Source organism: Sardina pilchardus, chromosome 15 (assembly GCF_963854185.1).
Source record: "Sardina pilchardus chromosome 15, fSarPil1.1, whole genome shotgun sequence".
NCBI lineage: Eukaryota > Metazoa > Chordata > Actinopteri > Clupeiformes > Clupeidae > Sardina > Sardina pilchardus.
In genome coordinates this window covers 15,040,285-15,165,152 of record NC_085008.1, presented here as the reverse complement: position 1 = coordinate 15,165,152, position 124,868 = coordinate 15,040,285, and the positions used below count along the sequence as shown (strand labels likewise).

Below are 124,868 nucleotides of genomic sequence, written 5' to 3'. Positions count from 1 at the left end.
ATATGAAAAATGCATGAACAACATACAGTACAGCTACTGTATGTGCAGCGTAGTAGGAGTAACATTATAAAAGTGGTAAAAAATAATGTAGATGTATGCCGTGTATTAATAGTATTATACTATACGAAAATGGTTGATATTCAGTATGAAGCATATAGACAGATATGTACAGTGTGTACAGTTTTGTGCAGAGTAGCAACAGTAACATTATAGGAGTAGCAAATAATGAGTGTATGTGGAGGATACAGGAAGCAAGAACAGTAGATTTATGGCTATGTGTAATTATAGTGTACATTTATAAATATAAATGGGTGGGATGGGGTAGTGCAATTGTCAGGGGGGAGGGGGCTGTTGAGGAGGGTTCAGTAGGGTGACAGCCGCAGGCAAGGAGCTTCCTTTGAAGAGACCTGATGCCTCCCGGAGGGGAGTGAGGTGAACAGTCTGTGGTTGGGGTGATAACAGTCTTTGAAGAGGCTGCACACCTCACACAAGTATTGCTTGCTCTGAATGGCCTCTATGGAGGGGAGTGAGGAAGTGATGTACTGGGTAGTTTTCACCACCCTCTGAAGTGCTTTACGGTCGGAGGCCGAGCAGTTGCCATACCATACTGTAACACAGTTGGTGAGGATGCTCGCAATAGTGCAATGGTAGAAGTTCACCAGGATCTGAGGATACGGATGGACCTTCTTTAGACCACGATTTTAGATGCTGGGCTTTAGGCTGTCTTGTCTATTTTGCTGATGAGACCAATCACCCTGTTATAACATATCTGCAAACTTGACAATGATATTACAGTCATGTACAGGTATGCAGTCGTAGGTGAAGAGGGAGTAAAGGAGAGGGCTCAGCACACATCTCTGTGTTAATGCCGGTGTTCAGAGCTTGTTGAGGAGATGTGATTATTGCATCTAACTTACCAGACTGAAGTCCAGAATCCAGTTACAGAGGGAAGTATTGATGCAGAGTTCACTGAGTTGGGGGATCAGTTTGGAGCGGGCAATGATGTGGAATGTTGAACTGAAGTCAATGAACTGCACGCACGTACTATAGGTGTTACCATTGTCAAGGTGGGACAGGGTGGAGAAAAGTGCCGGAGATGCTGTCCTCCTTGCTCCTGTTCTGGCATTATACAGTAGGTGAATTGGAAGTCCAGGGAGGGTGATCAGCAGGTCTTGAGGTGGGCCAGGACCAGCCTCTTGAAGCACGGACGGAAGTCATTAAGGCTCGTTGCAGTGGAGTGTTTTGGTACCGGCACGATGGAGGTGGTTTTAAAGCACGCGAGGACAGCTACCATAGGCTAGTGACAGGTTAAATACGTCAGTCCAAACCTTAGTCTGCACAGCTGCACAGCACAGGCCCTGAGTATGCGTACGGCCCGGGGATGCCATCAGGACCAGCAGCCTCATGTGCATTAGTCCTTATGTGCATTAGTGAATGTACCCTATGCTCCCTCAACCTGAACTTTTAAAACACTGATCAAAGCATCATAATAAATTCACGTTCAGTGAGATCACAAGTGAAAGTGTCAGGTGGGTGACGTTAAATGCCATGGCATTCCCAGCTGCGTCCCATTCCTTTCAGACATGGTTGCCCTCTGGAAGACAGGTGGCTTCATTTCTGGAGAAGGAGGAGATCGGCAGGGGGATTTTTTTTCTCTGTCTTTCCACTGGAACACCCTTTAGTCAGGAACATGGGAGTTCTTGAGGCTGTAGTGAAATGACATGTTGGGCGTTTCTTGGTCCATGCTTGATGCCTTGTTTTTTTCTTCTTCTTCTTTTAAAAAAAAGGATTTGTCAAAAAGTGTTTTTGCCGGCTTTCGTTTTTCCAAAATGATATTGGAGGCAGTGTATAAATTGTGGTGGTTCAGAAAGCACTGTGGAAGCTGCCAGTCACAGATTAGGGAGAGGGGGAGTGCAATGCACATGCAGCCCGGACACATTAATGCTGTAGAGGGCTAATGGGGTCACTGGCTGTTATTTGTAAAATTTGCTTACAACTCATCTGGTGTTGTGCTTGTCATCAATTTGCCGTTCAACCCAAAAAGTACCAAAATCCTGTGCTCTCTTCTTGTAGCATACAAGTGGATTTAGATAGGGGTAGGCTTAGGGTGTTGCAGTTGATGACTCTTGCAGAAAACGAGAATCCCTCTAAGTACAGGTTGGCAGAGAGATGTGCTCAAGGAGAGGTCACCCTTTTTTTGGGAGTGAAAACTTTATTGGTCGGAAAAAACATGTTTGCTCACAACTTGGCTGTATATTAGACGTATGCTCGAGCGGAGTAATGTCATTCCCATTTCTCGTGTTCGGTCTGTTTTTAATTCATCACCCCTGTTGTCACTGAAGTCGTCGTCATTGTCGTCATCATCATCATCGTCATCATCATCTGTGATCATAGCTGCACAGTGAGGCAATTAGAAAGCCTTCCATCTTGTGGCCCACTTGAACATGTCAGAGGAAAATGGCCTTCGACATAAAAAGTAAGCTTTTCCAGACGTGGGTAAGGTAAGATCAGAATTCCCCTGGTCGGATGCCAGCGAGGTTCTTGGATAACTCTGCTCTGTCCCGGCCCAAGCTTACTGGCTATGAGACACTTGTGAGTTATGTGCTCTTAATGTAATGTGTTCACTCCCCTTCTCAGGCTCACTGTCATATTCCCATATGGTCCTTATAAAAAACCCTCCATATTAATGTGATCCTGGTCGGGCTGCAGCGCTGGAAAACAAATGGGACTGTGTCAGATGTCACTGCCTGTAATTCTCAAACAGTTATTGCTTTCATTTTATCTGTAAGATTTAGGAAGCACTTTGCCTTTCATTTGATAAAGCCATGCATCAAGTGAAATTAAAGTCATGATCATTCAAAGCTCACTGGGAAGAAATATGTGTTTATCTAGAACTTAGATCTACACAATGAGAATGAGTGCATAGGTAGTGCATTGTGAATAGCAACATTTGTACTGGGAATCTGACCTTTCAAGCATGTTTTTGATAAATAACATGTTACTGACTTCGATTCGGAGTACTTTTTTGGCCTTTTAAAGCACTAGATACTTATACAAGTCTAGTGTATGAAAGAAAGTGTTGTAAAATGTGAGTGTTAGTATAAGAATCCATTTGAATACAATAAGGATTCTAATGAAAATGCATGGAACATTGGCTAGCAATTGATCTTTGACCTCCAGAACACCACATATGTTTTGTTAATTACTTTTATACAATAGTTAGCCTGGATGTTCTGTGTTTAAATTACAAGTATTGAAAAATGCCTTTAAGCAACTGATCTACTCATGTCATACTGTCATACAAAAAAATCCATTTGTTTCCTCACTTATTTCGAAACTAAGCAATATATTGTATTCTATTTTTCCGAGGAACTGTGATTAGCATGATTTAAAACAGTGACTACAGTGATTGATTAAATGATTGCAGAGCTTATGCATCCCGGTACAGGGCAAAGCAATGTTTGGCCTGAGCATGATCCAGCATTGGCAAAATACCAGCTTATCATCCTATCCGCATGTGTCTGGAACGCATCCATGGTTTAATGAATTGGGATCTGAGCCATAGAAATGTTCATATAAAAAGATTTCATAGAAAGAAATGTTGAACAATTCAGCACTATAAATTCCACATTGAGCCAAGTCCTATCTATCAAATATGGCTGTCAGGAATACAGTGGAATCCAAAAAGCAGCAGTGAAACGTTTTTCAAAGTGACACATTTATATGTAGGTATCCGAGTCTTGACGGACACGGAACACTTAACAAGAAATGCAAGGCCATGGGACGTTGGATGTACTTCACAGAAAAAGTTGCATGAGTTTAGCATCACATGATATCTGTATCTTCACAGCTATGTCTGGTAGGCAATATAGACCTTAGATGACAAGACCACACTGCAGTTGATGCAAAACAAGCTCTGGCTCCATGAAACCACAGACATGATTGGAAATTCATGCTTGGATGATGTGGAATACTGTAACACTATACAAACAACATAGCTGACTGAGCTGAGATGGTCTGTATTACAGAAACTGATTTTAATATCTACCCTGGTGGTCAAGGATCATTGCTTTTTTCACAACCTTTAGACAATTGTGTGTTGGTGGATGGGAGAACAACCTCCAGCTGATTGAAAGGAAGGAAGCAGGCAAGCTATACCATTGTTTTTGGCAGCCACTCACAGTTGCACACCCAGACAAAAGTCTGCTAACTCATGTGTTTGATTAATAAAAGGTAAGCCCTTGCTGGCGGAACAAAAACATCAATTAATTCAGAACAAAGGAGAACCATTTATCTTCATGAACAGCTCTCAGAGAAGGGTTGAATTATTTTCTTGTGTTTTGCACACCCTCAGATAGGTTACAGTATTTTATCTTTCTCTCTAGGCAGGCACAAGGGAATGCAGTGTTTCATTAGAGCTAACACAGAGTATGAAAACTGCCAAAGGTCCCTGAGCCTTGCGATGATCTCTAAGCATTAAGAAATGAGGTTGGCGTTAATATTCAGACCACAAACTACACCTGTGAGAACTCTTTAACAGCAATTGTTCAGAGCATGACAGTGGAAGATAAGATTTTTAGGGATGGGCCTTGTTCCATTTCAAACACATTAGCACAGATAGAAACAAAATAAAACAATGGGGGAGAAAAAGCGAGAGGGAGGGACAGGAGTCAGACCTCCCTTTTTCTCTTTTTTTCCCTCCAAAAGAGTGGGGACTGACTTGGGGTGCCTGCCAGGGATTCTGAACTATACAGCCGGGGGTTAGCCGATGACGAATGCACACTTCCCAGAGGGACACTAAATGTACGCCCTCACTCAAAAATGTTTGCTTTAACCCGCGTCTCTGGACGGTCATTACCAGAGCACGAAATAACAGATTTAAGGCTGCAATTTTTACAGAGCGTAACTATGTGCATTGCATGTTTTTTTGTGTTCTTGATAGCTAGCTCTATTTTGTTTATCGAGAAGGTATTAATCGTTGGCCTTCAAAACTGTTATATCATGTCAAAATAATTCCATCACAGAGGACTGGACTGCTGTTGCACAGGAAATTGAAACCTCTTTCACACTTGACATATACTTGAATAGAGAGGGTGATAAAATGATGTTGAAGCTACATAAACTTTTTGTAAAAATGTCTCTGACATTTGACAGTGATGTGGACATGCATACTGTACCAAAAGTCTGCAGCAAAGAGAAGCTCTTTGTAGAAGTACTGTAGTGGATGTGACTCTAGTGTGCGAGTTTGAAACCAGTAAACAGGTGACTGACACGTGATTGCAAAGCACTGCAAGGATAAGGATTTCACTGGTGGAGTGATTGGCAAGTCTTGGATATCGCAGCTCAGACTGCTGCACTTGGTTCTGAACCGAATCTTGTTGAGCACGGAGTGATTGCATCACCCCGACTGTTTACATTCCCATTTGATCATGCAGCAGATGCCTGTATCCAAAGGGACTTGCACTCAAGGTCACAGTCAACGATACCACAGAGCACCTGCAGAAATCTAATATGATGTCTTAATAAAAAAAAAAGACGGAAAAGGTCACTGAGGGTTGAGTGTGTTTTTTAATGAAGTGAGTTCATCCAGAGAGGTTTTCTTCACTGTTATGTCAAACCGAAATGCAGTTTCAGAGAAAAACAATTGAGCATAGACCTGATAAGGTCAGAAAGCACAACCACTCTTCTATCTAGTATCCTGTTCGTTAAAGAGAAATTGTCAGATAGAAGTTGTGAAGTGGCACTGAAAAGTCACGCCAAGGCTGGAAGAAGACGAATGGTGTGGAGCTACAGCACTTCAGTAGATTGAAAAATGGCCCTCTCAATGATGTGCTGATGCTCAGTCTAAATTGTGCTGAATATCGAAAGGCTCAAACTTCAACTTCCAATAATCCGAAACCTTTAAGATACATGGATCATCTTACAATCTGGTCCACGTCTTCTAAAATAAGAAAGCTGCACATCTCAATTTACGACTAAAAATAACTGCAGCCTTCTGGATTTGGCAGTGCGGTCGTCCATTTATGTTGATTGGGAAGCCTCGGCGGATTGACTGAGTGGCTGGGATGTCTTGATGTGGCCTTTGATCTTGATTGTGGAGCTGGTGGTGGGAGCCGTGCTGTGGTCACCAGGGGCAGTGGGTGCACAGAGGCTGGGGTGAGGGGAGCCATGTGGCAGGGTGACGCCGACGGAGGGGACCTGTGGCTTTCCTCATGGCCTGAATCAGCTTTGTTGTGGACAGTGGTGCACGGTTGCATGTCATGTGTGTGTGTGTGTGTGTGTGTGTGTGTGTGTGTGTGTGTGTGTGTGTGTGTGTGGTGTGTGTGTGTGTGTGTGTGTGTGTGTGTGTGTGTGTGTGTGTGTGTGTGTGTGTGTGTGTGTGTGTGTGTGTGTGCGTGTGTGTGTGCGCGCATGTATATATGATTCAAAGCAGTATGGTATGTGTATTTAATTGTGTGCTGTGCTGCATCGTGTGTGTGTGTGTGTGTGTGTGTGTGTGTGTGTGTGTGTGAGCGCGTGCGAGCATGTGCATACGCGTGTGCATGTGAGTGTGGTTTAAAAATGTGGGGGGTAGGGGGTGCGCAGTTAAATTAGAAACCACCCATGAGCTCTCCCCATCAATTACTGCAAGTTGAAGTCCTGAAAAGTTAAGCTGTCTTATGCCCCCTTTAATGATCACGTCTCTCTGGGCTCATAGGAAACCAACAAGTGTTTGATGGTTTGAAGGACAGTCATTTTAAAGTCGTTTTTAGACTTAGGAGACATCAATTTAAGCCCATTGTCTAGACTTAGAGGATCTACTTGCTTCTGGTAAAAAAAAAGTCCCGTCATGATGTTGCATCATCCATATTCTCCACTTCATCTGAAAGCGAATCCAAGGAGAGACTACTAATCTCATTGCTAATCTCACTCTCTCAAACTCTTAGACAAAGCCACTGCAATTGGGAAAATATCAAATTAGACTACAAGAACCAGCCAGGCATAGTCTGAGCATGCATATTATCCCTTTAACACGCAACGTGCTATAAATGTTCAAATATTTTCTTCACCATTACATTTAATACCCTCCTTTTAGCTGTAGCAACAGCATAAACATTGTTTCCCTATGGGCCATGCACTAAATTGCCTCTTTGAATAAATATGTTTTAAAGGTAAATCAATTCCAGATATGTGTAGCCTATTGGGGCGATTGCTTCATCAGTCAAAGTCTAATGTTCCACAGCACACTGTTTCCATAACAAACATTTTTTCCGATGCTGTACTTCTTTTAATGTTATCGCTCGACGCCGTAGACGGCACTCCCTAGCCTAGAAGATAGAGGTTGGAGGGGTTCCTCCAAACAGCTGAAACTGATCCCTGCCCTTTTCGCTTTGACAAATTCAACAACAAACAACCGAGCGCACGTCCTATTGTTTTAACAGAGTGCGGATGTCAGGCTCACCTCCACTCTGACCGCGCAGATCGCTGTGCAGATAGCAGTAATGACCCGGCCTGCGCCAAGGGCCCAAACCTAACACAGCTGTGCTCTTCATCAAGGCCCCCCTCGCACATCCACAAAGGCCCGGGCCATTGCTGGACTCATCCCCACGCCTCATGATTTGCTAGTTTACATGAACTGATTGTGGCTCTCCGATAGAACGAACATTACCCTTGTTGACCATGGATCATAAATAAGGGTTTCGCTCAAGTGGCCGATTCAAGTATCTGCAGATGAGTAAAGCGGATGAGCGTGGACGCTCTCTGCTGTGATTTGTCACTTGAGGCAGTGCTCAGGGTCATCAGACCTTTGGAGACCTAGCGAATGGCTCCATTTGAAAATGTCCTGAGCTATAAATCAGTTTCAGATGATTGTTATTGTTGATTTGCTTGCTTCACATTAGAGGATTTTGACAAACATGTGTTTATAATCTGGAGCCCATAAGCCTGCCATAAATACACAGATGATTTCTGTGATATATTTCATATGGGGAGAGACATGTTTCTAAATGTTAGGACAAACTTAAGAACACACATCACTTACAATTAGGTAACCTACTTCTGGAGGTCTGCAATGAAAAGCCAAATCTATGCTGCAATGACAGAATTCATCTGGGTCCAGTTCCGTTTTCTTGATGGTTTGACCATTGATTTGGTTGGTAATTGGATTTCAGTCTTGAATTACTAATACTGGACTTGATTTCGGGGGGTTTTCCACAGTCTCTGCAGAGGTTTTAGATGAATATTCTTTTGGATGTACTTACAACAAATGGCTATATAGTCAAGTTCAATTTACTTCACTTAGGCCTACAGTATATGTTCTGACAAAAACATCACTGTCTGCACACGTTCTTATCATTTTGTCAATTGTCATCAGCGATAGTGAGACGATAAAGCTCAATGTACATTATATCTAAAACAACCCACAGCAGACCAGCAGCAGAGCAGGTTCCCCTAATTATTAAAAGAACTGTTGTAGTCTGAGGTGACTGCCCTCCATTTTAACACAGAACTCTTTCTTGGACTGGAAAAGACCATAGCATCTCTATGCCACAGTGGCTGGCATGGTGCCTGAGACATCTCTTCAGGCCATATATTATGTAAAAATAGACTAATGACAGAGCCTGTAATCAGGAAGTGCTGACCATGCCATCCCAGTGTGAGGGCATGAATGGGGGGAAAATGACCACAGAGCGGCTTCCCCACTGCAACCTGGTCTGTCTGCCCTTGAGGGGCTATTTTAGGGCCGGGGAGAGTTTTGAATGCCACATTTCTCGGCCTGGACTGGTGAACTCACCTCCTGTCCCTGGAATGCAACATTCTGGAACTGAAGCCTGGAATACTGTGCAGGAAGTCATTCGACAGGGAAAAAACAGGCCCCAAGTTGATAGCCTTTTCAACAGCAGATGGAATAGCCAAGTGTTGCTTAGAAACTTAAACTCACTATAACAAATGAGATGTTGGGGGTTTATTCTGTAATATACCCGTTGGGATTTTGAATAGTAGGCTATTATGAAAACAGTCTTAGAGGGGCCTCAGTAATGATTGTAAATGCAGTGTATGCAATACCAACCAACACATTGCTCATCACCTGGCAACAATATTTATTGTCATAGCTGAAAAATTCTCCAAGTCTTGCAAAAGGGGGGGAGAGGGTACATCTGGTTGACATTAAAGGGTATGTCATGTTCTTATTACTGCTCACCCAAGCCAAAGTTGGACTGAATAGTCTGAGCAAATGCAATTTACCTGGATATATTTGCTTCAAAATGCATTCTCAAACCTTTTCTTATTGTATCTTAGTCAATCAGATGTTGATGTAATGTCCAGCAGGGCACAATAAGAAGACACGAGAACAAACACTGATGACTCGATTGTTGTTCACCTTTGTGCCAAATATTTGTCTGCCAAACACTACTTCTGTTTGAGAAGAGCTCTGTCTCTCGGCCATCTAACTCTGCCATTGTGTTTGGGAGTGTTATCTAATCTCCGTTGCACCTCAGTATGTGCGGTGCCCCCGGTATGTGTGATTAGACGTGTCGCGAGTTCAGTGATATCCCCTGCTCAGGTGAAGCAGGGTGAAAGGAATTTTGATGAATGGCAAAGATTTCTCATTCAGGAAATAGACTGCGCATCCAGATTGTCAGATAAGACCAATAATAGATTGCATTTGTCTGCCGTGATGGAGGACTCCAGATAAAGGGCTAAGAATACCTCATACACCGTTTGACACAGTGCAAACATGAATTTAACGACGAACGGAGAGCTATTAAGGCGTAATTATGACGTCATATATATCCGGTTCCTCCTTGGCCTGGCTTAAGGGGCCTCTGTTTTACCTCTGTTGCAGCTTCAGAATGATGCTTAATGATTTTTTTACTTGCTATAAATCAGAAGGGTTAAAAATATATAGGCTAGATATTATGCAACATCTCAGAGAGTCTGTTCATTCACAGTTACTGTGATGTATTTCTTCTACAGGAGTAGAAGGACTATATAAATGGTTGGGATAGACGTTTGTTGTAGTTCCTTGATGTTGTAGTATTTTAGATACTACAGTAAAAGCTTTACTTGTTACTGTGTTCTAACTTTACCAAGTGTTTTTCTTACCAATGAAGTCATGAAATGGAATTTTGTTGTCAAAGCATAAAAAGCAACAAAGAATGTATATCGATATTGTCCTTCATCCAGGTCAATTAACCTCGAAAAAATGATTTCCAAGCAATACGCCAAAATAGAGAACAAAACCAATAACAATCCGCACTGTGTGTTTGCATTGGACTATAATCACAACCATACTTTAACATTTGAATCTGCATTAACAAGTAAACATGTTTCTGGTTTCCTTGGTTACAATCCTGGCCTTGGCTCAGGGCCTGAATCTGTGGGTGGCTTGACCTGAAACAAGCTACAGTTTCTTCAGTCTTCTTGTAAAATGTGGGGCGTTAGCTATTAATGTTTTACCCTTTGTTATGGTTCTGTTGATATTTAAGGTAATCTTGTGCAACAGTCTGAGTTGATATCTGTACCCCCAATCTTTGAATGTATGCCAAGCCAGTTCAGCATGCAGCTGACTAAAGTTAACCAACACAGACATCACCATTTGATCTAACAGTGTGTCAAAGTGTGAAGGATCAGTAGAGCTACCGCACAATTGATGAGAGGGCTTCCTTGTTTGAAAAGTTGGCGTAATGTTTCCCTACTCTTATCTTGAGAGTGAGGCTTGCACGCAATTCCTGATATTTGGACTATTAAAGGCTCACTCTGTTGCCTTGAGCATAATTGGATTTGATAACACAGGTGTTAGTAACTGGGTCAGCACATGCACCTACAGTATATTCTTATATAACTCCTCCTTGAGCTATAATGTGCACATGTATCTACAGGAAATGGCACACGGTATTCCTCACCACCTGGGGCCAAAGGGATCACGGTGAGTTGCCAGAAAGAGCACTGTTAAATCTTTCACTTGAGAAATACTGTGCATTGATAACCTCAATGAATGTATATGCCAAAATCAGACTTCATGGCATTTAAACAATTTGATGAATTACGACTAAATCCTTAACAGCATCTATTAACTATAGCCACCATTTCTAGGTGAGCATAATGTTTTTCAAAGATCAAAATAAATGGGAAAAAGTGAAATTCTGGTAGTTCAATATGGTTTTCCACAGATTTTCCAAAGCAACACAAGCAAGATGACCTTGTCCATCTGAGAGTGTTATTAGACAGGTCATCACTACAGGTTCTCACTAAGAGATATTCAGTTCCTGTTGGATTACAAGTGGATTATAAAATCAGTCTGGTATTAACCTGAGGGGGTGGTGGGGTGGGGTGGACTGGGCATCTAGTCGTCTGGGGCCACAAGCCATTTCCACTGTAGTACATCTGAGGCATCATAGAGGGCGCTGACAGACAACTTCAACTTAATCTTATTCTGCTTCGTGTTGTGCAATATTTGGACGTTTTACAGCTGCTTGAGGATCGACAAAAACATGATGCCCATGTATTTTCACACATATATGCAACAGTTCTTATGAAAGAAACAAGTTGTAGGCTATGAGTTGCTTTTGATGTTAAATGCTATCCTTGACAACAAAATTGGGCTGTAAAGCTATTCTGTATTTATGTTATCACAAAGTGTTCATGCCTTTACTTTAGCCACAATAGTTCACCAGGTTTCATAATAGCTCTTAATTTATTTACTTTGCCCCGACAAAAGCTCCTGAAAAGCTATGACAAATCATTCTCTCCCTAGATTGTCATGGAAATTCATCACTTAAATCAATCAGCACCATACAAACAGGCCTTTAAACCCTCGAGACAGTTCCCTATTCTGCTGAGGAAAAAATGACATGCAATTACTTCAGGAAATGCAGTGACATTAGCAAAGAACGTGTGGTGTGCGTCAAGTGTTTGCAGAGCTAATATCCAGTTGAATTCTGATGCCACTCAAGCAGGACTGGAGATGTGCTGACATGCGAGCTCACGGAGGGGGGAAGACTAACGGATCGGCTCATTCAGCAGTATGCAGGAGGCCTCCCTCTCTGGTGTGTGTGTGTGTGTGTGTGTGTGTGTGTGTGTGTGTGTGTGTGTGTGTGTGTGTGTGTGTGCGCGCGCATGTGTGTGTGTGTGACTGCATGGAAAATTACCCCTGAGAGACAGAGCAAATGACAGCAGAATGTTTTTCACACAGTCACACACCTGTAAGGTAACTCGCAGAGTTGTCAGAAAGACCTGTGGTGTTAGTGCTACGCCATAGACAGATAACTCACATACTTCACTTAGAGCCAGACTGACTGACACAAACAATGAAAGCAGACATATCATGACTGAAACAAAGAGTTATTTCAATTTACAGCACATATCTTTTCTCTGTATTTGGCTCTTTGCAACATGGATGACAGTGTAATTGTTTGCAATAACTGACAACAGTCATACAATTTGGCAGACTTCACCTCAGTGTCTTTGATGTGGTGCAATTACAGTAGGAATGAGTAACGGGTATCATATTGCCAGGGACTTAAGCCTCTCTCAGACACTGCCTACACACAGGTACGCTGCACGGAAACCCCTGTCTATTTGTTTCGGTCTGGCAAGCCGTTGCCGAGCAACAGCCATTCTCACTGAGGGGAACCCTTGCGTGAGTGCACCTGGTTTGTGACATCAGCAGCAAGTCGTTCCGTCACAGAGGTACTGCATTCTGTCAGGGAAATACGTGTGGCCGCCACACCGGGCTTTGATAACCTGGGAATCACAGTCAGCTCTGCCATCCCTACACACAACTGTATGTTGTGACACAAAACAATTGGGAGTGACAGTGGCTGGTGTGACCAGGTCTATTCATGTGCAACATTCTAGTATAAGACACGTATATATTTAGACTGAACAATGTGCTGGCTATCTAATGTATGAGGAGATTACATATCTTGTCTTTGAGATAACACAACAAAGCACAATAAAGTCGTCAGACAAACAAAGACAAAACAGAACTGAGTATAGCAACAGAATTAAAAGAAAAAACCAACGCATCAATGCACTGTCAGGCTGTGCTTAGAAACGGATTTCCGGATTTCCCAAGTTTGGCCTAGAGCTCCTTTGGCATGCCAGTGATGTCTGTACATGTTCGGAGTGTTTTCTGCTGCGGTTTCACTATTATGGAAAATGCGATGCTCAAATAAGGTGTCTCGCAGAGACTAGCTGAGTTGTCATCATAGAGCAGGCAAGCTGTGTTGGACTGACTGATCTCTCAGGTTTTATGCTTAACTTCCCTGAAGCCCAAGTATGTCCTCACGGAAGTAAAAAGCATCGCAAGTTAATATTTATTCATAACAGCATTAACTGAACGTACTTAGAAGGATACTGTACATTGGGATCCCTTTTTGTTCCCTGTTTGGCAGCACAATATGAGATGGTATATGTCACTTTCTTCCCAAATGATACATGTCTTGAAGAACCCAAAGTGATATTTTAGCATGTGGCAACACAAGGATACAAAAAAGAAACTAAACGAAATCTCCCATGAACCACTTTTTTGTGAATTACTGATCATGTAAAAGCCCACTGTGGCTTCAAGATTGCAAACATCCGTGCTTGAGAGCGGTTCACAACGGCCACCCCTCCAAATAAGCAGGTCTATTTCTGTATGGCTTCGGCAAATTCAGTACATGTGTTTGGGATCAGTGTCAGGGATAGAATTAGGCAAATTTGGTTCATTCAGCTCTTTGTCTTACTCCAAACATCCGAGTGTCTTGGAAAACTTGTGCTCACCGGCTATTTGTCTGAACATGGGACCCTTTTTACCGCGGGATCTAAATTCAATTCTGCAATCAGCAGTCTCTGTCATAGCCATGACATTTGTTTCTCACTCCAATTCCAGGCCCTTCACACCAGTCACACACACACACACACACACACACACACACACACACACACACACACACACACACACACACACACACACACACACACACACACACACACCTGTGGCTAACTTTCCCTCCGCACTCTTCCCGTGCCGAGGTGCTCAGGACACAGCTGTGTGTCCAGCCACAGTGGCTCTCCTGTCCCTATCTACTCTCTAAATGAAAGCCCCCCCCCCCCCCCCCACACCTCCCCCTGTGGTTGTAGGAAAAGCTCTGTGGTGACATGTGCTCTCTCCTGCTTTCCCTCTGTCTCTCTGTCTCTCTCTCTCTCTCTCCTCCCCCATAATTTGGTCCCTTCTCCACCGGGACCACTCGCCATAACAGCCACTAGTGGTGCAGCGCCAGAGCTGCTTTAAAAGGCGAGTAAAAATAAACCCCCGGGAACACATGTGCTTCTCATTTGACTCCAGGGGAAAATAGAATGGGGGCACTCATTGTGACCTATTTACTTTGAGTTGTTATGATTAGGCACAAAGCAGCATGCAATTTACAGATTATTTCCTTCAAATAAGAGGGTGTGCATAGGAGATGAAGGCTAATAAGCATAGAAGTGAAAGGGGGAAAGTGTTTTTTGGGGGGAAAAAATAGACTCCTCAAACCACATGATGATATCTAGGAATAGCCCACAATAGATGTTGCCCATCAGTCGTCCCAGGGAGACATCCAGATGTCCTCAGACATGGACATCTAAGAGGGTGTGAGGCTTGCTCATTGCAGCATATTTGAAAATCCACTGAGTTTAAGGTGTTACGGCAAATATGTTAAACCAAAACAACCACAGACAAACCAAACACAACAGCATCTTCAAAACACTCTCTGAATAGAAGTTTCATAAGTTTCAGTGTCGTTCAGACGAGAACATTAGTAGGCCTACAGCGGAAATGAGGGACGCTGTCTTCAGATTATAGATTATGATGATATCTGTGGCTTTACAGTATGAGATAAGTAAAAGAGAAAACAGACAATGACAGAATCATGAATGTTGATGATCGGGAATGATGTTTTAAGGGGGAGGGTGCTCATAGAGATAGGCTAGCCTACTCATGGGCCTAACATGTTCAGATGCTAAAGTGAGTATTGTATTCAAAGTGGAATATGACGTGCACTTTGAAATGTTAAGAGTAGGCCTACTGAATATTTAGTGCAAAATGTCTCTAGAAACTTTACAAGACATAGTGAAACTGGAAAATTGCACAAGCATTTCCTCTTTTTTGTGCCCTGCCATTGGTCTGTCTAATTTTTAAATGGAGAATTAACGCAAGTTCTTCTATGAAAGCTGCTAGGCCTACTCACTCAATTATTCATACTCGAACATATTTCACAATCTGCCATAACCAATCGCTATCGTTTGGTCGTAAACGTAAATTGTGCTCAAACTAGCGCACAAACCTCAATGTCATCGTTTTCAGCTACTCCCTCTGTTCGCTGATTGGACCTGCACATTTTGGCTGGAGAAAACCCTTGGAAGTGAGGGACGCTGTCTTCAGATTATAGATTATGATGATATCTGTGGCTTTACAGTATGAGATAAATGGTAAAAGACAAAACAAACAATGAAAGAATCATGAATGTTGATGATCGGGAATGAGGTTTTAAGGGGGATTATGCTCATAGAGATACTTGTGGGCCTACACTCGTGGGCCTACACTACACTACACTACACTACACACACACACACACACACACACACACACGCACACATGTACACACACACACACACACACACACACACACACACACACACACACACACACACACACACACACACACACACACACACACACACACACACACAGATCAGCCAAGCACTCTGTTGCCCGGGAAACGACAGAACCACAATGACACACTGTATCTCGTGGGGAATGCTTGTGGAAAGACCTCACATTACAGCAAATCATACCGTAGGCCTTCCGTCACCTTAACGCTCCCGCTGAACTTTCAAGATAAGGTCAGGGAGTTAACAAGCCTCTGCCTGACCAGGCCACACTCAGTCGCTGTGGCTGCGAAGACTCTGAGAGGCTTCAGCTTTAGTCACACAGCGTGTGGAGAGGGGCTCATCAGAAGCTCCGGGGGAGAGACGCTCACACACTCAGTGTGAGCGAAAGCGCAGCTGCCAGTGACTCAGCCCCAGCCAATTCCCCAGAGAAACGAGTGTCAGTATAACACAATGGCACAGGGTGTGAATAATACTTAAGCAGAAATGTGACAAAAAGTTATTCTAGTGTACTGCACTCTCCCCCACTTTTGTTTTCAGTTTCAGAATCAGCGTCACTCATTCAAGCTCAGAGCTCAAGTTGAGAGGAAAGAAATGGTATTTAAATCAACATTCACAGACTTGATCATGACTATTCAGAAGAGCATACTAAGGAGAACATGTCACAACAAAGTAGAGATATCCTTTCCTAATCCCGTGTCTTTGCTGAAGCACACAACAAAACATCCCTTTTATTCTCTAGCCAAAGTGACCAACCAGGCAGATGACAGAAAATCAAACAAATGGTTAAAAGAGCACACACATTATGAACATGCTTAGGAACAGATCTATCACTGTAGGCAGCCTTATCTGATGCTGGAGTCAGAACTGCTGAGCATATTGACACAGCGGTGTTAATCATGACAAGTGACTCATTCCTTAAATACGAGCAATTACAGTAAGTGCTAAATCAATAGTGTGAGGAGTCAAAGGATAAGCAGGGCTGCCTCTCAAAAGACAGCCACAAGAATGTACACAAGATGTATGGATTTGTCCATTTTTCCATTTGTCTTTTACATCCTATGTATACAGTACACAAGTTAGCAGTCTGGATGTTTCTGTCTTTAAAAAGAACTGGAGGACCAACTTACGGCAACAACTGCTAGCGAGTTTGCTAACAAATGTAAACTGCTTTTTGCTGAACATTTATTTTTTGCTTCTTGCTGAAAAAGCTGTCCATACATCTTTTTACCAGCTCTATGACTCAGCAGGCAGTGGGTCCAGTAAATGTCTCAATTTCTACTTAATTTCTCCTTACTTACACCATCTCAGTAAATGTTAAGATGAAGTGATGTGTAGATACAAAACCATACCTTAAACATGGTCATAAACTGATAAACTGACGCTAAATAAACGTTACGATAACTGGTTAACATGAATAAATTACAAAATGCTCTCTAGGTATATGACTTGGAGCCGGTAAAAAAACAAAAATAGTTACGCTGAGCAACTTTTTCCATGCATCTTTCAAGGCCATGCAATTTTTTTTATTTATTGAGTACACATAGTTCCCCCCATTTAACACAAAGCCACTCGATGCACTACATGACATGACATAACATAACAAGGCAGAGGAGGAATGTGAGATGGCACAGGCCTTGGCAGAGGCCGCATGCCCACTGGCACACCGTGTACCGCTGAGGTATGAGTGTTCAGGTTTCGTGCCGCGTGAGCAGCCACGGGTTCAAGACCGGTGAGACAGCTGCTTTGACAAGCCGACAAGCCGCTCTCACCTGGAGAGGCATCTGTCAGCGCCAACATCAATATGTCAAAACACAGAACCGGCCACAGTGGGAGCATATGATTGCATTCTATCCCAAAGCTGTTTTGAGCTGGTCATTTCAGAGCAAGAGACAAAGGAGAATAGGGGGACATACAGATTAAAAAATATGCATAGATACTATCTGTCGCATAGGGACATTAAATCCTTAAATAGTAACCCACATCAAAAAAAGTGTGTTGTTAGTTTTTAATCTTTCAACTTTAATAGCGCAAAAATGTTAATTTACCTTTAGAATAGAAAGACCCTAGTTGTGTGATATGCAGAACTCATTTTCAGAAACTGTGCTCAACAGAGCAATTTTTAGCTAGTCATACCAGGCAATTGGGCAAAACAGACAAGCATATCAAGGCACAATGTGAGGTGAATATAAATCCAATTTGTGGGTTTTCAAAGCCACTGAGGTCACCAAGATTGACATCTCAGCAGAATAGGAGAAAAGGTTAAAATGAGGTGACCACGCTCAGTATTTTGGTCTGAGTGCATGGTTGCCATGGTAAGGAACAGCACTTTAAAACAGCCATTCTATTTATTCTGTTTCACAAGCGGCTAGGTCTCCCAGTTTATGGATACAGGCATGTGTGACACGGGCTTGTGTGCGCCATACAGTGGGAATACCGCTCAGACAATAGCGAGAGTGAGTGAGTGGAAAATGACTAATGGCCATGAAACAGGTTTAACCTCTGCCATAGCCCAGGAGCATGCAAAACATTAGCGTGAGAATTAGCATTACTCTCAGAGAGAGAGAGAGAGAGAGAGAGAGAGAAAGAGAGAGCGAGAGAGAGAGAAATCCCTAAGCTGCTGTCAGGCTCATGTTGGATGACATTAACAGGTGAATCCATACTTTTTGAGGATGAAGAAAAATTAACGGCATACCTTCGAGCAAGGATTAACTTCTACTACACACATACACAAAGACACACACGCACGCACACCCATACACACACACACACACACACACACACACCCTGCAGTACAACAAACTATTAAATACGCATACTTTGTTCCTTTGAATCATGCACACTCACAGAGAGAGAAAGAGAAATAGAGAGAGAAAGATAGTAAATATAGTAAAATACTATAGTGAATCCAAACATGCTTCTTTCTTTTCTCTCTCTCTCTCTCTCATACACACACACACACACACACACCTGTGTGTGTAAAGGGGAGGTCAAGCTGTTGTGGATGCGTGCAAGACTGCCTTTCTCCTGGGTGCTTTCCTTACTGGTAATCCCCCTCCTGTCCTACTGCATGTGTCCCCCCATTCTTCTGATGATGCCCAGGTGGGAGAATGGCACCCCATGGAGAGCACTACAATGGATGTGGTGTGTGACAGATGTCATCGGATCTGCTGAATGATTCTCACAGCTCTGTCTGTGTGTGTGTGAGAGAGAGAGAGAGAGAGAGAGAGAGAGAGAGAGAGAGACAGAGAGACAGAGAGACAGCGAGAACATGTGCGGCTGACTATAAATTTACCCTGGAAAATTTGCAAACAGCAAAGTGGATTTGTACCATGGCCCTGACAGACCACCCGTGCCCTGGGTCAGATCAACAAATGTGTGTATTAATGACTCCGGTGTTAATGGGATGGGGGGGGGGGGGGGCATAGTAAGTTGAGGAGTGAGTGAGAGAGAGAGAGAGAGAGAGAGAGAGAGAGAGAGAGAGAGAGAGGGAGACATTCAGCACTCAGCCACCCAACCTCACAGCGACTCACCAGATGCAGTCCTTCAGCTCGCCAAACCAGAGTCACTTTAATGTCAGCCTTTGTGGTCAGGATGTTTTGCTTGCACAGCCTTTGCTAAACGTTCCTCTGTAAAACAGGCCAAGAAAACGCAGTGAAATATATAAATGCCTGCATGAAGTTGCCTTCTCAACGCAAGAGGTTTACATTATTATCTGCGCGTCGCCCCAGCGTTTTTACCGGTCGAGAAAAAAAAACATCCCATACAATAAAATGTGCAGCTGTGTACGTAAAGTGGTCCTGTGCGTGGTCTCGTCTCCGAGTTTGTTCTCTTGTTAGATTTACTTAGCGAGAGTTGTTTAGACAATTGGCCACAGTTTCAATTCTAAATGGAGAGAGGTTTGCATGGGCCACTGCCCTTAGCCAGGGATTCCTCCATCATTGTGGAATATTGTGGACAGAAACGGAGCGCTGCGTGTAATTGATTGGAAAAATCTGAAATTTATTTCAAGGTTGCCACACATGAATGAGCCTATTGAACTCAGGAAATCGCATGGAGAAGTTGAGAGGGGTATACGGGCAGTTACTGTACCCAAGCAGGAAACTTCACATAAATGAATAAGCCCCTGTGATTGCTTTATGTCCCATCTCTGTGTGATTCAAGCTAACTGATCCCCAGATTCATGACTCCAACAATAAACTGCTGGAACACCAATAAAGCCGTATTCCCAGAGACTTCAAATGAAAGATGACAAGGCCCCCCACTTTTTGTGTTGCATGAGAACACACGCTGATATTTGAACAGGGCTCTTATGAATAATCAGACGGCTAAAACATGTCTGCCACGTTAATCATTGATCTAAAACCTGATGTGAAGCAGTGACTGTAGTCTAGTTACCACATGGGCAGCAGACCGAGGCCAGACATGGAGGCCCTTGTATCAGTATACCTGCTTCCTCTCTCTCTGACGCTAGGGGCTCTTGCAGACTTGTGATCAGCATGTACATGCAAATTAAGACTTGTACATCACGTCTTGTACATGTTGTCCTTGTTCTGAGAGGCACCTCATAGATTTGTCAAATTACTATAATTATCCCTATTATTGTTATTATTAGAGGTAGTAGTATTATGAAAAACCTGTTCTCTATTTGCATTTCAAACTTGTTCTTCTTTGCATCCAGTGCCAGCGCCAGTCATGTTGTGGGGCAACCAGACTCATAAAACTCAACAAATCACCAAAGCAAATTCCTGTGTACTAAATCTGGCACGGACACAACTCAGGCCAAATGCACAGAGATTTGAAAAGCCATGGCTTTGTCTGTGCTGACAGACGGTGACTCACTTGGCTACTTTTGCGGATGGCTGTTGGCACTATCGGCCTGAGACATCACTGATGAAATCTGTCTGTTTTCGCCCGACTTGTCCTCTCACGTGCCCCATGCATGTTTTCCTACAAGTATCTGTGTGTGGAAACACTCCGCACAGCAGCCAGTTTGGCATTGTTCACCTCGGCCCAAACCTGACAGGGGATTTGGAGGAGTGCTTTGGTAGACATGAAAGATGTGTGCTTAATGCCTCTGGGGGCTTGCTACCCCTTTGCTCAGACACAAGGTGCTTTTGGTCTAATTATGCTATTACCCAGACTTCATAGCTTGAAAGCCCCAGTTGGCCTGCTGAAGCAGTGGGAGGTTAACCACATGTCTCACAAACACTGAATGCCTTCAGTTACGGAGTCAGCTGGGCACCACTCAGATCCATACGTGCATCACAGGGTGGGCATTTTTCAGTGGGTCAAGTATGAAAAAGAGTAGCATCTCGGTAGGAAAAATCTGTTTGTTTTTTTTTTGTGTTCATGCCACCAGGATCTCTATGATGGTGAGTTTTTTTGCCCAGTTTGATGTACATATGGTTTCTTTGTCCAGGGCCCAGTACGATAACAGACCCTGGTGAGAGGCATTCCACAGATGTTTGATTTGACTTCAAATAGTCGTCATCTTCAAACGGCACCTCGGCGCAGGGCACTGTGCATAAGCTCCGCCGAGATGGCCCCTCTGAGCAGCTCAGTTTCCACAAACTCAGAGGCCCCACATCACCTGTAAAAAGTCCTGGGAAACTCAACTCCTACTCCCCGCTCTGCCATTTCAGCACGAGAAAAAATAATATTATTCCTCCGATATGTGTGAATATGCCCATTACGACTCTATTCAACATGGTAGTTGAACACTGTATTTGGTTTCCACAGAGAGAGAGAGAGAGAGAGAGAGAGAGAGACAGAGAGAGAGGGAGAGAGGGGAGAGGGAGAGGGAGAGGAGGAGGAGAGAGTGGAATATGTTGGATCCCTTCCCGGAGAACAGGAAATATTCACAACCTCAGTAGATTCAACAGAGAAACCAATCGGTTGTAAAGAACTCACAGGACCGGTGGAGGATATGCAGACATTCCTACAGCTTATTCTCACGAGAAAAAGACGGTTCTCTTTTGTTGTCTTGGTAGTGCCACGCCAGAGCTCCATGGCACTGGGCCCAGTGAGGGCTGTCCGGGACCGTCACTTGTGTTCTTTGACAGGCATATTTGTCATACCTTGCTGTTGTCACCACTGCGTCTTTGTGTTGTCACTACTACGTTGTGTTTTTTCACCTCTCAAAATACCACCTCTCAATCACTCAACCTCAGCGACATTCACAATAAACACACCGAAGCACTCAGGATCATGTGGGAAACAAAAGCTGGTGTTCACGTAAAAGCTGAGAGAACCGTAGGTGTGAAATAACAACCTCATTGCTGCAAGGTTTATAAGTTATGAAACGCTGCTAACCATCCAGCTTTGGCAGTCATAAAGTGCAATCAACTGTGGAAATGCCAAATATATTAGGCGTCTTGCCGTGCCAAGAATGTCGGCTGAGAAATTACTTCACATTGAATCCCGTCAAAACCTAACCAACACAACACCACCAAACAAGTGATTCAAAACATTTTAAGACTCAGCCGTACAAGCTGATGTTGTTATGCTCAGGCTGGACGGTCTCTGGATTACTTAACGTAATTGAGCAGGAACAGGTGGCGGAGGAGACGAGACGCGGGGGCCATGCCACGCAGTGGCAGTGACTGAGCCATGGGAATTGCTGCAAACCATGGGAGCAGACAGGGGATCAGGTTGGACGCACCGTCTAGACAGATGTACCTGCATTCTTCTACCGAGTGCTCATACCGTGCAGCTTAAGGACACCTCTTGTGCAAGACACGTGGGCCCATAGGAGAGCCGTAGCGTGATGAAGCACACAGGCCCTCTCTCTGTCCTCATACTGTTTGGGCTGCATGAGGCATAACAAGCCGTCCACTGACGAGGATGGGGGGGGGGGGGGTGCGGTGGAGGGGAGGGTGTCTTCTTTTATTTATTCAATGCCACACCTCCCTCTCCTCCATCTGAACTCTTTCCCTCCCCAAACACACAAAGGCCTCACATTACACACGCAGGCGAGCCCCCCAATCGTGTAATTATACAATCTCGCAAGAAACATGTCATTTCAGGTTGGTAACTAACTATTGAAGTGCTGACCGACTGCAATTTTCCAAAGTCTCATATACACTCTTTGCTGTTGCTGTCATTTTAACTTTGGGGAGCTCAGCTGAAATAAAAAAGACTACAGCAAATCATGTTGCTCAAAGGAAGTATAAAAACGCGGGCATATCTTGTTACCCTCTCCCTTGGTTCTCTCGTGACTAGAATAGCGTGTCCTGGCTGAAAGAAAAATGAAATAAATCAAAGAGTTACCGTTAATGCACTTATACATATAGAATGAACTGGCTTCAAGACTTAATCTATTCAAAGAAATTAAAAAATTGAATGATAGCAACCACCACTAACTTAAGTATTTAAACAATTGCATCTTAAAATAATTATTAAATCTTGATCATCAGAGATATCCAGGGAATATTAACAGACAATGTCATCCCAGCTTTGATGTTAATGAAATGAATCAGACTAATTCTTTAATTCACTCTTATTTCATTATTTTGAAAAGATGCCTCGAAGAAACAAATGTCCCCTCAGAGCAATAACAGGGTCAGTTATTAAAAATGGCTGTGATGGCTAGACTCTGACTAATAGGCCAACTTATTAAGCATGGATAGCTAGACTATGAGTACGACTTTAACCTTAGGCTGAAGGTTGTACTTCACATGCACACAACATGACCAAGGGCCATGTGAAATTTCATTTGAATTGCAAATGACACAAAGAAATAAATAACTCAGGGACTCCTTTTGCCCTCTCTTTTACCTGACAGGCTTTTCTCCCGGCTTAGAAGGTCAGGGCATTAAGCTAAACAAGCAGAACAGGGCCGAAGAATGAAGCCCATTATGCTAGCTTCATTATGCAGCTATTGTCATGCAGGCAACAAATGAGCGGGGCTTTGATTTGGCCTGATAAACATGCCTGCGCAGACAAAGCCTGTGTTTGTTTACCCCCAAACAAACACCTGAGACAGGTTCACACCAGGGGTCCCCCCAGACGCCACACAACGGCCCTGGCGCTCTGTCTGCCTGTCAGACTCAGAATGGAGATCGAGGGCCAACAAATGCACCTGAATGCCGCTCCAAAGGCCCCAGAGGACCCCCTGCTGCAGGCCGGATAATAAAGCCAGAACGGAGGGAATGTATTGTGTGAGGGAACGAGAGGGAGGGAAAGCATGAGAGAAAAGAGAGAGAGAGAGAGAGAAAAAGGAGTGTGTGTGTGTGTGTGTGTGTGTGTGTGTGTGTGTGTGCGCTCATGTGTTTGTGTGTGTGTGTGTGTGTGTGTGTGTGTGTGCTCGTGTTAGTGTGTGTGTTTGTGTGTGTGTGTGTGCGCACACTCGTGTGTGTCTGTGTGTGTGTGTGTGTGTGTGTGTGTGTTTGTCTGTCTTGTCTCTTTTTCCAGGTGAGTTGTGGGAGAAGAGGAGGATGTCTTCCAGGCTGCCACTGCTGGGAGTACAGTCATTGGTTTGTAATGGCACTGAGGCACCCCACTGGGATCTTAACAATGTCACTTAGCCAGCCAGCCTCCTGTGGGAAAATGAATTGCACACTCAAATCTCTGGACGTCTACAATCCAGAACACTATGCTGTGTAAAATGTTTACGACTTTAATACTTATCCCAGTATCTAGCAAACTGCAGTTTCATATACAATTATATTAACAGTGTAGCTCCTCTGCAGAAATAGACTCAATTAAATATGGGCAACATAAGAAATATTACATTCTGATATTTTAAGTCATTTGAAATAGCCATAACGAAATAACAGCATTTTACAACAAAAGAGACTGCCTTACCTATTAGATTCCCTCAATAAATTAGTTGATTTCACAACTGCTAATGGAGATCCATTATTACACTTTTCTTCAATGCAGCCATACCGAATTCACCTTAACTGTTTCTCACATGCCGTCAGTGCAAACAAAGCAGTGTGTTTATACAGCAGCCGGCTATCCCCGCTGTGAGCCCAATCAAAAGACACCCCGGCCGACTTCAAAGCCTCACCGGAGAACACACACTCCGTGCAGCAACAAAGCACAGGCAATTACACTGGTCTGATCTGAGAGGAAAAACATGGCTGTCATCGTCGTCAATGTCCCTCCCCAGGCTCGGCTATGCGTTAATGATGTGCCACTGTGTGCTGTGACATGATCATAAATCAAATGATCATTCATCACTTTCTCTCTACTGTCATGTCAGCCTTTCAAGAGCAGGTAAACTGAATACTACACTGACACTCATATTTTCAGTTTTCTTTTTTTCCCCTGTGATACCGATCCTCAATTGCTCCATGCTTATGACTATGGAACTGCTTTAAAGTAATGGGGAGAATGGTTAAAGGGCTTTAGTTGTTTTCCCTCTTTTTCTGAAGATGTGCTGACAGACTAGACATTTGCTGGCTGTCTGAGCCTCAGCGACTGGCCAATCATTGGAATTGAAAAATGCAAAACCATGCCTTGAAGAACTATAACTTGAACAGACTTGCTGACAGTCGTGCAAAAGACCAGTTGTGCAGAAGGTGTAAGCTGGCAATGTTCTGGGCACTGGCTGGACTTAATTATTCTTAAACACCGGGTCTATGCATAATCCAGCTTCAAGCAGGGAAATATGGGGCAACGTTTGCAAAGAGAACAACGAGGAGATGGATTCTTGGGCCACGTTTGAATAAAAACACAGATGTGGTGAATTTCTCTCAGATTCAAGGAAACAAAGAGAGTCAGAAAGAAAACAGAGTGAGCATGAAAGTGAAAATACATACAGTCACATGCACGCACTCCGCCACGCACACACACACACACACACACACAAAGGCACACACACAAAAACATACACACACACATTCTCATACAAACTTGGCACACCTCTCATGTAGTCAGAGAGAAAGAGGAGAAGTGTGTGCGTGTGTGGGGGGGGGGAGGAGGGTTGTGTTTTGTGTGAGTGTATGTCTGTGTGAGTGTGAGAGTGTGTCTGTGTGTGTGTGTTTGGCAAGCGGGTGCAGAATCATAACAGGTTCTTAACAAGGCGAGCTGGAGAGGCGTGCCCAGGGCCAAGGCACGCAGCACAGCACAGCACAGCACAGCACAGTATAGCGCTGCCGAGCTCAGCTGGGAAATACGCCGCCGCTGATGCCGCCACTGCCGCCACTGGAGGAGCGCGCTGATCAGGCCCAGGCGCTCGGGCCCACTCCTCGCTCCGGCTCGTCTCGCTCTTGGCACGGGTGGCGTCTGGGGCGAGTGGCGCCACTACCCATAAAGCCACAGAACGCATCCTTTGTATCCGCGCCAGGCTCTAATGACCTTTAAACGCGAGCAACAGTGGGAGCCACACCTTTATCAGTTTTTATTTTCACTTCTCCACACAAACAGACACACACACACACACACGTACACGTGCGCACACACAGACACACACACACACACACACACACACACACGTGCACACAAGTGTACACACACACCTACACATGCGAATGAAGTTTAAATGAACAATTAACCTGTGACTGTTCCTAATCCGTCAAACCTTTGATCATATGTGTAAACTGAAAACAAAATGCAAATGGATTCAAACTGGAAGGTGCTTTTTTTTCTCTCAGTGAGATGAGATGGAAACCCTCCTTCTTTTCACCGAGGCTGACTAAAGGCCACTGAATCAGGTCGATTCTTTCCCCTCACACCACTGCAGGGGTTAAATAGAACGCTTGTGCTCTCTCCGTCTCTCAGCTCTCTCCCACAGGAACCTACCTTTGGGGCGTCCATGACCAGATTGATGTGGAATATAGATTCATTGCAAACACCCTGTCAACAGCCCTAATACTATCACCTTCTCATGTGACTGTGGTCAGGCTGATTCCACATAATATACTTTCCAGACTTTACATATGTCAGTTGAGGTTCACCTCAGTTTGGCTGGGCATACATTTACACCGTCGTACATCTCCAAACCAATCCATTTCTGCATCAGGGAGCACCTCGTATCGAAGTTGTGATAAGAAAGATTAAATGGCACATAGATCACACTAAATGCGATCTGACCACACAACATGGAAGGATTGCAGAAATATTTACACAGAGGAATCCAGACCTCCACCCTTTCTTAAAAACATATATACTTTTTAAATGAACGAGACCTTTTTTTGTTTAAGGATATTGTTTGAGGACAAAACACAACAGGGTGTTCTTGGTAGGGCCACTGTCCTCATCACTGTTGATTGCCTCTACCGCATGATCAGCACAAAAATAGCTCTGTTCATCCTCCAGGTGCTTATTTGCCTCTTAAGCTTGTAATTGCCTGATAGTTGGTTGCAGCTCATTTAGCAAAGCGCGGAGCAAAGCAAAAACTGCCAGCCCGTCATTTGCCAGCGGGGATTAACAAGAAATGAAACGATTACATCACATTATTCACACAGCTAACACACAGGTCTAACAAGAAAAACGTTGGGAAAAGTGATGAGAAAATGATTTCTAATGTCTCACTCAAATGCGTAAGATCATAATATAAGTCCTCTCCCTTAAACACTGGAGAGGCTTTGCTATTGGTCAAACAGATTGAAACCAGTGTGAGTCGTAAAGACTCCATAGCCCTCAGCAGACCTATGGCGGTGCGGTGAAATTGAGCCTCCCTCTGTTTTCTATTAATCTCTCATCTCACCCATGGAATCTATTAGGGCCAGAAATAATAGTTGGCCTGGGCGTGCAACATCTGCTGTAATTGTTTATAAAAAAATATGCCCATAACCTTCTGGTGCTCTCTGGGGAGCCATCCACAGGAACAATACATTCCTGAAAAATAAAAACGTGATTCCTTAAACAGAGCTGACTGTTGTGTCCCTGTAGGAATGCCGGAGGAGATGCATCAATGCACAAGCCAAATGGAGTTGATCACTTTAATTTAAAGTGAAGCGATGTACTCCAAGCAAATCTGGCTATTCACTGAGCCTGCATGCAAATACTGACTGTCAGATGACAGCCTCCGAGCCAGAGCGTGTTTTTCATAAAGTGTTTGCCAGTTTGTACATTTCATTCAGTTATGACTTATGCTGGAAACAAGACATGCTCAAGTCATGGAACCACTGATGAGATAATCAGAACCATTTATGTAGCGCTGAGTACAGTGTTGAAGGAAATGGAAATGTTTTCACATGTACAGAAACACACACACGCAGTCACACATAACAGATATTCGTGTACACACACACGCACACACATACACACACACACGGACACACGCACACATCCATACACACACACACACACACACACAGTCACACATTACAGATGTTCGTGCACGCACACACACACACACACACACACACACACACACACACACATACACACACACACACACATACACACACACACACACACACACACACACGCATACACACACACACACACACACATGCATACACACACACACACACACTCCATCAGACTGATCTGCGCAAAGCAGGCGAGCCTCCTTTCATTAGTGCAGAGGAAGAGAGGTAATTACCCCGTCGGGGTGCCGCGCTCTCCGTCAACAACAGGGCGAGCGCGCTGCACTGCGCTGCGCTGCGCGGCGAGGCACGGCGAGGCACGGCGAGGCACGGCGAGTCCAGCCACGCTGCCCTGCCAATGTGATCAAGATGCCCAGGGCCCCGCGCCAGAGCCCCGCCACACATGGAATTTATTAGGGCTCGTTTTTTTTCACTGCTCTCGGGGAACCCCACTGGCCTGGATCAATGTCACGCTTTTCAGCTGCTTGGAGGGAGGGGGGATCCTCACAGACTCTACCCCCCCCCCCCCCCCCCCCCAACTCCATACACACACCTCTACCCCCTAACCCCCCCCCCCCCCTCCGTGACCCCCTCGGGTAATATCCCAGAGTGTGGTCACTGTCAAGAGCCGTCAGCAAGGCCCTGTCTGGGCCGGCCACAGGGCCTCTGGTGTGTGTTCCCTTGCACTGCGTCACCCCCGCGTGCCTATCCGTGCGGCTCAGCCCGTCGGTTCCCACCGTCAAGACGTCAGAGCGAACGCCGAGCAGACGAGGCCTTGGATGCCTCCGCCGCCGCCGCTACGGCCGTGCACACACACACACACACACACACACACACTCACGCGGCACAAGTACGCAGCGCCGTGCCGTCGGTGACGTCCGCAGCACTTGGACTCTCCTCTCCACTCCATTTCGTTCGGTTTGTTCGACTGCTCATTTACTGTGGCTTGGACGGACCGAGCGCTCGCATACCACAATTATTGCAGCATAACAAGAGCTAAATGAATTTACAGTCTACCCCTTTGTGGAGTCGCCAGTTTAATACCGAGTGTTGGAAAATACCCTGTCTTGCTGGAAACACTTTTGGACACGCCTGAACTCTCCTGGGAGATTTAGCCAGAGAGGGCGCCCCTGTTGTTGAGAGAAATGAACTGTGTATCAAATATCATTCCTCTGTTTGGGACCAGCTCTCCTTGGCAACTAAGAAACATGCCAGTTTTTTTCTCTCTCTCTCTCTTGGTCTCTCCTCAAACTAAGTTGTTCAAGATAGTCCATAAATGAAGGAGGGAAATATAGGCTATACGTTTCCTGATGATAATTAATAGCTGGTTATTTTCAAGACCACGTGCTCGCCTGTGCGCAGCTCATGTGGATTTGATTGTAGGCTCATTTAGGCCCTCGGAAAAGAATCAGGGTGATTTAACAGCTCTGGCTTTTAAGAAAGCAAAATCCCCTCAGCGCTGTGCCATGCGATGAGCTATCATCAGTGACGTGACGTCAGCCGCAGTGAAATGTTCTCGGGTTTTTTGGCATTCGCAGGGTCTGGGGCTGCGTCACGCAGCTCACTCCTTCGAAATCACGCCTGTTCAAGTCCAACCATCAGTCACTGACCAACGTGTCTGCGCCGCTTTTCGGAGCCCTACTCTGGCTCCCGGGCGAATCTCACATCTCCTCTAAACGGCATCCCAGCCCTTATTACTGCTCGTGTGTTGACAAGTTTAGCTTTCATCTGTTCCGTTGTTGGTGTTGAGGTGTGAGGTGTAAGGAGAGGCACAGGGCAGTTAAGCTGCCTTCATACTGTAGAAAAGACAGACATACTGAATGAAAACAGGGTACTGAAATTTAAGCTTGTTTGGTGAGGTATTTGTTGGATCCAAATGTGGACTCTGCAAAAACACCACATCTTTTGTTCTTGAGTCTGTCACTGTCTTCGACTGCTCCAAGAATATTGCATGATTGGTTGCATCACGGTAGAGCGGTCAGCCCAATTCAACTTTCTTTTTTCAACTCTCTGTTTGTGTTGAAGACTCAGAGTGGAATCGCTCTGGTTGTGATTACACAGACACTTCGATATAAAGCGCCGTTCTCTCTGACTGGTGAACTCAGTCACCCCAATCATGCCTCATGATCATAAGACTACAGTAATAGGTGGTAGCTAGCTAGTTCCCTGAATCATCAAGTACCACCCCAAGAAATTCACACAAATGAGTAACACATGTCATAACAACATCAGAGAAATACGGCTACTATTTCAAAAGTTTACATCGATTGACAAAATCTTAGAGGAACCTTTTACTTTGTAGCATGATTAAATGCAATTAACTGAAATGAGATACAATTCTCAATTTGTTGGCTTAGCTGTTTGTTTGCATCTTGTCACTTTCACTTACCCAGGGTACGCATACAACTGGTGTCAGATATACGTTCATTAGTAGTGCTGGTGATCCTCAAATCCTCTCATCAAACACCACACTGCTGCCTTTAATGGACATCACATGTGGAGGAAGAAAAATTAAGTTACAGATTCACCTCAAAACAACTTGTAAGGCTGGTAAGGAAGTTCACATTTTATGTAGGTCTGCTAAAAACAATCTCTCTTTCTCTCCTCTCTCTCGCACGCACGCACACACACACACACACACACACACACACACAGACACACACACAGACGCACACACGCAAACACACTCCCACAATACCATATGAAAACAATGGCTTGCATGCCATTTTCACATTGTTTCTTGACTGATATTGTTGCTGTCATTTTGTTTGAGAAGTCAGCTATATGCGTTGCCTTAGCTTATGACACATGAATGTCCAGCACACTGAGCCTGTGGGAGCCAACCGTGAAATATCTGACTCCTCAGGTCATTTCTAAAAATCGACCATCATCCATTCCTCTTCAAAGTAACCGCTATTGTCAGTGCAGCTGGACAGACAGAGAGAGAGAGAGAGAGAGAGAGAGAGAGCGCTGCTTCTGCTGAACACCTGTCTCTCACCGTTTCCTCTGAGCTCACGCTCTTGTGCGCCGGTCCAAAATGGATACAAAGGAATGCATAGTCCTTTCCTGGTTTGAATGGTACAGGCAAGCTGACACAGCAGCCCCAAGGGAGAGCACTGTATGTGCAATCAAGGCGATGCAGACGGATGTTGTCCCTGCAGAGGAGCTCTACAGGCAGAGTGATTAAGCTCCACATTCCTCGGAATGATTTGTCAAAAAAAAAAAAAAAAAAGAGGCAACAAACAGATCTGAGCGGGTATTTGATATGGTTGTGTTTTACTACATTGGGGCTTTAGGAGAGAAAGTCTCAACCGCTGGCGTTTTTGTGCACACACTTTGTGCTGCCGACAATAGCTTTCAGAGTCATATTCGGCTACTTTGCCTAATAAAAGAAGGCCTCTGCGGTTTTCAGACCTTTTTTTGTGAACCACGACTCCAGTCTGTCTGAAAGCTTTTCTGAAGAAAAAAGCTCTTAGTGGCCCCAATCTCACAGCATTACAGTGAGGCAATTTGTATCTGTGACTCTGATAGGGGGATTCTTAGCTCTGTGGAGATGTTATCAGACCCTGCAAAAGAAGAGGGCCGTGGAGGCGGGGGGCTGGGGGCTGCTGATGGGGTAGTATTTACCAACTGTTGCTGCTGGCTAATTAAAGAGGCCATCCGACCAGGCTGACTCCTGGTCACTAATCACAAATCCAGCCTGTCACTCTTTGAAGTGCTCTCGGTGGTCAAGAGATTCCGAGGCCCATTTCCTTACTTTGATGACAGGGCCCTTAGTTTGTTGGCAGGGCAAAAATAAACATCGGAAACCCAGCGCATGACGCCAAGCGGTGGTTCCTTGGGATTTAGAAAAATGCTTAGTGTCCAGTTTTATGTGGGTTTAGAATCAGACTTGGCTAATACTGAGGTTTTGACTACTCCGTGCCCCCACAGTATGTGTATGTGTTGCAGAATCCATGTCAACAGGTGACTCACTAGACCACCGTTTTCCGGAAGAAAATCGGTGTCAGCTGTTCGAGGTGACCAAATCTGGGATGGCGAAATCCTGTGAAATTTTTTGCAACTGTGGAATTTGGAGTGAAGGAATAGACGTGCGCTTGACTGGGGCTTGCTCATTTTCTTGTGGGCGAGGGCAGGCATTCCTCGGACGGAGACGTGCTGGCCGGCCTCTGGTTGGTCCGGCCCGGCGGGCCATGTGGTGTGACGGGCCTCGCGCGGGTGTCTGCGGCCGTGCCTGCCTGCCTCCCCTCCGCCCTCGTCCATCGCGCTCGTCCTGCGTGCGGTTGAGCTTGGACTGCAGCGCTGCCATCTGAACCTCCAAACCAAATATTTTGCCTCCGCAGGTTTCCAGCGGGAGCCTGTGGGAAAGAGACTGAACTCAAAGCACCAGAAATGCACTGTCTGCTCTCTGCTCTCCCGCCCGTTTATTGTCTTAACCTGAGCTTCTCAACAATACCTTCCCGCTCTCTCTCTCTCTCTCTCTCTCTCTCTCTTCTCTCTCTCTCTCCCTCTCTCACTGCTCTCCTTCACTGCTGCATTAGCATTCACATCTTGTCTGCTCATCGCAGTGCGACAGAGCCAGAATCAACAGAACTGAAACTGAGGAGGAGGGCTTTTTTTTTTTTTTTTTCTCCCCACCCCTAATCCCCATCAGCAGAAACGTGTGTGAGTGCAGGTGGGCGTCCAGAGACCTACTAACTAATAGCAATCACATGACCTTGCCTGTGCGCTAGTGGCACACTCACCCAGTCTGCTTCGCCAGGCAGAGCATTTGACCTCCAAACGACCACAGAGGACATCTCTGACGACAGTAACTGTGCATCTCAGAGTGAAGGATGAAAGTACACTTCATAATGGAGTTTGCTACTAAAGCCAAATTAGTTAAAAGCCTTTGTGTCTAGTTACTCTGCAATCTAATATGGCCATTTTAAGGAATATTAAGGAACATTAAGGAGCATTTTGATTTGAATATCTCAGATTAAAATCGGTAACTGAGAGACTCTTTCTTTAACTTAATTAGGTCCTGTACAATAAGAGGGTGTAAAACATATTGAGTGCAGGCCATTTTTCAACATTTACTTATCATGTTCATCTCAATTCTCTGGATGTGAAGTTCATCAGCATTGAAAAGTCATCAGAGTTCACGCAGCATGACTCACAAACAGCAGCGGTTTGTATACGTACTTCAAAGCAAGTTCACACTGGAATATACCAGTTCCTTACACATGATTGAGGTGTCATGTAAGAGACTAATTAACATAATTACATCAGTTCATCACATCACATGTTGATACCTCTCTCTCTCTCACCCTCTCTGTATCCCTCATTCTGTCTATCTCTGGCTGCCAGAGGTCTACACAAATGCTCATTCCAGAGAGTACAAAGCCATTAAAACACAAAAGCCTCGCGACAAGACATCCCCTCACCTTCTCTCTCTCTCTCTCTCTCTCTCTCTCTCTCTCGCTCTCTCTCTGCCTGGGATTCACCGGTTTGCCCCCAAGTCATTTCCCAAGTAGGATTTCAGTGCTGATGAGTGACATGATAGTGGCCCATGTCCTCATTCTTACCCTAATTTTACTCTCTCTGGACCCATTCGCATGCCAGGCTGACGGCTCATCCAACTCCAACCACAGAATTTCCCCCGGGACAATTTACTGTACAGCGGTAGGTTATTAAGCAGATTTCTTTCGACAGCTAAACGGTCTTCCAAACGCGATGCTAGACCATACATGCCCATCAGTTTCTTTTTTCATAAAGAGCTCTTGCATAAGATATACCTTCCTGGCTTGTGTAGGGTTAAATGCACCTTTTCTAGACTGAGGCCCATCATGTAAAGAAAACAAAACTGGAAATAGAAATAGAAACATGGGTTTATGCCTTCATTTTGTAACATGTAGTCAGCCCGTGTGAAATGTGGCTATATTTCAGCACAGCTTTGGCAGTACTGGTGGAAATGTCTGCTGCTGTCATCTTGGGATACGTTTTCTTGTGTCCCCATTCCCATGTAATACAAGTTTCTCAATAAATTACCTTCATTCACCTGCATTCATTATTATCCTGAACAACTCCTTTTTTTGTATTCATGCAGTTCAAGTACTTTAGCTCTTTTGGTGTTAGGTATACCATCAGATGAATAGATTATACAATCTGCACAGTATCTGTCTTTTCAGCGTAGAGCTCCTCAGTTTCGCTCTCGCTCTGAAGGAAATATCAAGTCTCTTCAGATTCATTTGATGAATGACAATAATGGACAACATTCCTCAGCAATGCTGAGATTCTGCTATGTAATGTTGAAAGCAAAACTCCTATATGACAAATACCAGAACTAAAACACATGAAAAGTGTAAGTCAGATTCTTTCACTAGAGCAAAATGATGTGTACCTGCAAATGCTGCCTGCTGTCAAAGAGACAATTCCAGATACTGTATCTCACTCACTGAAACTGTTCAAAATAGCTCTCTGCCTTCTGAGAAAAGAAATCCTTCCAACAGAAGTTTTTCTATTGTATTGCTTTGTGATCTTTGTGTTCAGTGAAGATTGATGCATCTCCAAAGCCAATTACAATTTTAAGCGATCAAAAGTAATTCCATAGCCATTCTCCCCAGACTGTTATGTAATGGTTGCTCTGCTCTACAGCATTTTCCCCATTCTCTTTGGCCAGTATGCATAACCTTAGATCATGTGTTGCAAAGTAGGTGGTCTGTGGCTTTCAGCATGATGTCTGATGTCAAATAATGTACTGTATGTTCAGTGTGATACACTGCAACTTTGTATTGCTCCATGCAAGAACATAATAATAATAAGACTAATTAATCAAAGAATCTTACTATTGTCTGGGAAATAAAAGCACCTATAAAACAATTAGAGATACAGGCAATTAAAGAATTCAATCAGGGCGCATTGTGCGGGAAGCGCACTCCTTTGTTGTGAGATGAATGCTTGTCATTTTAGCCACTACATCCTGTCTGTGACTGCGGTTTGTACCGCCTTTCATCCCCTTTTATTATTATTTAGATGCTGAGGAGAAAAAAAAAAGCCGGCAGCAATAGCCACTGGAACTCCATTCTCTCCCCCCCAAACTTGGACACACTTTAAAGAGACTACATTAGGGCCGGTAACTTTAAACCGAAAGAAGTACATAATTACGTGTCTACACCTGACTTGAAAAAGAAAAGGGGGGAGGGGGGGTAGGGGGAGGAATTGTTTCCAGAGCCCACCAAGGTTGATGGAGGGAGAAAGAGAGAGACAGACAGACAGAGAAAGAAAAAAATATCACGGAAGAAAGAAATTCAGGCTCATTCAGGCTCAAATGGCTATGTCTCAACCACAACAGATCAACTGTGTAAAAATGTTTGCTCTCCCCTTCTTTCAAAATACAGCGTCTCGGTGTCAGACATTACTGTAATTATCCATGTTACTCTGCACTTGGGCAATTTAAAGAGCGTTTAAGGCACAAGTGGCTAGACAGGACAGCAGCGGCTGACAGGGAGACCATCTATCTTCCCTATCCGCTGAGAGAATCACACAACACACACACACACACACACACAGATTTTCACTGTAAGGTGGCCTGGGTCTCTACAGTTACCACAACCACCAAGCATATTTTCCAAAGATGCTTCATTTCTGCAAGAATGTTTTTCTCTCTTTTTTTTGGCAGGACAGTGAAATGCATTATAAAAGAAACGAAATGTTACATTCCATTTTTATTCCCACATTTCAACAGGGGACTCTACATTCACTAAGGTGCACAATACAGTAATTTTCTGTGTGTTTGCCACATTCTAAGCAGCATGGCTTTATTTTATGCAAGAAAAGAAACAATACCACATTAATACCATATTAACTGTCCCCGTGTATCAACCTAATAGCAGAAGAAATTTAGCAAAATCAATGTATAAGCCGCGGCTAATAGTCTGGAAATGACGGTATAGCTCTTTTTGCTCTACCAAAGGCAGACTGCCCTGACCTGAGTCACCTCCACAGTGAGGCGTTCCTCCAGACCCCGGGCCACCGGGTGTCCATTCTGTAACGGAGGCTCCCATTGTTGCCTGTCTGGAGCCTCCCAGAGCTCCCAGCAGGCCAGCACTTGCAAGCCCAATTCACTGCTACACAATCGGCTCCAAATGAGCTGAAGACAGGCAGTCTGGAGAGCCGCAGTGCTCCGTCAAGTGCTCTTCTTTAGTGAGCTGCAGGGCAATTATAATGGTTTAAACGTTTACTTTCACTCATCTATTCTACTTTATACAAAGTGACTAATTTCCTACAATATACCTTATAACCTTTCAAATAGTTCTAATGCATCTAAGACAGGACAAAAGGGCTAAATTACAGACACTTCATCAATTTGAAGAACCCTTAAATAACCTTTCCCTCTGGGACTGTAGTGATAAAGACTGGAGAGGAGAAATTGATCTCTGTCACTAAAGCTGGGGTCCCGAACCCGTCGTCTCCTTTCACAACATCTCAATGTCCCACCTCACGCTAACCTCTGGTGTCCTATCGTCTAACTCTCAGATGTCCGATGCGCCACATTTTCATATAAGGCAATAAACTGCATTAGCACACAGGCCCTTTGTCACTACTTTCTGTTCGCCTGGTCCCAGAGGCACGGCCGTATGAAATTCCATGACGTGACATTTTGATCGAGGCCACACAAATGACTCGATAAAGACAGAACGATTGCTCACGGTGTAATTTGGCAGGTGAAACCAAAGGTAAGTCTTTGTCTGAGCAAACAAAAGACTTGGGCACCGTGGCCAATATTGAGAGCAAACAGCGCTCTTTCTCTGCCTATCACCTTTCCACTCCTCTGCCCCACTTTACTGGCCAGCGGAGATGCAGTATGCCCCAGAGGCTACTTCAGTTCTCCAAAGGCAATGGCCCCAACTCTTTGTCATGAAGTGTCTGCTTCCCACTGAGTGAGAACACGGCTATGATACTGATAACCTTCAGTTCATGGCGAGATCCATGCACAGAAAACAGAAAAAAATATTGGTTAAAACAATGGGGTTTTCTTACATAGTCTACAGAAATGCACCTGTGTGTGTGTGTGTGTGTGTGTGTGTGTGTGTGTGTGTGTGTGTGTGTGTGTGTGTGTGTGTGTGTGTGTGTGTGTGTGTGTGTGTGTGTGTGTTTGTTTCTTGTTAAAGAACACGTGTGTGTAGATATATATATAAATATATGAAAGAATGAAAGAGGGTAAGAGAGCCTGTGCAAAATGTGTTTGTGTGTGTCTCTCTGTGTTTGCATGTCTGTGCTTTGGTGTGCATATGTATGTGTTTATTCATACTGCTGATGTGTACGTGAGGTCTGTCATCTAGTGTGATTAAGCGTGTGAGGAGAAACCTAATTAAAGTAAAGGCAGACCATACAGGACAGCATGGAGCCAGACAGAGGAATCACAATTAACGTGGCACAGGAGCTGATTTCAGAACTGCCACTAAGCAGTCCCACACAGAGTGGATTCAAATCCGTCATATGCACAATTCAGGGAATCCAAAAAGCCTACAGGCTACAGTCAACCTTCAAAGCACACCAGCTAGATATACATGGATGAGCATTCATACAGGATGTGCTTCATGTATGTCTCAAGGGACAAATTCAAGCTCAGAAGCCAGGTAATCCCTTTCATTTAGAAACCTGCATGACTGATACCGTTCCATTGAGCAAAACATACTGAATAGTTCCCTTCTTAGTTGGTGAATAGTTCCTTTCTTTAAAAGAGCATTGCAGTGTGTTTCTTATCTTATACTTCATGTTTACAGAGAAAAAAATATGACTTAAATTGCTCCGAAAGAGACGGAGAAGAAAGGAAGAGGAGGGAAAAAGAAAACAGCCTGCCATGAGAATTTTTGCAATTCCTTCGTTCTACTCCACACTGAGCAAACCCTTTCATGCCGGTTTAAAAGTAAACTTAAATATGCCACTGGGGAATACAAGCCCACAACTCAGCCCACAGTACATAAAGGTGTTGACCTTGCAAATGGAGGATACTACAATGAGTGCTTTGGTGAATGTCGACGACAGATTAGAGTTGAACTTGACAACAGTAAAAACGTGACTGATTGAGGTTCATGGGAAGAAGGCAAATCGAACTGTTTGTCAAACAAAAGAGCCTCTGTACTTGGTGATAGTTGTCAAAATTTACTGAGGCTCTACAAAAACCACTTGCTCTGTGTATGAACTGCTCCGGTCAAACGAGAACCTACTGAGTTATTGCTCTCAAAGGAGTGATAAAATGGCAGACAAAAGGTTAAGACAGGTGAAATGGAAACCAACAAAGCCGTTTTGATATTACCTTGCATGTTTTCTTATCTGTAAAAGACAAGTCCAAAGTGGATTGCTCACTTCGACTAAGCAGGGTGTGCCTTTTCTATGAGTTAACCACTGATATGAATCCAGTATATACAAAAATCTTTACTCAGTCCACAGTCCAGAACAATGTCTGCTTGTTTTTGTATAACATTCCAGTAACGCAAGATTATGGTACATCTGAAATGTGTTATGTATTTCCATGCTGAATTATCATGAAAAGTATGTAATATATTATGACTGACTAAACAATACCTGGATATACCACCAAGAATCTAGCCATCATTGTAATGCTTCCATTCATGAGCTCTGATGTCATCAACACATCATACCTCCCAAAAATAACCACTGCTGACATGACTGACTTTTCTGTCATACCTTTCTTTGAAGATGCACAAATAAGTGACCAAACAGTAAAAAAATAAAATAAAATAGAAAAGTACTCCGAGAGCGCAAACCTCCGCCAAGCGAAAACATAACCACCTCCTGGATCCAGACGGTGATACGAATCATTCCCAAAATCGTTTATCAGTAATCGTTTCTTCCTTGGGTCATTTCAGACCTTCCCTGAAAATTCCCTCCAAATCCATCCATAACTTTTTGAGTTATCTTGCGAACAAACAAACAGACAACAGACAGACAAACAAACAAACAAACACTGATGAAAACATAACCTCCTTGGCGCAGGTGATAAATAAACATTTATAATTTTAGACAAAAGTTGTCTTAGCTTATCTCAATGACTACGTATTGTGTTATGGGTTGTCTGAAGACGAGGACACCACACATCTAAACTGTGCTGGGGTGGGGGTCGGGGAGATGTTGTCTCGGCACATGCCTCCACTGTATTTTGACTGGAAACACTGTTTAGAGTTAATGACAGCTGCGGCTCCACAGGAGCGCCCTTTGCAACTCATTAGGATGAGCTTTGGTGCGTGGCCCCCTCAGCTCCTGTGTGATTGTCTCCGTTCTTAACGACTTGGGACGCGCGGCGCGCCATCGTCGTCGTCAGCCCACGGGCGTCCCGACGATGACCCCTGCGTGTCCTTCACTCAGGCAGACGTGTTTAGAGAGACGCTAATGAAAGGCTTGGTTAAGGATGGGGAAATCAGTACCACACACTTGGGGACACACAAGGAGAGAGAGAGAGAGAGAGAGAGAGAGAGAGAGAGAGGCGGCCATGTCTGAACTTCAGAGCTGAGCTGCAACGTAGGGGTGAGAGGACCAAAGCAAGTGAACAGCTGGGTCTCGTCGAACAAACAACGCTCTTTTGTGACACTAGACACGCATTCAAAACGAGCAGACAATATTACACATGTTATGGTTGGACGCATATGAATGAAGTTTAGTGAGTACAAAATCCCTGGAGAGTTCATTGTGTGCTCTTGGACGAAAGCTACTGTAAATGAGGAACTTCGGCTTCAAGGTAGTCCCCATAGATTCAGGCCATCTTACATCTTGTGCCATTATCTACAGCTGTTTGTGGTTTCACAATATGGTAAGAATTAATCTCATAATCACATTTGAACTATTTTCACACTTGTTTTTCCGAAAAAAAATGAAAGTAAACACTCTGAATCTCCCCCAACAACAAATACAAAGCAGCTGTATACGTCTTACGAAAGCTTGCATGCAGACAGGTGGACAGGTTTTCTTTTACTTCTCCTCACCACCCAGTGAGACACTGAGATGAAAGGCCAGACTGGGTCCCCTCCTTGAGGGGCCTTGTTTCGGTGTGGTGCAACCCGCCTGTCAATGTTTGCACAGGGCACCCTGTTAGGCCCCCTGCGCACAAGTTCCTGCTCGGCTTCCTGCTCAGAAATGTCACCCACGTTGTTGTGATTATGAGCCCTCTGCAAATATGTACACACACACACACAATCATACACACACACACACACACACACACACACACACACGCACGTACACACACACGCATGATACAAATGAGTCACTCTGTAAACACCAAGGAGGTTGGGTTGGTCTTTTTTTTTATCGCTCGCCTTACTCCGAGAAGCTCCCATCAAATCCCTATCAGGAATGTGCCAGAGCATGGTGAAATATGCCCCTGTGGCAGCGGCTTGTGCTTGCCTTGGTTTCCTTACATTCAATATTGATTGCCCTTCAAATAAAAACCAAAACAAACCACTCGTAACCAAGCAATTGGTTACACATTAAGCACTGGAGTGGAGCAGCCAGGCTGCTTGTATAGGAATTGTTCTGCTATTAGACAGGGCTTCATGACTTTATGTTCTCATAAAACATGTGTTGGAACTCCTGAGTCCAACCGCTTGGCGGAGAAAAACAAAGCCATTACGCAATGTTTCTACTTTTTGATTTACATTTTAAATGTCCATTAAAAAAAATCTGTGGCATTAAAAATTGTTTGGTTTCACATTTTATAAATTGCAACACGCCACAGTATCAACTGGTGTCTTGTAATTAAAAAAAAGAGAGGCTTGCTGCTGCATTCTTTTAGGACAAGCTGAACTAGTGTGCTCATCGCAGAGGACTTCAGTGAAACAGCACATTCCAGGCATCATCTGTCTGGCTGGAATATTTGTTTGTTTATTTTATTTTATTACCGAGAGACTGTTGTATAAAGCCTACAGCCATCCATTGGTGAGAACTCTGAACATGTTTTGTACAGTATCCACATTAAACCCATGTAGAGCCCTGTGCAAATATTATGGTTGAGACGAAATAATAAATCATTGTGGCTGACTCTTGTATCAGTGCAATGATTTGATCCAGAAGGTACATGTATACCTCTGTAGCTTAATTTCCATAGCATACCTATACACAAGTTTCATAAGGTGACTCTGACTGAGAGGAATCTGGCTAATCCACCGTTTTCTGTGCTTAAAGAGTATACAGAGTCCTGTCCTAAGAAATCCACTATCAGTCCAAAACACCATGCCCAGTCCAATGGCATGACCTACATTCTTACATGACTGACAGCAATGACCTGCCATCTTATGCTGGTAACTTATGATCTATGATGTATGAGAAAATGTACACGTTACAGTCTAGCCCTACCCATTCATTATACATAGTGTGACAAATGCATTCTACCTCTCAAAGGGAATCTCTGCATAGCTTGTCATCAAAGCTTCCCATCTTAAAATTACATGAGTTGCCTCTGGCAAAACAGCATACTCTGCATAGGACTGACTCCAAAGACAGACAGAGCTGCCAACAGAGTATGTGCACACATGCATAATATCAGTCTAAGTTAGACACATGTCCCTTTAAGCAGTACAATGTACTGCCACGAAAACACAACGTTCTTTGAATAATGAATGATATTCATATGAGGACAAAGTACTCTGTGCTCTGCCTTGTTTATCTCATCGTTATGGGCCGTTGTTTCCATCGGTTGAGTGAATTACATGGAATTAAATAGTGACTCTATGCTGCCTCATAAGTGTCTCAGTGAAGCCACTTGATTCAATCATAGAACAATGGCAGCCATTATACAATGTGCTCTCAGTGAGCAGAAACCACATCAAACTCCTGCGAGTTGTCATGGCAAGAACATTATCCTGCACTGTGCCTCAGTTCAAGTAAAAGACCTTAACCCAGCCGTAAAGTCCAACCTTCAGTCTCACAAAGGAGTCATTTAGTTAGCACAGCCAAAACTAACATCCTAATCTAAAGAACCTTTTTTTCAGTTTTGAAGCTGTTAAATAGTCAATATTTATGGTGTGTTTACCCAACTGTAATTCTTTCTTGTGAAAGGAACCATGTGGCATTGCACAACTTAACATGATCATTAGTCAAATTAAGTAGCCCTTTATGTCTTGACTGAGATCAACAGCGAAAAAAGGAACTGGACATGTGTGTTATTGGTTTTTTGACGGACACACAATAACGTCCTGCGCTGTTAACATTTCACACTGATCTTCAGTTTTTGTTTCACAGAACTGTCCGTGTGGGCAAGAGATCTATCTCTCAAAAGATTTTTGATGTTTTCATTTGTGCAGAGCAACATCACATACAAAAATCTACTGCAAGGGTAATTACCCGTTGTAGACACTGTCAACTGAGTGTGCACTGTGCAAACATACATGATTTTTTTTTCAGAGTGCAGACGGATATTACTTCACTTTCTTTGTTCAAGAAATAGTAAAAAAGAAAGCCTGAAGGTTGAAGGGGTCTCTGCCAAGACCTTGGCCAGGCAATCCACTGCTGCGTAGGAACAAAGGAAAGGTCCTTCTACATAATCCATAGACGGAAGTCCCATTGTACTTACAGCCAACCTTTTTTTTTATTAATCTACTCTCCCAAATGGCATGGATAATTTTGGCTTGAGATCACCTCTGTTCTGAACACACAAAAGGGGAAGACGTCATCCTGGCAGACTTGTTGCAAGCCTGTGTGCATTGTAATCTGAAAGAGGTCGCATTCATTCATCCTCTGCCGCCCTTTTAGGAATGCTGGCCAAAAAAGCCCTTTCATTATTCTCCATGATTGACATTGTTCTGTGCAGCCATGATACACAATGTGAAACTGATCAGTTTTTGTGCATTTTAATATCAGAACAATTGGGAAACCAATTACCTTAATTAATAAAAACGAGCAGCCCACAGGAAGGCAGACCAATATCAGCTCTCAAACCAGGTCTGTTCGGACACAGTCTAGTCACAGCGTAAATAAAAAAAAAAGTCCTACATCATCATATACCCTTCACCATAAAGAGATTGGCATGGTTTTATTCCAGCTAGCCTAGTAGCTGGTTTAATTTGCACTGAGAGATAATCTTATGGAAAGTACCCCATATGCCAATCTCTAGGTATGGTGAAGAAAATTCAGGGTGAGTATACTTATGACTCCTGTATTTTAAGGAAGAACATTTATTTATTTACGATACATTACTCGTCCACAAAGAAAATTGGTGTCCAACAGTACTAGGTGACCTCAAGAAACAGAGAGAGCATTGTTTAAATCATCAGTCAATGAGCAATCTGCCAAAGGCATTGGAACGTAGTCCGTCCTTTTTATGCCTTGACTGGAAATGACTTGGATAAGCAGTATAATTGATAAGCAGACACACTGACTGGAAGGTAGTGCAGTGAGTCAGATACTGAAGGAGCCATCAGCAGATGTGATGTGTTTTGGAGTTGCTTGACGCACCTGTTGTCAAACCAGATGAGGTCACCAGTGAATGAGGAGGAGTGACATGATGCGAGACGATCCAAGGAAGAGTCTGTTCTGACAGACACGAGCGAATGTGTCACATCAGCCAGATAAACCTGCAGGCCATTCTAAGTCCTGAGTCAGCTAATAAACGATTCAATCACGGCGAGTTTGCCTCATGACAGGCAGTTAAATCTGAACAAAAACCTGCGTCAGGACACCAGCGCATGCACGCGCTATTCGTCCACCTACCGGTCTAACGCACACCATCTTCCTCATGTGTGACATTTCCTTCACTTATTTCTAAGTATCTAAGCAGTGGTGTAGTCTAGTTATCTGTAGTCGGTATACTGTGATGTACTAATTAGCTGTAGTGGATATACTGTGATCAACCTGAAATGTTAATGCATATCCTTGCCTATTTTAAGTGGATATACTGAGACAGTGGTGCTTTTTAAGTGGGCATACTGCGTAGTCCTATCTAGTGAGATCAGCATTAGGACAACAGAAATATATAATAATAAATTATATATATATATACTGTATATATTAACAAATGATATAATATCATATATAATGATAAAAAATAATATAAATCCACATTCAAAGGAGCTCTACAACAACTCTGTATTAGTGATCAACCAACTTGGAGGCCCAGAGAGGAGCAGTGACAGGCCTGTATGAGTCAGTGCACAGCAGTAGTGAGCGTGACGCTCATGGATGAAGGGGTAAGGGAGGGGTGCTGGACAGATCTCAACTGTTTCCTGTGAAATCTGGTTTTCAGAATGATTTGGCAGCGATTTCAGTGTTGACTGAGCGCAGTAAAAATTTGCTTTCCTACAGCAGAGCAGAGCAGAGCAGAGCAGAGCAGACCCAAGACATCCACGGTGCTGCTGCCTAACAACAAGGCATGTCTGGCTTTCAACATGACTAGTGCTAACTGACAAAACACCCAACATCCCAAAGGTTTCAGCAGCCGTTGTCACACCTTTCATGAAATGGAAGGCGGCGGCAACTATGAAACAATCACAGCTCAATCAGAGGAACGCATGAGCGAAGTACACACTGCGGATAAAGCTAATGTCATCAAAATACTTGACGTCAATGTCATCGGTAGGCCTACAGTACACCACCTGATCATGACTGAGGTTCTGCTGAGCTATTTGAGAAGTACCTACATGAGTACAAAAATGTTTCAGTCATATTCTCACTGCTGAATTTTCGGATATAGGTTTATGTTAGTGTGCATGTAAGAGATGAACCAAGTGGCCATGTTTGGTGTTTATTTAAGGTAAGGGACTGTCCTGGAATGCTGACCAAGTATCTTATGGTGCCCAGATGTCAATTCTTTTAAATCTGGCCTGTTGACTTTTCAGCTCCCTGTTCTTCATCTGGCACAATATCTTGAAATCATTTACAGTCATTTCTTGTTTGTCTCATCCATTTTCATAACGTGCTGTCTCCATCCATGGAGTGCTATCGCTATTGGAGTGCCCTCCTTTAAGTAAGGTGTCATGAAAGTGGTCAGTCTAATCCTGCAGTGAGCTCAGCTCAGAGTGGAGAGGAATTCTCTTTGTTCATCCAGTGGAAAGAGATAGTCAGAGTACCAGCCCCATCCCTCCACAGAGACACCTGCTTGAGCCTGTAAAGTCGCTTGTAAAAAAAAAACGATGTCAAAATGTCAAGTCAAAAGAAGTTCATCTCGAGATACGTGCTAGGATGAGTGGTGGCTTTAACACTGAGGAAACAATTACTCTTATCTATCTCTATCGCCATCAAACTCCAACCCATCAAAAAAAAAAAGATGCCCATGTTTGGTTGTTTGCATGAAACGTGACGTCCCTTCAAGGCCCTTCTGTTGACTCAGTCAGGAGTGATCCCTGACTGAATCAGAGGACCGCGGCAGCTCGCCGCCTGTCCATCCTGTGAGGAGAGGAAAGGCTGAGTCTGTCCAGTCTGAGCCACGGGGGCCCTCTCTGTCCACGTGCGCTTATGTGCAGCACATTCCTGCCAGTGTTTACTTTCGGACCAAAACACTGATTCTCACGCGGAGCGCACGGCCGCGTCTGCCAGAGCTACGCGTAGATCGCATGGCGCTATCGCATTTGACGTTTCCGCGAAGGCCACAGAGGTCAGGAAAACACTGCCAACTCGGCAGTGCGTTGTCCCTCGGCACTCAACTATCAACAGGAAACATCTTTCACAGAACAGGAAGTGCTGCTCTCTAATTGGCCCGCCATGATTCAGTATAGACCAATGGCAGAGCGGTTATTTTTAGGAGCCGGTATAAAAGCTGAGCTCCCTCAGCTCTCCAGGCATTAGAGAGAAAGAACATCTGAGGGAAACACATGACGCCATACCTCTTATAGATCAAACAATATATTTCAATTAACAGATTTAAGGAGATTTTTATTTACTTTTTTACTCAAAAATAGATCAGACAAGATATTTCAATTAACAGCTTTAAGGGGATTTTTATTTACTTTTTTACTCCAAAATATCGAAAGATTATGTGAATTCTCTGCATGTCCAATATTTTCAGATGACTAACCTTCCAGTCGAAGGTCGAGTCACATCCTTGGAATGCAAGTCCATTCTCACCCCTTTTACCATTTCTAATGGCAAATACAATGCCAATTCTTGCCAATTTTGTCATCTGACCACAGTTTTCTAAAACTGTTGAAGCTCTTATCATTTTTCAATATCATCATGATATGAAACAACCTAATGAGGTCTAAGTGAGCTTGACAAAGACATTTATTCATACATGTCCTAGGATGGCCATACCTCAAAATGTTCCAATGATAGACTTTGCTGATGATGAGGAATGGACATTTGATCTGTCAATGCTTTTAAAAACACCAGGCGCCAAAGTGAAGTGTGTGTACACAAAGTTGTCAGCATAAGGGGGTGTTATGATTATAAATCTGCCAAAAAACTCAGGAATACCTTGAACTAGCAGCAGAACGGCAACACTTTATCAGCTGGGGGAAGTCCCATGCTAGTTTCACTGTGACTCCAAGCTGCCATGCCATCCCATTCTCCCAGCCTGCAGGAGCCAGTCCTGTCAGAGACGGATAGCCAGCAGAGGCCTGGGTGCAACAGTAGCAAAGATGAAGGACCCTAATTAGCAGATAAAAGAACTTTAATATGACAAAGTATAACATTCTCCAATCTGTACACATTCCAAGACAAGCACTTTCAAAAACAATCAGAGGAGGCTTCCGTTCTGGAGGCTGGGCTTACTTCCCCATGATAATGGCTTAGAGATTTGCAGTCTGCACTTATCTTGAGAAACACAGGCCACAACATTTACCCCGCTGCTACCACACACTCAAAATACAGCAGAGGGGACTTTTAAATCGCATCCATTTTACTCTAATTTCCTTTTCACTTTGTCTGTTTGTGTGTTTGTTTTTATTTGTGTTTTGCTTGAATTGTTAGCGAGGTATAAAAACAAATCATGAGGCGAAAACTTTGTCTTGCACATTTTTCTGTCTTCCGTAACAAAATCACTGAGACAAATGTAAGCAAAATAAAAATGTATGCTTAAAAACAAATCATACAATGAAAACGTTTCAATTTACAACAAACATATTCCATATACTGTCTTAACCTTTGTGAAATCGTTTGACTTGAAACAAAAGCGACCAAATAAAACAATAAATATTTTATCAAGTTTAGAGTAATAGACACATTCCACAGCTGTCAAAAGGGATAAATCCCTTAAAAGCTTACAGTACAGTGTGCTATCATTGCCTCTCGTAAGCTCCTTCTAGCAGTACCCAGAGAAGGGTTAACATTTTGGCTCTGAATGAAAAGTGCAAATATCTTGGCATGAAGATTCCGCCACAAGCTGTGTCCAAATTTGGGGCCCTCGTGGCATCCACAAAAGAGCGTGTGGGGTCAGAGTGCCGTGATGGTTGCCGTGGTTCAGTGGAAACCAGGGCCAGCTAACAAGCCTAACCCATGGATTTACTAGCATACACCTGGACCAAGGAATTTTTACTGCGTCAACTGATCTTTGCCATCCCTCTGATTCTGGATAAAGGCAGTATCTGTGTCCAGCATGGTGGTAAAACATGTAAAACGCTGACCCCAATCTCGGCTGTCCACTGCATGCTAGTGTAAGTGCTCAGCAGTAGCTTATTTTCAAGCCAGCCCATCTACACATATACAACTACACTACATACAGTAGGCACAGCACAACATCGACTGCCAGTTCATGTCTGAATGAGAATGATTAGGGTGCGATTAAGAAATTAGTGTTGAAATTGATCTGCAAACCGCATTTCCTCATGGATACAAAAAGCTATCTATCTATCTACCATCTACAGTATCTAGCTTTCAGCTCTGTCTACTTTCTTACTATCAAATGTATAATGCATACAGTCATTTCCTGTGTATAAGCCGCAAGACACTAAACCATATTAATATCATATGAACTGCCCTTGTGTATTAACCTCATAGCTGAAGAAATGTTGCATAATCAATGTATGAGCCATGGCTAATAGTTGGGAAATTATGGTACAGTTATGACACATGGCTTTTTCATGGCATTACATTATCAGAAAAAGAATAATTTCCAGTTTATAGATCCTCATGACTACCAGAATGAACTCAGCATCCTGTGTCACACACAGTTCACCAAAATAGAAAAAGTGTAACTTATGACCAATGACAGTTTGGTTAACATCTGATGGTCCATCAGATGAAGGAATTAACCGCAAACACCTTGTCACCAGGCTCTAGCTCTGCTAGAAACCATGCAAGTTTTATCTGGAATTGTGATATTTTCAGGTCAGAGTTCAACTTTCTGCAATAAATACTTAATGCTATTGCTTGACAGAAATGGGGAGAATGAAGATAATACTCGGTTAACAACAGACCGCATGCTCCCCTGTGCTTGCACCTTGGGTTTGAACTGTCACAGATGCACATGTCGTGCAGTTGTTTTTTTTCTCTCGTTTTCTTGCTGCAACCACAGTGGAAAAATCTGAGGGTGACCTGCTTTTGTGAGCTGTGGCAGGTGTGGGCTACCAGTGTGGTGTGTGCAGCTGCCCTGCAAACCAGTAGGCACCCTTCCCATTTCTCAGAAGCAATAACGCCAGCCCTCACAACAAGAGAGAAAAAAAAACTGACAAGATAAGAAGAATATCGAAGAAACCGCCACCTCAAACAGAATGAAGGGCCCCTAATGCGGCTCCTCAAACTCGTGTTGGCCAAACGATTTGTTGTTCGAGTTGTTCACGCCACAATGCAGGTACACAAGTGAGCCAACGGCACAAAGGCGATTGTAGGCTCGCGTTTCGTGTAGAAGAGAGAAGGTCATTGCGCAGGAGAGTGCCAAGCACAATCTGGGGGATTTTACTGATGAAATTACGAGATGGAATAAAATGGACCCCAGCTGCGTGATAAGGCCATCAAATGAGCTCACCGCAAACGTTTCTGCAAACGACTTTTGCAGAGATGTGACGTAACATCCACTAGGCCGAGGCAGCATGGGAAGGAGAAGAAGTACAGAGAGGGAGAGAGGGGGAAAAAAAGAGAGAAAAACGAGTATAAGGGAGAGCGTGCCAAACGGATAAAGCCTTTTTTTGTTTACGAAAGACATGCGTCGCCACGGCAACAGAGGGGGGAAACCCACACAGCTGTTTCAGAGTGGCGTCGTCCTCCGCGGAGCTGCTTGGCTCCGGCGCTAGCGGGCCCCAGCGCTACAGCGGGCCAATCTGAGCGGCTCGCTGGGAGCCAGGCTGGGTTTCATCACCGAGGAGGCCCTAATGCGCCGCAGATGTGGAGCCAACGGGAGCTGCCAGCCCAGTGACAGGAGAGGAGGAGCTGGGCGGAGGGAGGAGGTGAAGGAGGAGGAGGAGGAGGAGGAGGAGGGGGAGTAATCCCTCACCCCATCCTTTTGCTCCCCCCCTCCCACCCGCCCACTCCTTCCCATATTCCTACATTCTGCTCCACTCCCTTTTCGCCCAATTCCCCAGCGTTAGCCTCCTCTTCTTCGGAAAGTCCCTCTCCTGTCTCCTACACATGCCGACATGACGGGCTGCCAGTGGTCTGTTCTGTGCAGGGGGATAGTGAGGCCATGGTTATTTGCTGTTTCAACTTGCACTGTACACGGTGGCTGTAGCCAACAGCACAATGACGTTGTCGTTTGGAGGCAGTCTTGGTGTGAGTGACTCTGGTGTCACAAGCCATCGTAACGCTGCTCCTTCATCCTTTTTACGAGCACGAACATGGATTGTGAGCAGTGGAATCCATCCCGTATCGTTCCTCCCTCCATGCTGGGGCCTAATCTTTTCCTCAAACTTTATCACCTGGCCATTCTTGAAACTGTTACTCAGAAGGCAAGGCGCATGTTCTGCCGAGAGCGAGAGACAAATATTTTGAAGCGCGCCGGGCCCATATGGAATGCCTCAGACGGGGCTGAAACAACACAGGCCGAGCGGCATCCCTTGGTGCCAGTGCGTGGAGGCCTCCTCACCCTGACGAGATTGCACAACCTCCCCACCCTCCAGCTGCCTGAAGCTGCAGACTACTGGTGGATATCCAGGGGAGAAACCTACCGTGTGTACATAACTGTGGACTGACTGACTACTGACTAAGGAAAGCAAATAAATGCCGTTTTGGTGGTCAGGAATGACTTGCTTTTGCCTCATTTTTAGGGAGGCTGAAGATAGATGTTCATGGATTTAGATATGTTCTCTGCTGAATGTCTTGCCTATATAAACGATGGACAGTCTCACAGAAACCACACACAGGGTGACATGCACGAAAACCACCAGACTAATCTAAAAACAGGATTGTGTTTCCGACACATGTAATGTCAACTCGAAATATTCGCAGACACATGGTCAAAAAATCAACAAATAAACGTCCAGAAATGGGGTAATCGCTTCTCGCCCCGGCCCAAGCCAACGACACAGTGTAATGGCAGCTCCGAGGGGTTTTGGAGGTCGGGATTGCTTAAACATCCATTTGAGAGGAGCACCAATCATAACAGCAGGTGCTCCTGGCAGGCCTGAAACCACTAATCAGCACTTTGCAATAAAATATGTTCCACTTCTCCTAAACCAGCGACCACTTTGACTCATATAAAAGGCCCTGTTCCGTTGTGCAGTTTTGGTGTGGTTGCTCTGTCAACAGCGGCCACAGCAGGGCCTTCATAGTGACAGCTGTCTTTTCGCTCCTGACAGGAAGAAGAAAAAAAAAATGAATGCAATCTTGCACAACTCATTTTTTTTTTTCAATTTGTCTGTTGATTGTTTTCTTCATTGTTTGTTTCCTTCTTGCGATCTTTCCTTTTAAATCACCGGATAGAATGACACCTTAAGATTACAATGTGATGATGACCATGCTAATGACTTGGGATGCAGCAACACATTGTGTGGTATGACTGAGGACAGTGAGCAAGAGCATAACAATGAATTAGTGGTGAAAGGCCCTTGGGCCGATGCTAAAAAAGAACCACGGCGAAACATGCTTGTTTTGCTGCATTGCTGTGGACGGAGGCCTCACCACAGTTGTTTCTGAGTGTCACCACAGTGAAATAAGTCCTCGGCTTAACTAGACTTCACTTCCTTCCATAATAACATTGTTCCGAAGACAAGAGAGACCAGAAAGGTTGGAAAGGAATTGCTGGGAGCCTGCTCCTACCAGCTTCCTCTGCACTCGTTTACGACGGGGAACTGAACTGTCATTCAAGACCACATGATTCTGTTAGGATGAGGTTCAACTGAGATTTTCAATGTGTTGTTAAACACGTCTGTGCAACGCGATGGTTGACAGGAAAAAATAAAAAACAAAAGAAAGCAAGAAAAAACGAATGAAAGACAGAAAGAAAGAAAGAAAGAAAGAAAGAAAGAAAAGAAAGACGACCAGTCAGACAGAGGGACCAGGTGTGCGCAAAAGATCTTCACAGACGCACCATGAGAACAAAGTTACTGGTCACAAAGAAATGTGCACAGATGCACATCCACCTAAAAAAAACAAAAAAAAAACACTGACAGAACTTTGCTTTGTTACCTCTCATACTTTCGATACCCAGCATGTTTATAAAGAATGCATGTATTCATATGGGCATTTCAAGTGTAGTTCCTTGCCATTTGGGTGCAAGCAGTCACACTAATAGCATACAGTTTGAAGTGGGAGCCTTTCCTTTTGGCAGTGTCAAGTGGATGAGTCTAACCTCGTCTTCCATAAACGTCACAATCATGCATTATTAGTCTAGAATGTAAAGTACTTGCAGACTCAAGGAAAGAGGTACAGCCTATCTGCCTGACAGGTATGGTTAGTTTGATGGCTCAAACTCTTCTGGAATTTCCTGAGGTAAACAATTGCATTTACACTAAGCACAGCAAAGATGAATGGTCAGTCAAATTTCCCATTTGAAATTTGTGGTTGTCTTTCTGAGAATAATCATGACCAACCTCAAAGTGAAATGATGGATTTGTGTGGCCAAAACTACCAAACTAACTAGCTATTAGCCAATAGCCTTTTGCTTCCCTTAGCTCAAAAGGAATACTTCCACTGATTAAAGCAATTTCAAGCTTGCTAACTGTTGAATTATGACATTTACCATATTTGGATAGATATTGCTGTAATGCCCATTATCACATTATCATTAGATTTCATGGTCAAAACAAAAATACAAATGGTCAGGGCTGGGCATGAGATGATTTTTGTCTCCAGTGACTGTGTGAACCATCAAAATGAACACCTACAGTATGACTGTTGGAGCTTTTCAACGTCTTAACCACTCAAACCAAGCCTACTGAAATCCTTGCTCCAGTTTTTGAAAGACTAAATGCAGACCTGAGCTAGCTACTTGTGCAGTATGGAGCACTCCTAATGACCTATAATAAATCAAGTGATAGCAACTTTCTTGGACACATCAGACCATAATGTATTGAAAATGTAGGCCTACATACATATTCATTCACTTAACAATATAATGGGAGCCATATGGAATGTATTACTGAGTTGCAAATTCCAGAATGCAAGAGTAGAGATTCAAAAAAAGATTATTTCTTGGAGAAATAAGACACATTTCCTCATAGAATATTTACAATTTGGGCCATCAAGGTGGAACTTTTTAACAGAATATTACACTAAGCATAAAAAATGGGGTCAAAACATAAGAATGCTATATAAAATATGCCCAATGGTTATTTGTTGCCAAGCATCCATCTCCCTCAGATCTTAAAAGAGATGCCTTTCTCTCTAGAACATCCCAGCCTTATGTAATCTCTGCGTCTCAGTGTTGACATCCGAAGACAATGGAGAACAGTCTTCATCCTCAGATGATAGCCATGATGTCATAACTCCTCTGTGAAAGACACCTGATCCCATATAAACACTGGAGCCATGTGCCAAACATTTCAAGTTCATGAGATCAATAGTGGACAAAGCGAGACCAGCTGCAACACATTGATCCGTGATAACTTTCCAGCGAGGAGCAGCTTTGTCATGTACACAGAAATGAGGCTTGAGCTGTTTCACTAGTGAAACAGGAAAGAAGATTCTGTGTTTTCAAACAGTTTCATAAAGGCAACTTACAGTTTCACGTAAACGTTTCCACACAAAGCTGCCATGTAAACAGCATACACTAAAAGAGGCTATTACAAATAATTTCCAGGTGATTTCCACATTAATGTCCTCCATGACCATGACTTTGCTTTGTAGACTGTGTGTAGAACACCAACATATATTTCTACAGAAAATATAAATACACTCGGGGAATCACTCTCTAAACAACTGTCTAAAAGGCCAGAGGGCCCAAAGGACATCTCCGTGAGGAGACCTGCATGTCCGGGTGTTGACACTCTCTGCCAGTCTGCCTGTACTTTAAAGTGACAGCCATACAGTTTCAGGCAAATACAGTTGCTTACAGTCATAACACAGGTGGAGGAAGCAGACATGCTTTCATCAGAATTGTTTTGGACTAAACTAAACCGTGTAGACAGCAGTGCCACTGCGAGGGAAAACTACCACTTCAGCATCATTTAGTGGCACTTAGCATATTAAGACAATATGATTTTCCTCGACTGTGGAGTGTCACCCAGACTCAACATTACACCCTAGTCAGTGATTTGGCACAGACAGCCCCATACAGGAAGGGGTTGACAACCTTAGGATAAAAGAGGAGAACTGCACTATCAAAGACAACAAAGGGGGGGTAGAAAAAAAAACCTAAGGAAAGAGCACGTAGACCGTTTGAAGTCATTAAATTGAGACGTTGAGATTTGGGCTGTAATAAGTGGGCTGTGGAGAGCTGAGGTCCCTCTGTTGTTGCTGTCGCTGTCCGACCCCCCATCACGTTGCGGTGTAATTACACCGCTAATAAACCAGCCCCAGTCGACCAACCCGGCTTGAAAGGAGTGAGCGGGGGCTGCTCCATGGCTGCAGGTCGGAACACCCGGCTCGGTGGCGCAGAACGAACAGCTACACTTAACTTGGAGTCGTGTGCCTAGGCAGACCTGCAAGGCAAAGGCACGAGGCACTCATCCCCACCACTTCCCCTTCTGCACACTACAGCCACGTTCTTCTTTTCTAGAATGCATAGAGTCTGTCGACTGCTAACTTTGAAGTTTAAACGCTTGCACCTTTTGCAGCTATGTGCACTCAGCTGCCTGTTGTGAAGGAATTTGGCAACAGACTCACCTTTGGCTGCTTCAATTAAGTCGAAAGCCCCTCATTTATATCAAATTATCCTCCAAGCTCAGAATTAAATATTGAAGACTGTGAAACCCCCATATTGAAGTTCGAACTTCTGATTTGAACACTCATGCTATTGTTCGGTTCAATGTTGTCATTTCATTATTGTTGAAACAATAATGCCCAAACAAAGCCCATAGTTACATGAATAAGTGCAGTTTCCAGGGCTTTTACTTCACTGAAATTGGGAACCTATTCCAGGAGCCAAACATCTGAATCTGATATAGCATAAACAAATTGTGAATCCCAGATGAATCTTGCAAGCCTTCTCATTAATCTAATATTCTCTGTCTCACTAGCTGCCACTACTTTTCTTTCTGTTTGCTAAAATGTCAATGTTTGCACTACCGGTCTATGACTGAGATGCCTATGAGGGACAGAAATATCTCATGCTTGAATAATGTTGGGCATCTGCAAGCTGTCCATTTCACACTAAAGACCATAATTTCACACGGCATACAGTATGCAAACATTGAGGACTATGGCAGTTTTTAAGAGGGAGAGGGGAAAGCGTTTGGCTGGCTGTGGCATAATGAGCATATTTGTCATCCATCAGGTAAACATGTGCCCAAGCGAGAGAGAGAGAGGGAGAGCTACGCAGGGCGTGTGTCACAGCGGCGGAAAGCCAGGCCACTGAGAAAAAGCTGGCCCGCTGTGAAACTCTCCTGTGGTTTAACAGACCACACATCCTGTAGCTGCAAAACCTTAAGCACACGTTGCATCGAAACACCATTGTATAGTGTCAGCAGTGGAGGACGCTTAATCTGATCAAACAAAGATAAACCACAAAAAGCGTATCTCAGGCTCACACTGAAAATGAAAAACACAGCTTCATGAGTGACAGCGTTTTCTGCTTGCTCGAGCTACACACTCTCGGGAATGTAAAATATCCAACTGTCACACTTTCAGGTTCCGGGGCTGATTCATCTGAGAGGCAATACTACTACTACGGTGGGTTAAAACGTTGTTTGCACAGTTGGCTTGAGCCTCAATAGAAGAATGAACAACTAATGCTTTCAAAAGCTCAGATTCGCAAACATGCATTTGGCCCACAAAAAGCCACCACTCAATAAATATTCAGATGAACAGGATTAAACATTAGGTCTGCATAGTTAGAGTCTACCTAACTGTATCAGTGCATTTTGTGATGTCCAACAGTTTGCATAAAGAAACTGAGTACAAATGATGCATCAGAGGATTAATGCATGCAAATAAACATTAGAAACGTATAATCTGCTCTATTCTAAGACAATCTATGGCTTTATACTTAATAGCTCATGAATTAAAATGCTTGCAACAGTAGCATAAATAGTCTGCAGCTATTCAAACTGTGTGGAACTACAGACTGCTTTTGAGCACACTGGGATCAAAACATGTACATTATGCATGGTGAGTTCACCAAAAACAGCATTAGGAGTCTGTATTTGAACCCAGTGTAGCCACTCGAGTCCTGTTTTAAAGCCTGGTGTAATCCAGCTATTCAGATTCAGAATGCTAATAGGAGGTGTACAGAGAAACTCATTTGCTGTAGTATAATGACAGTATCTGCAACTGACAAAGGAACTTGAGTTTCAGAGCAAAGCACCAGACAATGTCAGGGCATCTTGATACTAAAAGTATGACTGCTGACTAATTCAGTGGTAGGTACTACTTTCTTGTCAGGCTGCTAATACTACCAGCCAAAACAAGTTTCGTATAAACATGGTAGGCCTCTGTTTGTAGTTGTTACCCTGCATGCAAAGAGTCAAAGCTGCTCTAATCTAGTTTATAGCTACAGTAATTTCCTGCATATAAGCCGCATTGTGTATAAGTCGCAGGACAGTGTTTTATGCTAGTTAAAAGAAACAAAACCTTATTAACACCATATTAACTGCCCCCCTGTATTAACCTCATAGCTGAAGGAATTTTGCAAAATCAATGTATAAGCTGCGGCTAATAGTCTGGAAATTACGGTAGTCACCTTGAATCCAGGTATGAAATCTTGACATCTAGGGGAGTAGTCAGAGATTCCAATCAGTTTATTACAAAATACATTTATTTTGTGAATTTTCTCTGTCTGTTCATGTCCTTTGTCAATCATAACTTCACAATGCTTAAAACACCACACCTTGGTATCAATAGAAGTATCAGTATGACATTCCAGTATCAGATTAGGTACTTAAAATACAAGATGGGCCGGATACTGCCAGTGAAACTATGAAAACTGTCATCTCGTTTGTTTTCACTTGCTAATGTGAGACAAATAGGTTAGACATATTACGCGGGTCCATTTGGTCTTGGTGAGACAAACTAATTAAAGTGTTGATCTTGAATATTACTGACCTGGCCAATTCGGAAGTCAGGTTCCTGCCAAAATTCACATGTGTGTCCCATTGAGAGAGGGTTTGGAAAATGTGTGCATTACAGAAATGCATTTGGCATCTGAGAAAAAAGTGGGAAAAAATCAAAACTTTCACAATACTACAGTTCTAGTCGGAGTACATTTCTCCTCTGTTTTTCTCTGAGTGATGCCAAATTTTCTGTATTTCTAGTGGAACACACAACAGACAAGATACATGATACCAGTAACTCTCAATGAATTATGGCTTTTCACAAGAACTACATATTGTGGAGAAGAGCTGTAGCCTTCCAAAACATACTTGCTGTATCTGTCCACCGTATAGCACATACAAAAGTAGATACACCACAAAAACTTTTGACTGCCTTCAAAAATGCAAAATGCTTCAAAAATAATATTCATCTTGGGATATTGGAGCCAAATGATTTGTGTTCAAATGCTTCTTTGCTGTACGGCCAAGGAATGTGTCATCAATTTGTGGTCAGGCACATCAATTTCTAGGTGTATACACATGGCATTACAAGCAGGGGTTGAATGATGGAGTTCAAAGTGAGAATAAAAAAGAACCTGTGTGTTCAGCTCTGGCTCTGATATTTATGCAGCTGGCACAGTTTAAGGCAACATGTTCAAGTGTGTGCGAGTTTGTGGTCGGAGCTGTGTATAAAAAATCCTGTGGCCTGCCTTGGCTTTAGAAACTCAACTCTGCATTGTAACAACTGGCTCTATAATTCCAACTCCTAAATAAAAAGGAACTGTTTTTGGCAGATCGCTCAACAATCCTGTGGTTTTGAGACTTATAACGATGAAAATCTAGAATGCTGAAATTACACATATACTGCCAGGTTAAACTAAAAAACATTTCTATCCAAGCTTAAAATTTCCCACTCTAATGGTTGAATGATATTAACCTTGGATTTCCGAAATGCCTTTTTACAAGGTCAAACGGTATATGTCCGCATGGTTGTCTAAATAAGCACCCACAATAGGTCACTATCAGTGCTAAATGCTCCTTGGTTAGTGTCTGCTTGTGACTACCTTCCGCCTGGGTTTAGTGGTCTTTGACTATTCCTTTGACAGATTCCATACGCCACCACATGCAGCAGGAATTTCAAAATGCACATCTATGTAGAAGCCATTTTTCCCCTGTACTGTATGCCCAGTAGGTAGTGGATGTACTGTAGGTAGTGAAGGTAAAAAGGAGAGTGACTCCAGCATGGATTCAGGATTGCGACATACTCAAAAACAGTGCCTGGAATGAGCCTCGTGTCTCTTAAAGGTCAGTAAAACATAAACACTGTTGACGGGGAATGCCGAGAAAACTCTGTCTGCTCTCGCTAATTGAATAAATAGGCCCTTTCACTTGAGGAGAATGAAAACATTTGAACAGCCAGCGTCAGAGCCTTGTCCGTGGAGTAATACGACGTGAATGATATGAGGTGTTAACAGCTAATAACTCGCCTCATTTTCCCATATGAGTGACCCGACCAATTAAGTCCACATGTGAGGTATTCCCCTCATGCTGAGGGGCTGAGCCGACTGGAGCTGGCTAGCTTCATCTGATGTGTCCGCTCAGAGTGTAAACACAGTCATTCTAACCACGCTTAGATTATCTGATAGGATATTTTACCATGAGGAGGATAAACAACCAAGTGGACCTAGGAAACTGAGATCTTTCCAATCTAGATAACGTCTCATACTTCCAATATTTGCTGTGAGGCATTGGCTATAGGGTACTGTCATTTGCATGTTTTCGAGGGAAGGGCAAAATGCACTTCTAAAGGAAAATTACATCTGATGATTCTAGGCCTTGCAATTATATCTCTTTGAAGACCCCATAGATCATTGTGTGTGTGTGTGTGTGTGTGTGTGTGTGTGTGTGCACACGCGTATGTGCATGTGTGTGTGTGTGTGTGTGTGTCTGTGTGTGTGTGTGTGTGTGTGTGTGTGTGTGTGTGAGTGAGTGTGTGTCTGTGTGTGTGTGTGTGTGTGCGTGCGTGCCTGTGTGAAGGAGAGAGAGTGTTTCACTTTGTGACTCAGCGCTTGACCATCTGCACTCCCTTCCAACATACACAAAACACACACACACACACACACACACACACACACACTCTTCCCCTCACGCTGCAACGCTATCATTCCCTGATCCCCCCCCCCCACTCTTTGAATCAGCCCCGTGTGCAGAGTCGGGAGGAAATGGAGCCAAACTTGCTTCCTGCACGGTCCTCAAAGGAAACGCCGTAATAAGCGAGGGGTGTGTGGTTAAAAATATCCCATATATAAGCTCCAGCCTCCGCTCCAGTCCGACTCACACTCTCACTCACACCAGCGGAGGCTCTGGCACGTCTCTCTCCGGCACTCTCCGTTTCCCTCTCTCGAAAGGGCAGACATCCCTCCCGCTGGGACAAACGAGCAGGTGTTTCCAAGGCATTTCACGACGCACAAAAAGAGTGAACATTAATAAAAAGTATCTGAAGTAAATGCCTAAAAAGCAATATAAAAACCTGAGATTCTTATCAGTTCTTAGGGAATGACCCTTCAAAACAAAAGCCCTGGCGAAACAACTTGATTGGTGTAACAACTTTGAAAGTTAGGCCTGCTGTGATCTAGATGTGATGATTATGTGGTGGGCAGTAAGAATATGAGAATAGAATGTCACATTGACACAAGAACCAGTACACACAATCCTTCATGAGGGAAATGTCATTAAGGACATTATTCCACCAAGCAACAACATCATTCTTTTTTGGAAGGCATTTTTGGCATTACACTGCAACTCCTCTACACTGTTTTTAGTTTCAGTCAGAGATGCTTATAGTTTCTACATATGCACTTTAGTAAACAACACTGAATGGAAACCATAAGGAGAGCCTGCCTCCCATAAAATGCAGCATACCTTCCACACTGGAAAGATTGTTTATTGGGAGTCTCTCTGTATTCCATGTTGTAAAAGCCAAACTCACATAGCTGAAAAGAAGTCTTTGAGACAATAATCATTTTGCTTTGGGAAAATGCTTTTAAAAAGAATCCTTGATGCCTTGCTTTTGGACCAGTGTTTCAGGGCATAAAGCACATTAGTGTTCATATAAATATATAAATAATATAATATCAATATAATATAAAGAGAGTAAGGTTGCAAATCATGGTTTGATGTAGATTGGTCTCCTCGATGTGTTTCTGTTTTTGTTTTTGATCAGTAGCCCACACATTAATCTATTTTAATGTATCTATGACAACTAAAATAACTCAACAGGTGTATTGACATACCTTACAAGCAACCCGTCCTCTCATCCCATAATTAATATGTTATTACATTAGCCCTCAGGGTAAACACTTTGAAGAATGCTTGTAATGGTACGCCCTTGTTTCACGTTTCAACAAACCCAAAATGTTGTGTCTCACTACATAATTTTGATGGGAAATGAAATGCAATAGATAAACCATTCCATGAGGTCTCTGTGATTTGATGGCATGCATATATCTGCATTAAATTGGAAGGCAGACTGTTCAAGATGATAACCTTACATGTATTTGTTTCAGGAATATGTCAAATATACCACGAGTTGTTTTACGGTGTGAGAGATACGGGACACGAAACTGAGGTAATGTAGCTTAATTGCCCCGATACCAATATGAATGCAAACAGGCACAAAGCGATCTAAAGTAGCTCCTCGCAGAGTTTGCTATTTGCACCTGAATGGAGAATCAGATAGGCTTTAACAGCTTTAATAGTACATATTTAGGAAAGTGTTTGAAGAGTTGGAGAGATTCCGATCTGGCGCCTAATGGCTGAGACGTTCCAGGACGCCTGCCACGTGGAGAGAATGGATCAATCTTAGTTTTTATTTAATCGCAAAATGAATATGATTATGCAAAATGAATGTTGTGCCATAGCCTACTAAAGTTAGAAATTCAGATGGTTGAATGTCCTGTCCAAAGATCAACATCTGGTTGATGTGTAGGCCTACACCGCCAATACAACAAAACGCGTGTATTAGGCCTAGGCTATATATTCAAACTTACGCGCAATTCCTCTTTTCAAAAGACAAGGTTTTTTTTATCATACAGCTTTTGGTATGCGTCTCTCTTGGTCTCCAACACACACGCACACACTCACATACACATAGGGGCGTGGCCAAAACATGCGTCATTTGGTGCTCGGTAAAATGGTTTAAGTAGGAGCAGAGGATAAGTAGCTTGCACAGGGGCATGCGAGCCAGCATTGACGACAGGCTCTCGCTGAGAAACAGCTTTATATACCAGAGCTAAAATTAGGGGCGAGTATTGCTCTACCTCCATCCTGAACGTGTTTCCTCCGCTTACTACAATTGGTCCAGCTTTTCAGCGACGATATTTATAAGGTAGGCTCTCCTACCAATCCAAAGTTACTTATGCGTTTGAATTACTCTACGAGAGTGGAGAAACAAGTCGATCAGAGCAACTACTAGTATTTCTCCACGGAACTGTATTAGACGCACATATTACACCTGGCAACTGAATCTTAACAAAGGAGAAATTTTTATTTCTCTCACTGCATTTTTTGGATATGGCACTAGCCGCAACTATTTTGCCGTCAATCTCTACTTTTGCTGGTCAGAGGGAAAAATATTGGGATAACATTAGTGTGAGTATGAATTATCATGGTTTTGTATAGGCTAGACTAAGTTGTGTTGGACATTTTTTTATTAATCACATTTCTTCATTCAGAGTTATATTAATATTAATTGTTCGTTGTTTTAATGTATTTCAGAGGTGGAAGGGTGACAGTGACAGGACCATGCATTCCAGCTGTTCCATAGTCGACAACACACCGAAAATGGACAGCCTTGGAAGACCGGAGGAAGAGGATCTTGACAAGTACTTGGACTTGGATTTTATTCTGGCGAATACTCCTGTGACTGCAGTTACGGGCGAGTACAGGCTGCCAGAATCAAACAATATGTTCAACGAGGGGATCGCACCAAATTCTTACCCGATGCCCGAAATCAACACTCCTCCTCCACCGTACACCACCAGCCTCATGGCTGAACTTCTCAGGTCTGAGGTGGATACCAGCTATTGCCAACCGCACCCTGGCAACAACATTCAAGGGAGATTCCTTGTCAGATCCTCCTTCTCAAGTCAGGAATTTCTGGACAATATCAAAACAGAACCCACTATGGACGGTTACGGGCCAGTCATGGGGATGGTACCTAAAATCAAGCAAGAGGCGAACGTGTCCTGCATGATGTCTTTTGAGCAACCGAGAGTTGCACACTCTCCGCAAACAACCGGGAACATGACTCCTCCGTTGAGTCCGAACGATCTCTTGAACTCGGACTGCCAGTCTCAACTGTGCCACACGATGTCGTTTCCCCAGGGCTACCCCTCTGCGGCGGGTTTCCCCCACTCAAACACGCACCCGCATCATCCTCCCACGCCTCATCAAATCCAAATGCCGTACCCAAACGCGCATCATTACGGTATGTGCGAAGACGGTCTCGGCGCAGCGATGAACAATCAAAGAGTTTTGTTAACACCCCCATCATCCCCGCTCGACATCATGGACGCAAAGCCCAAGAGAGGACGACGCACTTGGCCAAGAAAGCGGACGGCGACCCATGTCTGCACGTTCGAAGGATGCGGCAAGACATACACCAAGAGCTCGCACTTGAAAGCGCACCACCGGACGCATACAGGTAAGAACGCTTGTGTACTTGTCAGCTACCACATGTACTAGCCAAATAGGACGCCACTTCTGTGTTGTGAACTAACTGCCCAAGTGCACATACTAAACATTGTGATGTTGTGTTCTATTAGGTGAGAAGCCATACCACTGTAGCTGGGAAGGATGCGGCTGGAAATTCGCCCGGTCTGATGAGTTGACCCGCCATTTCCGTAAACACACCGGACACCGTCCTTTCCAGTGCCATCTCTGCGAGCGCGCTTTCTCCAGGTCGGACCACCTTGCATTGCATATGAAAAGGCATATGTAAGAGATGGCCCTGAACCACCCAACGAACACTTTACACTGATGCAGGCATGCAAGAAAGTATGCTTTTGAAATTTGGATTATTTTTTAACTCAGCATATTTAAGGATTTTCTAGGGATAAACAAACGTTTGTCAGTAGGCCCACAGACGAACATGGATAAACTTGACATAGTATTCTATAGATCTGAATTATGTAGCTGGTACTACTTTTTTAACAAATTATATTTTTAAGACTGTTAGATAGGCTCTTATCTGTCATTAACAGTAGGCTGGACCTAAGTACACAACTGACTGGAAACATACTGGAACCATACAGCAAACCTCTAAAGATTGTGAGCTGTTGTTTTTCTCACCACATTGCCTTATTTTAAACAATGTATTTACATTCATCGGAGTGCCATTGCATTTTTTGGCAAACATATAGGCCTATATATATTTTTGAAAGCTCTCAATTTAAGAACAGCACAAGAAATAAGCTTTAAGACAATGTTTTTGAACTAAAACTGCCTTTTGGTCTCAGGCTTGAACTTGGTGTTTCATGTGTGCCTTGTTTCAAAGATTGTAAATCAGGGTCTATAACTATGCTTTAACATGTTTTATCCAAACTGTTTCAATTAAAACATTCCAGACAGCCCCAAGTGTGTCACTGGGGACAAAGTGAATTGTGCAAAATGACAAGTTTTTTTTATCTGATGCCTTTTGACTTGTACATAATTTATACGTTGTATATAGTGTATTTTATGTACATAATAAACTTTGATTGAAATATTTATGACGGTTTCCTTTTCCTCCTTGGGATATGATGTATAAACAAACACTGCCCTGCACAACACACGTCTACTCTTAGCTGTATGGTTTCACATCTGAAACTGTGGATCTCTCAAATATGGCTAAACTCAGAGGTCACAGTAAGATGGAGAAGGCAATGTTCCCCCAGCTGCACAAGTGCCACAGCCAAAATCCTGTGGCTAAGCCTTTAAATACAAACATTACATTTACATAATTGCAGAGACTGAATATAGTTATGTCTGGGCAGAGGGGTACACCGCTCTTTAACAGAGAAACCCTGCCTCAATTTGGAGAAGAAAAAAATGACAGAGTTGATGGTAAGGGACTAAAAGAAAAGCACTGTGACTTTGGAACACCAGATGAAATACGCAATATGTTTTGGTTACCCATATTCTAACAAGTGACACAAATTCAGTGTGTCACCATTTCATGACAGCATTCCATTTCAATGAAGCCAGAATCTTCAGACTAAACAACCTTTTCATATTGCTGTGTGCATTTTGATGAGCTTATAGCTTTTGGTGCACTCAGCATAAGAAAAGGAGACTCCTTTTCCCCGAATGCAGTCAGAGATACAGTATATTCACATGCTCATTGCTGGGCCTCTGGGCACAGCCAAGTTATATAATTCAGACATAGTTCACTCCAAACTGAATTGTGAAAACATTCAGATTGACGAGAGAAACTCAAAAGAACCCCTAACTCCACCCACACACTTTCTTCACTTTACTCTCATGTTTCGTTCAGCAATAACAGCAACTGATCTGACTGTAGAGGTAGACAGTGCCACCATTTCATTTGCAACAGCAATTCAAGCTGTCATCCGTTAGCAGTGTTTTCCTGTGCAAAACATTCAGAAACAGGGATCTGGTGTCACATTCAGTTTTCTTTTCAAATTCTTGCACACAACCAATGTATAGTTGAATAGTGTCCCCTGCTCTGAAAATGGACATGGGTGAATATAGGGGCCTGGTTGACCACTCAACTCTGTCACATCTTTATGTTATCTTAATTCGAAAACAATACGAAACCACTAACAGCACAAGGGGTGTATCTATCTCTTGGCCGCCTGCCAAGGTACACCTCAAACTGAAGAGTGAAATGTAGAGTACCGTGCGTCAATGCCATCTGAGGGTGTCTTTCTTCCTGAGCAGAGGGTTATGGCTCAGAAGCAGACTAAGGGCTTTTTGAAGACTTCTTTACTTATCGATCAGGGAGTGAATCATCTATTAAATATTACCACTATCATTAATGCTTGAGGTGATATGTGACAGCCTGAACTTTAGGCACAGTTGAAACCTGCATCAGATATTTTGGCAGTTTTTGCCCTGTTGCTAAGAAACACTCACTTGTTGCATAGATGGAAAAAGTGAGAAATTGTGCTATTGCTGTAAATAAAGGTAAGCAGATCAAAGTCTTCTATTGCCTGCTACAGGCCTTCAACAAAGAAACACCTCATCATGTGCTACGCGCCTCAAACAACTGCATGCTGTAAACATCAGTCGGCTCTCAGGTGACGTAGGTGACGTATTGTTTTGCAGGTGCTGATTTTCATGAAAGTTCTCTCACTCCATGCACTGGTGGTGTTATACTGCACATACTGTAGATCAAGTTGCTCTTGTCTTGAATGCAGAGAACAGCAAGTGAGTAAAACAAATTTGTTGTTGAACACTGGACTTTTTCTTAAACCATTTGCAATTTTGCAATGTTTATACAAATAAGTCACATAATCACAAGGCTTTGTACACCATTAACTACTCAGATCCCAAGGGGAAAACATCCTAGAGTGAATTGCGAACTGGGAGCAGTGGAATGAGTGTGCCACCTGCAGGAACGAGAAGGAAGTTTATTCCTGACAGGAATACCGGAATTCAACTCAACTCAATAAATGCTGACGTTGAAAATGTAAAGGTATGCACGTTGTAGAATGGCATTGAGATTTTCTTCAGATTATCATCGGCTGGTTTGAGACAGAAAAGATTCCAGGATGATTGCTGAACCTGTCTGAGTCGTGCAGACTTGAAAATACGATAAACATCTACGGAGGAGACTTTTAGGGGACGCAGACGAGGTCACCCTCTCCCCCAGCTGCCATCTCAGTGCACAACAAAATTAAACGGGTTTCATGACTATCAGCCTCAGAAACTAATAGAAAATTACACCATGTGACAGAGTAATGGAGTAGGTGCATCTGGACTGCATTAGCCCACATGCCTCTGCTGACAGTCCTGCTGGAAAACACGAGCATTTTTCGTCTGTACCACAACGTCCCCGGGGCAGCATTACAATGCTGAGAGCCCAACTCCCCTGCCCAGCTGATTAAATACTCCAAAACCCCTCACTCTCCACATTTGGTGCTCCTAAGGATCAGATTGATTACATATCGAGCATGGCACACAGGTTAGTCCATTTAAAAAAAAAAAAAGAAAAAAGTAATTTCTACTTTTTACCAGAATGAAAAAAAATGTCAGCTGTCAATAGCTCTTTTTTTTCTTTTCAATCAAAGACTTGCTGGTATGGTCGCAGCAGGGGGAAGGCACGCACAGGGGATCCTGTTACCTTGGAGAGCCATAGAGAAGACCCCATTTCCCCTACAGGGTCACTGTATGTACGCACGTGTGGTGTGGTGGGCCCTTCCCCCCCAACCTACAGAGGCCCTTGCACACCTGCAGCCACCTCTCGGAGACAGGATATCCCCCACCACCCCCCCCCCCTTCTCTCATTTCCAGGAATCTCCGGTGTGACAGGGAGAGGCACTGCGCTGAAGAGCAAACCCTGTACAGCACTGCTGCCTGTCTGGCCCGCTTTCAAGCAGAGCTCTGTGAGGACCGACTGTTCAGTTCAGTTATTCCTTTTCTGCTCAACTGAAAGGCATTTAAGTTTTGATATGAAAAAAGAGTGAAGTGTGGGGAGGAAATGCACGTAAGTCGTGAGTAAACACTGGGCACTCAGTCGGACATAATTCCGCTCCGACCGCTTACGCTCATTAAGTCAGCCATGGCCAGTGAATCTACAAACCTCCATTTGGATTTAAGGTAAATAAAAAGCTACCTAGGAATTTCCTGTTATTTCATGTAGGCATTTTTCACATTCCACATAAAGCAGAGACTGGGAATAAAGTGGGTTGAGAGACAGGAGACTTCTCAGAAAAAAAGGTGCCCCCAGAATAACTGCACCAATCCTGATTTGTCTAATTAAGTTATCCATGAGACACACACACACACACACACACACACACACACACACACACACACACACACACACACACACACACACACACACACACACACACACACACACACACACACACACACACACACACACACACACACACACACACACGTTAGACTCCTTGGATGCAGACCTTTGAGGGATGCATGGTCTCAGAATGAGGTGCACTTTACTACCAACGAACTTATGAACTACCAAAGGCTATCAGATCAACATTGCTTAAATGAAATAAATATACTTGGAGACATGCTTGTAAATCTGAAATGTAGTTATTTTATTCTATTGAACAATGACCACATACTGAGCATTAACATCTTCGAAGAAATCCAACCCTTTTTTCTAGTTGCTACCAATGTAGTCAGAAATTCTCCAAAAGTTACACATTGAGCAATTTTTCACTTTTTATAGGACAAATATAACAGACATAATATACAAGGTTTATGTATACTTTATGCATTTCAATACAACAGACTTGATTATTTCTTTTTTATCTACAGAGGAAAGATAGGTCAAAGGCAGGTGAGGAGGAACGCATTCAGCTTCAGATCAGTCAAAATGCTTTCAAAACATAATTAAGAATGCCAATTTGTAACAGCAATTTGATAAGCAAGTTTAAATACTTCTAATGATAAAAAAACAAACAAAAAACAAAACAAAAAGAATACAATGAATATGAAAGACGTAAAACTGGATTTACACGTTTTTTTTTTTTTAAATGGAAGTTAAAAATAAAAAAAAACAAAGACTATTGCACTGTGGACACAAAAGACAAATACAGTATGAATGATGTTACAGGGGAAGCAGCTGATGGCTGGACAAGCTAAGCCAAACCTGATTTGAGCAGACGAATTGGAGCTAGAATGTACGTGGAATGATCAGTTCTACAGCACTACTCAGTCAGAACCGTCAGAAGCATTCTGTCACTAGGGACCACCTCAAGCCCCGTGTGCCTTCACATTTGATTTAGTGATTCAGGCTCGTTTTAGTTTCATTTGAGGAATGGCCAGCGGCTCCAATTTTGACATGAGATTCACCTGTGTTCAATTCAGTCATCTACTCAGTGATAGCCGAGAGAGAGAGAGCACAGCGAAGGGTGTGCAGCAGTGCAGGGAGGTTCTCCCGTTCTCTGTTCCCCGCGGGGAAGAGAACGCAGACAGACCACAACACAGAGAAGGAGTGCTGGGCTTTTGTCAGAGTCCTGCAGTTGCAGGATAAAGCGTGATAAAAGACTTGTGATTAAAACACCACAAGAGTGACCCATGCGGCCCTCAGCAGAAGGACACAGATGAAGCTCTCGCATGTGCAGGGAGAGACAGGAAAGACCAGAAACAATAAAAGCAGAGCTGGCAAGTAATGCATGTAAGGGATAGGGCATGTCAGTAACCAGCATTAGCATCCAACAACCAAGGATTTCAACAACATTTTGCAATCGAAAGTGCCATTCACTTGTCGTACTATGACACTACAGTTTTTCAGTCAATACCACACAATGGACCATTAATACATTACTGCTTAATGAGGCGAGTACTAATAACAACAACACTAAATAATGACACCGACACACATGGCTCAGAAAGAAAAATATCCCTAATTTAGTAACACTTAAATTGGGGGGCCTGTTCATACACATTCTGGAAGGAACAAAAACCATGTACAGGTTGGGCCAACGCTGACAGGCTGTAGTAGTGGCATAGTCCTGCGGGACCCGCCTTTAGTTAAAGTCAGTCTATATCCTTTTCAGTACAAAGAGAGAATAACCATTGGTAAACAAGTGTGCCAACTAGTACCATTGGTTGAGTTCAAGTAAAACTGAAATATAGCTAGTAAAACGAAGTAGGGGCTCGAGGTCCAGGCTTGAATGGTTTCAAAGCTCAGCACAGTCGGTATTATGCAGTAACATTCACATGAATACGGTCAAAAAGACTGATCTCAATTAGAATTTTGCAGACATCTATGCTATGCTGCAACGCAATGTAGATGACAGTTTAAAAACAAACAAAACAATACAAAACAGACAAAAAAACACTGTAAAATGTACCAACACTGCATGAGCTTTAGCAGTGAGATCACCCTTCCACCAGATTTGTCCTTTAGCTTTCAGACCTCCCCGTTCTAGCAGCCACATTACTACGGATCGTTTGAAACATGCATGGGACACCAGTACATTGTGACAACGCTACGAGCGTATTCTCATGAGAGACGCGAAGGGGGTTGTGCTTTTACGGTAATGTGAAACAAACATGTCGCCTTTCCTGAAATGGTAAACAGCGCTGGTGGTCAGACAAAAGAGCTTCCTCTGTTCCTGCCGCTGTAGAACACACAGTGACCACTAAAGAATGGCTTCCCTCATCTGATGTTTCTCTTCCTGGACATCCCACTTCACAGGGGAAAGGTCCTAGATACACCGCAAAGCAGGACATGTTTTTTTTTTCTTAAAAAACAAAAAGAAAAGAAAAGCATTTCAGCCTCTCCTACTGCCCATGATAAGTAAGCATTCACATGGATCCATTCACACACACACTGTCTGAAACGAACAAAAAAAGAAAATAGAGTTTTCTGTACAATTTGTTTCCAGTCATGGCGAGAGCCACCCATTCACACATGCAGAAGACCATACCACTAGTCCTGTGCCCCCTCCAAAAAAACAAAACAAAAAGTTAAGCGAACAAATTATCAGTCCAAACCACAACAGCGATACTTTTTGTCCTTTTTTCTTAGCTTGGTCAGAATGACATCCCTTCTTGATGACCTATATCGACCGCAACCAGCCCAGTGTGAAGTTGTAAACCATATCACACCGCAGAACTTCACAAGCCCCCCACACAAGGCCCCCATTTCCCTTAAATAGCTCGACTGGTGGCAGACCGTGCAGGTTACGCAGTGCATGTACAGTGTATTATTAGTTTGTTCGCAAAACACCACAGGTTAACCCTCTTGCTATGGTTGATCACATTAAAAGTAAGAGAGGAGAGTATGATTGTTCGATTCGTCACTAAAGCACCCCAAACCAACACTCTACGTGTTTCCTAAACCCCGCTGCCCACCCCCCAACCCCTTTACTATTACCGTTTGATTTAGCTTGTTTTGCATTTGTACTTTAGTTTGACTTCTTGCATTGTGGTTAGTACATCATGAGGTGGGGTGAGATCATGACTAGGGTCAAGCATCAGACATCTTGGTCTAGTTGAGCGTATAGAGTGGGATGTGGGGGGGGGGGGGGGGGGGTTAAAGGTCAGCGGTGGGACGGGGGGTAGGGGATGGGGAGCTCAGCCTGAGCGCGTGAGCAGGAGGCTGGGGTTGAGCGGGGGGTTCGGGGAGTGGGAGAGGTGTGGGGGTCACGCGTTGGACATCTCGGCCTTGCTGAGGGCGATGGCGAGCTCCAGGTCCTCCTGCTCCTGCTGCCGGAGGCGCTTCAGCCGCTCCCGCTCCGCGCGCTCACTCTCCCGCTTGGCCCACTCCATCTGCTGCGCCTCATTCCCAAACTGCAGGGAGGGGGAGAGCACACATAAGGGACTTTATGCAACGGCTTACCATAGTAACATGTAACACACACACACACACACACACACACACACACACACACACACACACACACACACACACACACACACACACACACACACACACACACACACAGAGACACACACACAGAGACACACAGCCAGTCACATACACACATCCTGTCATATACTCATTGATTTCATTGTCTTAAAGAAATTTCACACCTACAACACCAACAGCCACTTGTATGCCTGCACACAAAGTCTGCACCTTTTGCACATACACCTGCAACTGACACGACGCACATTCATGCTCTTCACCTTCACCACATACTACACTGAGAAAGTGATCCTCACTTTGACTAGAGGAGGGAAATAATTCAACAGACAACAAGACAATATTGAGCTGCCTCTGTAATTTACACCTAAAAGGAACAGCGTAGTTTATAGTAAATAAAGAAATCCTACAGTTGTGATCCATTATCTAGACATAAAGTATTGGGGCGCCTGCCATTGACATCCACAGGAACTTCAATGGCATCCCATTATAAATCCACATCTATCAATATGTAGCTAGTTACCCCCTTGTCGCTGTAACACTTTCTCCTCTACTGGGAAGAACTGCCACAAGATACAAGATCCAGTGACTGTGGATTTTTTGTCCATTCATTCAGAATGTGTAATGACAAGCATCCTAATACTTTGGTCTAGTGTACTTCTGAAGACACAACGTTTAAATCATTTAATATATGAAATTTAATTGTGTGTAGATAAACAAATCAACTTGAGTCTTAAACTCATACAAAAGATGTTTAGAATAAATCATTATGCCATCAGATTTATCAGTTGCAGTTCTTCAACTATTCTTATTTCCTGATGAATAAAATTGCCACTAAAACACCAGACTATGGCAAGAATATTCCAAAATATATGAATACAATAGAAGGATAGAACATAAAATAAGTTAAAAAAAACATGTGAGGACATGAAGCTTAAAGGAACACTTCCCCGTTTTTTCATATTAAACTACGTTATTCCTTTAACTAAGGCGAGTTGATACATACCTCTCACGTTTCAATGCGTGCACTCACTGGCTCTGGCGCGCGGCACAACTTTGATAGCACTTAGCTAGCCCAATGCATTCAGGTAAGAATGGAATAACTATATTGTGTGGCGCAGTAATATCCTCACTTTTGCACTTTCAGTTTCAGTTTGGAGTGAGGATATGGGAGTCTAAGTGCTCCCAATGTTATTCCACCACACAATGTAGTTATCCCTCTTACCTGCTTAGAAATGCACTACGTTTTTATTTTGTCTCACCATACTTGGTTGTGTGACTACTCATGTAACTGTATTTTAATAGGGAAAACATGGAGATGTTTGGCCGCTTCTAACCTCATCTCTGTTTGGATCCTAATGAATGCATTGGGCTAGCTAAGTGCTATCAAAGTTGCGCCGCGCGCCAGAGCCAGTGAATACACGCATTGAAACGTGAGAGGTACAGTATGTATCAACTCGTCTTAATTAAGGGAATAACATAGTTCAATATGAAAAAACGGTGAAGTGTTCCTTTAAGTGTAAGCTGTGCTTCATCCACATCTCTAATCAACCATGATCATGACCACAGTGTTCATTATGATAACGATTCCATGACAGAGGCGTACAACAGTGCTCAGGGGGAAGGTATGTGCATCTCAACTCCCAACTGTTCGGCCCAAATTTTTTATATGTGCCAGGGTTCTGTGCAAGTGATTATGTGAGTGAAGCGTGTTACTGGGCTAAGGGATTTTAAAGCATGTGATCAACGTGAAGCATTTGGGGAAAAAAACAAAAAAACAAGGCTAGCTTAGTTTAGGTGGCCAATAGACAGAATAGCTTTTGCAGCAGCATCGCTCATGGTGAAGTATATATATTTTTTGAAAATTCAATCTGTCAGTGCACAAGAGGCTACTTGATCAAGAGACAGCACAAACATTGTAGACAGTGTACATTTACGCAAAATGCTGTCAAAACAAACCACAACTTCAGGTGTCTTACCTTGGTTCTTTCGTTTCCTGTGAGATGAAAATCGTGTTACAAAGCACAAAAAAAATACACAGACAGGTTCAAACTCCAAACAGCCACCTGTTACACCCCCCTCCTTTATACAACACACACAGTTTAAAGGACCACCATAGAGGAGTGACAGACAGCACACCCACACACACAGACATACAGGAGAGGGACCACTTTAATGGGTCAATGGTGTCAAAAATGAAGGCGAATACATCATCAAACACAGCATGCAATGATAACAGGCAGAGAGAAGCTGAAAGAGAAAAACAGGAAACAAGAGATATGCCCATGTTGGTGAAGTGGCGAATTAAGGCTACAATCACAGCGGCTACGCATGTCTAGAAATGACTTCTTCTACTCACACACTCACACTCACACATCACACACAACACCACTCTGGAGAATTGTGAAATGGCCACATGCATGGTACATGTGCTGGTGTGGATAACAGTTCTTGCTTAACCACTCGATATGCTTATGTCAGCAGTGAGTAGGAAGGGTCACATTGTGGGTTTTTTTAGTACGAGTGAACCTATTCCATGTATGGCATAATAATTATATAATTAAAATAAATGTTGCTGCAAGCAGCAATGAACGGGGTCCAAGCAGTTACAGATCTTGAAGCAAGTGGCTCCACTGTCTTCTGATGTAGCAAGTCAACGCAAGTGCCTATGACCGGAATTAAACATAATGCCTGTGCATCTAATCCACCTGTGCAGGAGCTGAGAATAGTTGAGCTAAACGGCTCTAAACTGTTTGTGTTTCATTCGTTGGTAGCACTTATCCACATAAAAATTGGCATTGTATTTAGAGGCTCTTCACCTGAACAACTTTCACTCTCACGGAGGAGAGGACAGGTCAACAGTGGCTTGCTACAACTTTTTAAAGTCAATTCTAAAAAGTTGAGTTAAGATGGGTCGTTTTAGTTCAAGTTAATACTTGAGTATGTGCTTGCCAGATGTTTAGGTTGTTTGTATGAATTATATCCGCCTTTCAAACGTAGGTGGAAACCACCTTGTAAACTACAATTTACAGAAGCAATTGATTCAGTATTGATAGTTCAACTATATTGGATTGGTGTAGAGTTAGTGCCCTGAATGATCTGTTTGACACCATATTACTACTTCCTGACATTTTCTTCCTTTGAATAACTTGCATATTGTTTGTGTGTACATTTTTTGTGATTGTATACCATGCATTGCTTGGATTTTCTTAACGTTTTTTTATGTTTCCGAACTGGACTGGTTCAACATTTTACACATGTTAACAATGTATGCGTGTAATGCATTAATACATACACAATGTTTTCAGACTTTGTAGCTTTTTAAATTCTATAAAATGTGTTAAATTACGTTACTGGACGTTACTGGATTTCTCAACTTTTTACAAATTATTTTATTAATTTAATTTCATATAATTTTCCGGCTTTTACTGAATTGCATCTGAATGTCATTATAATGAATAATTGAATAAGCTGTGCTGCTTGGACCTCTCATTTTTACATACGCTCTACTAGAGGCAGGTCTTAGGTCAATACAGTTTAGGTACTGTAACTTGAATAGCATGTTTAGCAGATTTTTAGTTGGACTATCTCAGATTCAACTTGAGATAATTTGATTTGAACAAGTAACACACAGATCACCAATGTCTTTGTGTGGACTGTGTCCTTATTTGCTAATCAGAAATGGTATAGCAAGCCCCATGCCCCCAAGAGTCATGCAAACAAAAGACGACCACACCAGCAGGAGCACAGAGAGGAGGAGTTGTGATGTGGTATGGGCATGACAAACCAGACACCTGCGAGGGGTCTGCCTCGTAGGGTACTTGAACACACACACTTACAACAGAACAAAAAAAACAAACAAACAAACCAGAAAAAGAAAAAATCACATGCTCGGTTGAAAACTCCGGCCTGACAGCTGAGTAGTGATACTGCTGCTTCCCGTGTGAGCAAACCGCACAGCCGTTGGCTTTGGAACTATCCCCCCCAAAAACAACCACCTACCCTCAACTCGGCAACCTCCCGGGCCTCTGAGCAACAGGAGCGCTGGGCCACTGTGCTTTAAAGCTCAGGGCAGCACTCCTCATCCTCATCCTCATCCTCATCCCACATCACTCAAGGAGTCTGGATGAGGAGCAGGGCACGTAGAGCTCCTGCATAATGGTGTTATCTGAATGAGTAAGTACGCGTGGAAATGTGGAGAGAATGGAGACAGCAGAGACCTGCGTGTTGTGCAGGAGGAGAGGGCCGTTACTCTCGGCGGACACAAGGCCCCTTTGTAGGGTAACTGCAATGTGGCCAGAAGGAGCCAAGCACCAAGTGAGACATAAGAGGGCTGACTTGAAGGCTTCTTTACAGATGCCTGTGTCTCAGATGTGATGATAAAGAGAGAATGAATCAGAAAGAGAGAGAAGAAGGGAGGCCACCAAGAAGGTAGTGGACAGAACAAGACAGACAGACAGAATAGCTATGGGTTTCATATCTCTCACTCTACAGTCTGTCCAACTCCCTCAAGAGAAGAGTGCTGCGGGAGACTTCACACTCTTGAGTGCATGACAGACCAGGGATCCTCGCACATCAGAGAGACCCTATTGCTGCATGCAGAGCTTGGCTGCTCAGGTGAACAACATGATGTGTCAGGTGTACCACTGCACACCTGAAGGTTGCTTAGGGATAGATAGTCCATAGGAACAGCTGAATCGTTTGACAGTGTCCATTAAGCACCCGTTTAACCTAGTGGGGTCTCGCTGGAACAGTGTTAGAATTCTCACCAGTCTTTTTATGGAGCCAATGGATGTAGCTTTTCTCCATCTAACCACATGGCATAAATGCTATCATACCAACACCATCATATCAATTCACACTGTGTGTGTTCGAGCAACAGACTCTTAAAACCATATGTTCTAGGATCCACTGTTAACTTTGGGCATCCATAAGGACTTTGTCTAAATGTCTAATCCGGATAAAGGCTGACTGTGTTTAAGCCGAATAAATAAAAATGCTCAAATTTGCATGCATGTTTATATGCATTTATACACATATAAGTGGAAACTCGGATCTCCGTCCAGAATATCATTTTCTCATTCTTTTGCAAATGTTTTGTATCCAAAGTGGAACACTTAAACACTACACAAGTGTTTGCTGATGGTGGTCTCGAACATCAACTTTGATCAGTGTCATGGCAACCACACTTCATCATTTATGAAACTCTCCGTTACCCCTGTCCACACTACAACGCAAACCCAGGGGTTCTTCACCTCAGTGAATGTTTTCAAAAGGCATCGCTTTAAGTGTCAGAACATCAGAATACACCATTTTAATGTGGACTGAGGGGCTAAATGGAGAAACAATGAGTATTTACAGTATATTTAGCCAGGTTAATGTGGATATGGGCGAGATGAGGCCTTTTTCTAGAATATTCCATAAGTACAACTAGGACTCGCCCAGTCAAAAAGCTAAGTCTAACATGACTGGCAATATCTATTCCAAACAGAAACTTATTCACACTTTCTTTATCTTGTGATCTAGATTTTGTGAAGTGGGGAGCTACAAAGATGCACTTCAGTAAATTCCACTGGACCTGAATTTGGAAACTGTGGGTGTGGGAGGTGTTTTAACACTTTGCACTTCAAAGCAAAAAAAAATTCCATCTACCCTTGCAGTTCTCTCTGAGCTGTGTGTACATGATTTGTTGTCTTGTGTGGATTCTGGAGAAATGGGACCACCTTTGACAGGAAATACTCAAGACCCTAGACTATGTTATGAGAGAAAACATGCTCTTATGAGGTATCGACTGCATTTGCCAAGGGTCACTGTGGAGTTCAAAACCAACCCCTATTAGCCTCCATCCAGACAAACTACCAAGCGTGATGAGGTTTATACGAATAGAGAATGAAGAGTGGCCAGAATGAGGCGTAGCAGAGAGGTGGAAGAAAAGCTGTTGTGCTATGCTCTAAGATTTTTTTTTTCTTTTTTTTCTCACAGAAAGTCATGATTCACTGTGAAGCGCAAGAGAGCGAAATAAAGGGGTGTACTGGACAGAAGAAGAGTATCACTGAGCTCAACTTACAGAGCTGAAGTCTGCAAAACCCAATGAGGAGTCTCTAGAGGCTTTACTTGAGGCAGATGGAGCAAATGGATCTTTGCCACTAAAGGGATCCCCTGGGACCCCCGCCACCCCCTTTTTACTCTGAAAGGGGTCGCTGGCGTCAGAGCCGAAGGGCTGGAACGGGTCGCTCGGCTTGGAGGCATCCCCCGATCCAGGCAAGTTTACAGGAGTGCTTTTACCTGAAAAGAGTTCAGAGATAAACCTAGTTCATTCTCCAGCCATTCCCTGCAGTCATGACAAAGACAGTGACATTAAGGGAGTGGTGTCACGTGACACTCTTACTGAACGAGAGCTATGGGAGCTTGTCTGATCACTTAGTTTTTCTCTGTCACATTTTCAGTCAGACTGAAGTTGCAGCTGCATGAGCGGCGGCGGGGGAGGGAAAAAACGCAGGTGAGAAAGTCTCCTTTTGAGGTTGTGTAGAGAAATAATCTGTTACACAAATACAAATGGAGATATTCTTTTTCCCTTTTCAGAGTTATCCCTACATTTTTACAAAGGCTCTTGGTTGACTTCACCTGAACTGAGCAACAACAACCAGCGAACCTCAACCCTGCCACCCAGTACAGCCTGTAACCTGAACACCACTTGTGGTGCACCCCAAGCCACACATGGGTTAGAGCTTGCATGACCGAGGGAAAACAGTCACACACATTTATACTCGATACTACAATTCTACAACTCTACCCTTTCTCTGAAGAAAAAAAAATCCTCATTCACATCATTTTACCCTTTTATGCTTTCATTTTACACTTTCACACATGAACCACAAGTTTGTATTACTACTGTATGCCCCAATTGTCTGATTGTGTTCTATATTAAGGGTTGGAGTAAAGCCCACTTAAACCAACAGCAACCTCAAAACTTCACATCCACTTTCTGTAGTTTCCTTAACACCTAAATGTTGATCATACAGATATGGTGCTTTTTTTTATTTGAAACATTTTCAAGTTCACAAGAGAAATGCGTGGGAACGTTTCACTAGTTGTTGTTCCCCATGTGAAGGTGTTAACCACATGGCTAATTTGGCTGGTATTCACATGTACCAGTCCAGATTAGCACCTCTCAAACACTACCTCTCAAGCAATCAGTTCTGTTCTTTCCGTAAATGGCACAGGCGACCGCAAAAAGGAGCTCCACCCTTTGTTTTTAACATCAGCGCAATTTAAAACATCCTCTCTGCATCTTCAGGGCTGGTGCATGCATGCATGCATGACTGCATATGACTCCATTGTCAGTAGCAAGACTAAATGCCACCTGCAATCTAAATAAATATAAAATAAAAAAAATGAGGCTATATATAATTTTACTCACAAAGGTGCTTTTAAAAATATTTCACACCCTCATACAGTTTTCTTGCATTCTATAAAAGGTTCAAACATGCCAGTGAACTTTCTGTTTGGCACCTTTGGAGTGAGTGAGAAGTTTTCTAAAGGGAGGGGTAGTGGTTTTGGTGTTCTTTTCTGTTCTGTTCTACTCTCTGGCACCAATCATGAGATAAACTTTGTGGAAAAATACAAGGAAGGGAGAAAGACATTTACAGGACAGTGAAAAGAGCACTGAAGGACACTGGTGTAAAAGTTTTCTGAGTACTACTTGCACGCCCACACACACACACACACACACACACACACACACACACACAGACACACACACACACACACACACACACACACACACACACACACACACACACACACACACACACACACACACACACACACACACACACACACACACACACACACACACACACACTATAAAGAGGAAGTGGGAAAGGGTGGGGAAAGCAGCATCATAACATCTGATGTTACCAGTGCAAGCTAACGACACATCATCTTTACTCAATCAACACCTACGCATTATGTGCATTATGACACACTAAGAGCAGAGAGTTGACCCCACAGCACAGGCCAACCATAGTTGCAGACCCCCATATGCAACTCACATACATGCACGCACGCACACGCACACACTCTTCCGAATGCATGTCTTTATATCGAATTAAATAATGAATTCCATTTGCAATTGTTTATGTACTTCTCCTTACATACATCTTTTGAATTCAATATTCGCTTTACTGTTTCAGTGTGTCTGCTGAGTGAACTGTGTGAACTGGTGCTTCTAAAAAGATGTCATACAAAGTATTCAATTAAAAACATGTAGACATAAATTCTATCTGTTATTAAGCAAATGATGCAGGAGGTGGTCTAGGTCAGGAAGAGATCCAGTAACCAAAACATAAATAAATAAATATTCCAACACATTTCCATAAATTACTGGAATCTAATTGGAAAATAACATGCTAAATACTTTCAGCTGCACTGGTGAGACCCTGTCCTAAAATGTCATAGACCACACATACATTCTATCAATAACGCAAAAAAAAAAAACAAGCAATTTGTTGGCACACACTTTTGGAAACTGGACTTTGTTTCTGCATGCATCTGCTGCAAGGTTCCAGCGATCAAAGGAACGGAGTCTGCTTTAGCTTATCTGTGCCCACATTTCCTGTTTACTGTGTCAAAGAGCTGAAAAAAAAGAGCTGCACTTATGATAGAAAATATTCTGGCCACAAATAACATCCATCAGTTTAATCTCCACAGCCTCTCTCAGTGGTGCAGAGAGCACATGAGTGACAGCATTAGGGGTGATTAGGGACAGTTCCAGTCAGGAAAAAATGTCATAATTCAATCTCTCATCACTCACAACTGGCAACTCTCGCTGAATTTCCAAAACAGGATATAGCTGTGAGCAGAAGGGTGTGGTGGAAATTCTGTGTGCAACTCAAACGGACATTGGTGTGCTTGATGCTCAAAAACACTACTTGCAGCAGAAACACTGCCAAGTGTATATAATAAAATGGAGGCAGAAACAGACTCATTGCTTCCTGTGTATTGAATTGAGCAACAGTTTGAGGATTCACTACTCAATTGTATAAGGACATACCACTGGGAGGTTTAGGTCGAGGTGGTACACCTTTCTTGGGTGGCAGAGCCGGAGTATCTTGCTTTCTGCTGAAGGGGTCATCTGCAAAGCCCTGAATAAAGAGGCAACACAAAATGTTTAGTGTGAACAAACCAAACATTTCCAACAGAAATGGCATCAGGTCAAACATAAGTAAAGGCAAAGACCCATCAAAGGAATCGTCAGTTATCTCCATCGCCAAACAGAGTTGCATGCACACAACATTTGTTCAGGTTGGGAGTTTTACTCTGGTGCCCTTGCTGAATGGCGTAGGGCTATATCGTAGGATCTGTGAGGTGGGAGGGACTACTTTGACATGTCGGCATGCAAATCCATCATTGCGGTAAGCCTCACACGCTGAACAGATCTGATGCGCACCGAGATAGGCCACATCTGCCGAGGCCATGACACTGAGGGCCCATTTGTACCTTTGACATTTGGCTGAAGTCTGCAAATCCGCTGTTGCTGCCAAACGAGCTGCTTCCAAAAGGGTCAAGTGTTCCAAAGAGATCTGGAAGGGTCCAAACAAGAGAGATCACTTTAGCTCACAAGGGGATTATCATCAGGGATGTTTCCCCACAATGATATTAGGGGAAATTGTGCTTTTGAGCCAATTCTGACAAAATCATTGTCATCATCAAAAACCAAGATACAGATTTAGCACTTGTATATAGCATACTGTACATAAGTACTATTTCTAGCAGCAATGTATGGCAAAGCTAGCCTGGAAATCCAGACCCACATCTACAGAGATTTAGGGTTTGGCTATAAATAATGAAAATGGCCCAACTTGAGGGGTGGCACCAAGCATACATTTGAAAATATCACTGTGTGCAATTGGATAACACTACCACCAATGTTTACTGACTGAGGGCCAGATGTACTAAGACAGCACTAATAGCGAGTTTTTGTATGCTTTGCTATATTGCATGGAATTTACTAAGCTGTCTCTTCATTACGTTAACTACGTTCATTACCGCCCTACCATAATTTATTATTTTTTATTACACTGCCCTGCAGTTTACACACAATGCGGCTAATAAACGGGAAATGACTGTACTGTCTGAAGGGAGTGAGTCTCTCGGTTCTCAATTTAGTTCTTAGGTTCTTTTAAAAAAGAGTCAACCAAGCTGCCACTACTCAGCTCATAGACAGCCACTGGAATGTGATATGGGTGACTTTCAGCGGTGAGAGTAATTTCCTGAAAAAAATAGATAGGGTGTCGAGGTCTTGCCATTTAATTTCCATTTTAAGAACGCTAACACAGGCAAGCCCACGTGTATTTTTCTCCCCACTCTTATCTTTGTGCTGATCTGAGACGCTGACCATGAAGCTGACCATGGATTGCACATCTGCAAGTAAATACTTCAACACTGGGCAGGATATGCTGTGGTACACGGGTGTCAAACTCATAGTAGGCGGTGGGCCGGATTTGAGACCTCACGGGGGCCATCATTCTCATGGTCATTATCATTTTTCTGTATGAGTATCAGAGTGTTGTTTCATGATATAATCCTTTACTATACCAACATATGTAACTGCTGTCATATACGTCTTTCTCTCTTGAGATAAATACCCTCCTTCCATGTCAGTTTTTTCAACCTCTTCCTCCCTGAGGGTGGTTTATAGTGCTAGGTTTCAGCAATTTATCATATCCTACAGATATTGCCTACTATACATTAGGTGGGTTTACATTGTTAAACTACTCTGAATGAAATATTTATGGCATCTGTTTACATGGGGTACGTTCTATTCCGCATTAAGTAATGGGGTACGTTCTAGGTGCTAAGTCACGTTAAGTCACATCACAGACAGTCAAACCGATCTGAGTGTTGGGAGCTGTTCAGACCATATCCGATATGAATGCGATATGAAACTATCTCCTGGATGTGGTTTGGATCCGTTTTGCAAAACTCGCAAAATTCCAATCTGGATGGGCTAAAAATTGGAATTTGGCTGGCAGTCTGAATGCAGCCATAGTATCTTGGATCCATGAAACAATTAGCCTTTAAAAATAAAAATCTGCCTTCCTCTACGGGCTTGGCAATAGCTCGGCAATAGTGGGCTGGGCTCTAGCGCAGATATCTGTGCAAATGTATGGATGACTTCAGTGAGGTTAGAAAGAAACGGACAGATTCGAACAAAGTAGAGAATGGGATTATGACTTCACGTCAAGTTAAAACTGAAGATGTCGGTAAGATCCAATGTCCAAAGTGGCTGATTATAACTGGATTTTCACTATTTAACAATGGATAAAGTCATGTTGGGAAATATGCCACTGTGTGACACTGTAATGGGGCCATTAGGTATACCTCTCTGCCCTGGAAGGAACCTTGAGTTAAATCTGGTTGAGCTGTAAGCCCAACTATCTGACCTACAAGGCAGCTGGTGCATCATGGCAATGATATTAATGGTAAGTTGCTGTAGGCCTAGTATTCAGCTTTAAGGCCTCACTTTCTGAGCCTGGTTGATGGAACTAGTGGTTTTACCTGTACTGAACATGGACATAAATGATAGCTGTTTTACAATTACAACACCAATTATACTGAATATAGAACTATCCCATTAATGCTGGTTCATCATATTAAAGATGAAAGACAACTGACAAGTGTGGGTGGCAGTTGTTAGCAACAGCTTAACCTAAAGTAGCAGCACCACCAGATGCAGAAGCCAGAAGAGCACGTCATCTGTGATCTGCCAGTGGTGCTCCGTAATGCAGCCTTTTGTGTCTAATCTACATCTAATCTACAATACAACAGAAAACTAATGCCTCTGGCAATAACGGCTTTGTTTGAACGTGGTAAGACAGGAAATGATCAACTGTCAAAATTGCATGCCCACTGATCTCCTTCAAAGGAGAGGCTCGCCTGTTGCATGAAGCATGCACACACAGCTCACAGAGAATTTCCTCTCATACACTAATATTTTTTTAAAATAACCTTTTATTTCAGATAATCTACACTGTAATTAGTGGTATATCACAGGAGTGGTCCAAAGAGCAAATTAGTGAGTGAAAATGGGCACTACCATTAATTTTACATGCTTGACTGAGACTGAATGAGAACCATGAAAACTTCCCGGGACCGGGATACAATTATCTGGTGAGCAACCCAGTGTGAAAGCAGATGAAACTGTACCTGGGCCTTTTAATTTGGGGCTGGTCGAGGTGAAGGGGTCATTGCTTGTGAAGTGACATGCCTGCTGACAAAGGCAAAGACAGTCAAACGGTCATGACACATGAAATATAGAGTTCAGCGATCACAAACATGTCAACAACTGCATTGCTGTGCCGCAGCAAGGGGCACGGAGAACAAAGTTCATCAGTACCTTCGTGGGAAGCGTGGCACTTTTGCTGAAAGGATCGGAGGCACCAAAGGGATCCACCTTAGCTGGTTTCTTAAAGAAGTCCTCCGATGTTGCCTTGAAGGGATCACTCTCTTTGAAAGGGTCTCCTCCAAAAGGATCTGGATGGGAAGAGATGCAGATTTTTAGCTTTATTTGATTTCTCTCAAAACTCATGATAGCACAATTCTAAACAAGACATCTGACAAACAGATGCAAATGACTCATGTGACCATTTATCAACAAAGCTCACAAAAAAGCCCACGGTATTTCTACTTCAATAGGGATAACATGTTAAACATATCAATGACATCACCTCGACATGGAATTATCCACTTTGCTTATGTTTTTTTTTTTTAATGTTCTGATTATCGGTTCTTCATACGGAGTCCTCATATTATAGAGTTTGGGGAACCGAAATCTCCAATATTACAAAGAGGGAAGTTGATGGACAAAGCTACTGAACCTTGTAGCATCAGGTCATCTGCAGTGCATGTCAGAGGAAAGCACACTCATGCTGAAGAAGCGGAAAACAGCATTCCACCTCGGGCTGAGCAAGAGATATTTCTGAATAATTGTGCATAAATACCTGCGGTGGTGGTGGGTGGCTGCTTTGCAAAGGGATCATTCTGGAAAGGGTCTCCTGTGAGAGGGCGGCCAGAAAAAGCACGGGGAGAGTAGGTATCAGTAGCCATGCCAGAGGACAAAGGGAAAGACGAATTCCGAGAGAACCAAAACCATTTGGGGAAAATAGATATTCATATCTCTACATTTTGTATTGGAAGGGGCCTGTTGCCAAGTGGTTATAGAATCCAAGTCAACTCATGCAAGTATGGGAAAGAGGGGGGGAGGGGGGGGGCTCAAACAAACACACACAGGACAGCAGTCAGTAAGGCTGAGGTCTACAAACACAGAGACAGTCACGTCCCTGGACGTCTCTTATGATTTTTGCAGATACAAGGAGAAAGATGAAGAGGCACAAGGGAAATTTAGTGGAGGGAGAGAGAGAATGAGAAGAGGGAGGAGAGTAGAGTAGAGAGAGGCGAGAGCAGCACCTTTGAAAGGATCTGTTTTGAAGGGGTCCTCTGAGTGGAAGGGGTCTGTGTGCATCTCCTGGGGGTTGCTATTGAACACAGATGTCTTCACCTTGAAAGGGTCCTCCTACAGAAGAGAGGCAAGGCCATTTGTTAAGTCTGGGCTGAAAAAAACCCCCCACAGTTTATTTACATTCATCTGATACAATTTGCCTTCCAGGAAAGCATTACCAGAAACAGTTTCAGCTTCATTCCGCCTGTTCATTCAGCCTGCCAAAAATACCTCCAGCTGACAAACAACGTCTACGTTCAAAAACAAAATATTTTGGTGGGAAATTATTCCAATAATGGGCCACTTCAGTTGATGTAGAGCGGCGCAAGTCTGAGGAAACTGTGGCAGGAATGTCCGTCTGAATCAGAGCACCAACCAGCGAGCCCCTCGGGTTAGATTTCAGTTTAATAACGTGCGGGCAATTTTCATTCTCCTGCAATTTGCAGTTCTCAGTCTGAGTGGGCCCATTAGACTCAGCTGGTCCAAATGAAAAGGCCGCTCAATAAGAAACAGTCTCCGCCGATCGCTAGGGGTGTCGGGTGTCTAAACCCCCCCCCCCCCCGCCCAAACACACACACACACACACACACACCATCCTACTCCAAGCCCTGACCGTGGCTTCAACATGCCAGGCAGCCCTCGCTATGAAAACGTGGCGTGTTGCGTTTCATTAAAGCAGCGCTCTCATTTCAATAAGGATCCTGACCCTAATCCCAGCTCCCTGCCATGACACAACTCTGCCGTGAAATGAACCGAGTGCACGAACGACTAGAGCGCGGAATCCTCTGGAAACGCACCGGTAATAAAGACTGCAATAACAAAAGCACGAGCAGATTAAGTAACCCTGCCTCAGTCCCAATGAGCCTAATGAAGCGCACGTTATGTGTTAGTTGTACAAGATAGGCAGGAAGAGAACGGAAAGATCAAAATCCCCATAGTAATTGCCTGGAAGGGTGACCACGAGCCCCCTGAAAAATGGAGCAAATTAAATGAGGGAAATAATACCTGCACTGGAAAATGTTTTACATAAATATCCTGATAATCTTCTCACTTTATGCGGCAATCTCAGCAGCTGGGACCAATTTCACCACACAGGTGAATTTCATGGCATTTTCGCAAGAGGCTCAAGACATGACATGCAATGTGTTCACAACTTCTGGAGTTCATTAGTATACGTATATACCCACAACTATGGTTTTGACATTTTCATTCTAACCATGTGAATCTTGTCCAAAACAGTCAGCAAACATATGCAACCAAACCCTATCTCTCCACATGAACTCTAGCCGCGTGCTATGTCTAGCTACACTCAAAAGATAATGCACAAGACTTGCACGAAAATCTGGAACCGCGCCAACGTTTGAGCTTTCTATGGAATTAGAATCAATGGTAGCATACAGTACATCGTATAATAAGGGTTCATTTGTGAGTCCACAGCATACAAATCTGAAAACAAGTCAGGTGTGACGGCTTGATGACTAATGCTTAGTCGTGGCACCTCACTCTAAATGCTTCGCTTTCGGTGCCCTCTTGTCCTTCCTCCGCCTCTTACTCTGCGGATGCAGTGTGCAGCAAGCACAGAGGTCACCCCAGGGGCAAGTAGCATCCTGCACCACCTCTGAACTACCCCGTGTAAGGTCACTAGCAGATTACACTTACCATGGCGCCAAAGCCACCGTTCTCCTTCTCGGGGAAGCCTTCGCTCATGTCGGCCAGGTTGGTCATGCTGCCCCCATGGGTGCCATTCAAGGTGCTGTTGTACTGCTCGATGCTCTTGGTCATCTCTTGTTGATTGTCTTGTATCTGCGAGAGCTTGCTGCGAGCCTAAACGACAAACAGTTGCAACATGGTTAACACTCGGCACATGTCCAAGCATTCAGACTGCCATAACACAGCATACACCAATGTTGAATTAGCAATGAACTTCCTGAGCAGATAGGTGTAAGACTTAAGTGAGTCTTAGGTCTGTCTGAAACTCACATGTCATGACTGCAACGCTTTTTTTGTAATACCGCAGAGTTGTTGTTGAGTACATATGAAACCTGATGCACATTAAACTCCTATTACCTACTCTGAACTTAAAGGAGGCATCTTTCGAAACTGAAAAACACTTCACAGAAAATGTATACGTGCTTACAGTACAACAGCCATATTTATGCATCTATTACTGCAACTAGTAAAACCTCTAAAAGGTCCTAAAAAGTTCAGCTTCTCTCCTTAAAAGTATGAAATAGAACGGCTTCTCAGGTGATACAAGAGGCTTTTTCAACACTGCTTTCAGCTTTAAGTGAGTGAAGGTTGATGAAATGACTTCACAGCACAAGCCTACTGCCCGTTTGACCTGAATAATCAAGTGTGCCATATCATAACAGACAGGGGCGCACCTTGCCGACAGGCATGGCAAGCAACTGCTTGGAGCCCCGAGCCGTTAGGGGGCCCCGAGACCTCAGAGCGTTTATGGTGCGACAAGCGAGAATTTCGTCAATAGAGATTGAATGGTGGGTTACGTGATTTTGTGTGCTCCTGTCCTGACCTGTCTTACAAATAGTAGCCTACATGTATGCTATCGGCTTATAAACAGTGGATCTGTGTCCAAAAGAGTGCAAACAATCCACACATATTGAGCCCGACTAGCGCAAAGTGCATCAAAAAAACACACCCATTCTTCACTGTTAACATTGCTCCGCAATTATTAGTCGCAGCGAGATGAGACCTGTATTGCACGAAAGAGCAGAAGCGGGGCTTTCCAACGAAACTAGGCACTTGTCTGTACGATCAAGTATGAAAGTCATGAAGTTAAATCAAAGTATATCATATTTACAGTCTATATTGCTCTGCATACACCCGCACATCCAGTCTCGCTTGAATTACTGGCAAACCCGGCATCGCACAGAGATGCTACGCATATCAGATGAAAGAGGGGAAACAGAGCTTTCCATTGATACCAAATACATCGATCCTTCTGTGTTATAAAAACAGACGAAGTGACAAACAAATAATAATGTCATATACTAGCTCTCGTTTGATTTACTCGTGAAATCGCGATCAGAAAGATGACACGCATGTCAGATGAAAGAGGAGAGCTAGAGCTATCCACACAGATACCAAATACAACATTTTAAGTTATAAAACAGACCAAGTGACAGCAAAATAATAACTTCATTTTGCTCCACTTACCCTATGTTTTTGTGTGCGATAATAGCTGTTCATAATCCGTTATCATGTGTTTCTCTATGGCAAGGCACGTTCATAATAGCATACGGTTTTGAGATCCTATAGGCTATAGAAAACTCCTGTATCCAATTCAAGACTCATATTGCATCCAAATTTGTTTGACAAATAAACACTTTTTTTGCCTTTACTTTGTTCATTGCAATGCAGTAAAATAAATATTATAGAGAATCATCATGTGTGCACGTCATGTGTACCACAACGCAAACAAGTCAGGTCAGCTTATTTCTGGAAGGTAGGCCTACACACCACATATTTCTGTAAATTGCTCAGACCCGTATCCCTCCATCATGGTTCTTGCCATTTACAGAGCAGTCAGGCCTATACAACCAAGTCATGTCGAGCTGCTTGCTGTGGTGAGATACACGTCAAAATGTAAGAATTTGTATAGTAGCCTGCTTTTTGAATTTGTATTATTTACAAATCTAAAATAAATCAATGCAAGTATTTATGCATGATATTGTGGCAGATCTGGGTAGCCTAGACTGTGCTGAAAAAAAACAGTATGTAGCATGTGTGAATGGCACTTGCAATGAATGATAAATGCTTGGCATAGGGCTAGCAACATGTTAAAAACAAGTTTACAAGGTTGTGTAAGTAGGGCCCCCTAGGATTTTTTGCTTAGGGCCCCCACAGACTCTAGAATCGCCACTGATAACAGAGTTCTACAGGCCTCAATGCTCCACAAACACCCACCTCAAACCACAGATGGATCTCTTTACTTTCAAAACTAAAGAGTTGTTTTTGTGTGACAGGGTCAAATGATCTGATAGGACTGGCTGTGCGAAAGCAATACAGTGTGACAGGTAACAGGCAGTCAAACCCCTTCACACTTCATGGGTCTTCCTGTGTTAGAATCATATGACGGCTGCCATGGGAAACAGGTGAAAGTTAGTTTTAAGGTATGGGTCTGCTAAGGAACTCTACGATTAAGAAAAGGTTGTCAGTGCTACTGCCTGAACAAGGGGGACAACCCTTTTCATGATGAAGCTACAGCAATCCGAAAAAAGAAAATCTCTAGTCAGCAGTCTTCCTCTAGGTATTCCATCTCACTTGAGAGAGTGCATAGTCATCTTGCAAAGGGCGTGTGTGCATGTGTGAGTTTGGTCGTGCTTGGTTCAAAAAACGTCTCTCACTTGTGCAAAAAGTGTGCCTGCAGTGCAGAAGCGCATTTTCTGATGGTCTAATTCAGAAACTGACATTGGGTACCCCACCCAAGGAACAGGAAGGGTGTGGAACACACGAACGTGAGAAAGTTTGATAGGCGAATGCAGTCTCATAATAACACACTATCTGCCTTCAGCATGCTGATCATGATGAGTAAAAGACAGATAAAAACTGTAATTGTGGGTGGCCAGCTCCAATAATATGGCAATAACATCCTCTTATTGCCATTGTCAACATTTGTGAAGGTCAATATGACAGAGGACATTACCAAATTGCTTATGCATGAAGGTGCACGTAATAGAGGCCATGTACCGTTTTCTGCTGATGTCCTGATGACACCTTATCAACTGGGTTTCCATTCAGCTTTTCAACATGAATTCTGACCATCCAAATGCTCAATATTTGCATACAATTGCACATTTAATTTTATTCACTTAAATCAAAAGGTGATTTTTCACTCTGGCACCACTTCAGTTATATGGTGCAATTCATGTACACTTTGTGTACAAAAAGATTGCATAAAAGAGGAATTTGGCTAAATGTGTAACACACACTAAATGTGTAACCACTTTAAAAATGACTGATAAGGATAAGTTCTGTCTAATTCACCATTGACTGATGTTGTTGCATTTTGAATTTTCCACAAACAGGCCAGGGCATAATGAAAATGCTAAACAAGAGAGCATTGTACTCTTATTGTGCTCTCAAATACAAACAGAATTAAATTTTGCCTTCAGCTGCATTGGTATTTCCACAAAAAAATGAATTGCCTTTCACCACATATGTTGTGTTTACCGTAATGGTTTGAGGGAGCAGGTATGTAGCTTATGTGGTCAATGTGTGAACACACACACACACGCTTCCAGGAAACCGATAACCAAGTAAAGCGTGCATGAGTGTACTTAACCGATCTTGATCGAAGACAGAAGGGATAGTACTGCATGCTGTTATGGCGCCCCCTATCGGGATCATCAAATTAATTCTAGCGATCTCTCCACAACCATTCATAACGGACAGGTCGACGAGAGATTCATAATGCAAAGCAAATCTGAATTGTTATGCTTAATCGTCACGAATGCCAGCCTTTAGCCAGAGCTCGGTCGTAAAGGGTCAAGCACGGCAGGGCTCCGCTCCTGGGCGCAGCTCACCTGGTTGATCTCGTCCTGCGTGGCCTTGAGGGACTTGATGATGGTCTCCAGCTGCAGCTTCCCGGCCTGGAGGCTCTGCTCCAGCTGGCTCTCCTCCTGCTGCAGCCGGCCCAGCTCGGCTTTGGCCCGGTCCAGCTCCTCCTCCTGGCTCTGCAGGTCCGACTCCTGGGAGTGGATCTGAGTCTGCAGAGAGGAGATCTACCGCCCCCGTGGGGGGAGATGATAGAGACACAGCAGAGCAGAGATACGGATGTCAGAGAGATGAGAGAGAGAGAGAGGAAGAGAATGGAGTTGTAAAGGGAGAACGGAAGGGAGGACACAGAGGGAAAAGCCAAGGAGCAGGAGATTAACAATAAAGTAGGACATGGGTCAGAATGAGCCTCTTGACGTTACAGGTCTTTATTGAAAACACAGTTGGGATATTACGTTAGCATCCTGACTATCAGATGCGCTCAACGATACACAGATGCACGCTACATAATTATTTCATTACTAAGTAAATCAAATCAATCATAATGTTTTTTTTTTTTACTCAGCCAAAGCTTGAAAAACAACTAGAAACATCACAGTGTTGGGACACGTTAAGGTAACGGCAGCCATTACGCCAAGCTGCCAGCCTCACCATCTGGGACTCCTCCTGGCACTTCTGCCGCACGTCGTTGAGCATGTCCTCCAGCTTGGCCTTCTGCTGGTCCATCTCCTCCAGACGGTCCTGAGCGTCCTGCTTCTGGGCCTCCAGCTCCTGCAGGCTGCACGTCTCACGGTCCAGGTCATTCTGCATCTCCTGGGACACAAAAACACACACACACACACACACACACACACACACACAAAAGCACACATATAAGTAATGCAAACACACTCATTGAAAACTCAATCAAAACAACCAAAGTGCTTAAAAGTATTCTTGAACAGTCTAGTTCCAACAAAATGTTGGTCTCTAGGACAAACTCATGTCTCTAAATCAGCGTTTCTCAACCTTTGGGACGTGTAAACGTTCTGAAAGGGTCGTGGAATGAATTCCATTTTTTTGCTGCACTGATCTCTTGCAAAGACCTAGCATGCTAGTGCAATACGTTATGATGGAAAAATTTCTTACAAATATCGCTGAACAGGTTACGTGAAAGCGGTGACAATGTCATCTGAAGTGGAATCTCAATTGCTGAGAACCACTGCTCTAAATCATGCTACCGCAAGTGACCAGCTAGCTACAGTATACTTCATTAAAGGTAACACTGGTAATAATGAACGAATGTCATGAATCAATCAAATTATAAATAATCGCTATAATCATCAATAACAATTACTAAGAGCTACATAACTATGGTAACAGCAAAGGGCTGTTTTGTGTGTAGAAGGTATGGTGTCAGGTCAGGTGTTCTCACCTGAACCTCAGTGGTCTTGTGCCTAATGGCTTCCTCTGCCTCCCTGATCTCCTGCTCCAGAGTGTACTTCTCTCTGAGGAGAAAAAGGGCAGTCAGAACAATTCCTTCTGCTTCCTGCTTGTAGCCCTCACACAATCATGGTCTCCCATTCTTGCCTCCTCCACACACGAACCAAACCAAAGCAAACCAAGTCAAAAGAAACAGAAGACAGAAACAGAAAGAAAACAGAAGCCAGAAAACAGAAAGTGTGACGTCCGTAGTAGAGGGATTACCTGAGCGTCTCCCAGTGTGTAAAAGCAAGTGTGCTGATGCAGCATGAGGAGTAAGTGGTGAAAACAAAATATTGATAAAATACACACGGTCAAGGATCGCCACAGAAGACCACAGAGGTCAGATGGGGGAGACAGAGAGAGAGAAAGGGGGGCTTGAGGAGAGAAACCGACAAAAAAAGGAGACCACCAACAAAAACCTCATCCACCACCAAAATCTCTTCTGTTACCTGTCTCTTCCTTGGAGGTGTGCATTTTATCACCAGCACTCTACAAGGCAACTGTTTTCAAAGGAGCACACTCACTTTGGGCCAAAATAAGCAAACTCAAAACAAAAACACACACAGACATCAACAGGAGGAGGCATCTGAACACATAAGAATGGACACACTTCTGTCTTCTGAAAATGGCTGAATTTCCCCTCGAGAATCAATGACATATCTATCTATCTATCTACGTATCTGTATGTTTATTTCAAAATTACAATATAAGTGAATATGCATGTCATATACTAGTGTTTACATCTGACACTGCGTGTGACAGGGGCGAAAAGTATTTTCTGGTCAATCTCTGCACATCAAGAAAACAGAGGGCACTACACACAATTGAGACTTGAGTGCCCTCTAGTGTAGTGTAAGGGCATAATAAGGGTAGTGTGTATGACGCCAAGAGAGTAAAAAAATGTCTTTATGTCATCAATAACAGGAAAATAAACAAAAAAAATCCTTGAAAACAAAAGTGTGCTGGGCATGCACCAATTGCATGTAAGTGATGAAACTACAGTATATATAAATCTAAGTCTACAGTATATATAATATAAGTCTACTACAATTGTATCATTACATGGTAAAATAGCCAATAGTGTCTAAAATTAATATTCTATTAATCAATTAATTAATTATTTAATTAATTAATTAATTAATCAGTTCTAATTTTACAAAAAGAAATGGCATCACCACAAAATAGTGGTGTATGTAAAATAATACTCTGAAACCAAACCTGCTGTGTTAGTGAAAGTGTGACATGAGAGACATACCTTTGTAGTTGGGCAATCTCCTGACTGATATCGTCCAGCTCTTTGATGCCCGTGAATTCACCTGAGCCTACCGAGCTGGAGCTGTCCTGTGAGAGGGAAGAGAAAGAGAAGGAGGATGAGGATGAGGACAGGAGACAGGAGCAGCAGCACCGCCCAACACCAACACCAGGACATACACCACCCAAAAAAGGAAAAGAGAAAAAGACAAAAAATAGAGAAGAGGTAGGACGGGTTGGGGAGGGGGTTTGGGTGTGTGTGTGTGGGGGGGGGGGGGGTAACACACACGGGTGCCACATGGCAGAACACAGGAGGAGGGAGAGGGGCTGCAGTCTTCATCCCCCACCACACCATACACTGGGAGGAGAGGAGAGCACACAGCCAAGGGTCACAGAGCGCCCACTCTGGCTTTTGGCACAAATGCTTTTCAGAGAAAAAAAAACAAGCGGCCTCAGTTAATGAGCCACAAAAAAAGCATTTGTTGGTTGGTTTGTTTTCAGTTGTCATTTTACATACCCATAACTTGAACATTATTGCCTGATAACAGTGACACAACCCAGAGAGAGCATCAGCAGCAGTAAAATTAGAATAGAGAAGAGAGAGGGTTTCTCTTGAGATTGAGTTCCACTCATTGGCCTAGCACTCAGATGAAAGATGAGTTGTGAGTGGAATTTCAAAACAGTCACATGTACATACAGTATACAAAACTCTGATTCAAGTGAATATATTCCATGGCTGGAAGCGAGCTTACTTCAAAATATTTACCAGCAGACTACAAAAGAGGTAAATGCACTTCATACTGATATTGCCATAGCAGGAAAATAACAAAGCTGGTAAAATGTAAATCAAATCAATTAACCTGCCTCTTATCATTCAATTAAATTAAGCCTTCAAGAACAAACGGCATGGCGGAAGAATTATAACCTTGCAATAACTCTCACATTAGGCAATATGGTAAAAAAAAAAAAAGAGAGAGAGAAAAAAGGTGGGTCTAGCTTATGACATCAACAAAGTGACAACCCACACAGACAAGATCAATTGACTTACACGCCGCATCTCTGACAGGGCAGCAATTTCAGATCCCACCGGTGTCATGTATCCAGAGAGACTCTGCAGGGAAATGGAGAGATGCCATTTTGCAGAAAAGAGAACATAAAATCAGCACAGAAGGTGTTTCTGGGAAGTAAAATGGCTGGTAGGACAGGTGAGCCCAGTCTGTTAATTACAACAAGGAACCAAAGAGCAAACAACAGCCATTTAGTTCCATTTGAAAAGCTACACAACGCCCAGCTGTTCACCTGATTCAGATTTGAACTGTCAAAAAGCTTAACAGAGCAGCCTGGTTCAATGGCACACACCGGTACAGGAGTGCCTCGCTCCGACGGAGGAATCATCTCGGCGCTGAGAGCTTGCGGAGGGTCAACGCCCTTACTGACTTTCTGCTGGATGAAGTGCATGGCCAAGGCAAACTGCTCGCGGGTCAACTTCCCCATCTGCCGAGTGTCTGATAAAGCCCTGTGGACAGAGACGCAGACTTCGAGTAACCGGCTGTTCTCGTGTTTCCGAGTTTGCAAACTGAGCCATGCTGGCGGCCACAGATATGTGTTTGTTCTCTTCTCAAGAGTGCAATCCTGAATGCTGGACTAAGTCAAGTAAACAAGCGCACAGAAGAGGGGAACTACACTGAAATTAATGTCCGTAAAGTACAGTGTTCTCTGTTACAATAGCACTAGAGATTGATTACAGACTGCTCCCATCCTAGTGTATACTAGTGAATAATAAAAGGGTAATGAAACAGAAAGGAATTAAATTATTTTATGAGATGGCACTGACTGGCTGTAATTCTTCCACATACACAAACCATAGACATAAGTTAGTTAGTCAATGCCGATCACCGATGGCTAGCTGTGTTACTAAACACAGAGAGGCCATTTTAATGGCAGATGAATGAAGAAAACGTAAAAATCACAAGTTTTCCAGAGCCAATTTGTTGTGATACACACTTATAGGACCTTAACAATAATCCACAACCATCTACTCTATAACCTGAGAGTGAACTTGAAATAGAAGCGAAAATCTAGCATTGGAGTTATACCACCAATTACATAACAACCCCCTCATCTCTTATCAAAATGCAGTCTCACCATATATGTGCCAGAATGTTCTGAGGGAGTCCTGACTGCATGAAGATGTCTTTGACCTCCAGACCACTCACAAACCCGTCAAGGTCACCGTCAGTTTTCAGGAAGATGTCATCGTAGCGGCCTCTGTCTGTGGCCGGGACCACCCAATTCAATGAGTGCTGTTTGCAACAACAACATTGCACAGTCAGACAACATGCCCTACACTTTTAAGGAAGATAGCTAGACCCCTTACAAACAGAACAGAGGATGAGATGGGAGTTTGGTGGAATTATCCATAAACACAGAGAAAAATACTAGCTGTAACAACATTCTAACACTGGGTATTTACTACATGATCTCATCTGAGCTTCAAATTTCAATTTCAATTACATAAAGAAGAGGGTAAACCAATGAGTTTCCTGTTGCAAACTCTGCTCTGGAGTACCTGTGAGGACTTGAGAGAGTGCTTGGGGGAGAGGCTGCCCGCACTGTTGAGTGAGTTCATACTTCCGTGGGAGGGGGTGGATCGCAGGCTGTCTTTGGGTGGTGGGGGACTGGCGGGTAGCCCGGGTACGGTTCCAGGCAGAGAGCTAACCGACTTCTTCCTCTTAGAGGGGGGAATGAGTGTGGAGGGCAAGACCGAGGGCACTGGCTCCTTCTCAAGGGCACGGTACACTAGGTGCATGGCCTACCAAACAGAGAACACAGGACGCTTACAGTTACGAAAGATCTAAGATACTTTCACTTCGGTCATCTTACACCAGGAGTGTCAAACACAAAGCTCTCATACGGCCCCCCCAGATGTTTTGGGATGGAAGGGGATGAAGTATATATGCATAGCCAGTTGTCGTATATGTGTAATAACCAATATCTCTATGATGGACATGGAAAGGTAGGGTATTTCAAGAAAGAAAGAGCAGCATAGCTGCCTAATATGAGTTTGACACCCTTGAGTTACACTCAGCCATTCAGCAATGGCTGATAGAGATCATAGCAATATAGGCTTGAAGGTGGACATGCCAAGAAAAGTGGATCACTGTAAGTCAAATGTTGACTATGCTGTATATTCTTACCACTGCAAATTCATCTCTGTCCAGGTGTCCATCTTTATCAATGTCACTAAGGTCCCAAACCTTGATTAATAGAAACATTACATATATTCTTCAGCAACATATATTTCCATTGTCTGGAGTGACAACAATATATCACAGAACATATCAAATATATCAGTATAAAATACAAAAAAAACCCCTATAATTCTGTACCTTTCCCAGCACGTCCAGAGGTAGTTTTGAGTTCATAAGAACAGGCTTTACTTTCTCTCCAGAAAGGAGTCCATTTACTGGCGAGAGGCTTTCAAATATGCCATCAAACTTACTCTTTTCTTCGGGCTATACACAAAAAAAGCAAATGAAAAATCAGTGAGGGAGTTCCGCAGGGAGACACTAACCAACCATTATGCACACATCATTTTGTAAAAATAAAGTTACTCACCCTCACTATCCAATGGCTCTCACTTGAACTGGGTACTGCAGTGAGTGATGGACTGCTTGTGTCCTTCTGCCAAGAAATAAATGCATAATACAGAAAAATATAACCTACGTGCCCATACTAGTTTATTCAATATTTGTCATATACATTAATATCAATATGCATCAGCTATATCAAATTGACCACAGTGTCAGCAGGTGATGACACAAATAGTATTATTCTCTTCTAGCCTTCAACAGTCTTCGGAGATTACACATAAAATTACTCACAAATTTAGGAGGAGGGACTGTGAGGTTGAAACTTGTCAGACTGACTTCTTGGCCACTCTGCGCACAGGCTACCAACCGCAAAGCAACATAAAATCCCTACACACGAAATAAATGTTTAGCAACACAACACCAACAGAAATCAGAAAAATTAAGTCAACTATTTCATATAATAATAGATTTCTTTTCTATACCTGTTTGTCTAAGAATCCTTTCCCATCTGGATCAGCTAAATCCCAGATCTGGGAACAGATTTGGTAAGTAAACCTTTTGTACTTTTGGCACAAAAACATATGCAAATTATACACCCACATATATACACACACATGGGGTAAATATGGTCCTGAATGTGTCAACATTCATTCCAGAAGGCACATTCAGCACTTTTTTCCTGTGTCAGTATACAACTCTACTTATGGACTTTAATGTGGATTACCCGAGTTAATACTAATGTCTGGTGAAACTTTAATGTGAATAGCCTCACTGGAAGTATGTTTACTAAAACAAATACACACATACAGTACGCACAGCACACACACACACTACAGTCTACTACAGAGTCTACTACAGAGTGATGTATTGGATCCTCATGGTCCGTTCAGTACCCACCTTTCCCAGCGTCATGTCCGGAAGCCCAGACTTCTTCAGGAACAGGGCTGCTTCTGTAGGCCCTACCCTCCCTGTATTACCTGGGTCAACCTGGAAGAGAGGGACATTTCTTTAACCGTGTTGACATCTCCATGTTTACCGAAAAAAATCTTTAGCCTAATTTAAATTTAAAACTCAGCACAATAGTGTTTTTTCATTATTACAAGTTAGTAAAAGATCTATGTAGATCGCTGTGTTTTTGTATTACTACAAGTTAGTAAAAGATCTATGTAGATCGCTGTGTTTTTGTTTTTTGAGTATTTGACCCAACCATTTAGTAAACCAGTTCATCGTAATTAGCAGCCAGGTAGATCAGATAATCAGTGGTCACCTGTATTAAGTGCATAAGTAGAAAGAATATATGGCAGGACTTTTACTTTCTGAAACCGGGATGTCCGCTTCCGACTGTGTACATTCGAAGAATTTGCTTTTACTTATTGCATTACGTTGCTGATCAGATCATAATGGCCATGGCAACACAGAGGAATGACCCAAGCATTTGAATTTGAGTGTGGAGGGAAGTGGGTCTGGGACGAGGTCACAGAGCACTGTCGATACGAAATAAAAGAAAACAAATCGGTACTACCTAACTCGAGCTGCTGAAGCCAACAGCTATTCATGGGTTTCATCAGGTCCCTTTCCACAGGTGTATTAATCAAGCACCATGCAGTCTGCATTGATAATCATGGTGCTTAATTTTATACATCTGTGGAAAGGGACCTGATGAAACCCATGAATAGCAGCCAGGCAGCTGCAGAGCTACACTCTGGGGGCATGATGTTAAAGATGCCCCCAGAATGCAGCACTGTAATGGTGTCTGGCTAATATAGCTGTTGGCGAAAGCAACCCGAGGAATGTACTGTAGCACTGATTTTTTCCCCCCATTTTATTTCATGCCGACAAAACTCAGTGACCTCGAAAAACCAAGATCTGTGGGAAAATTCTCCATTAAGCCTTCTGGAGGTGTCTTGGGCCTAATTCATCAAAACGCCGCTGAAGGAAGGTGCCTGCTAGATAACCCTTGCAAAATGCTCTTGAAGGCTACTCTGCTGGGGGTGCTTTTTATTGTACAAAGGTTGCTTTTGTCTTTGATGGTAAATAGGCTTGGTTGTTGATTTGCAGCTCTGGGAAATCCTCTACCTCCAGCACTAGGAATTTAACACCTCTCTTGTGTAAATCTTAAATTCTAAATCTGAATTTACATCTGTGGAGATTCATGAATATCCTACTTCAGAGGTATGTTTGTGTTCAGTTACTCAGATGCAAAATCATTACCATCTAAAAAAAATCCATTGGCACATACATTGCTACTGCTATTGCATGCATTATGCTGCTTGCCCGATGCTAAAACTTCTCAGGGATAAAAGTATCAATTGCCCTTTAGCATGTAAACATTTAAAAGCAGCATGTAGTTTATGACATTAGACAGATCATACTCAACAAAAATGCCAAAACCATGCCACATGTCAACATTATTTTTCCAGATAACAAAAAGACAACAATTGTGTTTACATGTAAAAGTTAATATCACTTTACCTGTCTATAAAGGTTTTCATATACTGGGTTCCCACTCGACAACTGTGGAGAGAAAACGCTGGTTAGAAGGCCAATGGCCCATCTACATGCAGATCATGTTTTAACAAACTCTGTCATTCGCTTTGCCTAGCTTTAAAGTCCAATGTAAACAAAATGTGTTCAACAGATGGTTATACACCTGTAAGTACTAACTTCACCGTGCGATGTGCAGCTGCAAAAGATATTACTGCCAAAGACTGTGATTACTAAAATAGCTAACTTAACGTTATCCAGCTGAAGGTGGTAAAAAAAATGCCATCCTGGCAAAGGCACGGCTAAGCAGCTAGCTAACGTTACTCACATCTTTATCGCTGTGTTAACCTATTCATGTTGAATTATATTTTACTACAACAGGCAATGACAGTGTTAACTTTGATATGAAAGAATAATGTTACAGTACTGGCAATTTGGCTGGGGACACGGTTATCTTTGATGTATCATACTGCGTGAAAATAAGAACATTAAAGCCGACCAACTGCGTTATTTATTTTCACTCGGGATGTGATTTGCGCTAACTGGTTAGAGGGCTAACGTCAACAGCAACTGTGATACCAGTGATGTTGAACTAGTTTGAACAGTATGTGATGTACAGTAGGATGGAAAAATTCAAAGACTAGTATTAGTAGATTTAACGGAGATAGATACCAAGGTTATGTTAAACATGCATTTATTAATCGAATATTAATACCATGTAACATCCATTAGGGAGGTTATGGGATTTGATATTGCTAGCTAGCTAGGAGTGAAATGTTCGCATGCTAGAAGCTAGTTGGTTACTAAACTCTATGCGTGCATAGATTGTTACAAATCATATGCAACTAGCAATGTTTAATCGGCCCCACAATGCTTGTCTTAACAAAGACTAATTGAATAACAGCAACATTAATGTTAATCAACAATCTCCTATAATTGCATTCCAGCGATAGCTTGTATGGTCAGATAGAAGTAATAGCTGGCGTGCTGTGTGAAGTATACAGTGAAGGTTTTCGGGTTAGCGATGGCTAGCTTGGACGCCGCAAATCAGATGCAATCAGATGTTGATATCGTGTATGGAATATAATAAATTTGTACATGATCTCCGTGTTCATTAGCACCGGATTGTCATCAATTTAACGTCACGTCCTAAATAAACAAGTTTAGCTAACGTACCTCCTCTGGGTAGGTAAGATAACGTTAGCTAGCTAGCTAATGCGGCTATCCAGAGCTCGAACTAACGGTATTCCTTAGCTGGCTTGATTTAATTAGGCCTAGACCCCTGTCGTCAAACAAGGCAGATACACATGTCTTGCACTTTGTTTTGCGATAATTAAGATTGGCCACGTCTGCCTTTGCACAAAGACCATTATCGTCCATTGAGCATGATTGTAATATTAACAATGAATGCATTCTTTGGTGTTACCTGGGTGAGAGATGTGAGGGCTGCCATCTTCCCTGTTGCTGCGGGAACACGCACACCCTTTTGAAAAACACCCCCCCAAGTGGACGAATGGCTTCAAGTCACTTTACACTTGCTTTACTGTCTTTGTGCATGACAAGTGAACCATTTGAACCATGCACATAGTGTATTTAGAGCAAATAGGATGAATACATTTGCCAATATAGCAATGTTAAATATAAAGCTAAAGACTCTGCACAGATACTGATTGCCCGTCCATTCTCACATGCTCAGTTTATATTAGTGTTTTGCTTCAGACATACAGAGATCAGACTCAAAGTAATTTTTTAAAGCTTTGTAAAAGCTATTTATTTAACATTATGCTGAAATAATAACCCATGTACCATACATCCAGCCCTCAACCTTTGAGTGTTAAGGCATTTTATACAGGCTAACCGTCTTCTCGCCATAATAACAAGGACAGTAATAATAAAGCTACAGGTAAAACACTGTAACCAGACTGTGACAAAATGTTTGACCCCTGGGCTATGTTAAAGTCATGCAGCTGTATAGACTCTTCTAGCAACATTCTTTGCCATAAAGTGCCAACATTTATAAAAAATGTTCTCTTCCATTTTTTGGCCTAGGCCTTGAATGCAACAAAAAGCAAAAACGAGTCATGTTTCTGTAAGCTAAGCAACACATTGTGAGGAAAAGGGAGGATGATATATATTGGTCTTCCAATTATAGCATACCATTTAACAACGATGCAACAATAATTTAGTTTGAACAGACCGTTTTTTTCCCCTTCATTAAAACAAAGTAAGGCAGAATGTTGGCGATGTTACAGGGCTCAAAATGACGGAGAAGTACAAGACCATTATTTTCCAAATGAGACTTAATTCCTTATTTAATCTTTTTCAAGGTTTTGCTATGGTGATAAAATGATAAAAATCATACCAATGTAACATTAAGAATATATCACTATTGAAACCTTTTCATACTATGTTTCCCAAATTTGTTGACTTGGCGTATGTCTTGTATTTACCATCACTGGGCCAAATTCTGATAAACAGCGGTAGGCCTACATTACAGATTTGTAAATTCCAAGACACATCAGCTAAAGGACACTCTTCATTTTAATTTAATATAAACTTAATGTGGTTCATGATAGAGAAGCAAAATGAACTGAAATAAATTAGGTTGTGTGTGCGATGGCAGAAATAAAATAATTGTCACCTCAATTACATAATAATAACACACAAAATACAAACAGCAGTAATAGCAGCAGTGGAAATTCACAGTTGAGGTGATATGGTTCAATAAAAAGGGAGTGGCTCTTGCTATTAATATTTTCAAACCATGGCTTTTTCCCAACAGAAACTTTCTAGAAGACCAAATACCACTGGCCTTGCCCCTTACAAACATTACCACACATATTCACCCTTGCACTCTCTTTCATATACACCCACAAACACACACACACGTGCACACACACGCACACACACACACGCACGCACACACACACACACACACACACACACACACACACACACACAAAATACAGTAAATCTATTATTTTTCTTGTGGCTGTCTCCCAAACTATCACCATCGTAAACTGCAAAAACAAAAACACTCCATCGTAAACTGCAAAAAAAAAAAAAAAAAAAAACACTATCACTCATCATCAAAGTTTTGCTGAAGAAGGAAATTGGCAGCGAGATTTTCATTTTTCTCACACGCAAAGTAAGCTTGAATGACCAGTCCTTCTGGGAACCCCAAAGCTTTTAACTGAAAAACAAAGACATGTTCGACTTATTATTTCTTGTTTGTGATTGTTATCAATCTATACATTTATACATTTGTTATTATTATGTAATATGTTACATGTATGTTGTCTGTTATATGTTTTATGTCCATTACCCTCTCAATTGCCTCTTTCTCCTGTGGGGTGACCTGTATGTAGTTTGTTTGTGGTGCCCCATGTGCTTCTGCAGCTTCACCGTGAGGCTCGTTTAACATCTGTACAAACTGCTCCTGGTGCTGGGTGATTTGCTACAAACATAAAAACCATTTACCATTTACTTAAAAACTTCTCTCTCTCTTCGAGAGAGAGGGTGCAGACAGACAATGACAAATTTGTCATACCATAAACAAACATGCTTACATCTTATCAGCTCTCAGTCCTGTCAGTTGGTATACAGTGTATTGTGTTCCACTAACCTGGAGCAACTGTGGGTTGTCTCTGCCCAACTGCTGTAGCAAAGCAGGTAGGAGGGCTGGGTTCTGCTGAATGATCTGTCTCATCTGCTGGAACTGTGGCTGATTCCTTAGAAACTCCAGAGGATTACCAGAGGATGGCAACTGAGATGGAGTCGCTGCTCCTACTAAAAGCATACAGTTCTGCAACGTTACCATCATGTATGCACTGTACATAATTATTCCAATGCACATAATTGTTACTTTGGAAAGAACAACGGCAATAAGTTCATAATAACAAGTTAATTAATTCATTATTAATAAATGCACACAATTATTGGTCAAAAATGTTCTTTCCAAACGAATTTCAGTACGTCAGAAATACACTTCATTGCAGCTTTATAATAAATTGTTCTTAAAAAAACAACCTGAAGTAGGAGGAGGTTGGGGTCTCTCTACAGGTGGGGCAGTGGGATTGGTTGCAGTGGGGTTGGCTGCAGTGGGGTTGGTTGCAGTGGGGTTGGCTGCAGTGGGGTTGGCTGAAGTGGGGTTGGTTGCAGTGGGGTTGGCTGAAGTGGGGTTTGCTGCAGCGGGGATGGCGGCGGCAGCAACAGATCGTGTAATTTCCTGGCCGAGAGGCTGCTCAGGCTCAGCCGGAATACCCTTATAATCACAAACATAACTGAAATTATTGTTTCGAATTCAGAAACATGGATTTCATGTTTGACTCAGCATCAGAAAGATTTTTACCATGAGCAGGTATTCAACTGCCCGGTCTGGATTGTTATAACTTGCTCGAAGAGCAGCAATCACTTGTTCTCTTGCATATCCCATGGACATGATTTCAGTTACCAGGTTTTCGTACGCTTGCCCTGTGACTAATCAAGCAAACATAAAAGAAACTGTAGTCAATGTAATGTCTCAATCTAGATTGTCATGTCTTGTAAATGAGTTTTGGTCTTCTCTTCATACCTAAAATTGATGCTGCCTCTTCTAAAAGGCCCAACTCATCAGCCAGACTAGGACAAAAAAACACAACCAAATTGCAAATCATCACGCAAATTCACATTTATACTTGACATTTTGAGATGTGGTAATGAAGTACATCAGAGGAGATTAAACAGAACTGGTATAAATGGAGGGCCATGTAGTAGTGTTCCTCACCTGGAGGCTGAAAGAACAGGTGGGCTTGAGACTGCAGGTGAATCCTGGTGAACTTCCTGGGGTCTGCCTTCAGGAGGCGGAGCAGAGACTGTGGTGGCGCTTGCTGGTGTTGCTGAGGCGGTGCTGGCAGCCCTGGGTCCAGAGACAGCCTGATCAGCTGTGCTTTGAGTCTCTTGCGATGGGACTGGATGTGGAGCAGGGGAAGGCAAGGGCACTGGCGCTTGAGCTACGACTGGAGTTGGAGCTGGAGCAGGGGCAGGGACAGGGAAAGGGGCAGGTGCAGGAGTGGGAGTAGGAGTAGCCACTGGTGCAGAGACGGGAGTAGGAGGGACAACATCCGTGAGGGGAGCCGCTCCCGGAGCAGGAGTCGGAATTGAGCCTGGGCTAGCTTGGAGAGGTGGCAGTGTTGATTTGGGCTGCAAAGAAGGGATCAATGTGATTGGCCAGAGATTGGTCAAAATAGCCTCTAAATTCTACCAAGAACAATCACGCTGAATAACACTGATTGATTTCAATCTGTTCCCAGGGGCATGCACTGGAGCTCCTCTATCTGTCTTTGCACGTCTGATTGACATCAGTGTGATTACAGTGCTATAGATTGGTTAACTCAGGTGTGTTCAGACAATCAAGAGTGCCACTGACGTGTTCAGTCAAGTATGCAGAGAGGGGAAAGAGAGAGAAAACACAGGGCTGGATTGAGAAACTGATTTTGACCATATAGAAATCGTGTTGTCTTACCTTTGCCACCATGACCACAACAAAATTCTTCTCATCCATCTTGTAATCCCTTAAAGGGATGTCATCATTCAGGATTTTGCCTAAAAAAATGAACAATAACAATACACAAGAACAATTATGAGTGTGAGTACTGGGAAAGCTAAGGCTTTGAAAATGCATATAGTTGTAGAACTGTATACTTAATGTATGTTTTATTATATATAAGTTCTCACCTGCATATATGAGTTTTTGGCCTGTGGCTGGATAAGCATCTTTACCCCTCTCTTCCTCTATCTTTTCCTTTAATGCTCTCACCTGAAACAATCAACAGTAGGCCTATAACTTTACTAGAGAAACAACACACCAATAACATATTACTAGTGCATGGAATTTCTTGCAAGTGTAATACTGTAGGCCTAAATTCACTTCAGTATTTACAGTCATTTACAGTAATCAATATGTTATTATCATGTGCCTTTAACCTAGTAAATATGATTTGTTGTTTAACTGTTCTAATGAAGTTAATGTTGGCTATGTAAACAAATGAGGGCGGTGAAGCGTTCCCTTCTTAGAGAGAGATGAATTATTTGGAAGACATGATGGATGGAGGGACGATCATCATTCAGATAGAGGGGCTGGCTATATTACTTTTATATTGTGTACTGTTATTGATGTGTTACTATATTATTACATTTAGGTAATTTACACTTTACTTCAAGTATGATCATTCACCATACATGTAACAGTGTTTATTAACTACAAGTAGCTACAAATTAAAATCACTTCATGTTCAGAGGAAGTCAACAGCAGCTGCCTAACATAACATGCATATTCGTTAGCACTCTATAAACCTTATTTTTAATTTTAAATAGGTTTTTCTTTTGTTTACTCGACTGCTATGGGATATACCAAAGGTGATAATAGCCTATAGCCTACTGGTAATAGTTGTCTATGAATAGAAAACCCTATGCTTATGTTTAGCATAGCATTTATTATGATGAAACATTTGTATTGATAGTGGCAAAGTCAGAGAATGTTCGGGACGCCCCCCTACTCCCATTGCTCATTTATTTGTCAGATTTGTTGCGATCGCTTCAGGAGTGCAGGGGTTAGGGGGAACTCCACCGTGATATCAAACCAGACCTGAGGAAATATTGCGCTGTCATTTCACGGTAGAAAGCTGGGGTGGCAAGTAAACATCGAACAAAATCATAACCCCACCACGACCATGGATTGTCACTCCCGTATACCATGAATTGCGACATCGTTTAAAATAGTATCCCCCTAAGATTTAAGTTGCTTACGACGAGGCCCCGGTATTTCCCAGTATCTCTAGCCCGACCAGTGGTCTATTTACTTGGGCATAGGAACTCCGGCGTGGTTACTTACCGTTAGTTCTGGATCTATTTCTATCTTAAATGTCTGCTGCTGTAAAGTCTTCAGAGTTATTGTCAACATTTTCGATGAGATCCCAGCCCGCAGAAGCTCGTTCAGACGCGCGTGTACGATGAATTTCCTATTACCGTTACCACAACACTTAGATGTGACTCAGCTATCTCACTGGAAGATAATATTATGGTCAGACGCCATCTACTTGCTGCCGAGGACAAGACACGGTTTTAAACAGCCCATGTGGTCACCGCCTGTGGGATGTCCCTGGTTTACGCAAAACCAAAGGCGCAAACATATAGGCTAACCTACGCACAATAATTCCTCATTTTAGATTGGTTCAGGGAATGGTAAATAATCATGCTGAAATGTAATGCCATGTGAATGTACAGTAGGCTACAATAATTGTTTTATTAGCCTATAAAAGGGCGTAGGCCATTTCTGGCACTAAGATAAATGGATTAATTTAACCTATCGGCTACTTAATCAATATATTTTCCCCCCCTGTTTTGTCGGCCTAGGTGTACAGTACACTTTAAGAAAAAGTAGGTTTTAGTTTGGCTCCTTACCTTAAATGGCCCTACTAAACATGACTGTAGCCTAATAATGAATAATACTATAAAGTCAAGTGTAAAGCCAAATCAGCAAGTTAATTCTTTTCCCATATCGCTTCATGTAGCTATGTACACACAACCTTTAAGAATTCTGCTTCAACGCTGGTGGATCAATTATGAAGGAATCATTGTGGAATTATCTCTGAATCATCAGAGATAAGTGAGGAATGGTGACAAGTAAAGAGGTGACATGGTTTATCCAATCATTAACACCTCATTCAACATACAGTAGCAGCACTGAATTATTCTGAACGATATCCATCCAGCAACCTTATCCAGCAATTATGTTAACAAATACTTATTTTGTCTGGTAAACACCACAACTATAACCAAATACCAGTTACTGTGGCCTTATCCAGGCTGTTCGGGTACTGTAATATTTACTTTATATGCAATGAAGGCAATTAGGCAACCAGGTGAAATTGGTAAAATTGCTATATTCCACTGAAATCAAAACCTAATTAGAAGGGGGTCACTTTACAATTCTAGAATAGACTGTGTCTCTTTATTCTCTCAGAATAAAAACACAATGTGTGATGCAATTTTCACAATGCAATGTTCTGGAGTAGAACTCAGAAAAGTGGGAAATGTGTGGAAGACAAAATAAAGTGTCCACAATGTCCACATAAGCCTGACTGAAATAAAACATAAACATGAACAGTCATGCAAGTACCAATTTGTATTCTGAATCCAAGTTAATCTTCCTATAAACTACGTGATTCGTCCTCATACCAAATACTGACTGACACCACAAACATAGAGCAAATTCTGTACTGGGGGGGGGGGGGGGCAGTAGGTAGAGACAGGGAGATCATTAAATAGGACATGAATGTTTAAAATCTATAGACAAAATAAGTTAATACTAAATAAATCTTACATAAATAGTGTGAAAGTGCAAATCAAAACCACAAAGAAAACAAATTACCCCAACATTTTTTCAACTCAAAGGGTATAGGAGCAGCACCAAACATAACACAAACATGGGGCAAATAGCATTTCAAGTAAAAGGACAGAAGAAATGAAACCCAAAAATCCATACAAAACCATTAGTAAGGCAAATATTGCCTGCTCTACCCTCTTATTCCCAATGGCTGAAAAACAGAAAAAGGGTGTTGTGGCTTTTTCCCCTGAGGCTAGACACCCCAGGGAGAACAGACTACGGATGGACCTTCTTCAGAGTTCATCTTTCACGTCTTGCATGGGAGCCTCCTCGTCTTCCTCTTCCTCCTCGACTGGACTGGTCTCATCTGCGATCTCCTCGTCAATCTCATTCTCCTCTTCTTCTTCCTCCTCCTCTTCACCCTCCTCATCAAGGATGTCCTCGTCTTCATCGCCGCCATCGTAATCTCCACCGGCGTCCTTATCCTCATCCTTCATATCATCCTTGTTGCTCTTTTCCTCCCTCTGCTTCCTCTCCTCCTCTTGCTGCTGCTCTCTCATCGTCTTCTCAGGTCCCTGTATAAAATGTGTCCAAAGACATGATAAGGTCATAAAGGTTGTTGTGCCTTGATGAAGATAACATACAATGGCATCTATTTGAATTATAAAACAAATTACCTTTGTGACTCCCCAGGTCTCCTTAGCAACATCATCTGCTGTCTTCACATCATCAGTAATTAGGAAATTGTCAAAAATGGTCCCAGATTTAACCTAAAAAACATATATAATTTATATCATCCCACATTTACTGTATTACTATTTATGAGCTTCACCGAGGCTTCACTGAAAACTAACAATGTAATAGGTACAGTTTACGATACAGGTGCAGTATATGTATGTGTCTCAAAAAACTGACAATATTCTACAAAAAGTTGAGTACAGTATGTAAAATACCTGCCACAACTCAAGGCCAATTACTCCTACGTTGTCAAACTTGTAAATTGTGCTGTCAGGTGTGTAGTCAGGATTGTCAATATCAGGATGCACCCAGCTGCCTTTGTAGTTGGGATTATCAATCTGCTTTGGTTTCCATTCTCCCTGAAACAGATTAGAACAACTAACTTGTATAGTATTCCAAATGACTCATTCATAAATTAAAGCTCTTAATAATTACTTTGATGTTTTGTGTTAGGAATGTTTACACGTATACACAGCATGAAAGGATGTGGTAGGTGAGGTGTACCTTGTACTCTGGGTTAGGGATCATGGGTGGCTCCCACTCCCCATCCATTTCCTCATCCCAGTCATCTGGCTTCTTGGCATCAGGATCAGGGATATTCTCTGGCTTGTCCCACTCCTGAGGACAATGTCTCATTGATTACAAATTAAATACATTTTAAATGAAATATGAAACTAAAGGCTAATAGCATCGCTTAGAGAAAGCCTGAAGACATGCAAAATAGAAACTCAGAAGAGGTGCAAGAAGTGGAAACTCAGAGTACACAGTCATGCAGTTATACGTTAAATGATGAGAGAAAACAAGAAAAAATGTGTTGGTGCAACCTCACTGACCTCTGGTTTTGTGTCCTCAGGGTCATCGATTGTGACACGATCATCCCAATCCTCAGGCTTCTTGGAATCTGGGTCTTTGATCTTTTTAGGAGGCAGAAGATCCCAGTCTTCCTCAAGACTACCCCACTCCAGCTTCTCATTGTTAACTTTCACCTCATAGGTCTGGTCAGGTTTCACGATCAGAGTATAAAGGTGGGTGTGTTCATCATCCTAAGGTTGAAGCATTAAGGTAACATGTTCGATTAATTAATTGATGAAACAGGTGATAGCTTCCCGCTGCATTACAACATACATTACGAGGAATGTGTTTCCCTTGTGTGAGACACATAACTCTGAACAAACATTTTTTAAATGACTGTGATACATATGATGTAAACTAAAAGCAAAGGTGCACTTTTGTGTATGGTATCCAGCAGCAGCTAATTGCATTTCCACTCTCCATTCCCACTGGCATACTATGGACTGCGTATTCAATGATTGTTAATAGTATAACATATTTACCCTGGCTTTGACTTCTTTCTTTATGAGGTGGTTCTGTCCCTTGTAGTTGATAATGACATGAACCTTTTTGGTGCCATAGCCACAAATATCAGGGCCTGGAAAAATAAGACAGGTGAAGTTTGAATCATAGACGGTAAGTAAAAGTATTGTTAGATATTTGTTGATTTAAAGGCCAGACCTGCACAGCTTACCAAACATAATATAGTATTTGGAATCTCCGTGCATATCAGCTTGATTCAAGTCAGCAGGGAAGAGCTTCACGTATCCACCACCACAATCTATTTGTTGTTCATGTTTAACTGTAAACTGCACAACAAGAGTTTTACCCTCATTGCTGAAAGGTTTGAAACGGCTTGAGATGGAATAAAAGTGAGCATCCTGACTGGTTTGAAGGCCTATGGACAAACACAGAACCAAGAAAAAATAATGGGTTACATGATGCTGCTGAAATTGGTAATCTGTTGATTACTGTTGTTGTTTTTGCATAAGTGTTACTATAAATGAATGAATTTACCTTTGTCCTTTTCAGGATCTCCGTAAAATTTCCCTGCAGACAGCTTCCACTGGCCATAGTCAGATTTGTGTTTAGATTCCACCCAACGACTCTTCCATCCATCTGTAAAGAAACAGGAAGAGGAAACAAATACATAGGAAGTTTGCAAGCATGTCAGTGCAAGATACTCAAGATACAGAATGGCTGGGCCATATCTAGCTAGACTGCCCTACATTGTCACCATCAATTGGACTAGGCAATAAATACACATAGGCAATAAATTGTGCCTATGTAAATTAATAATAATAATAATAATAATAAAATCAGTGAATCATACATATCATGTCATATTTTCACTGCACTATTTGTCTTGGCAATATCTTTACTATGGCTAATTATATGATACAGTAGGCTATGAGGGTAAATTGAGATGCAAATCATTCATGCATGTACTAATTAATGATGGCGTGTATGTGCGCTACGTGCATTACCAAACCTGCCTACTGGTCTAATTGTGTCTTCTACATAATCTTTGCTAAATTGATTACAAATTAAGATTGTGACAGCCCTTCTCGGAAAAAAATTGACTACTTCAGTCTGTCATGCAGCATGTACCTCCATCCAGAAATTGCTCTTTGAAGAACACAGTAGCATCTGTGATGACTAATAATCCAAGTAATGCACATATTGCCAAAGTAGATCGCATACTTGCACCTCTCCGAAGTCCCAGTGATCTTGTTTTCACTCAGTTCTACTGATAGAAATTATGTTGCTATTAATGTTGCTAGCCCGGTTCTTGTGCACAGATGGCTGAGACCGATTGGACTGATGCTTAAGTGCTTAGCCAATGACATGAGACCACGGGTTGTCAGAGGACATGTCAGCTTTTTCAAAATGATCCCATTCATTGCAATTTTTCTGTCAACAAAACTTAAACTAGTGCTTTGTCATTCCGTGTTGGTACCAACTAAAATATAAATAAATAAATAAAAAACGTCTCAGTAAAATAGCCTATGCCATACTGACACAAACCTGAAATAAAATTGTTGACTCTAGAGTCTAGGCCTACTTGCTTGATATTAGGCTAGTATTTAATTCGAATAAAAGCAGCCAACAATTTATATTTCCAACCTAGGCTCACAGGATAGACTACACCTTCTAAAGTGGCAATTAAATGTGTGCGCATTTTGTGCGTAGACCTACATTTAGGCACTGAAATAAAACGAGAAAGGAACCTTATGACTTGCCATAGTCATTTGGCGCATGAGGATGAAGTCATCAAAAAGCGTCTCAGCCATGGTTACGGAGGACGCCAACGGGACCACAATCTGTTTACTGTGCAGAATATGATTTGATCTCTGGACAGATATAACCAGCAACATAGTTAATAACGTTATGTTTTACGAATTATATTTTCGATGTCTATCGCTTCGTTGCGAACCTCAAGATGAGGCTATTATTTTACGAGGGACTCCATAAATGCAAACAAAACATGACCGACCGTCCGACCAAGCTTACTATCGTAAACCTTCAATTGCATCTGAACCTGGGTGTATGGGTCGGAACGCTTCGAAGAGTATGTGAAAATAACCCTTCTAGCTGATACAATACTGAGAAATCGGGCAAACTGTGGCACAATGTGGAAGCAGGGAGGTAGCAGAAATTCGGCGCTTGATAGAGCAATGGCTCAGCTCGCGGCTAAAAGAGTTGCAAGTGCTGGAAGTTCGCAAATAAATGTGAGTAGGCTAGTCGTCGTTTTCTGTGTGTTTGCGTGTTGTTGTTTTATTATATCTGAACATATATAATATGTTGTTCATGTAAATTGTTAAAGGTTATAGCCAATAGACTACTTTGATATGTTATTCAAAACAATGGGAGCATAATATTAACCCTAACAGCATCTTTTCTTACACAGGAAAATGCGTCCCTTCAAGCAGACATGAATCTAAAAAGCATACTTCCTCGCAAGCAAATGGAGTTCCAAGACTTGAGCGACATATCTTCAGAAGACGTTTACAGTGAAGATCACGACGATGGTGTGGCTCCAATCAAAACCATTGTTGACAATGATCTATCAGAGAGATCTGTAGTCGGTGGTGGCTCTAGGTTCTTAAAAAAGACTACGAACGCGGTAGCCGACAGACAATCTTCAGCACCGAGTTCACAACGCCTGTCGACAGAGGAGCCTGCACGGGTACCCCAGCGACGGGCCCAAAGTGCAGCCTTGAACCGCCTTGCTCAACTTGAGCAGCGTTTCAAACACCGCAAAGAGGGTAGTTATGCACAGGCTTCAAGTCCTCAGGTAGATCCTGTCTCGGCCCATTCCAGTATTGACCTCACTATGAAAGGAGAACGTTTTCTCAAGAAGAAAGTGACTTCTTCTGTCCCAGAACAAAGCAAGCAAAGCCAACAAAATCATGTGCCACAATTTACTGCCAAAGTTCCTCTATCAAAGGTTCCCAGTAAAGGTGTTAGTCTAGACAGTGATGAAGAGGACATGAAAAAACTTTTAGGTGGATCACTCAGTTCCTCTGCTGAAAGTCCTGGACTCACAGGGAAGGTAATCCTGGTTTGAAACATCTTGTCATAATACATACCACCAGGTCATCATTCTGAATACATGATTACATTTCTAACATTTTTGTTATCGTCATGTTACAGTCTTTCAAGAAAAACACCAAGAAGACCCCTACAACCTTACAGGTGTCTGACACTTTCAGACAAAGAACCCCACGACCACCTTCTAGTGAGCAAGCAAGCCCAGTACACTCACTAAGAAGTGTGTCAATTGTGTATTCTCTATCTCCATCGCCCCCGAACATTCTGACGCCGAGTAGGAGGTCCCCAAAAGTCAGGTTCCTTCGGCCCTCTCGGCCACAGTCATCTGCTTCAGTCAACAATGACATCAGGTCCCTGGAGGAGCTGTTCACAGACACTGATGAAACCATCAGTGAGAAAAGTGCAGCATCTCATGGTAAAGGAACATCGGCCATCATAAACATATCTGTTGCACGAGTCAATTGATCTCTTCTCAATGTGCCCCATTTTATTCATTGTGCTTCTCAGGTTTCAAGTTAAATGTCCTGACCCTGGATGATTTGATTCCTGCTGAACCCTTAGGATTACCTGCATCCTCAAAGGTTTGTGATTATGAAATCAGTGTCTATGCTTTGAATAACTTAAACATTTCACGGACATTTACAGGTACATTTTGTGTGTGTGACATCTTTGGATGTAGATACAGGTTGGTGTTGCCCAGGACATAAGCAGAGAAGACGCAGCGGACGACGCAAGTGAGTGCACATTGGATGACATCTTCCCAGAAGACAAAGACCCAGAAGAGGAGGCTGCAGTGGAATATGAGAGTGACTTTGAGAGTGACATGAAGTCTGAGGCAACGTGCCAAAGCATGAGCGACATCCCAGAGCACCTGACTGATGATGACAAATCAAAGGCTGCTGATTATCAGTCTGAGAAACACAGACCCTACAGTCGCTCTCGGATTGATACAGACGCACACTCAGAGCAATCACTGTATGATAGATCAGAAGTGGACAGTGGAAAGTCTTTTGAGTCATATGGCAGCCAGGGTAAAGATTCTTCCTCCAGGTCATATTCCTCTCATTCTCGGTCTGAAACGCTCACCCCAACCAGTGAGCCTCATAGAAATCATGTGAAAGAGGCGGCAGTTCAGACTGAGAAGGGACTATCCTTCACCCTGCCATCACGTAAGTTTCAAGTCCTCCTTTTTAGTGTTGATATTGTAATAGACCCACCAGCTGGGTTTGAAGTGATCTGTTGGGATTCCTGTTTTAGGTCTGGACGTTCTGGCATCCACTTACATGGATCCTACACCTGTATCTCGCTACACAGTCAGTGCAGAGGCACTTGAAGGTATGCTTAAGTTTTGTCTGTCCCTTTTGGATATGGTACTGTATGTGTCATAAAATGCTAAATGTTGACAATCAGTCCAACTGTCACCTCAACTAAGCACATGTACAAGGTACATGGGTGATGGCAGGTTATTGCTGGTAGTATTCCACTAATCTGTGATCAATATGATTGTTTTCTCAGCACTGACCTCACAGAAACCTGTAGAGACTGCCCTCAACGACATGTTGAAACAGCAACTGGCTCTGACCAGGCACTTTGTAGAGTCCAGCCGCCACCTCTACAGCTCCTTACTACAGTCCCTGGAGTCTCCAGACTACAAGTACACAACCTTAGAGGACACAAAAGAGGTAATGGCACTAGAAAGTACACTACTTTAGAGGACACAAAAGGTAGTGGCACCAGAAAGAAGACCACATTAAGTGGCCACAAAAGAGATAGTGGCACTAGAAATGACAAGCCTTAGAGGACACAAAGAGGTAGTGGCACTGGAAAGTACACAACCTTAGATGACCCAAAAAAGGTAATGGCACTAGAAAGTACACAACCTTAGATGACCCAAAAAAGGTAATGGCACTAGAAAGACAGTTAGCAATATGAACACTATATTGCTAAAAGTATTTGCTCACCTGCCTCGACTTGCATATGAACTTCAGTCACATCCCATTCTTAATCCATAGGGTTGTATATGGTGTTGGTCAACCCTTTGCTGCTATAACAGCTTCAACTCTTCTGAGAAGGCCTTCCACAAGGTTTAGGAGTGTGTTTATGGGAATTTTTTTTACCATTCTTTCATAAGCGCATTTGTGAGGTTACACACTGATGTTGGCTCTCAGTCTCCACTTTAATTCATCCCAAAGGTGTTCTATTGGGTTGAGGTCAAGACTCTGTGCAGGCCAGTCAAGTTCATCCACACCAAACTCGGTCATGTCTTTATGGACCTTGCTTTGTGCACAGTCATGTTGGAACAGGAAGGGGCCATCCCCGAGCTGGGCTTGGTCCCTTAGTTCCAGTGAAAGGAAAGAATGATTTTGTACAATTCCACACCCCAAACTTTGTGGGAGCAGTTTGGGGATGGCCACTTCCTGTTCCAAAGGGTGGACCTACATCATATTAAACCCTATGGATTAAGAGTGGGATGCGAATGAAGTTCATATGTGAGTCAAAGCAGGTGAGCAAATACTTTTAGCAATATAGTGTATATGCATTTTTTTTTAACAGAATGCCAAATTAATCACAGACACTGAATGCAGGTCAGGAATCTAGATCTCTAGCTAAATGGAATGCGTTCTAATAATTGTACTTTTTTTCCCCCTCTAGTACATACGCAAACACAGACCTCCCAAACTCACCATGGAACAGGCATTGGAGGAAGTGCAACGGGAGATGAGAGAATATCACTACCTGTAGAAATCATGGGATGCCAAAGAGATTAATACCATTTGTGCCATTAAAAGGTTTTATTATAAACTCGTGTATTTTCAATTTCAATGTTTAATTCCTGTGAACAACTGGCAACACAATATGATCCATGATTTTAAAAATATTTTTTTTTATTTTTCGTTTTGTGGAATTACTGGAGTGAAATCCTGATGTGAATACATGGGTTTAAAATGCCTTCTTTCCACTACAGCTTTTAACTAGAAAACAGAACACTACAACACAAAAGTCTGATTTTTTTTTACACAAGTTCCTTGTCATTCAGTACAAGAGCAAGAAAGGGAGGACATTCAAGAATGACAGCCATAACCAGTGTTCAGGTTTCTTAAAAAAAAAATGGATGGGGTTTTAAATTGTCGATTTTCATCATTCTGCTGGTGCAGGCTCCGGCGGTTCCCGGTTCACTGAGAAGTAAAACAAACAAAAAGATACGTGTAAATTACAGGGATTAAAATACAGGGATTAAAAATAGAGTGGTATGGCTGACTGAGCGAGTACAGGGGCAAAAGACAATGGTTACTTCCTCATTCCAAAATAATCCTAAAATTAAGTAGCCAACTGCGAAAACTTAGTACAATATTACAGTTCAATATTATTATTATCACAGACCCTGACTTATGCTGAAATGCAGTTTCATCATTTTGAGAAAGCTCAGAGAACTGGCAATGCTCTTACCCTCTTCTCTGGCTTTCATACGGGCCACAAAATTGTAGCTTTTGTTCCTGCGGTAGTTCTCATAAGGGTCGTCCAGCGATACCCCGACACCCTTGTACTGGTCCCACCTGTCCCGCACATCTCCACCTTTGATGGGGTCTTGGATGCCCTGCTCTTTGGCTCCAAGTCCTCCAGATCCACTCCAGCCTGTTGAGAAAGAGTTTTGAGTAAATCTCATAACAGCACATACACGCTCACAAAAGCTATTCAACTGTACAAGTATTCAAAAAAAAGCATACATTCAGAAAGACAATAACAATGTAACATTTGTAGGAAACGTGTGATCCAGAGATGTGTACACGCATGCATACACTGACACACTTTACAGGCAGAGACACACATACAAACACAGAAGGCACTCGTGTGAATAATTCATGAGGCAGCCCACTAGACAGGTGAACCATTTGTTGGCAAGTCCCATGTTTTGCATTACCAAGAACCTTGAGGCTGCAGTAAGAATGCAGCGGACAAATGTTAAAAACATGCGGCCACATTCTCATTTGCCCCTGTGGGCTGGCTTGTCAGGTCACAAGTGATCTGGGATGAGCTACTAGGAGGCCTCTGGAACATGCACAACCACTGCAGCAGACACTCAAACACACAACTGCACACACACACAGACAACAGCCTTCTCACACAGCGGGACCTCTCCCGGTCTTACCCATCTTCATGAGCATCTGGTGTCCCTTGTTCTCCTCTCCAAGCCGCAGGTCAATGGGCACAGATGACCCCGTACCCAGCCCAGACGTTGAGCTGTAAAACAAAGACCAAACAAATGGGTCTTGATATTCATTTCGGGACACACAACCAGATACAAATATTGCCGGATTGCACTCATGTGGAGGGGTTTGATGGCAGACTCACGGGGGAGTAGGGCTGCGAGACTTTTCGTGGCGTTTCTTGTCCGGTGACCTGGAGCGAGATCGGGACCGCGAGCGACTGCGTGACGACCGTGATCGGCTCCTGCTTCTGCAGACACAGCATATTTCACCTCAGCTTCATCATATTCTGCTCTTTACCTCAGACAATCTCTCAGAGTTACTCCTTTGAGGACTCTCCTCAACAACAAGCATCACAACATTCTTTTTTTCCCTTTTGAATCACTGTGGGAAAGGTCAATTCTAAAGCAAAAGTGAAATGTGTTCTTATCTCCAAAGAACCCTTCAGATGTTTATAAATAGAGCTTAAGAAGGTGCCTCCATGATGGTAATCTGAAAAAGCCTGCAGATCCGGCCTGAGGTGTGTGTACCTGGATCTGGACCGAGAGTAGGATCTGGAACGGGACCGAGACCTGGACCTGGAATAGGACCGCGAAGACTTGGAAGACCTAGAACTAGAACGTGACGAAGACCGCCCCCTGCTGCGAGAGCGACTGCGGGAACGGCTGGCTCGCATGCTGTGAGAAAGGGAAAACACAGCTAACTTGAGTGAAAGACAAGAAGAGAGAGAGAGTGGGAATGCACAGCACAAAATCAGCTTCAATACAAATAGCAGCATCAGAGTAAGCGTCTCCTCACCTGTTGCGTTTCTCCTGTTCCTTTTTCCGCCGTGCCCTCATCTTCGCTCTGAAGAACTCATAAAGGCCATTTTGTTCCCACCCCTCACTAAAAAATAAATAAATAAAAACGACAAGACAGACTGTTAGCTAGTCTGAATGGGAAATAATTCCTATTTTCAGGTGGCATTATGCAACTTGTGGCATGGCATATGTAACTCGTGACTACACAGGAGACCTCTGATGAGTAACTAAAAAGTACATTAGAGATCTACAGTGAGCAACTAACATGCCGTAAATATCAAAGACATATCAACTGCGTTCTTCACAAGTGAGGATGCAATACCTGTTTCTGGGTCTGTCGTGCGACGGGGGGCTGTAGAAGGCCTCCACTGCAGCCAGTAGCCGCTCACTGGGAGGCATGGGTGGTGGGAGGCGGATGTCTTTGGGATCCAGAGCCTTGTAGTCATGGTCTTCTAGCTACAAGAGGCACATACAAATGTTTATATAAAAAAATGTTTACTTTTAAATTCAGACCTTACATACTTACCCGTACCATAGTTTGAGAACCACTGGTCTAAATAATTTTAGAATAGTATAACCATCTCTGCACCACAAAGCATGCAGATGTAGGAGATGATGACGCACCTTAACTAACGGAGCCATCAGGCCTGCTGGCAGGTCGAAGTAGGGGACGTTGGGTACCAGACTGGGGTCGTCCTGGCTGACGTGTGCGGGAGCCGGGCGTCTCATGTGGGGTGACTGGCCGTTGAAGCCGTGGGGCGGGGGACCGAAGTCCGGGTGCTGGTTGCCGCCCCACGGCGGATGCTCGGCCATTCCTGGAGGCGGAATCCTCTGACTCGGGTGGTGATGAGGCGGCGGCCCGATGTCTGGACGGAGCAGGAAAGAAAGACAGATCGCTGTAGCACATGTAAAAGTACCACTAAAAACATTTCCGTGGTGATCCAGGTGTTTTGCTTACCTCCTGGGAAGTCTCCTTGAGGGTAGTCAAAGCGGTGTGGGGGGTACGGGGGTCTATCAAAGTGGTGACGTGGCGGGAAGTCATCCTGCATGAACCGCGGCGGGAAACGGCCAAAGTTGTGCGGGGGAGGGGGCTGGTTGAAGGGCGGCGGCTGCTGGTGCGGCGGGAAGGGGCCTCGGAAGTGCGGCGGCCGCTGCATCCTGAACGGGGGCTCCCTCTGGCCCCAGGGGGGCTGATCCGGCTGGTTGCTCCAGGGCGGCTGGTCGTACTGGCCGCTCCAGGAGGGAGGGGGCTCCGACTGGCCACTCCACGGGCCGCCACCACCGCCGCCGCCGCCACCTCCGCCGTCGCGAGGGCCACTCCAGCTGGGGTCCCTCTGCTCGTTCCACATGCCCTCGTGGCTATTCCACGGAGGACATGGCGGGGGGGCCTGAGTGGGGTCGAAGGGAGGCTGAACGATGAAACAACATACATCAGTGCTGACTGATGCAAAACTACCTATGTCTTTATATTAGAATGAGATGAATGAGTAAGAAATGGAGAATAGAATACACTTGTGAGGGTATCATCACAGTATATTGTCTAAGCTACATTAAACTTACTGCATTATTTCATTTTCAAAGTCTAAGACATAACTATGAATGTATATATTATATAGCCATCAGATCTATTGTGACAGGAAATATACATCAAGAGACACACTACACTACTGAGACAGAGGGATGCATGGTCCTGTAGGAGACGACTCACGGGCTGCTGGGGGTTCCAGGCTGGCATGTTGTGCTGGGGTTCGAACCAGCCGGGCTTGGAGGATGGGATGTCCGAGGGGCCGCTGGGATTGGAGGAGTCTGGGAGTCGGGTGGGAGTACCGTCATAATCTCCTGGAGGTGGGCCCGCCATAGGGGGCTTACCCTCACCTGGTGGGATTAAAAGGAACGGGTTACAGAGAGTTGGAACTGAAAAGTTGTGGGATCAATTCCCGGCTTCCACCGTTGTGCCCTTGAGCAAGGCACCTAACCCCAAGCTGCTCTGGGGACAATGGCACTTGTAATAGAACTGTTGCTTTGGATACAAGTGTTTGTTAAATGAATAAATGAAATCATGAGGTTACAGAGGAACAGATTTAGATGACTACAGAGTACTGTAAGAGTCCAGTTAGGAAATGGACCAAGTGTGTGCATGATGGCTTGTCTGTCTAGGCTATCTGCCTGCGTGTTTAACTGGGAGGTTACCTGAAATCGACTATGAATGTGTGCCTGACTTTGTATGCATTCCTACAGCTACGTTAAGGTTCGGGACACACCAACCCGATGGCCGACTGTCGGCAAAAAAGCAGTCGGACTGATCAGTCAGCCCCGTCTCCCAGGGGTCAGTCAAAAAAGTGCTGAAAAGTGTGATACGTTTCCATAACAGCAGGTTTCAGAGCGGAGTCTAGTTCCCAAGATTAATTGTTGAAGGATTCGCATATTGGAACGAAATGGCACTAGTTTCGAACATCCCTGATTAATCACGTCTGATGTAGCTAATTGTCGCAGCACTCGCTACAGGAACGGAGTGGAACGGAGACAGTTAGGTTACCTGTGTAAAACCCCTCCGTTAGTCTGAGTGGGTCACCTGGCTGGGAGGACAGCGGCGCTCCTTGTGACTTCACTTCCCCGTCCGCTGGCGCCAGCTGGCCGACTGCTGCGGCGGCCGCTGCCACGGCAACCGTCTGCTGCTGCTTGAGGTTGGCGATGAACTCGTCGTGCTGCGTCTTGAGCGTCTGGATCTGCTGCTGGAAGGCCAGCTGGACGGGCTGCACCACGGCGGCGTACTCCGTGATGAGCGACGCCTGGAGGAGACACAGCGGGCAGCTCGGTCAGCACCAGCGGTGGCCAAGGCATTATTTAATCACGTCAGAAGACATCACTACAGAGGGCCCAGAGACCACATTATTATATTACCATTATTATAATGACCCCGGAGCCACAACTGCTAGCTTTTCACATAACGTGTTAAAACCTGTGGTCGTGGTAAAATAGGAGTCCTGAGTTGAGTTGAGTTCATTTCTGAATTTGGTATGTCTCTGCATATCGACATTAGCACTTGCTGAGTGCAAGTCTTTTAGCTCTTAAACTGGCAACACAGTGGGCAAAAACCTGGTTTGAGACATTAACCTGTTCTTCATTTACTCATAATCTCCTGGTTTAAAATGTTAATAGTTGACAGGAAAGAAAATGCAGAGATAAATGCATTCCTCAACAGATCAGGTCAAGCGTGTTGATCAGGAATTCCTCTGGCAGGTGGTTCACCTGCGGATGAGCAGACTGCGGAGTGGCTCACCTGGTACTGACCCAGCCCCACAGCTGGGTTTTTGAGCTGCTGGATGGTGATGTCATCAAAATAGCCGTTCTTCTCCCACAGCTGCAGTAACTGAAATACACACCAGAGAGTCAGTTTTCCATGCAAAGCACTACAGCATCACTGCCATGATCCTGAAATGTGCTTGTGACATCTGGATATTACATCTATATATACACATAAGAACAACATTAACCATTTAAATTGAAATGGTTGCAATGCTAAATGTGTGGGATCATCAGAAGAAAAGCCTGTGTCCCCTTTAAAAATATATATATAGGGAGGAGCGTGTGATCCAAATGTACCCGTGTAATTTTCTGCTGTTTGTCCTCCTCCACCGCCAGGAAGCTTGTGCAGTAGATGGGCACCACCACCTTCTGAATCGCAGCCAGTAGATCTCGCTGCTGCTTCCTCTGACTGCAACAGCAGATAAATAAGGACATCTTTTTTTTGCTTTTGCTTTTTACGGCAATGCTGAACAAATGAACAAACTATTTTTTTTTTTTTTAAAAAGATAACAAAATATGTGTCATGAATCAGATTATTTTAATTAGTCTCCTTTTACCTTTATGAATGCTTTGCACACTATTTCCATCATTACCAGTTTCATGACCAGGTCATCTAGATTACTTCTCGAGACCAAAAAGCAGCCAATAAATGCTCGACATGTATGGGAACTCCTTCAGAACGATTTGAAAGCCATTACCGTTGTCTGACTTTGGTTGACTATGTGGTTGAGAGCATGCCAAGAGTGTGAAATGCTCTTGGTGGTCTTTTGGGGGCCCACCGTCGACTTGAAGGCACCTAATCCACTAAATCTCTACCCTAAAGGGACCATCACATTGCACATTGCGCTCACCGCTAGGTTGCTCTTGGTTAAGGTAACGTTCTAACGATTTTTGTTGGGGTTACCGCTGGGCTCTGAGCAAAAGACCATTGACTTACAGCGTGCCACGGTCAAAGTTCAACATATTTCAACTTTGACCGCGGTACGTGCAAGAGTGGCAAAGCGCCAAAATGCCGCCGACGCTGCGCTATACTGAGCGCTGCGGCAGACCAGTTCTTGCGCGCTCAAACCGTTGAAAGTAATGGGTTTTCGTAGCGCATGCCGTGTGCAATGTGATGGGGCCTTAATACTAACCCTAATGCCTTCCAGGTAGTGCTGCCTTGAAGTTAACGGTGGGGGCCCAAAAGCAGATCATGTCAAAGCAGATCTATGTCCTCATGCTGTCAATCAGTGCGGCAGTGTGACATTTGACTAGGCCTTGGAATAAGAGACCCACCAATGATGGAGGACGTCATTGGTCAGGTAGATGAGGTGGAGGCGCAGCTCGAAGTGGGCCATCTCTGCCGTGATGCGATTGCGGAGGTGGGAGCACATTAGCTCGCAGTGTGGAGGGGACTTGGCGTTATTGAACATCCAGTTTTTACCAGCCTGGAGAGAGATAGCCAGAGAGCAACATAAAAGTAAATCTGAATCTAAAACACCTCCACAGGAGAATATTCAGTGCAAACTGTTGAAATGCTAGGAAAGAAAAGATGTGTCGGAAACACAAAGCACAGCCAACAAATATTATACACATAGTACAAATTACAGGCATGTAAGATTTCACATACGGAGATGGCATCTTTTGTGCAGGTGTCGATGATCGGCTGTAGAAGGCTGTCAAACTCCCCAACATCCAGCTGAGTGTCAGCAAGCAGCTTCTGTGTCTGCTGCTCCATTGCTAAAGTAATGGCCGCAGTCACTTGCTCCTGAAAAATAAACAACAATAACCCATGTCAAAGATCCATGAAATGCTGGGGGCGCTGTGGCGCAGCATGCTACAGTGCCCGTACCATTTACGGGTCCGAGTGCCCATGGGGACCCAGTTTCGAATCCGGCCTGCGGTCATATCCCAATCCCACCCCATCTCTCTCCCACTTGTTTCCTGTCTACCTCTTCACTGTCCTATACTAATAAAGGCAAAAAGGGCAAAAAAATATGCTTAAAAAAAAAAAAAGATCCATGAAATGCTACCTGACCGAGTTCACTGAGCAAAACTCCTACACGCTCACTACAATATGCTGTACGAAACAGACAATCTTATTTGAGGCATGCCAGTTCTATGTGAACATGGTTCTGCTGAGCATGCCTGTCTGAGTGTGTTGAGGTGCTGCTCCTGTTGCTGCAGGTTCCACGTGCTCTGCTGGATCAGGTCGTCCACTGCAGGGGTGGCCGGAGGGATGGGCGGCGGAGGCAGCATGGTTATAGGCGGGGGCACGTCTGGGATCTCCTTCCCAGGTGGTTTGCACATCACTACAACAGAGCAGAGAGCCATTACAGAGGTTTGTCAGCTGTGCACGAGATGCTGATGTTTTGATTTCATTCTTTATCCCCAAAATCATTTTCATGACCCTATTCCAAAATGATAGAGATATTATCTACAACAACAGGGAAAGCAGGAAAGACCCAATCAAACTGAACTGAAATGACGTGCCAAAGACAATCAACAGGGGCTGAATCAGCACTGCGTTACATGCAAGCCAATGTGCAATTCCATGTTTACACGTTGTGGGAACAGTTATGGCCAAGAACCGATTACTACCATAACTTTACCGGGCATCTTCAGAGATACCTTTACGGTAGGAGGGATGTGAGAATTAAAAACATACCTCAAACAAAAATCACAATAGCAAACTGAGAATATTTGAAATACAGCAATGCAAGACATGCATTGGTCTTATTGACACTCCAATGCAAATGCAATATTCTCTGCTTTGTACTTTGGTTCATGGATTGGCTACCCCAGGCTAATTCACTTTGATAGTGTTGTTGCAAATGTGCACACCAGTTTAACAGTAACTGAAAACACTCATTTGACCAAATGATGTATGCCTTTACAAAATGCTATATCAGTGACCCATTCCAAATCAGATTCCCAAAATGTCAAATACAACAAAACGTACAACCCAGGTAAAGCCCAACAAAACAAGGTAGAACACACACATCTTCAAGCATGTCTGATGAAACATTATTGCATGAAACAAACAGAAAATAAATGCTGTGTTCACTTTCATATTGCTCATCATATTTCAGATTTAGTAAATACCTTCCAATTTATACTCGTCACACTCGTGTGTGGAAGAATCTATGAAGAAAGAGGGATACCTTTATTACAATACATTTATACACCTTACAACAAGGCGGAGTAACTCACACCATATAACCCACTCTACTTTCCCATCCGTTTCTAGGGTCAGCATACCCTGTCAGCAAAACAGAATCGGATTTAGATATGTGTAGGTTACTTACGCTGTTGCTGTTCAATGGCGAGTTTGTACTTGTAGTATCCAAAGAACTCTCCCCCGAATAGGAAAGAAAATTTATGATTATCCTTTTGTTTCTCCATCGTCATCTTTTCAAATTCGGGACCATTGCGAGCAACAAACTGAGCCAGTTTGTCGATGACATTTCTCAGCTCTTGGTCTGTAAGACGACAATTAGGTTAATAAATACAGTGAGTGGAACCTCCAGGTACAAGAAGACCACTTCGTAAGCAGCATTGACGGGTGCATCAAACTTTTGAACTGTGACAACAATGAATGAAATTGTCTCATGTCACTGAACTACACTGATAAAAATAGAGGTATGTTACTCAACACGATTGATCAACAAGTAACCCTACTAACAAGACGAATGTTTTTATGAAAAGAAAAGCACCGTGATGATAGCTAGCGTTGAATAGCATTATTTCGCTCGGCATGATAGGTAACGTTAACGTTAGCGAGCTAGCCAGTTGGCTATATGGCAAACATTAGGCTCATATTCTGAATGAAAACTTTAAGAAATATAACTCAAGTAAGCGTACTGTTGGTTTAACATCACATATAAATGATGCACATTGATTTGTTAATATTATTGTGTTTTGATTCTTGTTAGGAGCAGGTAACCTCATTCAGCACGCTAGTTAAGTTAGCCTGTTCAGCTCATGCAAGCCTGCACTACGAACCTTCTGGAGGTGTCGAAATATCCATGATGATGTATCAAGCAGACTAAAGCAATGGTATCTGCAGACAGTGAGAAATTGACAAAAAAAAATATCACGTGTACCAAAAAGGTACACCTGTAAGTTAAAACATAGGCAAATTCGTGTTATATTTGGACACGGGCGCTGTATTTCTTCAACTTCCACACACCGGAAATACATCATATTATTTCCGCCGGCGCCACTTCATGGAGAAGCACACAGAATTGATAGTGCCATCTATCTGTGGAGGTGTGTAATTAACATTTTAAAATAAAGAAAGACCGAAAGAAACATCTTTGCGATAGTGGCCTTCCATGTAGAAAGATGCGCTTGTGGAGTTCTTTGTAGGGTGTGAACAGAGAGGGTAAAAGCGGAGTAATGAAGGATCTTTGGTGTGAACTCTGAGTTAATTGATTCTGACTAAGTTATCTGCCTCTTTTGATAACATTGTTCTTGTTCGAATGTTGCATCACTTGCAACTCCAGTCTTTTACCATAAGACGTTGGCTGGATAGACTCTAAACCATAATTCAGTTTTTTTGTTTTGTTTTACTTGCATGCTTTTGGAGTTTGTAAAAAAAAGGTGGGATACAAATTGTGAGGGTCATTTTTCCAGCAAAGCATAGATGGCAGTAGAGCTCTTTTTGGCCATTCTCCTCACTTGCTGTCCACATGGTGAACAATACAGGAAGGCCCAGGGAGATCCCTGGGTTGCAAATGAATGCTTAGTAATCTAGTTATCTATGCCATAGTAGTGGATATTTGAGCTCTATTTTTGGGTGTTTTTGTCTGGCGTTCACAGAATTAACTCCCCCACAACCCATGTATAGATTATAGTGGAACTAGATTATACTGGAACTAAATTCATTTTGCCACCTGATTATTACAGTGTCAGACACAGTGCAATTTGTGCCGATCCCCGTTTTGGAGGCCTATGATACAAAAAAAACTTATTAGAAACCACAGTATTTTTTTAATACCTGGGATAGCCATCAAACAGTGCTTTCTAAGAGGCTAGTGTGGCTGTTTACTATAACCTGCCAATCACCATGTTCTCAACCAGTGCACAGCAAAAGAGGACAGCAGAAACTGGCGCCAGGCACCCAATCCACCACCTCCACCCCCCTTCCTCACTGACCTCCAATTATGTCATGCGAAAAAGCTGTCTCCCATTCAAAAGCTTCCTTAATCAAACCCAATTAATTCCGCTCCTTTCCCTTATTATCCCCACTGAGGAGCGCGTCTTTCCAATCAGCCTGTTAACTCCAGCCCGGGCCCCATCTGAGGCCATGGAGAGGGGAACAAAATAATAG

The 124,868-nt window shown here is 43.2% G+C and overlaps 6 protein-coding genes across 17 annotated transcripts; 2 read left to right on the top strand and 4 right to left on the bottom strand.

Moving 5' to 3' along the window:
• The first annotated feature begins 60,604 nt into the window (after nt 1-60,604).
• On the top strand, nt 60,605-63,136 carry klf2a (Kruppel like factor 2a). 2 transcript variants are annotated; one of them, XM_062555892.1, is made up of 3 exons: nt 60,605-60,755; nt 61,145-62,072; nt 62,194-63,136. In XM_062555892.1, the coding sequence occupies exons 2-3, from the start codon at nt 61,172-61,174 to the stop codon at nt 62,367-62,369; spliced, it is 1,077 nt and encodes a 358-aa protein (XP_062411876.1). In that variant the 5' UTR covers nt 60,605-60,755; nt 61,145-61,171; the 3' UTR covers nt 62,370-63,136. The 2 variants fall into 2 exon arrangements, with proteins under 2 accessions (XP_062411876.1, XP_062411875.1); XM_062555891.1 differs by having other exon boundaries at nt 60,605-61,018.
• Nucleotides 63,137-66,636: 3,500 nt separating this feature from the next.
• Nucleotides 66,637-99,226, bottom strand: eps15l1a (epidermal growth factor receptor pathway substrate 15-like 1a). 8 transcript variants are annotated; one of them, XM_062555883.1, is made up of 26 exons: nt 99,181-99,226; nt 97,743-97,784; nt 96,168-96,257; nt 95,753-95,800; nt 95,562-95,657; nt 95,296-95,361; nt 95,067-95,192; nt 94,875-94,934; nt 94,247-94,489; nt 93,823-93,980; nt 92,977-93,193; nt 92,726-92,788; nt 91,682-91,767; nt 90,377-90,449; nt 89,614-89,775; nt 88,992-89,189; nt 85,105-85,269; nt 83,415-83,520; nt 82,949-83,002; nt 82,345-82,481; nt 82,155-82,218; nt 79,446-79,528; nt 79,000-79,090; nt 76,012-76,229; nt 71,924-71,940; nt 66,637-69,868 (listed from the first exon to the last, which is right to left on the bottom strand). In XM_062555883.1, exons 1-26 carry the CDS (start codon nt 99,205-99,207, stop codon nt 69,799-69,801), a joined length of 2,760 nt encoding a protein of 919 aa, XP_062411867.1. In that variant the 5' UTR covers nt 99,208-99,226; the 3' UTR covers nt 66,637-69,798. The 8 variants fall into 8 exon arrangements, with proteins under 8 accessions (XP_062411867.1, XP_062411864.1, XP_062411862.1 ...); XM_062555880.1 differs by having other exon boundaries at nt 76,059-76,229; XM_062555878.1 differs by lacking the exon at nt 71,924-71,940.
• A 270-nt stretch (nt 99,227-99,496) lies between these two features.
• Nucleotides 99,497-104,828, bottom strand: rad23ab (RAD23 homolog A, nucleotide excision repair protein b). Of its 2 annotated transcripts, none has more exons than XM_062556758.1 (10): nt 104,626-104,828; nt 103,470-103,551; nt 103,258-103,337; nt 102,520-102,935; nt 102,328-102,374; nt 102,106-102,233; nt 101,784-102,018; nt 101,380-101,543; nt 101,080-101,211; nt 99,497-100,947 (listed from the first exon to the last, which is right to left on the bottom strand). In XM_062556758.1, exons 1-10 carry the CDS (start codon nt 104,692-104,694, stop codon nt 100,834-100,836), a joined length of 1,467 nt encoding a protein of 488 aa, XP_062412742.1. In that variant the 5' UTR covers nt 104,695-104,828; the 3' UTR covers nt 99,497-100,833. The 2 variants fall into 2 exon arrangements, with proteins under 2 accessions (XP_062412742.1, XP_062412743.1); XM_062556759.1 differs by having other exon boundaries at nt 101,380-101,540.
• Nucleotides 104,829-106,160: 1,332 nt separating this feature from the next.
• Nucleotides 106,161-109,412, bottom strand: calr3a (calreticulin 3a). Its single transcript, XM_062555890.1, has 9 exons — nt 109,300-109,412; nt 108,706-108,807; nt 108,383-108,586; nt 108,192-108,286; nt 107,691-107,900; nt 107,362-107,475; nt 107,073-107,216; nt 106,797-106,889; nt 106,161-106,694 (listed from the first exon to the last, which is right to left on the bottom strand). The coding sequence occupies exons 1-9, from the start codon at nt 109,388-109,390 to the stop codon at nt 106,413-106,415; spliced, it is 1,335 nt and encodes a 444-aa protein (XP_062411874.1). The 5' UTR covers nt 109,391-109,412; the 3' UTR covers nt 106,161-106,412.
• A 581-nt stretch (nt 109,413-109,993) lies between these two features.
• Nucleotides 109,994-114,045, top strand: c15h19orf44 (chromosome 15 C19orf44 homolog). The gene is made up of 8 exons (XM_062555889.1): nt 109,994-110,420; nt 110,600-111,244; nt 111,346-111,658; nt 111,751-111,824; nt 111,923-112,412; nt 112,501-112,578; nt 112,759-112,925; nt 113,896-114,045. The coding sequence occupies exons 1-8, from the start codon at nt 110,322-110,324 to the stop codon at nt 113,983-113,985; spliced, it is 1,956 nt and encodes a 651-aa protein (XP_062411873.1). The 5' UTR covers nt 109,994-110,321; the 3' UTR covers nt 113,986-114,045.
• Nucleotides 114,017-123,718, bottom strand: cherp (calcium homeostasis endoplasmic reticulum protein). 3 transcript variants are annotated; one of them, XM_062555886.1, is made up of 19 exons: nt 123,539-123,718; nt 122,842-123,015; nt 122,639-122,677; nt 121,682-121,845; nt 121,164-121,301; nt 120,830-120,981; nt 119,852-119,963; nt 119,529-119,618; nt 118,785-119,037; nt 117,957-118,123; nt 117,207-117,657; nt 116,873-117,114; nt 116,571-116,704; nt 116,247-116,333; nt 115,979-116,125; nt 115,594-115,698; nt 115,391-115,482; nt 114,691-114,876; nt 114,017-114,419 (listed from the first exon to the last, which is right to left on the bottom strand). In XM_062555886.1, the coding sequence occupies exons 1-19, from the start codon at nt 123,561-123,563 to the stop codon at nt 114,382-114,384; spliced, it is 2,796 nt and encodes a 931-aa protein (XP_062411870.1). In that variant the 5' UTR covers nt 123,564-123,718; the 3' UTR covers nt 114,017-114,381. The 3 variants fall into 3 exon arrangements, with proteins under 3 accessions (XP_062411870.1, XP_062411871.1, XP_062411872.1); XM_062555887.1 differs by having other exon boundaries at nt 117,207-117,636; XM_062555888.1 differs by having other exon boundaries at nt 118,821-119,037.
• Between the last annotated feature and the right edge of the window lie 1,150 nt (nt 123,719-124,868).

What these genes read in the sequence shown, in the direction of transcription:
- cherp (XM_062555886.1), bottom strand. Translation starts at nt 123,563, where the DNA reads ATGGATATTTCGACACCTCCAGAAG. An exon ending in CGCCATTGAACAGCAACAGC is followed by an intron (nt 122,678 to 122,841) that starts GTAAGTAACCTA and finishes CTTTCTTCATAG; the next exon opens with ATTCTTCCACACACGAGTGT. An exon ending in ACCTCAACACACTCAGACAG is followed by an intron (nt 121,302 to 121,681) that starts GCATGCTCAGCA and finishes TTTATTTTTCAG; the next exon opens with GAGCAAGTGACTGCGGCCAT.
- calr3a (XM_062555890.1), bottom strand. Translation starts at nt 109,390, where the DNA reads ATGCGATCTACTTTGGCAATATGTGCATTACTTGGATTATTAGTCATC. An exon ending in AGATCCTGAAAAGGACAAAG is followed by an intron (nt 108,587 to 108,705) that starts GTAAATTCATTC and finishes GTTTGTCCATAG; the next exon opens with GCCTTCAAACCAGTCAGGAT. An exon ending in CTGAGGACACAAAACCAGAG is followed by an intron (nt 107,476 to 107,690) that starts GTCAGTGAGGTT and finishes CATTGTCCTCAG; the next exon opens with GAGTGGGACAAGCCAGAGAA.
- eps15l1a (XM_062555878.1), bottom strand. Translation starts at nt 99,207, where the DNA reads ATGGCAGCCCTCACATCTCTCACCCAG. An exon ending in AAGGATTCTTAGACAAACAG is followed by an intron (nt 95,658 to 95,752) that starts GTATAGAAAAGA and finishes TTTCGTGTGTAG; the next exon opens with GGATTTTATGTTGCTTTGCG. An exon ending in CCCTGTCAGAGATGCGGCGT is followed by an intron (nt 91,768 to 92,725) that starts GTAAGTCAATTG and finishes TCCCTCTCACAG; the next exon opens with GACAGCTCCAGCTCGGTAGG.
- klf2a (XM_062555891.1), top strand. Translation starts at nt 60,941, where the DNA reads ATGGCACTAGCCGCAACTATTTTGCCGTCAATCTCTACTTTTGCTGGT. An exon ending in AATATTGGGATAACATTAGT is followed by an intron (nt 61,019 to 61,144) that starts GTGAGTATGAAT and finishes AATGTATTTCAG; the next exon opens with AGGTGGAAGGGTGACAGTGA. An exon ending in GCACCACCGGACGCATACAG is followed by an intron (nt 62,073 to 62,193) that starts GTAAGAACGCTT and finishes GTGTTCTATTAG; the next exon opens with GTGAGAAGCCATACCACTGT.
- rad23ab (XM_062556758.1), bottom strand. Translation starts at nt 104,694, where the DNA reads ATGTTGACAATAACTCTGAAGACTTTACAGCAGCAGACATTTAAGATA. An exon ending in AAATAGATCCAGAACTAACG is followed by an intron (nt 103,552 to 104,625) that starts GTAAGTAACCAC and finishes TGATTGTTTCAG; the next exon opens with GTGAGAGCATTAAAGGAAAA. An exon ending in CCAACCTCCTCCTACTTCAG is followed by an intron (nt 101,544 to 101,783) that starts GTTGTTTTTTTA and finishes GTATGCTTTTAG; the next exon opens with TAGGAGCAGCGACTCCATCT.
- c15h19orf44 (XM_062555889.1), top strand. Translation starts at nt 110,322, where the DNA reads ATGTGGAAGCAGGGAGGTAGCAGAAATTCGGCGCTTGATAGAGCAATG. An exon ending in GAAAAGTGCAGCATCTCATG is followed by an intron (nt 111,659 to 111,750) that starts GTAAAGGAACAT and finishes TGTGCTTCTCAG; the next exon opens with GTTTCAAGTTAAATGTCCTG. An exon ending in ATCCTTCACCCTGCCATCAC is followed by an intron (nt 112,413 to 112,500) that starts GTAAGTTTCAAG and finishes TTCCTGTTTTAG; the next exon opens with GTCTGGACGTTCTGGCATCC.